Genomic DNA, 122736 nt, shown 5'->3' on the forward strand with positions numbered 1-122736 from the left:
AAAATTAGCCTCAGCTAATATCCATGAACTAATAAGATTTAGCTCAAAATACCCCACAGATCATTTTATAGGGTGAGCAAAATACGCAGTTTATGTGTGTCCCTTTAAATGCAAATGAGCTGCTGGTCCCGCCCCCTTTCAGAAAAAGGGTGGAGCTTCAAGAGCTTGTGTTAACAGCTCCGGTTTTGTTGTGTTTTCCTGGGGAACAATACTGTCAGGGGAACACAAATTACATAAATAGGTTTACACAAATTTTAGGGTTAGTGATGTCACCGACCTGTGAATAAGCTCGTAGTCCTTACCAGCCGTTTGTTGTAGGGCTTAAAAAGTGATGTCTTAAAAAGAAAATATCTCCCTTTGCTTTGAACTTTGAGCGTCATAAATTTGATGCTGTTTATGCTCATCTTGCGCAAGTATTGCAATACTAGTTACTTTCTAGATCCCATATCACCCTCAACCATTTGAACAAAACGGCTCGTTTAATCCTTTCAGATAACTAATATAAAATTGCATGATAGACTAAACAAACAAATGTAAAACATTAGGCATTACATTTTGACGTTAAATCCACTACTGTTTTATATAGAATTGTACCATAAACTGTAAAACTAAATGTCTGTCTCCAATTGAAAATGTTCCAGTGACTGATCACAGCTAAATGTTTCAGTTGGCCAAATTGAATTTCTGTGAATTGATGCAATTTAATTCACAGAAATTCAAATTGTCCAACTGAAACATTTAAAAGATCCAATCCACACTAGACTACACATTTCAGCTGGGACATAAAATGTGTAAAGTTTGGTAAATCAAGGCCTACGTGCAAAAGAAGGTACATGTATGCTGTTGCAATCCAATAGTCACATCCAAACAATGCTGTCCCGCATATATTCCAACAGCCTCTGCCAACAAAGGGTTGCCCAATTGCAGCAAAGAATAATAGACAGGTTGTTCTTTAGTCAACCTTACAACATGAACCGGCTTAATGGCATAAAGCCATCGAGGGAAATCTAAGGGACATTAACAGGAACCGGTCTGAAGGGTGTGGTGTGTCATAATGTACATCTGAACATAACAGATGTGTTGACATAGAGAGCTTGTACACACAGGAACACATTGATTGATTTACTCGGATGCGCCCTCATGGAATTTTAAATGTTTCTAATTACCAAATATGTCTAATATTCAGTGCTAAAAACAAAGTGTTCAATCATTGCCATCTCTCGTCATGATGCTATTTCAAGATAAGCGAACCATAACAGTGACAGTGACAAAAAGTGAAAACATCATCTCAAAATGAAACATCTGATAAATCATCACATGATAAATAACAGAGTGAAAGAAACACAAATCTACAAAGGCAGACAGTAAAACAGGTAGTGACACACAAAGGATGCAAGTCATAGCATGCGTTCATAATGAGGAAGAAACTCAAACACTGCCGACATGACAAATCACAGAGTAAAACATGCATAGTTAATCTACAAATATAGTCCTTACATTTACTTTAATTGCCAGGTTGCATCCTGAGACTTCTCGATTCATTCCTTTTTGCGCAACGTTCACAATTACAGTTTTTTTATTTTTTTATTTGCTTAAGTACGATTTTGAAAACAGGGCCCCGTTTTTCAAACACTACACACAGTTAACACAACCCTACAGCAGAGTAACACAACACTTCACATCATTTGCAAAAGTGAACACTTTTGTCAAAACTATACAATGTCTTATAAAAACCTTATTTTTACCATATGAAACATATGACTTTAATCTTTTTGAAGGAGTTACACTGCTGTTGCTAACTTAAAACACTTTTAGCAAGTCTAATTCTCAGTGATTAGAGTTCTGTAAATAAAGGACACAGAGAAAGTGCAACTATACAATAGTTCACCAAACACTACACAAGACCAATGATGCAGTCTCTCCATATACCCAAATCAGTCAACATGGAGAATCACAACAAAACATGCCCCAGTTGTCATGCTCCTACAGTAGTGTGTATAACACTCTTAGCTGATGAAAACACACACTAATTATACAGAAAATGCTACAGTAAACACACTATACATTATCTCTTTGCCTAGCTGGATCTGGCCAGAGAATTTCATCAACATCACAAGCAATATCCTCGTTAGCAAGATAACGCAGGAAGAACCGTCTTTAATGTTGAATCCATCCGTGCACAGCTGCGGGGTCGATCTGGTCACAAATGACTGAATGAGGGGAACCTGAGCCTGGGGCTGGAGGTCGTAAACCTTCCACCGCCATGCAGAGAAAAACGCTCTGATAGGGTTAAAAAATGGAGAGAATTGGTGGAAGGTGTAGTATTGTCAACTATGGATGGTGCTGAAACCAGTTCTAGACCAAAGCAGAGCAGTGGGATGACACATTGTCCCAGATGACAGTGCATTGTATCTGTTGCATTTCATTACCTGCTGTGATGATGTGGAGCAATCGGTCCAAACAGCTGAGAATGTGAGGTGTGTTGTAAGGGCCCTTGTTTTCTGCATACGACACAACTATCTGACATCAAGTCACATGTTTGCCATTTCAAAACACTGCCATTCAAAATTATACTACATGAGCTAATTGGCCAACACATGTGCCACCTAGCCAAACCCCTTAATGGTTAACATAATGCAAAGTTTAATTATTTTACTTGGCTCTTATACAGTATTGTTCAAAATAATAGCAGTACAATGTGACTAACCAGAATAGTCAAGGTTTTTAGTATATTTTTTATTGCTACGTGGCAAACAAGTTACCAGTTGGTTCAGTAGATTCTCAGAAAACAAATAAGACCCAGCATTCATGATATGCACGCTCTTAAGGCTGTGCAATTGGGCAATTAGTTGAATTAGTTGAAAGGGGTGTGTTCAAAAAAATAGCAGTGTGGCATTCAATCACTGAGGTCATCAATTTTGTGAAGAAACAGGTGTGAATCAGGTGGCCCCTATTTAAGGATGAAGCCAACACTTGTTGAACATGCATTTGAAAGCTGAGGAAAATGGGTCGTTCAAGACATTGTTCAGAAGAACAGCGTACTTTGATTAAAAAGTTGATTAGAGAGGGGAAAACCTATAAAGAGGTGCAAAAAATGATAGGCTGTTCAGCTAAAATGATCTCCAATGCCTTAAAATGGAGAGCAAAACCAGAGAGACGTGGAAGAAAACGGAAGACAACCATCAAAATGGATAGAAGAATAACCAGAATGGCAAAGGCTCAGCCAATGATCACCTCCAGGATGATCAAAGACAGTCTGGAGTTACCTGTAAGTACTGTGACAGTTAGAAGACGTCTGTGTGAAGCTAATCTATTTTCAAGAATCCCCCGCAAAGTCCCTCTGTTAAAAAAAAGGCATGTGCAGAAGAGGTTACAATTTGCCAAAGAACACATCAACTGGCCTAAAGAGAAATGGAGGAACATTTTGTGGACTGATGAGAGTAAAATTGTTCTTTTTGGGTCCAAGGGCCACAGGCAGTTTGTGAGACGACCCCCAAACTCTGAATTCAAGCCACAGTACACAGTGAAGACAGTGAAGCATGGAGGTGCAAGCATCATGATATGGGCATGTTTCTCCTACTATGGTGTTGGGCCTATTTATCGCATACCAGGGATCATGGATCAGTTTGCATATGTTAAAATACTTGAAGAGGTCATGTTGCCCTATGCTGAAGAGGACATGCCCTTGAAACGGTTGTTTCAACAAGACAATGACCCAAAACACACCAGTAAACGGGCAAAGTCTTGGTTCCAAACCAACAAAATTAATGTTATGGAGTGGCCAGCCCAATCTCCAGACCTTAATCCAATTGAGAACTTGTGGGGTGATATCAAAAATGCTGTTTCTGAAGCAAAACCAAGAAATGTGAATGAATTGTGGAATGTTGTTAAAGAATCATGGAGTGGAATAACAGCTGAGAGGTGCCACAAGTTGGTTGACTCCATGCCACACAGATGTCAAGCAGTTTTAAAAAACTGTGGTCATACAACTAAATATTAGTTTAGTGATTCACAGGATTGCTAAATCCCAGAAAAAACAAAATAGTTTTGAGTTTGTACAGTCAAAGGTAGACACTGCTATTTTTTGAACACACCCCTTTCAACTAATTCAACTAATTGCCCAATTGCACAGCCTTAAGAGCGTGCATATCATGAATGCTGGGTCTCATTTGTTTTCTGAGAATCTACTGAACCTACTGGTAACTTGTTTGCCACGTAGCAATAAAAAATATACTAAAAACCTTGATTATTCTGGTTAGTCACATTGTACTGCTATATTTTGAACAATACTGTATATATATATGTGTGTGTGTGTGTGTGTGTTTGTTTTTTTCAGTTTACTGTTTTTTTGTGAGCATATTTTTGTTCAGTCCAATGTAAATATATCTGCTGTGCATATGTCGCACCGACTTGTTTGGTGAAAATGTATTATTTAAAATAATAAATGTTTAAACAGCATGTGTGTGTATCTGCAAATATCTGAAGAATTATCTACAATTTGAACAACATATTTTAGTACTATGGCAAAGCATACTAAAGTTGATAGTGTTATTCATTATGCACAACAGTGTGTATTTGGTTAGACAAAAATCTGGTAATTGTTGCTATGGGTAGCTTTGGTTGCAGTGCTTCATTTTGCAAGACATATGATGTATTTTGCAGTTTGGGTGCGTGGTTTTGTTAATTGTGTTAAGTATTTTGATAAAACCAGCCTTTTGTGCAAAATTGTGTGCTAGCAATTGGAAAAAAAACTGTAAAATGGCAGCGCAAATGTGTATCAAAAAGTACAAGAATACACACATTGGCAATCTGTCCATGAAACATTACTCCTCATGGTCTAGTTCCATTGTGATTTTTGGTTCCTCATATTTTTGTCTTGTGGACTCTAAGGCAAAGTCAAAAATGTTTTGGCACACAATAAAGAAAAGGCTTATCATGGCAGATAAACATCTGGCAGTTAATGTTTCACTGGAGTTAAACTTGGAAACAGCCACTGATTTTCTCTCTGTTTGCATTTCCTTGAGACTTGCATTTTATTTCCTTGATTCAAAATGTTGCAGTACTGAATCTCATTCTGACATGGGACCACACTCCACTACTTTGTGGTACTGTTCTTTTTACCCAAATGTTTTTTTTGTTAAAATAACATACTTATTTTACCACTAAAACACTATTGTATTGCGTTTAATTAACTTAACCTGCATAATTTTTCACTATACTTAATTATCAATCATTACACTCATGTAAACCGTTTCATTTAGCAAAAAACAAAACAAAAAAAACGGAAGTGTGACGATTTCCAACGTACTGGATGAACTTAAAGACGTAGTAGGAGAAGTTGGCACGGTAAGAAAATATAAAGTTTATCTAAAGGCAAAGTCTTTCATTTCTGTTAATATTTCGTTAAGTCTTTTCTGGGATGTCTGTTGTTTAACTATCAAGTATTGTGTAAAATGTTGCGCTATTATTGGGTGATTTCATTCATACGATTGAAAGATGAGTTTAATGTGCATGTGAATTGCATGATTCTCTGTAAATTAGTGTATAACACTTAAATTCAAAACGGTTTTCAGTTAACTTACTTTGATGTTAATGAAACAAGCAATTTCATGCCTGACATTAAAGGGGCGGTGAAATGCTGTTTCATGCATACTGAGCTTTTTACACTGTTAAAGACTTGGATTCCCATCCTAAACATAGACAAAGTTTCAAAAACTAATGTTGGACGTTTGATGGAGTATTTCTGTGTTAAAAATACTCCTTCCGGTTTCTCACAAGTTTCGGCGAGTTTTTTTCGAGTATGGGTCAGCTTGACGTTGATAGAGCGGAAGGTCCTTGTATGGGCCGTACGGGCTCTTCTCCCGGTAGGGTGCGCGCGCGTGACTAGAGCGAGAGAGGAAATGCACGCCCATAAACACTCTCAGCTGCAGATCCAGTTGTCCGTGAACACTTCTGTCATTATAGTCGCGCTCCACTTTATTCCTATGAGTGACATCGAGCGACTTCAACGCTTCAGCACAGCATTCCGGGAAGGCAGCGCTGCATTTGAACCGATTTGAACGCAGAAATGACGGGAAGCTTCACAGCATCGCTTCAGTCGCGTCTCAAAATGGATTTACACGCCACTGCTGTCACAGGACTTCACCAAATCATACCAAAGAAGTGTGTTTGTGACGGAGCGGTCCCAGCGATAAAGGTTCGGTCCTGCTTTGGAAGCAGCCGGTGAGTTAAACTGCTTCAGATGTCTGCTATTGGCTCGTCACGTGAGTAAACATCAGTAAACGACACGATCGCGCGCTGCGTCATTCAAATGCGCTAACGGACTCCATTGCTGTTCTCTGTATAACGTTACACTAGTCTGACGTGCAAAACCGTTTTGCTTGCTACTGCTAAGGTTTAGTCGCATACAATAGTCCATAAACCGAATCATGTCCTCATAAACTGCGAGTAAACACACACAAATGTTGACAGGCCACTAAATACAGTCCATACCACAGAGACGGACGTCCTGATGTTGCTGCTTCTCTTGTTCAATTTATTTCTGCCTCAGATTTTATTCTGGATCATTATCTGTATTAGCTGAGATCCCATATGAAAAAAACCTATATGGTTCATATATAGCGACCATATATGTTCCTTACTTAAATCAGTCAGAATTATCTTATATGTTTAATGTAAGTCCCATATATGTCATACACAAAATCAGACCGTTTATGGCCCGTTTCATACTAAAAAGCACACAGAAAACTTTTGGGTCATGTATGAATACTGCAAAAATCTTATATGAGTTTTACATGTAAACTGTATGCAATGGTATATGGTATTAGTAGAAAATACACGATATTCATATACAAATCATATAAAGTTCTTATACTGAATCATATGCTAGTCATATTAAAGTCATATGGGATTTATTTATATTTTGTGTCATTTGTTTATATGCTTTTTATACAGATTTCATATGTTTTTAATAGGGAAATGGTGTGTTAGCTCTTCAAGTTTATATAATATACATATAAACTACATATAATAATCATACATGATTTCAGTCAATATTACAACATCTCTGCATATACTAACCATATATGATTTCAATCAATGACATACACACATTTGTGATGGAAACACTTTTATTTCAACACAAAATGAAATAATCAAATTATACTCCACATGAGTCATTTACAACTTGATAGCAAACTGAACTTTGAAAAAACAAACCCCAAAAAACAACAACAAAATACACTGAACACTGTGTAATGGCCATCAATCAAAGATAATGAACGGATTAGTTCACCCCAAAATGAAAAGTGACTGATAATTTACTCACCCCCATCTCATCCAAGATGTTCATGTCTTTATTTCTTCAGTGGAAAAGAAATTAAGTTTCTTGAAGAAAACATTCCAGGATTGTTCATCATATAATGCTTTTCAGTTGCAACCAAAAGTTGAAGGTCCAAATCAACGCCGTTTCAAAGGGCTTCATAGCCTCTGCGTGATCCCAGATGAGGAATAGGCTCTTATCTAGTCAAACGATCAGTCATTTAAAAAAATGAATATACTCTTCAACCTTAATTGTTCAACTTGCTCAGCTCTGCGAGGTGCCAAGGATGACGTAATCACGTGTAAATGGTCACATAGCTGTGTCTCATTTCTTAAATTTCGAAGGCTGCGTCCTCCGGAGGACACGTCCTGTGTATGATGCAGTATACGGAGTGTCCTCAATCAGAATTAAACGAGACGTCCTTCGTAGGACACACAGGCAGAAAGTATCACGTTGGTATGCCAACACATTCAGCCTCGTTGCGCTCTCACGCCAGTTAAATGAATGAAAATTATTTATAACTTGAATATTTGAAACTATGACTATGAAATGTTTTGTGTCTTGACAGCAATGTACTGTTCTAAACGTTTAAAATGCACTAAACAGTTGTAATCCTTTTTACCACAACTATCTGTTTGAGGTAATAGAGAAAAAAAAAAGAAAAAAAAAAAAGCCTGAACTACTTAATTTAAACACCATACCTATGCTCGCATGTATATCTGGCGGTGGTGCCGTCTTTTCATATAATATATTAAAAAAAAAATGACGGTTGTTAACAGAGACGCAAAGAATTATGGGTTATCTCCAGCCGCGAAGGCTACACCTCATGCACACTCCGAAATCCTTTGAAAGAAGGACGCATTCGAAGGTCGCATTTGAAGTGTCCTTCTCACTTTTTTGAAATGAGACGGCCTTATGACGTATGCAGCCTTCAAACGCGACCTCCGGAGGACACAGCCTTCTGAAATGAGACACAGCTAAAGACGTAGGCAGAAGTCCCGCCCTCGTGTTTACAAAGCGCTCATGTGAAGACTAATAAATGCCCTTTAGCAAAAACACTCAATTTTCAGCTTCAAAATCATCCAATATCATTGTTTTATCTTTTTTTTATTTGCTAGAGGGCATTTGTATTAGTCTTCACATGAGCGCTTTGTAAACACGGAGGCGGAACTGCATTGATTTGGACCTTCAGTATTTTGGTTGCAACTAAAAACCATTATATGATGAAAAATCCTGGAATATTGTCTTCAAAAAACTGAATTTCTTTTTGACTGAAGAAAGAAAGACATGAACATCTTGGATGACATGGGGGTGAGTAAATTATCAGGCAATTTTAAAAAAAATCATTTAAAAAAGACCTTCTGAAGAGAAGCTATGCACTTTTTATTAGAAAAATATCCATATTTTTGACTTTAGACTAAAATATCTATCTTCTGGCAGTCAACCGTGCGTGTTTACTTACGCCAAAAGAGTGACCTCTGACCTGAAGCATGATGTAGTGATGAATGCGGTTATGCAGAGAATAGAGGAAAACAAAACACTGGTCATGAATTTAAATTTAAAGAGGATTCGATAAAAGAGAAGCGCTTGATTTTGTTGCCCAGAGAGACGTTGAAGCTTACGCTACTCCTACATCGCATCACTTAGGTCACTCTCTGGACGCAAGTCGTCTGCCATGAGCTGGTTATTTTAGTCAATAAGGTTATAAATATGGATATCTATATCAGTATCTATATCAATTACTATATTAACTTATTTTACATAGTAATTATAGTACACATATTAAAGCTTTATTTGTTGTGCTCTGAAAATAAATGAACGTCTAATGGGTTTGGAACGACATGAGGGTCATTTTAAGATCTTACATTTTTGGGTGAACTAAACGTTAAAAATTGAGTAAGTTTAATAAATACTGTAATAATGTATTGCTCATTGTTAGTTCATGTTAGTTAATACATTACAATAAAGTCTCATTTGTTAACATTAGTTCAAGTCTTACAACTCACATTACATAAACGTCTTCAACACTTCCCCTTCAGAACTGAACCCGTCCTCATGGGATGAAACAGTCTGCGGCTGAACCTGTTCTTCTTGCGTGGTCTTCACTGGCGTAGGAACCGGGGGGGACGTGTCCCCCTCAATATTGGAAAATGCTGCATGTGTCCCACCCAAAAATGAGCCTATACGCAGGGACAAAAACTGTAACATTTGGAACTTTATTTTGAAAGCGCAACAAAGAAGATATTCGGTTTTGCCAGTCAAACCCAGAGTGATTTCATGCTATGTTTGAATAATCACCATTCGCAAATCAACAGCTTCATAACGCACGCGCGTTGCTACGGTTACACGCCTGGCCCTAAGTTAACTTCCAGTGTTTGTTTATCGGTCTGGCTGTAGATAGTATGGAGCACTACTCAGTAGAAAAACACATTTTTGACATACTATTCTTGGATAACATGATATATTAACAATCAAGCAGAGAGCACATGACACCAGCGCAAAAAAAAAAAGAGTGTGCGACTGACCAAAAAGCCTTGAATGCTTCATAAATATCATATCTGGCTGCATATGACATTGGCGTCTACTGTAATAGCTGTATGTCTAATGTGATTTACTTGTTATGTATTTGCTTGTAATCAGAAATAATCTACTGTAGAGGTAACTTATTGTGGCTGCGTTTACACTTGGCATTATGCGATCACCGTGATGCGATCAAGCAGATCACTTTACATTTGTTCACGTCAAGTGGAAGCCATCTGGAGTAACTGATCGGATTTGTGTTTACCGCAAAAATTAATGGCAGCGCATAGAGCACGGGATTTTTGTGATGCATTAGCATTCATATACAATCAATCTCAAATAGGGTACTTAATCTACAAGTTTAAGTTTCCCAACTTTAATCTTATATTATGAAACAAAGAAACGTGTTATTCCGATGCATTGTATAATTGAAAGGCGAGTACGCACGCATTTGGCCACTGTACAGAAAACGCCATTACAAAGTCAAAGGGTTAGTTCACACAAAAATTTGAACTCGGTCATTATTACTCACCCTCATGTCGTTCCAAACCCGAAAGACCCTCGGTCATCTTCGGACACAATTTTAAGATATTTACAGGTTTGGATCGACATGATCGAGGGTGAGATAATGGCAGGATTTTCAGTTTTGGGTGAACTAAGTTACCTTTTAAGGAAGACGTTTCCCCACTCTATATTGAAGACAGAAATGGGAGATTATTTATAATAACAACAAAAACATATACATTAAGATAATGTTGCATTATTAAAATAAAAGATGATAACGCAGCCTCTCTTAACCGGAAGTTAAGTTTGAGCCACAAACGCGCGCACGCGCAGTAACGTTTGTTTATGTTGCTGCCGTTCGGAGCATCTGATTGGTAGACATTACACTAGGAAGAGACAAATACGTTGGTGCGCACCAATTTGAACGACTCGACTTTGTATGAGGTAAATTAGTCTCAGTCAAGCGGTTTAAATTAGCAAGCTTTTTAAAATTGAATTATGTATACGAGGCATATGACATTAAATCAATAATGAAATTTTGTATGGCACTTATGCTATGCTTTGGAAAATGTTATAAATAAGGTTACGTTAGATAGCTAGCCATATAGATATATAGCTGGCAATCGATTCCTCTATGTTAACCTTAGCAAAAGTAAAACATTCTGTCATCTAATTTCAGCATAATGCCACCCCAGAAAAAAATAAAAACAAAGGAAATAACGTTGCTGAAGTTTTTTACGAAGAGTAAGGTTAGTGTTAAGTAACGTTAGTTATATACAACATATTTTACACAAAGACAGGACAACATCATAACCTATCATTTATCAAGCCTATTACATTTAAAAAAGTATATAATGTGTCATCAGGAGAAGGCTGGTACAATCAGGGAAGAGGCAGGTGATAAAGGAGTTACAGATGAAGTGACAGGTGGAGGGTGTGAGGTGAGGTCTTAAAAGGAATTAATGATGAATATGTGAAATTTTCCACATACAGAAGAGCCCAAGATAAACATAAATGATCATATATAAGTCCCATATTTGTCTGCAATATCATATAGGCTACAATTGTTAATTTATTAGGAGAACCACGATGCAGCCATGGAAGAGACAAAAGTAGAGGCAGGTGGCACAGCAGGGTGTGAGGTGAGGTTTTAAAATGTATTCATAATTGTAATGGATTAAATGCAAGGATGGCGGTTGAGTTGCTGCCTGTTCAATGTCAATTCCTCAAATCAATAAACAGAAATATTACAATATGCTTAGTTTCTCATAAGCCTTGAGTCCACTTAATAATTGTTTTCAAGCACCTATTCAAGCTCTTTGACTTCAGTAGCAGGGACTCTGACTTCCAACTGACTAAATGTTAACATACATAGTACATTTAACCCTTGTGCATCAATTTAAAAAATATTTATGTCAAAAAACTGTCATAAAACATGTAATATTGGGAGCACAAACTTAAGTGTGGCCTTATTTTAAAGAAGACCTGTGGCAGATTATTGTTGATCTAAGTTTTAAAAGTAAAAAAAAACGGGAAAAAAAACTTATAGATTTTTAAGTTTATGAAAATGATTTACGAATAATATTTTTTATAAAACATTTTTTTTCTATGAAACAGCATTTTAAACAGTAAACTCTAAAACTAAAAGGCCATAAAAGTTGTGTTCCAAATTTGAGGTTGATGTCTCAAAAATTATCTTTGTCATTTTTTGTTTGGGTGCAGTGCCAAAGTTTCCCCATTAGATGTCAGCAAAACTCCACTGATACACACAGTGTTTGGATTTGTGATTTGCAGTACAGCTGAGTTTCTCTCAAATATTACAAGCATACCCACACAATTTTTTTTACTTACACACATACAAACCAATCTCTGACATCCATACCAACGCACCCACAGTTATAGCTCCATAATTTATCCAATTGTCTTTATAATATCCAGAAGCAGAAAACAGGAATAAAGTGAGTATTTTATTTATAGGCCAAACCTGAAAAAGGCACCATCTGGTAAAAAATAGTAAAAATCTTAATTTATGCCAACAGAATAAAAGCCTATTAACAAAGATTGCATCATTTTATAGTTAAATGGCAATGGGGTTAAAAAATATGGGGTTAGAATTGTTGCATTATTCCAAACAAGTAGATTGTTATCCACAAATAAATGTAGAGAGATTCACACAAATGAAATAAATTCTCAAATAAATAGAATGAGATCCACAAATATATGCGGGAGTTTCACAAAAATGAATTAGATTCACAAATAAATACAATGACATTTGTGAATAAAAAAAATATCCACACGTTTTTATGTCACAAACAACTCTGCCTTGCATTCATTTGTGAATCGCTTTCTCATAAAATGGCGTATATATGACATGCCAATTCGTATGCCATTTTGGCGTGCTATCAAGACGCATAATCGCTTTTTAGCGTGTTTATCAACGCCGTTTCATTCTATCCCCCTACACTGCCCCTACCCCTAAACCTACCCATCACACACACACAGACACACATTGCCCCTAAACCTACCCATCACACAAACACAGACACACATTGCCCCTAAACCTACCCATCACACACACACACATTTCCCCTGCCCCTAAACCTACCCATCTCACACACACACACACACACACACTGCCCCTAAACTTACCCATCACAAAAAACATTCAGCATTTTTACATTTTCAAAAAAACATAATTTAGTTTGTTTATAAATCAATTTACATTGTGGACACACACACACACACACACACACACACACACACACACACATAATGGTTTGAATATGGCAAACCATTATATATAACACACACACACACACACACACACACACACCCACACACATAATGGTTTGAATATGGCAGAAGAGGAACACTTATTGGTTCCTTAGCCATTTATTCCTATTCTTTTGAATTCATTTTTATAGATTATCAAATCACTATTATTAACATTAAAATATCAATTTTTATTACTTTATTTGTACTTAGTATTATATATATATATATATATATAGGCTAATTGTAAAGAACATCACGAAGTCTAATGAAAAACAAAAACATCTGACTAAACTAAAAACTGTTGGAATGACAGATAGCATCTGGATATAGTAGAGATTTCAGTGTGTGAGTATTTGTGAATCTGCAAATCACTGCTTTGAAATCTTACATATTAATTGTTCGATCTGACAAAACCGTATTACATTTTTTTGCCTTTTTACTTTGCCAAGTCCTGTTCTGATACTGTACTATATTTTTTTGAATTACTTGTTATGGTGTTACCTAAATGCTAGCGTTGTACATCATGCAGGAGGATCATCAAATGGTTGAGACAGGCAGAAAAAGAGAGAGAGAGACAGAAGCAGAAGCAGACCGACAAGTAAGAGAGATGTAGGAGATTAGCCCTTTATAAGCTTGATGTAAGTGTAGTCTCATGGTTTTGAGTGAGATTGTGACTTTTTTGGTTAAGGGAGTTCAGAGCATGCATGACAGAAGCAGAGGCAGAAACAGGGACAGAGAGTTGAGTGACATTGAAGATTCAAGTCAGAGGGTAGAGCCATATCAGCCACACCCAAAATGTATACCGACTCAAGTGCTGTCTAATAGAGTTTTACATTTCCAAGAGAAGTGGTACAAGGAATTTCCCTGGCTGCATTATGATACATTGAAAAAAGGGGTTTTGTGTTTCTATTGCAAGAAAGTTTATCAAGAAAAACCCACACCCTTTGCAGCAAAAGCAGAGCCTGCCTTTATAAACATAGGATTTAAAAATTGGAAAAAAGCGATTGAAAAATTTAAAGCACATGCAAGTAGTCATACACACTGTCATGCTGTCTCTGTGACTGCACAAGAAAATCATCCTGTAGATGCCCAATTGTCCAGTGCTTTGGCAAAGCGACAAGCAGACAATAGGCACTGTCTTGGGAAAATAGTAAGTTCTATCAAATATTTAGCACGACAGGGACAGGCCTTGAGAGGGCATTAGGATGAAAATAGTAATTTGTATCAGCTCTTGAAAGACAAAGCAGAGGATGATGTCCTTTTAGACAAATGGTTGCAGAGGCCCCAGAAAGAATACATTAGCCCAGAGATCCAGAATGAAATTCTGTCCAAAATGAGCAACAGTATTGTTCGTGGAATCGCTGACACAATCAGGAATCTACCAATTCTTCAGTATGCAATTATCATTGATGGAACACAAGACATATCTGGGCAAGAACAAGAAAGCATTTGCCTGCGTTATGTTGACAATGACCTGATTCCCCATGAAGAATTCATTGGTTTGTACGGTGTCTCAGACACAACAGGAAAGGGTCTTGCTGAAGTTGCTAAGGATGTGCTGCTAAGATTAAATTTACCAATCCATGGTTTACGAGGTCAAACTTATGATGGGGCTGCTAATATGTCAGGTAAGCATTTTGGGGCACAGGCAATGATAAAACAAGAGCAGCCACTAGCACTCTACGTTCACTGTGGTGCTCACTGTACTAATTTAATAGCACAGAAAGCTTGCTTAGCCTCCAGTTTAATCAGAGACTCCTTGGATTGGGTCCACCAGTTGGGAGTCCTGTTATCTCAGTCAGGGAAGTTTAAAGCAATTCATGCTGCGATTGCACATGCAGAGAATACATGTTACACCAAAATAAAAGCACTCTGTCCAACAAGATGGACAGTACGGAACAAAGCCATCACAGCTGTTTTATCACAGTATGGATCAGTGCTTGCTAGTTTGGAGGAGATGGCTTCTGGTGCCTCAAACACAGCATCTACTGCTAATGGCTTGCTAGGTCAGTTTTGTAAAGGCAAAACAGTGTTGGGTCTAAAACTTGCCTCACCAGTGGTTCATGAGCTTGAATGCCTGAACATCTCTTTTCAGAAGAGAACTGCTACAGTTGCTGGCATGAAGGCTGCTGTTGAAGTTGTCAGGACCTCACTCATGGACAAAAGAAATGAGGCAAGCTTCCAAGCTTTGTTTGACGAGGCGATGGCCATGGTGCAGTCGTTAGGTATTAAGCCCATTGCAATTTCACAGAGCAGACCACCCCCAAAATTCTTCACTGGAGGAGCTGAAGCTCATCAGCATAAATCTGTGAAGGACCACTACAGAGTGGAATTCTTTGAAGTCCTAGATACTGTAGATGCACAGTTCACGGAGCGGTTTAGCCAGGATGGTTTGCTGACTTTGCAAAAATTGGAAGAGACACTTCTGAGTGGAGAGGTTGATGCTCCAGTGATTGATAAATATTCAGAGTTGAACAGAGAATCACTTTCAGTCCAGCTTTCTATGTTCCGATTGAACTACTCATTTAGTAACAGTGCAGAAGCTGCAGGGATCATTTGTGGATTGCCTGTAGAGGTACGTGGATTATTTGGGCAAGTGGAAACCCTGGTCAGGTTGCTCTTGGTAGTCCCTGTTTCTTCCTCTGAGGCAGAGAGAAGTTTTAGTGCCCTCCGTAGGCTCAAGACTTGGCTCCGCTCTACAATGACTCAAAACAGACTTAGCCATGTTGCTGTCTGTCATATCCATCAGGATAAACTGGACTTGTTGGACAAAAAGTCAATTTGCAAGCAATTTATTGCTTTGAATGACGAAAAAAAAACATTTTGGCTTTCTAGCCTAAGCAAATAGGGCATGCCTAAGGCACCATTTTACTGACCCCCTGAAGAGCAGAACAGGCGGATCTCAGAAGAGTAATAGAATGACAGACAAATTTAAAGACCTTCCTATGAGATTGTAGTCTTCAGGATATTTCTATGGCGCTTTGAGGACAAAATGCTGATACCGAACTAAAGTCTAGGGGGAAGGAGCATGGGGAACAGGTGGGGGACTGGCATTAGAGGGGGATAATATACTCATCTCTAAATATATAAATATTTGCTTAGTTCTCACCGAAGCTCTCTCGTAGATATATACTCATCTTAAGCGTCAATTTCATTAGCTATATAGTTATTAGCTTAGATAATAAGCTTTGTTTTACTGTAATACACTTTTTAATAGAAAAGGAAAATGTTATTGATATAGATAATAATGATAGATACAATTTAATAGTTCTAGTTCCAAGTGCTTGTTTCCAAAGCCGTATGTGACTGTGTATTTTTGTATTTTTGGGGGGTTACGAATCAAATATCTGCCTTTTAAAGTGCTACTTTCCTTTCTGCCTGCAATTACAGGAGGGGTTTGTACACTTTTATGTTTCCCAACTTCAATATTTGTGTAATAATAAACAGATGATTTAAACAGATGATAAACGGATGATTTTGTTTATTTATTTGCTGTTTGTGATTCTATACATTTTGTACCACGTCACTATACTGTTACTATTATGGTGGTGGGATGGACGTTGATTCATAGTGGCGAAAATGTCCTCCTCCATTAACTCCAGTCACGCAGCAGCTCTTCTGCCACTCAGCCCCGGCTGAGGGGGCGTGTTACAGCGGGAAAGTGACATCGATGCATTCCAGTGGCGATTTCTTTAAGACTGCAAGGGAAGCTCGGCTTCCCTTATAATGTCACAAAATTAATGGTCAAATATGTACTATTGTATTAACATTTTATTGACTAAAAATGCATTAGAAAACGTTCATCTCAAAGACGAGTTCGTTCAGAATCAGTTAAATATAGCAGGTCGGCTGACTCGATTTCCTTCTCATACATTCCCGCAGGGTCACAGTGCATTTCCCTATTGAAGCCCAGCGTCCATTGACTTCAATGGGGCTGCTTTGAACGGTTTTTTTCAGCGCTTAGAAACTAGACGGTCATTGGATAAATGCTGCGATTATGTCCCGCCCACGAATGCTCAGCGTCTCTCGGGGGTGAATGGGGAGTGGGCTGGCCCGGACTCCGAGCTTCTGCGTGATGATTGGAGGGTCTGCCGAAAGACTGCATCTCCTTTTGACTGACAGCGATTCTGTACTATAAGGAATCACTGAAGCTAGCCTATTCGCGCTCGCTCAGTCCCATCGCGGATTTCTCAAGTTCAGTCGAAATAAAAACTGCTGCAACCTATTTCTTTGATATTTGCTTGGCGAAATTGCTTGATTTTCATCATACATTTCACACAATTATACACCACATTCCTTGTTTCAGTTTTACAGAGTTTAATATTTTAAAGCTCTGCTGGCCATTGAGAGGACACTGGTCAAGTCACTTCAATAGACTCCTAGTTGGTACGACAGGGTCACAGACCATTTTCTTGAAAAGGAACGTAGGGCAGAATTTACTTTTAAATAAATAGACATTTTTTTTAAATGCAGGCGGAAAATGAGCTTCCCCTCTCTGACAGACCAGTAGCCGCCACTGATGCATTCCCTCTAGATCTTTAAAATGCACCAATATGGGGCTCTGCAGGGGTCAAAAATTATATAAACAGTGAATTTTGAAGCGATCTCTTCTTGAAAATGCAGAGATGTGGATTCAGGCGGCAATTAAATCACCACACGGCTTTGGTGTTTGTCTAAAGACAGAAAGTAATTCGGCCGGGGAGTTTTACGCAGGTGGTGGGAGAAAAACACTGACATTCTGGATTCAGATGAAAATAAAATCACTGACTTGCCCCTGTAAATGATGAAAATACCTTATGACCCAACGAGAAAATATTACCGTCCGAATAGGGTTTTTGTCCGTAATGATTACTGAGATGGCACATTCAGACGGGACTAAAATCACTGAGAAGCTCTGGTAATTATTACTTCACCACACCTCTCCATGTTTAACTAATCCCGTCTGAATAGACATTCAAAACGGATGCATGCAAAGACTTGCTTTTGGATTGAAAAGGTGGCTAATAAACAAACAAAAAAACTCCCTAGCTGATCAAAGCTCGTCTTGAAAAGAAAAAAGCTGCACTAATGCGCTATAAGATTCTGCACTCCTATTAGTTTGTGATTTGACGGTTGTCGTAGGAGAACTCACACTATAGGACTCTGCATCAAATCTTTAGTCATTGGCAGAATTTTATCGGAGAAGAAATTTGATCACAAGGGTCATTACTCTGCTGTTGTTGAACATGTCAAACTCATGTCATGATCAAAGACTACAGATTTGTGTCTGGGATCAGAGGAAACTTCAGGATTCTCAACACTTATCTCACACAGCCAAAATTACAGTGTGAACCCAGCTTTAATCTGTACACTTGCACACTAAAAAAATAAACACATTTGGTCACTGATAGTATTGTCAAATATACATGTCAACTGTACAAACTGATGAGTAAAAATGTTGTGAATGCTGTGGTATCAACAGTCCAGTCTGTCATCAATCGAGACTACACAAGTCTAAGTCATGGAGATGTCGTTGTCGTTGTCATTGCTGACGGTGTCAGGAAGGCTCGTGTCTGTCGCCAGTTTTCCCATCACTGTGTGTTTCGTGGCTGCTGTCGGTTTATGGAGTTTCATGGGAATGAAGGTGTTTGAAGCACAGTGTTCTCTCAGATATTCCCCTCCGTTCTCCTCATAATCCTGCCGGCTGATCCAGCCCTGACCTTCAGCTGGGTTCCTGAGTGCCCACTCACAAGCCCCGAACCAGGCGTCCAGAGCCGGCCGGCTCGCCAGAGACACCTGCCGGACACAACACACATCAGCCTTTAATGTTTCTATCAGTTCTTCTCCGTGATGAACACCGTCCCAGAGTATTCCACTTTTTATTTTTGGTAACACTTTACAATAAGGTTCATTAGTTAACTACATTAGATAACATGAACTAATAATTAACTGCACTTATAAAGTATTTATTTACAGTATCTTTGTTAATGTTAATTTCAACATTTACTAATGTATTATTAAAATCGTGTTAACATTAACATTAGTTAATGCAGTGTGAACTAACATGAACAAATCATGAACAGCTGTATTTTTATTAACTAATGTTAACAAAGATTTACAAATACAGTAACACATGACCTGTTCATGGTTAGTTCATGTTAGTTAATACATTAACTAATGTTAACTAATGAAACCTTACCGTAAAGTGTTAGCTTTTTTTATTATTAACTCTTATGTTAATAATTTTATTTCAAATAAAAAATGGTATGGTATTCCCCAATGATTTCACCTCATATTCCCATTGCCCTATGCAGAGCTGGACAGTAACTAAGTGCATTTACTTGAGTCCTGTACTTAATAAGTTCACTTTTTGAGTGTCTGTACTTTACTTGAGTATTATTTTTACTGGAAACTTAAGACTTTAACTTCACTCCATCTGAAAGACAAATATCGTACTTTTTACTCCACTATATTTCTATCAAGGTCCTCGAAGTCGAAAGTCGTTTCTGTCGCAGCTCTGAAAGTCAGTGGATAATTTTTTTCTTCTTTTAAAGGTGTTTGGGTTTTTGCAGAAAGCCTTTCAGGAATCACTCTTGTAGAGTCTCGTGAAGTTCAATGATTTCACAGCATTTATTAAACACTGATTTATAGTTTAGAGCAAAATGGAAGAAGACGGATGTCCAAATGTTCATTTAGTCGAGTATGTCTTCAGTGAAGGTGAACAGTGTGAGAATATCAGATGTGTATCAGTGTATTGGATCCGTGCATTAAAGTGACAGCAGCTTTATAAAGAGCTTTGTAACTTTTCTACAAGTATTTAAATGAGTTTAAGTCGTATGCTAGTGTGTCAGATGGAGCATCCCTGACTGACTTAAACCATGATGGCATAATGTGCATTTATACGACAATAATAAAATAATGCGTTGACATTAAGAAGGAAATTTACTTTTAATAGTTAAGTATTTTTGAAAACAAATACTTCTTTACTTTTACTTAAGTAAAAATCTGTTTTTACAACTTTCACTTGTAACAGAGTAATATATGACCAATAGTACTGTTACTTTTACTCAAGTAATGAAGTTGTGTACTTTGTCCAGCTCTGGTCCTGTCATGTAGAATGATTGAAGTGATTGATAATCAGACCTTAAAGTGTGACTGGAAGGGTCTGATGGCGAGCAGGTCTCTCTGCACTCGTTCTTTCAGGCCAGGATACTGCAGGTTTCCTCCAGTCAAGAACACATTCTTCACCAGCGCCTCCTGCTGTTCTGGCGGGTACCTACACACACACAAACACACACATCTTTTTAAGATTCCCCAAACAATGAAATTGCTCACGAGATGAGAGTTTTGAATTGAATCAGATAATTCAGAGCCATTGTGGTGCTCACAACTGACTACATCACTGACATTAACATTGTTCAGTTCTGTCTGATTCAAACTGAACTCACAGCCTATACTGTGATATATTAACTCTTTCCCCGCCAAACACAGAATTTTCCGGGTTTCTGTGTTTTCACTGTTAGACACTAGGGGGCGCATCTTCGGAATGAGTACTGAATTTCCTGATCAAAACACGTGAGGAAGACGCAGTAAAACAAGCGATCGTATGCAATCATATGCATATGTAAAATAACATGATCATCAACATTAAACATCATATATAATCAAAACGATCTGATGTTACTGAATGAGATTTGGACCCAGGATGAGCTACAGGACTGTGTAAGCATTAGAGGTGTTGATGAACTCGATCTCCTCCATCTGTGTTTGATCATCTCTGAATCTGATCTGGATAGTCTTTCACAAACATGTGATTTTTTGTTCAAAATGTTGCTTTTTTTAATTAAGCTTATTAAATTCAAGTGTTGATAAAGGAATGCATGAAGCTAGAATAAAACTTTTTTTTTGTTTGTTTGTTTAAAAGTAGAGGGTATTTATTTTGATATATTGCATGCTCAAATATTCATACCACAAAATATTCTATGGGCTATCCAATTTTTGTGAAAATGGTCAAAAACCCTAGCGGTGGCTGGCAACTCTTTTTTTTTAAACGCTGACGGGGAAAGAGTTAAGGGTTCAAGAGACATGCATCATTTACTGACACACTCTTCATGACTGTTCACAATCAAGTTTTATTATTATAATTCATGAATATGTAAACATGTGGTGCACGCTTTCCTCTCAATAATAAAATGAGTTGCAGGTCTTTCCAATTTCACAGGTAGTTTGTTCCTGTATTGATTCTATATGAAATTACAGATACAATGTAAAGTATTTGCTCTGGCATTTGTTTTAAGTCATTTTATTTCGTTATTGCTTGTTGTCATCTGATGACGACACGCAGAATGTGGAAGTTGGTCTGTGTTGTATTTGTCCCGCCCCTCCTCTACTGTGATTGGACGGCTGGGTGAAGGGTGACATTGATGAGCGCTCCAGGCGTTCTTAAAACCCGGCGCTCTCATTGAAAACAATTGAAAACGCCAGCCAGTATTCTCTGTCCGCGGCGTTTCTGGAGTTTTCAAAGCTACATTTACATTTACATTTAATCATTTAGCAGACGCTTTTATCCAAAGCGACTTACAAAAAAGGGGCTTACAAAGCTGCCATGTTCGTTGTGCTAATGTCCTTCCACCTCGTGCGCATGCGTGAATTCTATGACGCCGCAAATTAAAATTCAATGTAGGCCTATTATTAAATCGATCCTCTGAGTTACGGATCGATCATTAGAAATTAAAATGAAAATTGATTCAGCCCTAGTTGCATGTAGGGTTGGGTAAAGTTTACATTTTACAGGTACTTGAAATGTGGTGCCGTTACCCAAAGGTAACTTTTTTTCGGTACTTTAGGGATTGGGATATTTCCCTCAATAACTGCAGAAACTTTGAGTCATTTCTAGAAGTGTTATTGACATTGTGCCAGAGCTGCCTCTGTCGCTGTCTGTGATGTTTGTTCACTGTAATATTTACTATTAAATACTAGCTACTTAATTAACTGAATTCATTAAAATAACCACTTTTCCCACAAATTCAGTTGTGACTTAAAAGATTATTTTCTCTTTTAATTTACTTAAACCTTCCTGTCAAACAAACTGAGCTTTATAGTGATTAAATTAAAACAGGGAGGAAAAATTTATTGGAATATTAGTGTTAGTATTATTATTACATTGAGACGTATCTAAACTCTACTGTACAACAGTCATATATTTGTCTAATTAAACCAAGCTTTTATTTTGACGGGTTGCTGCGAAGACCTTTGGATTTCTGTGTGTAAATTACAGTAGTTTTTCTCAAATTAAACGGTAAACACTGATGAAGTGACTCTCAGAGCGGCTCTGGAGATGAAGTTCATGCGTTCATGTCCTCATATGAGATGGAAACGCGATAGTCACGCACAATTCTCTGTGTGTGAGGTAAATTAAACCACGTGTCTGTGCCATTAATTAACACACGCAGGATTCGTATTTAAATAGTCTTTCTGCAGTTTAATATTCACAGACACTAGTCTATATCACGAGATGCGTTCTCTGGTGCTGAAATGTGGCACAGATTCATTTAATGTGAATCGGTACTCAGTAGTACCAACATAATTTAGTAGTTCAGTACCCAACCCTAGTTGCTAGGTGTAAATATGTAAAATTTACGGTGATATCCTTTATTTTTTTTTACCAGGATAGTCCCATTGAGATATAAATCTCTTCTTCCAGGGAGCTTTATAGTGATTAAACTGAGCTTTATAGTGATTAAATTAAAACAGGGAGGAAAAATTTATTGGATAAATTTATTGGATATCTACAGGAAGTAAAACAAAGAGTCAGTTTATTTGGTCACTCACTGCTCCAGAACAAACTGCAGGGTCTCCATCAGGCCCATCTGCTCCTCTCCGATCAGGGACGGCTGGAATAAGATCTCCGGCACGCGCAGCCGCTCCGTGCCCACAAACAGCTGATGATACTCGGCCAGGTTAAACATCGGCTATCACAAAGAAAGAGTTAAATCAAGAGCAGAGGATATAAGAACACGAGTGCTACGAGTCTTGATGCGTTTATGAAGAGTAACAGACTGTGAAAGACGCCATTCAGTGATGTTCCTCATGATTACCTGGTTGGCACTGGGAGTTTTGCTGAGCTCATCGCTCTCGTTTAAATCTGGCTCCATCTCATTCCCTTCATCAGCGGGCGGCTCCACCTCTGCTGGCTGATTCAGTAACTAAAGCACAAAAGGCCATTTTCATCTTTAAAAGGGATCATGGCAAGCCTTTATAATTCCTTTCACGTTTTCTTTGATGCTGAGTAACAAGAAACAACGTTTTTTGTGCAAGATAAAAGAAAAAGTAAATTCACAAGTCACAAGCCTTTTTTTAATGTTTTTCTAAATGATCCCAATAGTTAGTCACACCAAAGTCAAAAGAAAGACATAGGAATATACAGATAATTATGAAGCATTCGTTCAAATACACAAATTAAACACAACATTTATACATGACATTAGTCTCATACTGCCTTTCATTTTTCCTGATGTCTCATTTAGTTTCTTTGCAGAAATGCCATATTGGCAGAGTGGAAATGTTTGCAGCCAGTGCGAATAGGATGATATTTGTTGAAAACTTATTCAACAAATGCTTCTATGCACTGAATATTCACATTCAATGTGAACAGGTCTTAAAGCTGAGGACATACAAGCATGTTTAACTGTACAAAAGACTTTTTTTGTTTAGATGATTACTGAAATCATGTTTTAATAATAATAATGTCTGCAGCTCTTAAACCCTATGGTTTATATTCATAAATCTGGTCTTATTTTAAACTAGACACTTGACATTTGAAGCTTCTCGGTTTCTGTTTTTACCTACACCTACTGTTGTGACACTGAGCTAGGGATGCGCGAGACTAGCCGACAATGTTAGCATTGCTACTAGACGATGGAAAATACTAGTCATTTAATTTTTTTGCACATTTAATGTTTTGCTTCTTTTTTTTTTTAAGGCTGTTTACTTACCATCATGTTAATATATTTATATCATGTTATATCTTGAAATTAATATATTATTTTGAAAAGTGTATATCTGCAGCAAAGGCAAATCAATTAATTTACTCCACTCGAGTGAGGGAGGATTTTGAAAAGCTTGCACAAAACGTTTCCGTTTTCTTCCACGTCATGTCAAACTAGTATAACGATTTGCTTAGGCGTGTTATAATATCAGTTATGAGGGAAAATACAGTGTAATATTTTATATCGTTTTAAAGGAGAAACATGAACTTGAACGGTTGCTATATCAACATCCTAAAGATATGAAAATACGGTCAAATAATGAATAGTTGTCTGTTCACTACAAGCTTTTTTTGCGATTTTGTCGCCCCTCATATGTGCAGTTACTTTTCATACATGAGAAGCGCATTCTGGACACACAAGTATTTGCTGTAGTAACGTGAAACATATGTGGACTAACTTTTATTTGAGGAAATCTGTTCATAATAGGCTATTAGATTTGACTTATTGATCGTGCTCTGTCTATATTTACTCAGTTGATTTGAATCAATATGTCTATATGGCCTGGCTAATGAACGTGCTTAAGTGAACGCTCAAGTTTAGTACAATCATCATAATACAAGGCAAGCATTCGCATGTAAGTAATGTGATCTATTTTTAGTGGCATTCAGAATGGGATTTGACTTCATATTTTAAGTGTTCTTTCAAACGGATCGGCCCATTACTTTCACCGGTAACACTGGTGTGGGCTAACAGATTAATCAAAGGTGAGATGAAATAAAAGCCCGCCTGCGCCCACCCACCTCAGCCTTCATGAGCCTGTGCTGCTCCACACTCATGCTGAGTTTATGGATGTAGGACTGAAGCTCCTCAGCCGAGTCCATGTTGAGCTCCACCAGACTCCTGTGAAACAGCTCCAGAGACCCGTCCTCCAGCAGCTCCTGACGGGAACAGGACAGTTAGTGAGAGTCGGCTGGACCGCAGCGGTTGCTCTCTCTGACTGTAAACTATAGACTGTAAAAAAATATGGACGTAGTGTCCGTGACGTAACCCATAGGATTCTGATGAGCAGCTCTGAAGCGTAAAGCTGGGCGTCGCCATCTTAGCAACGCATCATCGCGAGTCACTCCTTGTCACTCAAAGTAACCACTCCCTTAATTATGCAAACTTTAAGGCTTTATATAATGTAAACGAATGAGTTGTAAAAAAATTCACCCCCTCATAGGCCAAACCCATAATTTGTACCAGACTGTAAACACAAGTTGGGCATTTTAACATGGGGCTTAATTACCCCTTTTCCACCAAGGCAGTGCTGTTGCTGGTTCAGAGCCAGAGCCTAGTTTTAAATCGATTCTTTGTATTTCCATACCTAAAGCAAACCAAAACATTGCTGGTCTATAAGTAAGAACCGCTTGCATTAGCGGCTCGAGGCGGGGCTAACACAAACCGGTGACTGCCTTTTTTAAATAGCAGCTAATCAAGCTAACAGCTGCTCGATTGTAATATCTGTCTATACAAATCATGGAGAGCTGCACGAATGCGTTGGATTCGCGGCGTTTTGATTAGGGATGGGTACCGAAACCCAGTATTAAACGGGCCCCGGGGCTGAATTTTGAAAATACACGTGACACGAGAGAGAGAGAGAGAGAGAGAGAGAGAGAGAGAGAGAGAGAGAGAGGGGGGGGGGGAGAGAGAGAGAGAGAGAGAGAGAGAGAGAGAGAGAGAGAGAGAGAGAGAGAGAGAGAGAGAGAGAGAGAGAGAGAGAGACAAAACGACAGCCCTAATGAGTGATGACGGACGGAGGACAGAACTAAACAGTCAAACATAGCCTGGTTATACTTTACACTAGATTGTGATAATGTGATTTTATTTTAGATTTTGGCTTTAGATTTTGGCAAAGAATATAATTTTAATATTTATGTCTAGCGCAACTTAATTCCCTTTGCAGCAGTTGCCTACGATGTCATTTTTCCAAACTCAAACGTAATGTGGCCAGTCGACTAGTGGCCAGTCGAGGAATTGCAGTTTACATTACTTCCGTATTGGCTTTGAGAGACCGCGGGAGGAGCCGCTTGGTGTAGACATGTGTACCTGCACAGACAGAAGCATCTCCAGCCGCTTCTGGTCTTCCTGCAGCTTCTCTTCTCTGCGGCGGCTGTTGATTTCCTGCAGTCGGCGGAGCTGCTGTGCTTTCCTCTCGTTCCTCTCCTCGGCGCTCACGCAAACGCCCACCGCCCGCCCTGAGAACGGTAGCTGTACGCGGTGCACCTCCTTCTCGTAGAAGTTTGGACTGCGCCAGTTATCCAGCTCTGCCACAGTTTATGAAAGCAAACAAAAGTATGCTAATCACGTAATCAAATGAATTTAACAAATCAACACCAAAATACACAAGAGATGTCTACAAACATTTAAAGGTGTCATGAACTGGCTTTTTAAAAAATGTTATACTGTTCTCTTAGGTCAGCTTATGACATTTGCAAGTAATAGGCTATTACTATTACTATTATTTCTCCACTGGTTTTGAGGCTCTCTCCTGAACGCTGGGTTTTGATGGGCGTGTCACTGGAGACTTGGAAGTAAACGCCCACGGCTACGATTGGATAAGATTTGCATATTTAATGAGCTTCAGCTCCGGTCAGTCTCCATGAGGGATTGTTTTGAAAGCGGCAACCGGAATAATTCTCTGACAGGGCTCGCAAACGTCTTTATCAAACAAACACAATGATTTTTCTCTCATCCACCCACGATTATTTATTTATTTTATTACTTGGCCCGTCCAATCGTTGTATATTAGTGCAAACCACATGCACACAAATTATTTCACTATTTAAGATTCACCGGCCTGCCGATCTGCTAACGTTTTGGTAGCCGTCTGGAAAACACAGACCTGGGACATTGGGCTTTGCGAGGCCTGGGAGTCAGAACCCGAATCGCGATAAACCAACAAATAAAGGATTCTCCAGCCGGTGACAGCGATAAGGTATGTTTTGTTAGACACGTACACATAATCAATATGACAGCGTTGTGTTTTTTTTAAATCTTAATATGTCTGCAAATCCAGTGTCGACCTATGTATTGTTTACAAATGATTATCTTGCTATCTTCCAGTTTTTTATCAACTCTTCAATGATATAATTAGGTTTTTTCTATTCCAATTTGTTATTGAAATGTTAACATTTAAACGGTTGAAATGTTTTCTTCTAATGAACGGCAGAAATGTGCCTGGGTTGTGTCCTGTCACACACTAAAGGTCCATGTCTGTGATGCCGGTGTGTGTTTTACCCTGCTGGTAGTCCAGAGCGACGTAGCTGTGCTGGTGCAGAAGCTCCTCCATGCGGCTCAGAGTGATGGCGGTCTGGTTGGCGGGGTATTTCAGCTGCAGAAGTCTCTGAAGATATGACGCGGCCTGACCTCCACCCAGATTCACACGCTTACAATTCACAGCATCCAGCCTGCAAATCAAACCAATCATTTCAAAATCATCAAAGCATCTGTTCAGACTAAAGGGGGGTCAGACACTGGACGAGAAGCTCAGCTCCGCGCCATGCCTTTAAAATTTGAACACATTTTCTACAAGTGCATGCACACCGGTGTTTTATGAGTTTTATGTTAAATTTACAATTATGAAGTCTCAAATCTTCATTAATGTACGTTAACACTTATCAGCTAGATACTATTGCGGAAAATATCCTAGAGTATAGCGTAACAACGAAAAATTCAATGAAATTGGGAAATACTAGGGCTGGGTGTTGACACAAATTTCGATTATTTTGGATATATACAGCATACAATTTTTGGATATGTACAATAATACAACATGGCATATTTTCTCGAGGAAAACAAATCTCTGAATTAAATTACACTTAAATTAAACACGTAAATTACACTCAATGTTTTTCTTAAAATAATAAAGTTATATGAAATATAAACATTTAAATGGTGGCTGTCATAAAAAGATGACTCCCTCTCGACTGCGTGCAATCTTGACGCACTGTCGCTTTTTTAGTAGAGTCTGAAGTTTAACGCAGGATGTGCCTTTTTGCAATGGTTTGAATTTTGAACGCTCACAGATAAGGATATAACCTGTGAAATTAACATTTTGCTCTGAGGAAACACACATCACACATTAAACAGCACATCTGTCAAAGCTGCGTTAAACATAGCGCTAATAATGCATTAGCTTGAAGCTTAAACTGAAGAATCCTGATGTTTTGGGCTCTCTGATCATGTATCTTTCCCGCAGTAGCTTTAATAATTCAGTTTGGTTATTTTGTTTCTAAATTCAGTTCATCGAAACTGATCGAAAATCGAAATTCAAAGCCAAAATAACGAAAAAGAAAAAACCTTTGAGTTACCACCATGCAAATTCAAACATTTCATTCTTCGAATGGATAACACGCCTATCCTTCCATTAAAATGCTATTGCGGTGCTGGGATATACACAAACTTACCAATTTTGTACTTTAGTCAGTTTTTTTGTTGTTGTTTTGATTACCGACATTAATCAGTGATGCGCGGATTGATCCAAAATAAGCGAGTTCCAGCAGTCACCCGCGGAGTCATCCAAAAATGTTTTTATGATATTCAGGTCGCGATCGGTCGGGTCGTTTGAAATCAAGATGCCAATTAAACCTTTGTAATTTGTAGAGTAGCCTACTAGACACAATTTACTATGAAATCCATTGGCCAGGAGGATCCTCTGCGATCCAGCATAAGTGCAGCAGTGATGCACATTCAGCTCCGCAGGTCGTGTCAGAGGCGAGAAGAAACCGGCTCAACCCAGAGACGGCTGACTCAATATTGCGGCTCTCGCAAACAAAACGGGTTACACAATCTAAACCAATAAAAATAAAAAAAACATGCAGGTTGTCTTACACCTTACACCTCCGCAAAATGAATACAAATCTGATCTTCAATTCCCGTATTATATTATAACTGTAAAGCATGTTTGTTTGTGTCAAAATCGTGATTAAAATCGAAATCGGAAAGAAAAAAAAAAATCAAGAAATTGTGATTGTTTTTGTCCATATCGCACAGCCCTAGAAATTAGGGATGCACAATTAATCGAAGCGCAATCACGATTTGGTTTGTGTGCGATTATAAAAAGGCTTTGATTTTAATAAAATAAATATATGCCCAGTGTGTCAGTGAAGAGCGGCTCTGTGATCAGGAGTAAACGCTGCACCGCCTGAAAGACTGCGAGTTTAAGTCACTTGTGCGTTTGAAAAAACAACACACATCAAACCTCTCTACGTCAATCAGCACTGCATACTTTATTAATAAGGCTTGAAGAAACTCAAATAAATCATATCTTGTCGCGGTCATGTGTGTATTGTCTTCATGTTTAATCAAAGTTTTACATTAGGGGTTTCCTGAAAATGATTACTTCTCTGAGGCAAATGTGAGTTTCTGCTCGAGGGCGCTGTCTGGCTTCCAGAATGAATTAAACTTTGGGGTAACAAATAAGACAAATAATACTTCTCTCTAAATATATGTACGACAATCCATGTTTTTCTTCAATGTACAGGAGTTTTTTCCCCCACAGTGGATGCACAAGAGGCTCATATTTCATATTAAAGACATTGACTTTAAGAAATTGATATCACAGATAAAAAGCACAGATTTGTATCATATATTTTTTTTTACATTAAGTTCTTAGACCTTTCTAATGATATTGAGTCATAGGCTGTCTGCATATTAACAGGTAACCCAGTTAAAAAGTTCTGTAAAATATAATTATAATTATTTTGTTATATTTATTTTTCAATACTCTATTTTTAATAATAAAAATGTTATTGTAAAAGTAATTTTTCATGAAATTTCTTTTTAGAAATAATTATAATCATAATAATTATTATAAGTCATGTTAATATATAAACACAACACGTTATATACACACTTTTTTCATTTGTAAAAATCACAATTAGATAGTTTCCCCAAATCGTGCAGCCCGAATATAAATGTGTTATTTGAGTGCTGTAATTTGACATCCGTTGTCGATGATTTTAATTCTCGATTTGTTGTTGCAGCCCTACTCATTTCTTCTCCAACAAGTGGGAGTTAGAAACGTAAAACGGCACACTTTTCCATTAGCACCACCAGTTTGAAAGCTGAGACTGTTATCATAAGACACAAAAGTACTTTAACATGAGCCAGTGCTGTGATACCTGCCGTTGATGACGGGCAGCACGTGTGAGCAGTGATAGCCTGATGACACCACCAGACCTGTGGAGGCCGGATCGGCCCCATCACGGTTACAGTAGAAGCTGAACAAACTGTCCACGCCGTAGGCCACCCGAGGGACCCCATAGCACTCGAAGAGCAGCTCCGACATCATCTGTCTGCAGTGCAGCGGGTTACAGGGCGGCTCGGTGACGACCACGGGGTGATCCACCTGACCCTGAGGAGGACACAGACCAGATTTACCCAACCAGAACCGCTGCACATTAATCCTGCAGCGAACAGGCAGCACAATCCCATCCTCTTGGATTTTTCTTCTGTTCAAGTCAGTTTTAACTTCAGGTTTTATTTATAAAGCACATTTAAAAATGACCACAGGCTTCAATACAACTTCAATACTTCAATACAAGTAAAAAACTAAGAAGAAAAGAAATTAGTAATACGATTTTTCTTCTGTGTTCCCACTTTTGGCTTGGTGTTTGAGTTCACGGTCCAAACCTTCCACCAAGTATTTAAGGGGTCATGAAACAAACTACAATCAGCTTTCAACAGACATGTGTGCATTGCACATCTTAACAACTTAAGCAGGAGATTAACTCTACTTGATAAATCATTCGTTTGGGCTTTTCGCTCTCACTATTTAACTTATTTCTCTAAACTACACCAGGAACCTATGGCAAGCCGTTTGACTTATTCATTCACAGGATATGAATTCTTGATATCAGTAATTGTATTTTCACTAGTGAATTTTCACTAAGTTTATTTGATAATATCAAGAATTCATATCCTGGGAATGAGAAGTCAAAAGAGCTTGCCATATTCGATATTTCTAGTCGACTAGTAGTCGTTCATTTAAGCCATTAGTCGACTAATCATGCGTTTATATTAATAAGCCATAAATCATAATAATGAGCATTTAAATGCCTGTATATAAAGCATAGTCTAATCAGCACTCCAGCGCATGCATAAAGCCACAACGCACCGGCAAACGTGATTATGAATGTGTCAGGAAACACAAGGAGATTGTCTGCCCATTAAATGATGTATTGATAATGTTTCTGTGTTTTGGGCTGCAGAGATGAAGTCGACAATGTTAACTCATCTCTGCAGTTTCATACAGATTACATAATCTGAGAATATTTGCTTTTCATTTGAATTGGGTTATTTAAAAGTAGACATTTCAATCTACAGATATATATTTCTCCTGTATGTGAGGCAAGTATACACTGAGTTTAGGTTCATTTTTAGGTAGAAAATGACTTATTTTAAATGACTTAGTTTAATGCAAGTGAATGGGCCTGCGAATTTCTGAGACTAACCGTCGAACACAATTTTTTAGTCGTCCATTAGAGAGCAGCCGTAACTATTTCACTTATTCTTGTAAACTATACAAGGAACCCTGTCAGTTGGTATATTACCATAATATTACAGATAAAAATTACCTAATTATATTTGTCTGTGGTATTCAGCCTGCAACTAAATGTTCTGCAAAAAGAGAGTAAATGTTGGGCTGAATTAAGGCATACCACGAGGAACACAAAGTACTAACGCACAGACATTTCGGATTAATCTCACCTGCTTTTTATTGAGAAGATCTGGGAAAGGAAACAAGTCATTTTGTACTGGGGCTTACATAGGTCACATGTGTCTTGACTTACTTGTGTATTTAAAAAAAAAGAAAGAGCTGTGCCTTCCTGCTGAACTCAACTCTGCACATGATGCATACACACACACACACACACACACACACACACACACACACACACACACACACACGTTTGTATGTATGCACAGTACAGGCCAAAAGTTTGGACATTACTATTTGTAATGTTTTTGAAAGAAGTTTCTTCTGCTCATCAAGCCTGCATTTATTTGATCAAAAATACAGCATGTTTTTTTAAATATTGTGATATTACAATTTAACATATTTGGTTTTCAACTTATTATACTTTAAATGATCATTTATTTCTGTGATCAGAGCTGTATTTCCAGGATCATTCCTCCAGTCTTCAGTGATCATGATCCTTCAGAAATCATTCTCAGATGAGGATTCATTATGTGTGTTGGAGACCGTTCTGCTGATTAATATATCTGATGAATAAAAGGTTCAAAAGAACAACATTTATTCAAAATAAAACATTTTCAAATAATATAAATCTCCTTTACTATAATTTTTTATCAATTTAACACATCCTTCCTGAATAAAATTATTGAACTATTAAAAAAAAGACTGACCCCAAATGACTGACCAGTAGTGTGTATTGTCGTTACAACAGGTCTCTATTTTTAAAACACTTGCTTCTTTTTTTATTTATTTTTTTATTTTTTTATTCATCAAAGTATTATAAAAAAGTATCAGAGGTTATGGAAAAATATTAATCAGCAGAACTGTTCCCAACTTTGAAAATGAATCCTCATAGTAGAATGATTTTTGAAGGATGTGACACTGAAGACTGGAGGAATAATCCTGAAAATTCAGCTTTGATCACAGAAATAAATGATAATTTAAAGTATAATAAGTTGAAAACCAATTATTTTAAATTGTATTAAAATATCACACTGTTTTCTGTATTTTTGATCAAATAAATGCAGGCTTGATGAGCACGAGAAACTTCTTTCAAAAACATAGTAATGTGTCAAATTTTTTGCCCTGTACTGTGTGTGTGTGTGTGTGTGTGTGTGTGTGTGTGTGTGTGTGTGTGTGCGTGTGTGTGTGTGTGTGTGTGTGTGTATCATGTACAGAGTTAAGTTCAAGCAGGAAGGCACAGCTTAAACAATGCATGGAGCGCAAAGCTCTTCTTGTGTGGTTCACAGACGTTGTTTTGCTATTATGGAGGGAATAAAGTGTGTTGCACATGACCTGATATAGCATTGGTAACTGTTATCTACTCTCTGTCTGCTGATGCAGTCATTCACCATGAGCACAGTAGTGTAATCTCTTGAAACACACCATTGGACAGGCAGGTCAAGACACACCTGACCTGTCACCCCCAGTACAGGATGATTTGTAATCATCATTACCTGGCTGTTTATTCCGAGGTGCATGAAGATGTAGTCGAAGATGAGCTCCTGAATGTCAAAGTTGACCACGGAGTTGCGGTCAAACGCGCTCTTGAGGGTCCAGCGCAGCGGCTCCAGGCTCGGGATGTCGTTCCCCACATGCGCGTCACTTCGCGCGGCTCCTCTGCTGCGAGCAGCCGCTGATCTGAACACGAGCCGCGGCTGATCCAGCTGTGACGCCCCGCTCGCCCAGCCCGCGCGGCACTGGAACGAGCCGTTATCCACCACTATCGGCGCCGGACACGGCTCCAGACATTCCCTCTCCACCGCGAACACAGGGTCCGGCGTGCATTTATAATCCTCAAACGTGTAAACATTGCGATTATTACTCATGGTGTTGAACAACACATACGAGCGTCAACTCTGTGTCTTCTTCCTCACCATAGATGATCGTCTGTGTTGTTGTGTGTCTGCTCACTATCGACATCTGTCGCTCGGAATGACAAACAGAAGGAGCTTCTCGGATCATTCTATGGAAATGTCCATTTTTCTGTCCCTATAGTCTTTTCAGAAATATTACATGTGAAAAACACTTTAGGGTTATAGTTTCTTAATATTTTAAAATCAAACCATGTGTTATTTGAACAATTACACCTCATTTAGCCATCAATCCATCTGGCAATATATTTTTTTAATTAATTAAATTGGATGCCAAGCACCACAGAAGTGTACAGAGGGAAAAGTGCTTTATTTTGATCAAAAAACTCTTTCTACGATTTAAAATACAATAATGTATACATAACTAACTATGATGTAAATGAAATAAAAAAGAAAAGAAACGCCATATATATATATATATATATATATATATATATATATATATATATATATATATATATATATATATGTGTGTGTGTGTGTGTGTGTGTGTGTGTGTGTGTGTGTGTGTGTGTGTGTGTACAAACACACACACACACACACACATATATATATATATATACGGTCCGTTGACATTATATTTTCACTGTCACACAAGGACATAATTTGCATTGTCATCATTTAAAATGCAGTAAATGGTTATATATGTGCCGTACATGGAAATGTTGATATAAAAAAAACTGCTTTGTCTTTAGATTCTTTACATTTTTTAGACGCATCTAAAAAGTGTCCTATGATGGTTCAATAAATTACAACTTTAATAAATATAAAAGTATATACAAACATTACTTTAGGCATCATTTTATAAGTGTCTGTTTTAGTAAATACTTTTTTTTTCATCCATATATTTCTAAAAGCATTGGAACTTGATACATTTTGTCACTGAAAACCATGTCCTCCAGTGTGACACAATATCCTGATTTTAAATCGGGCAATTCTACTGACAAGTTTAATTAGTTGAAGGACCCAATTCATGGTCATGTTACTGTGAAGCCCATGACATCTGCACATGGTAATATTTTATATCAGAATTGGTCAAATATTTAACTTTTTTGGAACCACTATAAGTGTTAATTTCTGATTTTTTGCTTTGGAAATTTTAAAACATCACTATGTTTTTGTCTACTAGGCGACTTCAAACCGTTAGTATAAAAAAAAAGCTTTAATAAAGTTGTTGCATATACTACCGCTGTTGCTGGAGTCTTGATATTTGAACTGCTTTTCCCTTTTCCACACTATAAAAGGAGAGTAAAGTTGGACCAGAGCTGCCTTATAAAGTGATTAAAACTTATTCCATTGATGTAGCAAAGAGATTATATGTGCTGGGCCCATAACCCAGAGGTCGATGGATCGAAACCATCCTCTGCTAAGACCACTTTACTTATTTACGTGTCTTGTTCCTATTTGAAGAAGAGCTAATGCGCTTCTATTCTGAAGCCATAATCATTTTCACCAGATATCATCTGTGACTGAGGACCACTTTGTGTGTGCCTAAACGCAAGTCCTATTGAAAACACCTGTGAATTGGAGCTCTTCTATGGCGAGCAGAGTGGCCCGGTGGCCTGGTAAATGAATTGTTCATCTGGATTACTTTGTGTGCTGGCCTTGATTAAATACCAAGCCTATTGTTGTCACGGAATCAGCAGTAAATGGGGCACACAAGGGCTTATTTTTGACAGCCCCAGTGTCCTAATGGATAAGTCACTCGCCTCCTATGCCAATGTTTGTGGGTTCGAGTCCCGTCTAGGGTGGTTTTCAGCAGAGTGGCGCAGCGGAAGCGTGCTGGGCCCATAACCCAGAGGTCGATGGATCGAAACCATCCTCTGCTAAGGCTTCTTTACTTATGCACATTCTCTGTCCCCACTTGAAGAAAAGCTGCCACAGGTCTATGCTAAAACCCTTTGTTGTTTTCATCTGTTCTCGTTTATGACAGAGGAGCACTTGATGTGTGCCTAAACACAAGTCCTTTCCAAAGCATCTGGGAACGGCGCATCTGTCGCCAGGTCCTATAGACTTGTATGGAAGAGAGGCCAAATGGCTGAAAGCCACACCCACCATACACCAAGGCAAGATCTTTAAACTCTTAAAACATTTATGATGTTCTAGTTTACTTCTGTGGAGTAGAGATATTTGTACCAGTCGCACTGAGACATTTTAAATGATATTAAACACATATAATACTGTATCGTGAGGATTGACATCGTAACAAAGATTTCTGGTGCATTTCAGGTGGTCTCAATATGAGGGGGAGCAGGAGTTTGGGGGAAGTTTCATGTGAAAGGAAAGGCATGTAGATTAGTGTCATTTGTAGATGGTTCATTCAGTGTGAGGTCATCTCGGACAGAGACGCTAACTGTATGAATGAGTTCAGATGCTAATTTCCTTTGTTTTCTCAGAGCGATTAGACATTTCGGCATCAGCTAGGTTTTTCCAGCCTTACAGTATCGTTACACCCCAAGTTTTTTTTTTTTTTTTTTTTTTAAACGGTAAATTTGAAAAAGGATAAACGTTGTCAAAATTGTTTGGATCTGCTCCTGTTTTTTTAGGAATGTTTCTTATTATAGCAGTTTTAAGTGATGGAGGAACAAAACCAGATGACAGTGAAGCATGAATGATATCAGTATTTAAAGAAGACAGAGAAGATAAACAAACTTTAAGTATGTTGGAAGAGGATCCAGTTGACAAGTAGTAGATTTAGATATCTGAATAATGCAGGTTCTCATCCACAGTAGGAACTGCTTTCCATTTGTAGAATGTCCTAGTAGTGTTGCTCCGCAGGTATAGTGCTTGATAATCGGTTTCATGTTGGTTGTTATGATCTGCTCATTTATTGTGGAGCCCCGGCACATCCCCTTACAAAACAATAACTGCAGTGCATTGAAGTAAGACTGCACTAAAAAGTAGTATAACTGCAGTATAATGAAGTAAAAATGTAGATTTGCAGTATAATGAAGTTTAGATGCAATATTACTATCACTGCAGTACACTGAAGTTCAACATCAGTAAAACTGCAGTACAAAAAAGTAAAATCACATTTATTGTCGTGTTGCTGTTTTAGACATTGCACGTTTACATGCACATTCTTAAGCCGATTATGCCTAAAAAGTCGACAATGAGCATGGTCATGTAAACGTGCTAGCCCGTTTTCTTTTATCGGCGCAAGGTCATAACGGTGTAAGCATAAACCGGTCGGCACAGGTAGTTTTTTTGGTAGCCCTCTAGAGGGGAAACCCCCAAAGACTTTATGAACCGTAATAACAGAGCCTATCTTTCCAATCTTGCGGGTTGGTCTGAAGGGAAAACACAATTAGATCCATTTCCCCACGATGGTTCGTTTAAAGATGAACATTTTCGTTTGGCAAAATATATAATTTTTTCTGGCTGGGTCGACCCATTTTGGGATGAAAATTATATAAAGGATTCTTTTAAAATGTGGAAAAAATTATTGGGACAAAGGACCAGAGAAAGGCAGTTGAAACCTGAGATCCTGGAGCTGTATGGGGAGGGCTGCTTCTTCCGCACAGAAAAAAAGGCCAGAGCTGCTGGAGTCTGACTGTTCTTTTTCCCCTAAAAATCAAAAAATCTGAAATTTCTTTGCCATCCTACGATGCAATTGTTGCAGAAGCCCCAAAGCCTGCAATTAATCGCTTATACCCACAGTTACCAAATACAGAGACGTTCCCTTTCATACAGGTCCCTGATGGATTTAAAATTACCCCTCTGAGTGCAACTGAGGCAATGGCAATTTGCAAAGACCTTCCCGATCCGTCAAAATCTCCACACAAATTTGTAACTGATGAAACGGTTAACTTCGTACAGTCAATTGACAGAGCGAGATTATCGCCTTATTTTGACTAAAACATTGCCTGCTGAAATTACAGAAGAGGAAATGATTGAAGAACTTGAGTACTTAAACCCAATCTATGACACACCACCAGTTCGACGTGTCTCTAAAACTGCAGATTTTTCGAAGCCAATCGATCTGTCTAAACAATCACGAGAGCTCCTATTTGCTGAATCTGATGATGATGATACTGAATGGGTGTGAGCAAGTGCAGATAAACTCAAAGGGTTTTTTAAGCAATTGACAGCATTTTTACTCAAAGTGTCTTCTGCGAAACAAGATTAGTCTTTTGTTGCAAACACGATGCAAAACATGGGGAAAGCCCAGTTGCGTTTTTTTAAACCGTTTTAAGCATGCATGGGTTGTAGAGTCTGCGATTCCTGTTGATCAAAATTGCCTGTTGTTCTTGAATACGCTCCTGAATAACATGAACAGAGAAACTGTGTAGTTAATTCGGATAACAACTCCAAATATTACAACAATTTTTGTTGATGAATTGGGATGACGCTTGCGTGAGCTCTCAGCTAGAGCGTTTGATAATACTTCAAATACTTGTAATACTTCGCTGCAGTTAATCCGAAAGCTTACCAACCCAGAAAAGTGAGATGTTTTTATGTGTGGCAAACTTGGACATCTTCAGCGAGACTGTAGTAAAAAATCCTATGATTTGCAGAAATCAGGAAAGCAGAGGAGGGCCTATGGTGGCTCCAAGCAAGGACCAACGGCACCCTTTTCTGCTAAAACTGATAGACATAATCCAGCATATCCTACCTCTTGGAAATATAAGTGACTAAATAATATTGCATTTACATCAGATTGTGATAATTTTTCACTTATTTCTTTGAATTATCCAAATGTATCAACCGTTTTGCCTTTTTTTGAGTTAAATGTTGACCATAAATCTTATGCCTTTCTTCTTTACACAGGTGCAACAATTTTGTCGCTGTCATCACGTGTTTATGAGGGCCCAATTACAGGAAAGCATGTAAATTCCCTGGGAATAACTGGCACGGCTGTGAAGTGTGAAATTACACCAAGTCTTCCGGTTACTTCTAAGGATGTCCCATAATTGTTTGAAATGCATGCTTTTGCAATAATCCCCGATTCTCCGTTCTGTTTTATGGGAAGAGATTTGATGCATTAATTAGGTATTCTGCTCCACTTTCATAATGATTCTCTGCAACTTCTGTTTCCTGCAGCCTACCTTCTCACTGTTGATACAGGAAGTGTTCTCCTCGAACACCAGCCTGCAACTGAGCTCAAACAGGAAATTGAGGGAGTCAACCCTAAGCTGTGGGCGGAGCATAAGGAAGCAGGATTCATTGATGTCCAGCCCTATGTTGCTAAGCTAAAAACACACAAGCCTGTGTACCAAAAACAGTATCCCCTTTCCAAAGAAAAGGTGGATGGTATTCTTCCTATTATTGATAAATTATTGGCTCAAGGCATTTTGGTCCGAACTCATTCACCTTATAATACTCCAATTAATCCAATTAAGAAAGCAAATGGTTCTTGGCGTTTAACCCAAGATTTGAGAAAAAATTATGAGTTAGTAACACAATTGGCTCCAATTGTACCTGAAGTGCAAACTATAATTAATTCTATTCCTTTTGAGCACTAATTTTTTACCGTTTTGGATCTTTGCAGTAGCCTGACAAGCCAGACCCACTTCAAGATGTTTGGTCTGGAAACTCACCATAGACAGGGCTCAATCCGAGGGGCGGGATAAACGGTTGTCTTTCAAACTCCCTCTGCACGCGATAGGATAGCGGTACACCAACCGGAGCAACGACAGTGAAGGGGAGCTCGCTGACTGATTAAACATTCACTGTATCCGGTCGGCTAAACTCCGAACACATCTTCCCTTTTTAAGAATGACTTCAGTGCCGCTCTTTGTTCTTTTCTCAGAGGAAAGCTTAACTCCAAGTCTTCCGAAGGCGCGGGCAGAGCTGATTCGAAAGAACGCCGCCGTTCGCCAGTTTCTGTGTTACTAGAAGACTGTGTTACTAGAAGCACACAAACGCAACTCGGCCGTCGTCATTATGGCCCCGCCCGCCGACTCTATAGCCTACCTACACGATGTGATTGGGCCGTCCAGATTCTGAGGAATACAGCTCAGATAGGAATTGAGAGTTGCTAGACCACACTTGCGGGCAAATTAAATTTGCTGCCGCTAGGGTGCGTCTAGATTTCTAGGCTATCTTTGCAGTGCATCCTTCTGCATTCCTGTCGATCACCAAACACAGCCACTGTTCGCCTTCACACTGGAGAATTCGCAGCTGACGTGGACATGGCTCCCTCAAGGGTACAGTGATTCTCCGGCTGTTTTCTCTGCTGTGGTGCACTCAACGATGAAAGATGCCAAACTTCCTCCAGACACCTGCTTGATGCAATATGCGGATGATCACATGTGATATCCTCATCACAGGAGTGTCAAAAGACGTGTGCTGCTGCTTCCAAAATTGTCTGCAACATTTTAGCAGAAGCTGTTTCAGTGGATTCAGAGGAGGGTCAATTACCTTGGCCATGAACTGTCACAAAGCAAGGTTCAACTGTCTGCAGAAAGAGTGAAAGCTATTGCTACCTTCAAGCACCCAACGACAAGGAGGCAAATGCAAAGCTTCCTAGGACTGGTCAATTACTGCCGCACTTGGGTGCCTAACTGTTCCTTTTATGACAAAATCCTACGAACTGCTATTCTGGGAGACACAGAGAACATTACATGGACATCTGAGATGGACAAAGCATTCAGACACTTGAAATGGCAGAGTTACCATTTCAACATTTGCAAATTGACTTTACACATATGCCCCCTTGTGGAAGTAATAAATATTTGCATTTGATTGTTGACAGGTTCTCTAAATGGCCAGAAGCCTTTCCGTGTGGAAAAGAAAATGTGCAGACGGTAGTGAAAGCTTTGGCGAAGGACATCATACCGCGTTTTGGTATACCGTTGGTCATAGACAGTGATAATGGGACACTGTTTGTCTCCAAAGTCACACAATTGTTAGCCAAAGAACTTAATATTACCTGGAAATTTCACATACCGTACTCACCAACCTCCAGTGCAAAAGTCGAAAACCTTAATAGAATTATCAAAGATCGGCTGAATAAAGCGTTTATTCAGCATCAATGGTGATGTCTCTCTCTCTCCCTCTTCCTGCAGAAAACCCCACTCATCCTTTCATTCCAGGACAACAGGTGTTGATAAGGAGTCTGAAGCCCACCAAACTGGGAGAGCCAAAGTATCTTGTGCCTGCCGTGGTAATAGCTGTGACAGGTGTTCTGACTGACTTCCAGCCACAGTGGCTCCACCTAAGTCGACTGAAAGCAGCTCCATCCCAAGGAAGCGTTCTGGTCGATGCAGAGGAGGAAGCCAGTGAGTCAAGAAAAGATCAGACGGAAGGAGAACCAATAAGTCATAAGAGGAGACGAAAAAAGAAATCTCTAAAGAGCTAGAATCAGCAACGATTCTCAGTGAAAGCTCTTAAGCCCTGATGCTGAAAGATATATTTTATCTAGTGGGGCTAACAAATGTGTTTGCTCATGTACAAGCTACAGTCAACACAGGTACTGAGACATGGGTATATCATGAGGACGGAGAACATGATTTTCTGTCAATATGTGGTGGCGGTTTGCTAACTACACTGCCAAACATACAGGAAAAACTGATGACTTATGTCTGTACAAAAATGCCACAAAGTGCTTCTGGACCACATGTAGAGGTTAAATCACCAATGACTGAAAAGGAGTTGGAGTGTCCACTTTTTGTTAGCGTTACTGGAATGATGGCACCAAATAAAACTATAATGTGGGGTTGCGCAACCGCTAAATTGATGCTTGCACCACAAGTACAAGCAAAAGTGGCAACAGTTGCCACTATACCAGACTCACTGTTGCGTATTGAAGGACAATTTGGAACAATGAGACTGGGGGAAATTCCTGAAAGAAAATGTAATCGAACGTACCGTTACTGTGCAACACAAAGTATGCCATGTTGCATGGAGTGTCTTTTGAATGGACTGACTAATATTGCTGATTGTTCTACGACAATACCACAGCCTTTATCTACTTTTATAGCTCATGGATGGGCAAGTCCCTTTGTTACAAACAGATGTCAACGTTATTGTGAACTTACGCCAGGCCAAGAATGTCACATATATGCTCTGCGAGAGGAACTAGAGCGCTCCAAGATTGGTTTTGTGGACATAAAGTCTACACTAGTCTTCCAAAAGATTGGAGTGGAAGATGTGCTCTAGTAACTTTGGAAGAGTAGTCCATGATTATTAGACCACACAAACCTGATGTTATGATAAAGCAAAAACAGAAGAACAAACACTTCCTTTCTGGCTGTGGTTCAACCAGTAGAATGAATAGAGTTCCTAATTATGTTGAATAGGCCCAGTTCCTAAGCCACATAGACTTTGGACGGGTACTGAACAATTCTTTGAAGCACTGTTCCCTTGGGTGGGTACTAGTAGTCTTCAGATTGAAGTAGAAGTTACAAGATATGAATTATTTATTAATACCACCAGAGACACATTGGCTGGTGTCCAACAGGAACTGCGAGGGCTTTCCTTAACTGCCCTGCAAAACAGGCTGGTTTTAGATCAACTAACTGCGGCAAGAGGAGGAGTGTGTGTTATAATAGGAAGTTCATGTTGTACGTACATCCCTGAAAATGATGCCGATGGTCATTTAATCGCAGAAGGTTTAAAAAATATGACTAGAATTGCTCAAGAATTAGAAAGATGAGAGGTTGATGAAACGCAAGATGTTTTTTTAGCATGCCTTACAGGTTGGCAACCAATGCTTATATCTGCCCTAATTCCTATAGGAGTAATCCTATTAATCCTTGCATTAATTATCTGCAGTATTATTCCATGTATCAGAGCTTTGATAAATGGTGCTATGAATAACTTTGTATCCTCTCAATATGATTTAATGAATAGAACGGTTAAGCATTAATAATTTCAAAAGAAGGAAATTATTGTATTTGTGTATGACATAAATTATGCTGAGATTTGGGTGTGGCAATTTTATTGGCAAAAGGGTCACTGACAGGTTTTTATGTACATCTCACCATTGCCCCTTTAAGTAATCACCTTTGTTATCCTTATCATTTCATTCCACATCACACAAATATAAGTGTGGCCTGCCTTTCCCCCTTTGTCTTCTCCGTTTCTCTCTCTTTCTTTAAGTGAAGCATATCCCCTCCCCACATATGTTTCTCCTGTCAGAGACTTACTAGGTTTGTCTGGTGAGAGGGTCTCATGGTCCCTATGCTTTACATTGAAGGGGGACAGCAGGATCTGAAGATTCTCCTGGTTGATATAATGATTACCAGATGTGTTCTATATAATGCAAGTACCACCTGTAGCATGTCCCCATACCATGAGGTGTATATGTGATGTAATCTTTCTCTCATTACTTTCTCTCATTAGTTGAATCCAATCCGCCTCTTCTCGCCTTAATACGCCTCTTCTCTTTTTCCTATATATTATTACATCCTAAAAATAAAAGTGGGAGAAGACCTTTTTACCTTCTCCTCAGATCTGAGTCATATGTTTGTTTGCACCCAACAAGGAGGGTGGGGAGATCACGACACGTGGACGGGACAGTTTGACTAACTCTGTCAGTGGCAAAAACGCAAACTTAGAGCAGTTTAAATGCATACAGACAGAGGGAGCTAGTGTTTTGCATGAAATAAGGACATATATCACAAACAGACTCAAGACCCAGAAAATTGTAAAGATGTGTTCTCATCTCATGCAGTAGAAGTAGAACAAGTTCAGTCAAAACATTGCATCTGGAACTGCATGAGGGATAATATGAGCTATAATTCTAGTCCATCATCTATTTTCAACATATATCGCCCTTGGTCATACCTAAAAAGCTTCAAATTGTATATGATGTATAGAAATGACATACATTTTGGATTTCCTATTATTCTATATTTTTAATTAGCTTCCACAAAAGCAAATAATCTCCCTTCAAAGTCTAGCTAATAGCAGAAAGTTGCCACACCAGCCTTGCAAATGGACTCCAATAAACTTTTTTCTTGCACATAGACTGCAAATGGACTATTTTGTATGGGTGAGTGACAAAAATTGTACATAATAATATATGGAAAAAATAACATGGTCGAATTCACAACAAATTAACATTTCATGTAATGATAATAAAACTCTGATGATATTATTCTTAAACTGAAAACAGTTCTGTTGTTATACAGTTGTTTTGTGCAGTTTGGACACTAGAGGCCCGTCAGAGTGTCCTCAACATCAGTAAAAATGACCACAAAGCCCTGAAAGAAAGTGACAAACAATTTCAGACTGAAAAACTGTTGTTTTCCAACAATTTTGCAATAATCAAACAAAATCCAAAACCCATACATTACAGAACACTAATACTCATTAATAATACTCACATCATTTATAAGCAATTTAGAATTGATCAAACTGAACCCACGCAGTATGGGTAAACGAATGCCAGCCTTCAGGCCCGCTAAAATAAAGTAGAATAAGGTTAATCAACAGTTAACAGAATTTCTAAAAAACAGTTTTAGCAAAAACTATAGTTTTCAAACAAATTTCCAGACACGTGAATACTTTAATAAATAGAAAAATTTTATGATAAATACAATATCTTTAGAAATTCTTACCATTTAGTTTTGTTTGTACAAGCATGTTCACTATAGTCACTAGCTCTTTCTCGAGTAAGGAAGCCTGTACATAAAAAGATTAGACAAAGAAAACAAAAGTAAATATTTGAGATGAGTCTTCACCGTCTTGTAATAGATTAGTATATTTACTCCAATCTCACCTTGAAATCACCTATCTCTGATGATCCGAGAATCAGCTTAAAACTTGATGAAAGAAAGAAAAGAGATTCATAAAACTAACACAACTGTTTTAGATATTGTGGATTTACTTGAAGGATTCATGCATTGAGAAATAAAATGTGTCAATCTTTTGACAAAATCCATACAGTAAGTTCCCTTTTGTAAGACATGTAAGGGAAACAGGTCAGTTTAGCTCAAAAGGAATAATTAATTCATTTATAGGGGAATTTTGAAAGATTCACTGATTTTACGACAAAGCAAATGATTCATCCATCAGATTTCAACACAAATATCTTAATCTGTGTTCTGAAGATGAACGAGGGTCTTGCGGGTGTTGGACGACAAGAGGGTGAGGAATACATTACATTATTTTCATTTCTGGATGAACTAACCCTTTAAGGTTGGTACTTCTGTTTTAAGGAGTAATCTCATCAATGGAATGTTAACTTACTATTTAGAGGTTTGTCCACAAACAAAATTTTATTATTAATTATTATTATTTTAAAATTTGTATTAGTGTCTCTAACATGTCCCACATTTGGTTTGTTTGATGGTGGTCACTCTAATCTCCTTCTTTTAACTTTCTGTAGTATATCTTGTGTACTTTTTTTTGTTGGTGTTTGTTTGTTTAAAACCTTTTGTATAACTTAATAAAGTGTATTCAAAGTCATCTTTGGACTCCCTTGCCTATGTCTCTCTGCTCACCCACTTATTGGTAACAAACCTTGGCCGGGGTTTCAAAAACCTTAATAAATTACAGTTGGTTAAAAATCCGCCACTCAAATCCTGTCTAGAAACACTGGCTCCATGTCAGATTCTGTGTTGATTTTAAAATGATCATGCTTGCTTATAATGTTTTGCATGGATTGGAACCTCATTATCTCTCTGTGCTTTTTACCCCCAACACACCTGCGTGTAATCTCCACTCCAGACTTTTAAGCCTAGTTCACACTGCCCGATTTTTTTTTGATACCCCAGATAGTCATGCAGTGTGAAAAGAGCAGTGACCCGACCCAACTCGGCTTTAGTTGATTTGCTTACTTGATTAATTACTTGATGAGTCTATTCAATTTTCTGAGTCTAAATTTATTTCTTCAGTTGCCCAAACTCTAGAATTCTCTCCATGCTGAGATTGTGCAAGTAGACTCCCTAAATGTTTTTAAATCTTCTATTAAAGCTTTTTTTAGGGACGCTTTTACCTGATTGTTCAACGCTATCTCACGACCAATTCGTACTAATTCATACGAGTGAATAAAAGGTGTTTAGGGGCGGGGTCAGGGGTAGGTCATTCATATGAATTCATATGAATTTGGTAACTCGTAAAATGTGTACGAATTGCCGTGAGATCGGGTTGGATTGTTTTGAAATTGTCTTATTTTTCTATTTATTTTTTGAACTTTTTATACAATATTTTTAATTGATATTTCACTTTGACATTGTGCATTAATGCGTTGTTTGAATACATTTTTTTGCCTAATCTTATTTATGTAAAGCACTTTGAAATGTTCCTTTAAAGCATTTCACCATAATATGCATTTACTTTTCTTATTATTATTATTGAAAACGTATTCATTTAGACGTTATTAAAAACACATTATTTTAGCTTAAGTATTTGTATCGATACGTTGTGTCTTGTGCCCCATGCTGGTTTTACCCCATGTGTCTGTGGGGTAAACGGTCCTCCTCACCACCTCATACATTTAAACAAAAAACACTTTTATGATTTTCACAAAAAATCCATTGCTCCATCAATGTTCAATAAAAACAACTATATTTATTTCTGGAATCATACACTATGGGAGTAATGAAAAGCATATTTTCTTAAGGTGTTAGTCTGTTATTGTACCTTATATTGCAACCGGAAAAGTGAGCCAATTTGGCTGTAATGAAACTCACTCTTTCATATTGAAAGCTCCAGTCAGGTGTTTGTCAATTTGAACACTTCCATTGAAGATGACATCCTGCAGGTGAAATGAGAGAGGAACACTGAAGTTACTCAATTCTAAGCTGAATGGCTGATACTTTTTCATAAATCACGTATTGATCATTCAGTGAACACGGTTTTATCACTGTTTTTAGATTCTACATCACAGCTTCCTCTTACATTTTTTTAATACAATGTTTTTATGCATAGTTTGTGTTTACAATCACAAAACTCACCAGATTCAGTGTGAAGAGAGGCTGCAGCGTACCATCGGGTTTAACAGCGGAGAACTTAGCTGCAGCCAGTACATGAACGTCTATCACTCCTGAACTGAAGGAGAATAGCGGCGTCTCACTGGCGTATAACAGCACCTGCATCTCCATGTCTGGATATAATGTGCGTAGCTGTAAAGAAACACATTATTCATCTGGAAAACCACTTGATTTTACTTGGAAACTACAAAAACATGGAACAGACAAAGTAAACACATAACCTGTGCATACACTGACCTGTGGAATATGGACACCAAACTGGGTGGTGTTCAGATGGATTGGAGAACTCTTTGGGATCTATTAAATGAGATGGCTGAATGAGTGACTTGACTGCTAAATTTCTGTTTTAAATTAATTTAATGTATTTCTACTTTGTTCAAAGTCATATAAGAAGGCATGATCCTTTATAGCGCCATGAAGAGTATAAGATACACAACTCTTCCAAAAAAGGTGCTGTATCATAGTTTAAGTAATGAGATAGATGTCTTTTTTTTGTTTTTAATGTGAAGAGCTTATTTATATTCCTCACCATGTCATCTCGGATGTTGATTTGGAGAGCCCCGGAGCGGAGGTATGCATAAGCTGCTGAATTTATAAAAAACTCAGACGCAGCCACTGAAAGCATGTAGTTATCTGCGTACTGCACTTTAAATTTGCTCGAGGAAAAAGGCGGCTGAGACGGAGAACTGCGGCTGTAAAACTCACCCTGTCACAGGAACAACATCCAAACATCATTGGCAGGTTACAGTAAAAGCATGTAAATAAAATCTGTAAGACCAACAAATTATTGTTGGAGATTCGACTCCAAAAAATTGTTTCCTCAATTCTGAATAGGTTTAATTCTAAGTCTAATAAAGAGACGTTATTTTTATACTGTGATAATTTCACATTGAATATTTCAATTAATGTAGAAACAACATAAAACATTTTTTTGCAAGACGCAAAGATCCAAAATAAGTGAACTTGTGAAGAGTGTACAACAATCTTCACACCAACCCATTATAATAAATGTCACATTTACTTGCTCTTCAATATATCAGGGCTCAGTTTTTTTTACTTGCCCATTTTTCCTTTGTGTCTTAAGGCTGCAACATACTCTGCGAGAACAGAGAAAAAAGTTCTCCCTCCCAGGGCTGCGAGAACAAAATGACGTCATTTTGTTCTCGCAGCCCTAGTTTGGGAGTTCACGCAGCTTGTTCTTGACTCATCGCCTGAGCAGAAATTTTTCTTGCGGGTGTCTGAGAACTATTGTGTGATTGGTCAGACATTTAATGTGGGCGTGGTTAATGTGGAGAAACGCAGATGATCGGCACCTGCTTTTCTCGTGAAGTATGGAATGTACTGGCCAGAACGAACTTTGTTCTTGTTCTTGCCACCTCGAAAAAACGAACAAATTTCTTTGTTCTTGCAGAGTATGTTCCAAGCTTTATTGTGCTTGAATGGTTGAAAAGCATTTGTTTGAATAAGAGCGTGGTCATATAATGTAATGCTAGCCAAAGGATGATGGGAAAAAACGGATGCTGAATTAATTGCATTAAATAATATTAACTTGTTGTACTGAACAAATTAATTTAATGCATTAATGCGCAAATTTTGACAGCCCTAATATGCATGTATCTTTGCAATTCCAGGTCATTCATGTGCTCAATTACATGGAAAACGGGGTTATCCTTTTATCCTTGCCAGGTCCGAAGGGGTAGCAGTTCGGCATCAAGATACCATTCTTGCTCACATGAGGTGCTTGGGTTTGAGATTAAACTCCCAGAAATAGTTTTCTCCACTATTCAAGAGGTAGTATGGGATTTGACACACAGTCTGCTCGGGTTCTTTCTCACACTTCCAGCACCTTTGGGGCTGGATGCCATGCTACAGACGTGGCCTTTTCCCCTGATTTTCCCTTGCTCCTACGCCAGGACGGGGTTCGAGTGGAGGCTCTTTTCCTTGTGGTGCAGTGTCACTTGGGTCCAGTTAATTGCCCTCTCGGTTCAGTACTGGAGTTCTTGCAAGGCCACTTTTATGCTGGGTTGACCCCATCTACAAATATTTTGTGTGTGGATGCTATTCATGCTTACTACATACCAACTGATGGAGCATCCCTGGGGACGCATCCTTTGTTATCTCCCTGTCGGTTGTCTCCAGCTGCTCAAGATCAAAGCTATTCATCCTAAGTCGGATTGTGTTCCAAAGGTGCCTTTCTCAGTTCCACGTTTTGTGGTTTTCCTGTCCTTTTCAATATGAACAACAGGAAAGGCTTTATCTCTTATGCCCTGTTTGGCCACTTAGGCCAGTGACGTTAATCCGAGCAACTGCTTTTTTGTTTCAGCGCATGCAGCAGGGGCTCTTTGGCTTCCAAGCAATGTTTTGTGGGTTTTGCATGCTATTTGCCTGCCTTTTGCATGCTATCAAGCCTATGAGGTGTTTAGATTACCTTCACCTCTAAGCATAAGAGCCTACTCTAGCCTATTCGAGGTGTGGCCTCTTCTAAGGCATTACTGTTGGCTGTGACTTTACAAGATATTTGAGAAGTAACAGGTTGGGCTTCTCCGCACTCACACACACACTCTGAAATTCAATATCTAATATAAGTAACTAAAAGTAACTTTTTTTTATTAGTAGTTTTATTAAGGTGTCATGTCAACAGCTCTGCTTCAATGCGTAGAGTGCAGTTAGCGTATATGCTCATGCAGAAGAAAACAGGCAATGTAGTTGTGCAAGGACTGAGACAAGCTTGCAAACTATTATAGGCTTTTACTGAGCATTTCCATAACTAATGGGTCAAACGGATACAGCAATTCATAGTACTTTGTACAGCAGCAGAGTATAGCATGTTTAACAAATGTATATTGCTTTATTAGGAATATCAAAAACAATAGAACACTAGCAAATGTTGCAGTTAATTATATACTGTGTTAGCTCATTTGAGTGAGATGAGTCACAATGTTGGCTAATTAACCGATCATGCTCTTCGAACATTATCATGATTTTAAATATAAACTATGTATTTTCCTTAATTACATACACGTATGCAAGCAGCTGCATGCAATAAAAATTATTTGGGCATTCTATTTCACAACTAAAGGATGAACAGCAATCATGCAAATGTGCTGTATTCTGTCACAGCTTTAAAACAATTTGGCGTCCATCTCCATGGCGACATTTTTGTATGAATTGTATTTATTATTTTTAGTACCTTGACCTTTGTGCCTAAGAACAGGGATGATCATTGACCAGCACCATCACCTGACCATTATAATTAGATTAATTCAGTAAGGATATAAGGATATATTATTTCCTGTTAATTTAATTGTAAACTATATTATTTTGATGTATTTATGATAAAATGATAATTCATATTATAAATGTTGAATTTGAAATCCTTACCTTAATTTCTAATTCACATCTTTGGTCTGTGATAGCCGGGGAGGAAGTGAGAGGGACGCTCAGATATATATACTGATCCAAAGGTATGTCCACTAGAAAGAATTAATTCAGCATGATTACTGTTGCCATCTAATGAAGTGGAATGTAATGCGTGCTGTAGTTTTCTTATTGACAATCACGTAAATTACATTAATGTCATTTAATATGAACAGCTCAATAAAACTACTATAATAATCTTATAATTATTAATTACTATAATAAATTATGTAACTGTTTACATCAAAATCAATAGGGATGCACCGAAATCAAAATTATTGGCCGAAACCGAAAAAAGAGGAAATCATGGCCAAAAACCGAAACACCAAAATAAATTATGCCAATTATTAGTACCATTGCATTTATGGCTATGACTTGTTAACTTTACTAAAAATCAAGGTATTGCAATTGCATGAATTAATATTAAAGTTTCAAATAATAAATAAATGAAAAATTATGCAAATATTTATTTAGCACATTGCAACAATGCACAGTATAAAATACAATTCAAACTAAAATGTCTATATTGACCTCACTGATGTGGACAATAAATAATAATGTACAGTTGTAATGGCCTGCAGAAAGGTACAGAAATTTAATAAGATAATGAAATGTAAAAACTGCATATTTAACTGTTTAAATTAAAAGATTAATCCTTTTTAAACTTACAAAAGCTATTCAATAAAGAGCAGTGTGTGACGTCCTTATCTTTTGTTTGACATTTAACAGAGCAGTAAAGGCTACTGTGTGGAGTGCAGTAAGTGATGAGACAGGAGACGGAGATGCGTCGAGTCAGCTTTACTAACACTTCAATATAATTCTCCAAACTGTACAGTGAGCAATGTAAACAACTGTCACACAACGTTAAACCGGAACTCCTCTGCCGGAAAACCCCCTCCCTTAAAGGGACCGCGTCTGGGTGAATGTCTCATACCGTTTAACTTGTAGGTCACCACACAGGTGACCTACCACCCCCCCACCCCCCACCCCCCCAGAATTCAACCATAATAACAGGCCCAGCCCAAACAGTCCAGCTCATAACAGTCCCTAAGAGTCAACGTATAGGGGAGCGGACAAGGCGGCCATACCGGCTGCGCTTAACAGGAGGGGGGCAAAGGGCAAGGGCCGGGGCAGGGACAGTGCTAGGGGCATGAGCAGGGGCCGAGGCTGCCGCCGGAGGGCGCCCTCTCCTTGGGGGTTGGCCCAGCTGAAGCGGTTCACCAATATCCACATGAGCAGGTTTGTAGAAGTTCACCATGCCCAGAAACTCCTGCAGGGACTTCACAGTGCGCGGGCATGGGAAACTGGCTACGGCGTCCACCTTAGCAGGGAGGGGAATGGCCCCCTGTGGAGTGACATGGTGGCCGAGGAAAGTGATGGATGACCGGCCAAACTCACACTTGGCCGGGTTGATGATGAGACCATGCTCGCTGAGACGGCCGAACAATTACCTGAGATGCACCAGGTGGTCGTCTGCGGATGCGCTGGCCACGAGAATGCCATCCAAATAAACAAACAGGAAAAGCATGTCCCGCAGCACAGAGTCCATAAGGCGCTGAAATGTCTGCGCTGCCCCCTTTAGGCCGAAAGGCATCCGTAGAAACTCAAAAAGGCCAAAGGGCGTGATGACTGCTGTCTTGGGGACATCCTGCGGGTGGATTGGCACCTGGTGGTAACCGCGAACCAGGTCCACCTTTGAAAAGATGGTGGCGCCGGCCAGGTGGGCGGAGAAGTCCTGTATGTGTGGCACAGGGTACCGATCGGGGTGGTGCCGTTGTTCAGGCGACGGAAATCACCACAGGGATGCCAACTGCCATCAGCTTTGGTCACCATGTGCAGGGGGGAAGCCCACGGGCTGTTGGAGCGTCGCACAATGCCGAGGTGCTCCATAGTGGCGAACTCCTCCCTGGCGATCGCGAGCATGGCAGAGTCGAGGCGTCGGGCCGTGCGTAGACTGGGGGGCCCACCGTGGTGATGTAGTGCTCCACGCCGTGCTTAGCCACAGCCGATGAGAACGTGGTGATGTCTGGGAACTCAGCCAGTAGGCGTTGATACAGGTCTCCGGTGGCAAGCGTATTCGACAGACAAAGTGCCCCCGGCCCTCCCAGCGTGCAGGGGTACGAAGCAAAAGAAAGTGCGTCGATAAGGCGGCAGTTTGTAACATCCACCAACAGTCTGTAAGCGCAGAGGAAATCTGCGCCCAGGAGAGATGTAGACACAGTAGCCATGACAAAATCCCAGCCGAAACGCAGCCCGCTGAAACATACTTCCACATACCTCGTGCCATAAGTACGAATGGGTGTGCTGTTAGCGGCATCCATCGGGGGGCCATGCCCGCCAGCCATGGTATCCACAATCTTTGCTGGCAGGATGCTGCGCTAAGCCCCAGAATCAACCAGCAGCCGTTGGCCAGACAAGGCGTCAGTGATGAATAACAGTTTGCAGTCACGGCCAGCACCCATAGCTGCTAATGAGCGCAGGCCCTGGCTTTTCCCTGGGCTCCAAAACTGCAAGGCTGACGACACTGTTTGGCCTTGGCCCCAAACCTGGAATGGTAATAACACCAGCCGTCCTCAAGCTGTCGGCGGGCTGTCACAGCAGCTGCAGTGCCGTGGTCGTCCACTGGGGGCGGACATGGGGCAGACGTGTGCTGAGGGGGCAACAGCGCATGCAAAAACTGCTGCTGGTTGGCAAGGAAAATCCTGTCTGCTTCCACAGCCAGAGCCCGGTAGTCCCTGGAGGAAAGTAGGGGAGAACTGGCCAGTGCGGTGCGCACGGGTGCTGGAAGCTGCCGTAGGAAAATGTGGGCAAAGAGGAATGATGGATCCGCCGCCCCCAACACAGTCAGCATCCTCTCCATTAACTCTGACGGCTTGCTATCGCCAAGGCCATTCAGGGACAGCAGGCGGTCTGCCTTCTCTCTAGCTCTGACAGTTCAAAGAGGCGCAACAGGAATGCTTAAAGTGCATCGTACTTGCCGTCAGCCGGAGGAGCCTCTAATAGTGCCATAGCCCTAGCTGTCGTCGAGGCATCCAAAGCTGCTACCACATGGAAATACTTCGTAACATCCTGCGTTATCCCTCTTAGCTGGAACTGGGCATCGATGTGTTGAAACCATGGCCGTGGATTGTTCTGCCAAAAGTCCGGCAATTTGATGTTGGCAGCATAGATCGCGCCGACATTAGTAGCGCCGATAGCAGCGACGGGCGCCGCAACGGCATCATTTTCACCACCGCCGTCGTGTAACATATTCCAACCTTATTCAACTCGCGTCGGGTCACCAATGTGGAGTGCAGTAAGAGTCGAGCGTCGAGTCAGCTTTACTAACACTTCAATATAATTATCCAAACTGTACAGCGAGCAATGTAAACAACTGTCACACAACGTTAAACCGGAACTCCTCTGCCAGAAAACCCCCTCCCTTAATAGGGCCGCGTCTAGGTGAATGTCTCATACCGTTTAACTTGTTGGTCACCACAACTGCCCCTTTAAGACCTAATACAGGGATATGCGTCGTCTTTCTCGACTGTATAAAGTTCACTTAAGGCATATTCAGACTATGTCTGCTTGGATACTCATCAATATAGACATGTTGACATCTTTTTTGTGTGAGTTTGTCCGTTCAAGCGCAAGACTTAAAAGAGAACTGAATATTTGCTTATTGTAAGACGAGTGCACGCTTTCGGATAAGTGCACAGAGACAGATCTTCACACAGTGCGCGCGCGCTCAAATTCGCGTCTTCTGGCTCTACACCTGAGTAATGACGGCGAAAACGACTGGTCATATTCGAACATACGGCAGCACGCACCTGCATTGAACAAAGTTTACAAAGAGAGTCCGTTTTGCCCGTTTGTCTTGTATTATCGCTGTTGTTGTAGTGTATCACTAAGGAACCAGTAGGTGTATCCATCAACAAAAACATAAAGCATTATTTTCAAGTTACAACCCATATTATAAATGCGTCATGCGAGATTAACCACATATGTCCACACCGCAGATATGTTGCTTGTTTAGACAAGCACGTGCAGGTCGTGGTTTCTGTTCAGCCGTATTGTTTCTGTCTTACTTTTAAATTTTCGGTGGCTGAATATTCGGTGCATCCCTAAAAATCAATGAAAATGATCCCTTATATATAATAACTAACCAAATTTCCCTTAAAGTACGAGAAAATAATACAAAAAATATTAATGGTTCTAAAAATAGTCCCCTTTCAGTTGGTCTCGTTCGATGTCACCAGTGTATTGGGATCACTTCTGGGAGCTTTGAGTGTATACAGAACGAGACAATGCACATTTGCATCCGAGATTTGCATCTCAGGCTCCACTCCTCAGTCGGGGTATAAATATGGAAGCGGATGCAGCGCGCATTTGTCATTCACTTCGGAGTTGAATGGTTATGCTGCTGAAGAGTGTTGTGAGAGCGAGAACAAAAGAAGAAACGCGTGCATTCACAGTGCTGCACTATTTCCCCTTGTTTTGCCGTGGCCATCTCCTTTTTTCACCTAAAAGAGTACAGTGGGGTGTTATTCCATCTTTTCAAGATGGCATTCTGGCCGTGATTTTCAAATGCTCTACCACGTGCTGGCTGTGCCCAGGCTGTGTGTGGATGTGCCCAGGATGCATTTAAGAGGCCTCCTCACACCTTTTATTGTATCTAAGAAAGGGGGTGGGTTGCGGCCAATCTTGGACCTGCGGTTCTTGAATCTGTCCCTGAGCAGGTTGCCGTTTCAAAATGCTAATGCAGAAATGCATCTTTGCGTGCATTCGTTCCTGAGTTTGATTTGCAGTCATCGACCTGAAGGACACACACTTTTATGTTTAACCTATTAACCTATTTTTACCTATGCTTTGCATTAGAGGGGAAGGCATATCAGTAAAGAGTCCTGATTCTAGCCCAGTCGAGAGAGCAGTTGTGTGCACACTGGGACATGTTGCTCAGTCACCTCAGCCAGTTGGGACTTCGGGTCAACTGAGAAGTAGCAAACTCTCCCCCACGCAGAGGATCTCTTTTCTCGGTATGGCGTTGGATTCGGTCAATCCGACGACACAGAGGAGCATGTGCAGTTAAACTGCTTGAATTTGTTCAGGCCCATGCATGGCAGAGCGGTTAATTCTGTGTAGCAATCACACCAAATTGCCGGCAAACCTTCAGTCCGTGGTCTGACCCTTTAATTCTATGGGCAGATATTCTCTTAGAACAAGTGTCCAGGCATGCTATGGTCTCTACGTATGCCTCTACCACCGGCTGGGGGGCCATGTAGAACGGACATGCAGCGACGGATCTGTGGACAGGCAATGGCACATCAACTGCCTCGAGTTGTTAGCAGTAAGTCTTGCGCTGGGCCTCCTCAATACGCTGCTACGAGACAAGCACATACTGGTCCATATGGACTGCACCGTGACCATTGTGTACATTATCAAACAGGGTGGTCTTTGCTCCTGTCACCTGTCACAACTCGCCCGTCATCTCCTCCTCTGGAGTCAGAAGCATCTGAGGTCGTTTCGTGCCACTCATATTCTGGGCCTGCTAAATACTGTAATGCAGCAAGTTCTCACGACAGCAAGTGCTTCTTGGAGAGTTGGAGAGAACTCCATCCCCAGGTGGTCCAGCTGTAGAGGTGCTGGTCATATAATTAGGATATCATCAAAAAGTTGATTTATTTAACTAATTCTATTCAAAAAGTGAAACTTGTTTATTATATTCATTCATTACACACAGACTAATATATTTCAAATGTTTATTTATTTTAATGTTGATTATTATAACTGACATCTAAGGAAAATCTGAAATTCAGTATCTCAGAAAATTTGAATATTACTTAGAACCAATACAAACAAAGGATTTTTTAGAAATCTTGGCCAAATGAAAAGCATGACCATGAAAAGTATGAGCATTTAAAGCACTCAATACTTAGTTGGGGCTCCTTTTGCCTGAATTATTGCAGCGATGCGGTGTGGCATGGAGTCGATCAGTCTGGGGCACTGCTCAGGTGTTATGGGAGCCCAGGTTACTCTGATAGTGGCCTTCAGTTCTTCTGCATTGTTGGGTCTGGCATAGCGCATCTTCCTCTTCACAATGCCCCATAGATTTTCTATGGGGTTAAGGTCAGGCGAGTTTGCTGGCCAGTTAAGAACAGGGATACCATGGTCCTTAAACCAGGTACTGGTTGCTTTGGCACTGTGTGCAGGTGCCAAGTCCTGTTGGGAAATTAAATCTGCATCTCCATAAAGTTGGTCAGCAGCAAGAAGCATGAAGTGCTCTAAAACTTCCTGGTATACAGCTACGTTGACCTTGGACCTCAGAAAACACAGTGGGCCAACACCAGCAGATGACATGGCACCCCAAACATCACTGAGTGTGTAAACTTTACACTGGACCTCAAGCAACGTGGATTGTGTGCCTCTCCTCTCTTCCGCCAAATTCTGGGACCCTGATTTCCAAAGGAAATGCAAAATTTACTTTCATCAGAGAACATATCTTTGGACCACTCAGCAGCAGTCCAGTCCTTTTTGTCTTTAGCCCAGGTGAGACGCTTCTGACAATCTCTGTTGTTCAAGAGTGGCTTGACACAAGGAATGTGACAGCTGAAACCCATGTCTTGCATTCATCTGTGTAGTGGTTCTTGAAGCACTGACTCCAGCTACAGTCGACTGAGTAGTCGACTGAGTCATGCAGAACAGCAGCAGTGACTCTCCTTGCATAAGTTTCTGCCCCAACAGATGAGCGCTGGAAGTGGCAACAGCCATGGCGTTTTCCATCGGGATCCCAATACGTTGGTGACGTCGGTGTTACACCGACTGAAAGGGGCGTTATGTCCCGTCATCACGGTTGCTGTTCCAACACTGTGAATTAGTCACGACTCAGCTCCTCAGTGAAAAACAAATGTGGGCTGCATCCCCTTCTGTATTTACACCCGTGTTGTGGGGCGGAGCACGAGATTCAAATCTTGCACGCCAATGTGCATTAGCTCCTTCTGTATACACTTAAAGCACAGAACTGATCCCGCTACGTTGGTGAAGTAACCCTAACGTCTCCGTTCGGTCTTCCAGGGAACAAGGTTTCTTTATGCAAAGTATATAATTTTGTGATCTGGCCACATTTTCATGCCAGTACCGGATATTTTGTGTTGATTTCTCTTCAATTCACTGAATGCTCTTTCAATTGTTGGGCAAATCTAAAGAGAGAGAGAGAGAGAGAGAGAGAGAGAGAGAGAGAGAGAGAGAGAGAGAGAGAGAGAGAGAGAGAGAGATAAATATCACAAGCAACAGGTAATGTTGTTTACTTTATTCATCTATTTAAAACATTTTTACGAACCTGGCCACGTATCATGTCTGCGATTTTGCCTCTATAGCCATTTACAAATGGTTGAGCAAAAAAGCTGCAGAAAAAGAGAAATTTAATGGATGGTACTTGCATTTAAAGGTGTCATAGACTGCATTGATACATTTTTTAAATTTTTTAAAATGCAATATTTAAAATTGTTCTCTGATATCTACATAAGCCCCATTTCCACCACAGGAACTTTACCCAGGAACTAGGAACTTTGGGTGGTACTTCGTGTGTTTAGACCGCAGGAACCAGGGTATAAATGAAGTTCCGGGTAAATATTTCCCCCTCCAAACGGCCCTGCTCGCGAGGTAGTACTTTTTCAAAGTTCAGGAACTTTCGAGGGCGGGACTTGGGCGCTGAACATGCGGATTGGTTGAGCTCACGCAGTTCAACCGGCATTTTTAAAAGTCTTTTGCGAGGTTCGTTCTGCGTTCAGTAAATATCAGTCTTGCTCTCTATCTGGTGGCGCGCGGTCGTCTCAGCCATCTCACATTCAATGTCCGTAATAGCTGATAATAATATACATTGTCATTTTAAATCTAGCTTTACAAGCTTTCTGAATATGCTGCTGAATCTGCATATTAGTGCTCTTTTCTGTCGTTGTTAATTACCTCTTTAGTAAACCTATACATAACCAGCAAAAGCAGCACAGCTTGAATCTCTTCCATACTCGTTATTCATTTTTTTTCACCATGTAAATGACCTGACGGATTACTTTTAAGCGTGTGTCCTTACATGACGTGACGGCGCGCGCCACGCTCATGTTGACAAGAGAGGAAAGCTAATTTTTCTGAGGGGTAAACTTTTTATTTCGTAAGTTATGAAGATAATGTTGGAGTAATGACACAGCGTATATTGCCCCAGGCAGTTTTTACTTTAACTGCGCCTGACAGAAGATTTTTTTTTCTGAGATGATTATTACACTTTACAACAAATAGCTATAAATAATACTGTATTAGTCCTGGTGGCCGTTAAGAGTTGCTATGGCTACAGTTAACACACTCCAGCTGCTGGAGAAAACAGCGTTGACATTTTTGGTGCGGCAGACAAACTGCATGTGACAAAATGATTGCGATTGAAAGTCATCACATGTAAACACCAGATCGGTTTAGATAACGTCTCATGTAAACAGTTCACTAAATCTTTCAATCGGTACACTTAAAAATGATTACTGTCCTTCACTGATTTGGAGGAGCAGTCGCGCGCAGTTCTATATCACCGGACTAATTTGCCTAATCTTCTCGGAACTTTATCGCGGTCGAAACGCAGACAGCTGCAGGTCTGGGGGGGAGAAAAGTTCCTGTAAAAAAGTTCCTGGTACAAATTGTTCCGGGTAATTTTGGTGGAAACGGGGCTATAGAAGGTATGTGGCTTTGGTAAAGGCAAGAATACTTCAGATACAGTTTTACAGGTTCCTTTACAACTCCAGAAATTGTCCAGAGAATGAGAGTCCACACTTTTTTGGAAAGGTCATGAATAAGATTGCATGTTTAAGTAAAACATTGGACAGAATAAGTGTTCTTTTACCAGAAAAGCTCTGATTGGGGGATTTACATTGCTGAAATTTGGCAATTGCATACATGAACACTCGAACGCTCCTTTTCCTTGACAAGACTAAAGAGTGCTTTTTGTTTAAGTTTTAATTTTTAAACTACATTTTAGTCTCATCTTTTTTCGGTAACGATATTACATGTTTATATAATAACAGTAATCATTTAAGGATGGTTTTGTCATCTCGTCTTGTCTTAAGCTGGGCATACACTGTGCTATTTTCGTCTGATTTCGAGCTGAATTCTGACTCGTGCAACCCCTTTTTGGTTGGGCCAATTTTCAACTTTGTCGTGCGTTGTTGTCATGAGGTGTTCGTGCAGCGTACACTGGACGACAGACAAAAGAGTGGCGACAGACCTCTTCCGATCGGCACTCAGATGGTCAGATGAATTTCTAGCATGTCAGAAATTCTGGTCGCCCCACATGCGGTTATGCAAAGCTGATGCAGAGCTACGAAATGATTGCTCTATTTTCCCCTCACTGCACCTGCGCGAATGCAGAAGCTAAACCATTTAATCTTTGATGCAGCAAGATAAGAGGGAGATCTTTAAGGTCTGCATAGCATAGATGCATAGCATCTCTGAATGTAAATGGAGCCAGAGATTGTATAAAACGTGCTGCTCTATATGAAATCATGAATCAGAAGAAAATTGATGTTTTATTTGTGCAGGAGACACACAGTGATACAACAAATTCTATTGAATGGACTAAAAAATTTAAAGGGCTCTCTTTATTAAGTCATAAAACCTCACTTAGTGGAGGTGTTGCCATTTTATTTGCAAGTAGTTTTACTCCTTTTTCTTGTGATATGGAAGAGGTTGTAAAAGGTAGACTGCTAAAGATTTGAGCCCAGTTTGAGAACCATATCTTTGTTTTTATTTGTGTGTATATGCCAACTCTAGCAGCAGAACGAATGGCTTTTCTGGATACTCTGTGTGAAACTTTGTTAAAATGTAAGTCTGAAGAACATTTATTTTTAGGTGGAGATTTTAATTGTGTTGAAAGTGATATGGACAGAAATCATGTAGAACCACATTTACTTTCTCGTAAATGACTTATTCAAATGATTGGAACAAATGATTTATGTGATGTATGGAGGAGTTTAAATGGGAATCTAAAGCAGTACACATGGGCACATGTCCGTGATAACACATTCTATTTGGCAAGACTGGATCGATTCTATAGTTTTAAACATCAGCTAAGTATTTTTAAGAATTGTTTCATAACCCCAATTGGGTTTTCTGATCACAGTCTTGTTATATGTACTGCAACTTTAAACTCTGTAAAGCCAAAAAGTGCTTATTGGCATTTTAATACAAATTTACTAAGTGACGCACATTTAAAATATACTTTATTTATTTATTTTAACTTTAAGAATGAAAAAGATCAGTTTCAGTCTTTACAAAAATGGTGGGAGTTTGGTAAAGTACAAACAAAGCAATTATGTCAACAGTACAATTACAATGTCACAAAAGATATGATTGAATCTATAAAAAATTTAGAAGATGAAATTCTGAATTTTCAAGAAGTGGCATAGTCAAGTGGAAATCAAACACATATTGCATCCCTTTTTTAAAAAAAAAAACTGTTTTGTCTGAAATACAAAGAGTGAAAGCACAGGGTGCACTAGTTCGATCTCTTTTTAAAGATATAGACCAGATGGATATTCTTCTTTAGTCTAGATAAAAAGAACGGTCAAAAACGCTTTATACATTCCTTATTTTCTGAGACCGGTTCTCTTGTATCAGATCCTACTGGAATTCGGAAAAGAGCAATCAGTTTTTATGAAGAGCTGTATAGTTGTGAGCACAAGGAAGATCAGGTTGTTGAACAGTTTTTTTATGAAGGCCTACCAAAAGTCTCTGAAGATGCTAATGCAACACTCAAGAGAGCTATAGGCCTGAGTGAACTGCATGAAGCTCTCCAAAGTATGGAGAATGGCAAGGCTCCTGGGATAGATGGAATCCCAGTAGAGTTCTATAAAGCCTTTTGGCCTGTGTTAGGGGAGGATCTGCTAGCAGTTCTCAGTGACAGTCTAGTCGGAGGACTTCTGCCACTGAGCTGTAGAAGAGCGGTCCTCACCCTTTTGCCAAAAAAAGGTGACGTGAGAGACATAAAAAACTGGCGACCTGTGTCCTTATTGTGCTGTGACTATAAAGTGCTATCAAAAGTGTTAGCTACTAGACTAGGAAGAGTTTTGGAGGAAGTAATTCACCCCGGTCAGTCGTGCTGTGTACCCAGCAGATCAATCTTTGACAACATTCATTTAATAAGAGATTTGTTTAATGTTTCTAAATTAATGGGTGTAGATATGGGTTTGATTTCCTTAGATCAGGAGAAAGTGTTTGACCGCGTAGAACATGGCTATTTGTGGAAGACCTTAGATGCTTTTGGTTTTAATTCTGATTTTATAGGTTATGTTAAAACGCTATATAATGATATTGAAAGTGTACTGAAAATTAACGGTGGCTTATGTGCTCCTTTCAAAGTATGTCGTGGTGTGAGACAGGGGTGTTCTTTATCAGGAATACTTTATACATTGTCAATAGAACCACTTTTAATTAATTTAAGAAGAGTTTTTGAAGGGGTATCCTTACAAGCCAGTCATTTTTGTTTATCAGCCTACGCGGATGACGTTATTATAATACTTAAAAAACAAAATGATGTGCATTTATTATCAAAGACATTGAGTGACTTCGAAATTATTTCTTCAGCAAGAACTAACTGGGGTAAAAGTGAAGCAGTGCTGGTTGGAAAATGGGAAAGAGAAATACCATTACTCCCAAATGGCTTAAGTTGGAAAAGAGATGGTTTAAAATATTTGGGAGAGTTTTAAGGGGAAGATACAATTGTTAAAAAAAATGGGAAGGAATAATTGAAAAAGTTAAAAGTCGTCTCGAAGTGGAAATGGATTGTAAAAAATCTATCATATAGAGGACGTACTTTGATTACTAATAACTTAAGTAGCCTCTTTATTGTGGCATCGATTGGCTTGTATGGATCCGCCTGTTTGGTTAATCTCAAAAATTCAGTCTCTTTTAGTTGATTTTTTTTTGGGGGGAAAAATGCATTGGATTCCTCATAATGTCTTGTATTTGCCTAAAGAAGAAGGAGGGCAAGTGCTTATACATTTGCAAAGTCGGACTGCAGCTTTTAGATTGCATTTTATCCAACGTTTTATTGCTGGACCAGACAATTTATGTTGGAGGCCCTTGGCTTGTATGATTTTGAGGATTGCTGAAGGACTATGTTTGGACAAATAATTGTTCTTCTATGGCCCACGTTTGGACATTCTGGGCGAATGCGGTGCAATGACTGCAACATTTATTAAAGCCAAAATTGTAACACTTGAATGTTTAATAAAATTGGCTGGACCAAGTTTTGTAAATGTCAATGATGTTGCTAATGGTTTAAATGTTAAATCGTTTCGAGTTATTGCACAGGTACTTACAGTCAGTTTTTACAATAGAGGAAAAAATATGTGTTTGTTGTTTTGATTTGATGTAAATAAAGATTTTTGAAGTCTCTCTCTCTCTCTCTCTCTCTCTCTCTCTCTCTCTCTCTCTCTCTCTCTCTGAGGATGCCTGAGACTGAGCAGAGGGGTATATAAGGGTCATTCAGAACATGCAATGGAGAGGAACACTTCTCCCCAACCTCAGACTGCACATGGTCTTTCTGTGTGTGTATCAGCGATCAAGTCTTTATCTTTGAGTTAGAAGTGGAACCCATACTCAATAACTGTGTTATCGACCATTTTAACACAGTTATTCAGCTATAGTAGAGTAACCTACAGGTGCCGCATTTCCCAGGTCAAGCCACTTTTGGGCTACAGAGAAGCAGCACTGGACTGTTGCTCAGTGGTCCAAAGTACTTTTTTCGGATGAAAGCAAATTTTGCATGTCATTCGGAAATCAAGGTGCCAGAGTCTGGAGGAAGACTGGGGAGAAGGAAATGCCAAAATGCCTGAAGTCCAGTGTCAAGTACCCACAGTCAGTGATGGTCTGGGGTGCCATGTCAGCTGCTGGTGTTGGTCCACTGTGTTTTATCAAGGGTAGGGTCAATGCAGCTCGCTATCAGGAGATTTTGGAGCACTTCATGCTTCCATCTGCTGAAAAGCTTTATGGAGATGAAGATTTGGTTTTTCAGCACGACCTGGCACCTGCTCACAGTGCCAAAACCACTGGTAAATGGTTTACTGACCATGGTATTACTGTGCTCAATTGGCCTGCCAACTCTCCTGACCTGAACCCCATAGAGGATCTGTGGGATATTGTGAAGAGAAAGTTGAGAGACGCAAGACCCAACACTCTGGATGAGCTTAAGGCCGCTATCGAAGCATCCTGGGCCTCCAGAACACCTCAGCAGTGCCACAGGCTGATCGCCTCCATGCCACGCCGCACTGAAGCAGTCATTTCTGCAAAAGGATTCCCAACCAAGTATTGAGTGCATAACTGAACATAATTATTTGAAAGTTGACTTTTTTTGTATTAAAAACACTTTTCTTTTATTGGTCGGATGAAATATGCAAATTTTTTAGATAGGAATTTGGGGTTTTCATGAGCTGTGTGCCAAAATCATCAGTATTAAAACAATAAAAGACCTGAAATATTTCAGTTGGTGTGCAATGAATCTAAAATATATGAAAGTTTAATTTGTATCATTACATTATGGAAAATAATGAGCTTTATCACAATATGCTAATTTTTTTTAGAAGGACCTGTATGTAGAAAATAAATACAATTACTTTTACTTAAAGTGGTGTTTTGTTTTCACTGAGACTGAGGATGGAGTGTGTTCTCCAAGTTTTCTTGCTTATTTCCATCCCTATGTTAATTTTCAGGTAATATTTTTTGCTTTTCACTTGTTATCTTCCCTACTGGCCCCTATACTCAGAGGGGAACGTAAAATTTGAAAGAGATAAACTACTTCAACATGAAAACATTTAACTGTCTTACTTTTTCTTAATATTTCGTTTGTCTCCCATAAAGCCTATGAAAATGAGAAGGAAAATTAGGCCCATTTCATGTTAAACAAGTTGTTTTTAAATAATGCTGCTACTTTTCATCGACAATGCAGTATTCTGACATATTAAAGACTGTTAATAATTTTAGTTATAGACCTATAATTCATTGTACAATCATCCTAAATAAAATAAAATAATTCTTTCAGTGAGGACGAGTAAGCTAATCTATCTAATCTTTTATTATGCAGCGTGTCGGTTATGCATTGATTCGTTATGAAATTGTTGTGGGGCAAATTAAATGTAATATCAATTTAATAATAAAAGTAGGCCTATAATATTAATAATATAATACATAAATGGGAAACGCTAAATCCTCTTGATATCAATACTTGATGCATTTGACCATATCACGGCCTATTTGTGCAACCTGGCCCAGGGGTTTTATTGCGCATGTTTCACATGTACAGTGTGAGCAGTCAAATTGTGCTTGATGATCAGACCGTAGAGTTTGAGCTCTTAAATCCTGAGCTTTGGCTTTACATCCCACACGATCTATTCGTACAGGGTGAGTATGTAACCTTGCTGAAATTGTGCAGTGTATGCCCAGCTTTAGTCATGGAAAAAAAGGTTGTCAATGAACGTTTTTCGCTAATGAAATTGACAGTAGTCAGAGCAAACTAACAACTTTGAAATCAATTGGTTCGGTATCCATTACAGATAAACATCAACCATGCCTGTGGCCTGTTGCACAAAGCTGGTTTCAGTTGTTACCCAGGTAAGTTCGAGATTAGTTTGAGCAAACTCTGGTTTTCGGGCTCAAGAAGGTGGATTGGTTTTTAGCTGTGTTTATTACCAAGGTAACTTACAATACACAGCTAATTTGCTCTGGAGCCGGTTTTATTCTGGGTTTGAGAAAGCAAACCCAAACTGGACCAATCAGCTGCAAGTAAAGATGCAATAAAGCCACACCCCCTGTATGTCTCGTTTCAAATTAAAGAAGTTTATAATGAGAAAACTTTTGAAATTAAGCTGTGCATATTTTGGTGCTAATTATTTATTATATTTATATTATATGAATTATAATCACTTTGAATTCATATAATATGTTCATATAGATATTATTTAAATTGACAAGTAGCCAAATAGTAATATAAATATAATACATGCATTTATAATTCTTTTAAACAACATGTATTCATTTAAGCTCTTTGTGAACGTATAATTATTAGGCATATTTCTTTGATTCACATCATGCATTGATATGGTCAGATATTCTTTCAGATGCGTCCTCAAACTCTCTCCGCAGCATCTGTGTTTATTCCTGCTTTGAAGGGATGTCAACGAATATTCTAAATTCGAATATATATTCGAATAGTTTAATATTTTTCCAATGTGAAAATTGATATTCGAATTAAAAAATAAAAAATAAAAAATGGAAAAAAACGCCCGCGTGGCTGTCTGCTTTACGAGTGAGTGCGCATGGGTTCAGAGACAGGTCACAGGAGTCGCACTGGTTAGCACAGCGTCTTGCATGGAAAATGGCAGAAAGTGCAGAGCCCAACTCGACCGTAGCAGAATAAGCTATTTTAACCCCCCAAAATCTAAAAAGCCATGTATGGAAGTACTTTGGATTTTGGTCGGTTGGAGGTAAAATTGTTGAGCCGCGAGATAGTTATATGCAAGCTATGTAAAATTTAGTTAGCATACCATTCAACCACTAGCAACAGGAGGTCACATCTCGAAAATGTGCACCCAAATGAGTTCTGTCAAGCAATAGAACCGAGGTACCATATCCCTAGCCGTGGAACAGTCACAAATAGAATCGCAGAAGTGTATAACAACACCTCAGACAAAATAAAGGAATTAATCAAAGACAAAGATGTGGCTCTTACCACGGACGGGTGGACATCACTAGCGACAGTATCCTATGTTACAGCAACGGCCCATTGGATTAATGATGACTGGGAAATGCTTAACAATGTGCTAAAAACAAAAGAACTTAAGGTAAGCCACACTGCAGAGAATGTAAGCGAATGCATTCAAGAGATCTTGGACGTGTTTGGCATAGAAAGGGGATCTGTGATTGCCATCACAAAGGACAATGCCACTAATTACGTGAATGCAGTGGAGAGACATCTTCAAATGGTGAATATACCATGTGTGGCGCACACAATAAACTTGGCTGTGCGTAAAGGGCTCGGGGTCACAGCCATTGAAATCCCAGTTAGTAGGCTAAAAGTGGCGGCCTCACATTTCAGCAAATCTTCCACCGACAGTTACCTCCTTCAGCAGAAACAACAACTTTTGGGATTAAAAACAGAGAAGCTTATTAATGACTGTCCGCCGCTATTTTTAAACAGAAGCAATTCAAAACAAAATAACACAGACTGATGCTTTTCTCGCAGACGTGTTCACTACTGCGAAGATCGCGAGTCAGCATAGCCAACTTAATCTTTGCAGCCAATGACAGAGAAAAACACTTGTTTATTATTAAACAATTAACATGTCTCCTTGCTATATTGTATATATTCATAATCATTATTTTTTGCCAGTTATTTGTGACAGCTTTTAGGTGCTTTATTGGCAGCTGCACTGAAAATTGGCGTCGTACATTCCACCACTGACCAAAACAGGCAAAACTGTCCTTATATATATATTTTAAATAGGTAGAATGATGGCCCGAATTTACTTTGTGTGAATGTTAATAAGCATTATATTTACTTATTTATTCCAGGTGCAAGAGGTCCTAAAGCCTTTCAAAGTGGCAACAGAAGCACTTTCAACTGACAAATATCCAACAGCGTCGGCTGTACTGCCTTTTATACATGTTCTGCTCGCTCAACTGAACAAGTGAACGCCAGACGAACCAGAACCACCTGCATTGTCAGAGATGAAGACAAAGGTCGTCACAGATCTTGAGAAGCGTTGTAGTGTGGAAAAGGGAGCATTTATGCTGCTTAACAAAGCGAGTTACCTGGATCCACGCTTTCATCGCCTCGTTCATTTGAAATAGGAGCAGAGACGGCAGGTGTAGGTGGCTATACTGGAGGAGATGAAACAAGAGAACGTGGCAGGAGGCACAGGTAGCAAGGCCGCTGCCGGACAACCCCGTGATCAGCAACCCGCTGAGAAAACTGCGTTATCTGGTATGGGCTGTCTCTTCGGAGCCCAGACCATGACATTAGTCTGCTGCTTCAAAAAGAGAGGATGATGTATGAACAAGAGTCTACAATACCTGCTCAACAAAATCTTCTCATGTGGTGGAAAACTTTGGGCTCTGGGAGATACCCTCACGTAACCCAGATGGCAAAGAAATATCTTTCCATCCCCAGATCCTCAGTGCGCTCTGAACGCATCTTTTCCTGCAAATTTTTGCCCATTCCTCCTTGCAGAACAGCTGGAGCTCAGTGAGGTTGGATGGACGCTTGTGAACAGCAGTTTTCAGTTCTTTCCACAGATTTTCGATTGGATTCAGGTCTGGACTTTGACTTGGCCAGTCTAACACCTGGATATGTTTATTTTTGAACCATCCCATTGTAGATTTGGCTTAATGTTTTGGATCATTGTCTTGTTGGAAGACAAATTTCCGTCCCAGTCTCAGGTCTTTTGCAGACTCCATCAGGTTTTCTTCCAGAATGGTCCTGTATTTGGCTCCATCTATCTTCCCATCAATTTTAACCATCTTCCCTGTCCCTGCTGAAGAAAAGCAGGCTTTTCTCCCAGCTGGGCTTTTCTCCCAGCTGGCTTGTGGCAAACTTTAAAAAGCAACTTTTTATGGATATCTTTAAGAAATGGCTTTCTTCTTGCCACTCTTCCAGCAAGGCCAGATTTGTGCAGTATATGACTGATTGTTGTCCTATGGACAGAGTCTCCCACCTCAGCTGTAGATCTCTTCAGTTCCTCCAGAGGGATCATGGGCCTCTTGGCTGCATCTCTGATCAGTCTTCTTCTTGTATGAGTTGAAAGTTTAGAGGGACGGCCAGGTCTTGGTAGATTTGCAGTGGTCTGATACTCCTTCCATTTCAATATTATCACTTGCACAGTGCACCTTTGGATGTTTAAAGCTTGGGAAATCTTTTTGTATCCCAATCCGGCTTTAAACTTCTCCACAACAGTATCTCGGACCTGCCTGGTGTGTTCCTTGTTCTTCATGATGCTCTCTGGGCTTTAAACGGACCTCTGAGACTATCACAGTGCAGGTGCATTTATACGGAGACTTGATTACACACAGGTGGATTATATTTATCATCATTAAAGGTCAACATTGGATCATTCAGAGATCCTCACTGAACTTCTGGAGAGAGTTTGCTGGACTGAAAGTAAAGGGGCCGAATAATTTTGCATGCCCAATTTTTCATTTTTGATTTGTTAAAAAAGTTTGAAATATCCAATAAATGTAATTCCACTTCATGATTGTGGCCCACTTGTTGTTGATTCTTCACAAAAAATTACAGTTTTATATCTTTACGTTTGAAGCCTGAAAGGTGGCAAAAGGTCGCAAAGTTCAAGGGGGCCGAATACTTTCGCAAGGCACTGTAAGTAGCATTTTTCATGTTTGATAGCACTTTATTTTTTTATGAACCTCAGGGTAAAAAATGTTTGTTGTCACATTTCTCAGAATTGTGTGCCTCATTTTATTTAACGTTTAGGCTATGGTACTGACTTAATATTGCATGAATAAAGGATAAATGCACTGCTTCCACTGGTTTGATTATTTACTATTTCCTGTCAAGGAAAAAAAGTTTCATGTTTAGCACAACACAGTTCGCTCGGAGTGTTCAATATGATGTAAAACTTAAATTAATATTAATAATATTTGTTTCAATCACTGAATGAAGCCTGCTATTGGGACAAGAGTCACGACCTTAAATTCCTTGCACAAAACTCTTGATCGGCATTTGTTTGTTCATTTAAACCGTTATGTGCAGAAAGCGTGAGCGGAGGGCGAGAGAGAGTGAGGTCTGCGGTCTTGGCCATTAGTTGATTTACTTGTTTTTGTGTAGGTAATACATTGTACCATAAGCGTAATTACTTTATGATGCCTGCGGCAGTAGAGAGATAATTTTCTTGTGGTGCGGGGGGCGTGGCACTAGTCAAATATGTTTAAACTTTAATAGACTACCTATACAAGTAGCCTAGTTATGTCTCGTTTGTATGAATTTGTCCTGTTATTGACTTAATGCGCGTCATTGGCAAAATGCGCAACCAGATGTTCGAATATTCGTGTTTTTTTTTTTAGAGGGAATATTCGAACGTCATTTTTGAGCATTTTTGACAGCCCTACTGCTTTGTAAACACATTTAATTTCATTAATTTTCAAAACGATTTCTCAATCTTCAGAAGAGAAGTGAATCAAACGGACGCTGTGATTGGCTGTTTGCCGCACGTGTCACACTTTCAGGTGCATGCGCATCAGAGTTGATCACTAACTCTGAATTAAACCTGAGTTGACAGAGAAACCGAGCTTTGAGAAATGGTTGAACTTGCACCTTTAACAGGGGGAAATGTACTTGTTGATGTTCTTTTTATATGTTTATTACATTTTAAGAGTCAAAAACATTAAAAAATACATCACTATGACTAGTATTAACAGCTCTATTAACAGCAGTCATGATTAAGTCACAGTTGTTGTGTGTATGATCAGGAAATATATACTTTATCACTGGTCTTACCTAGTACCATAGAAATGAATATTCACAATTCCTACGTCATCACTACAGGAAAGGGTGGTGATGGAGAGACGGCCAGCATCCTCTCCTAACTTCAGATTGGTGCTGATTTTGATATCATACACACTCACCTCAAATGAGCCACCAACACCGCTGTAATCATAGAACAAAAAAGCAATTTTACATATTCAAAGAACTATGGGTGGGTTACACTAATAAGAATTCAATTAAGCTAGGATTTGAGCTATTCAATTAATTGCTTATCAGGGGTTTTGTTAAATCGAGTTGTGTTGCTCTACTTAATTTTAAACACAGAAACTCTTTGACATAAGTACCTCTTGCCAATAAAAGAAATTAGCTTGTAAAATGTCAGTGGTTTTTAAAACTTCTATGTAAAGAGACTGCTGGTAAAGCAGGCAAAACATTACGGCAGCACATATAGATTTCATAAGCCTGGATGTGGGACAACAACTTATGACAGAAGTCATCATGAAAGAAGTCACTATCTCTGCTTGAGACTATTGGGTGCCCTGTTCGTTTGATCGCCACGCAGCAGCCTTAATCATTCTTAAGCGTGCATGAGAAATGAGAGACATGGCAGGCGTATAATTACGGCTGCCACAACCCTCACACTTATCTGGCTTAGTGTGTAAGGTAAGACAAACTGTTTTTTATTTTTTATTTTACTTTTTTTATTTAGATTGTGTAGCCCGTCATTTGCAAGCTCCGTTGCAAAAATCAACCTGCCTCAACATGTCAAAAATGCCTTTTTTACTTTTTACTGTGGTGGTGATATAAATATTTAAACTAACTTTGTGACATGCTTGAAGTGTTTTATGATTTCATTATAGGCTGCAAGACAAGTCAAGTGTTGATAGGCTTGAGAGGCTAAAGTGTTGGGTGTTAACTCACTGTCGGCCGCTGGCCGCTTGCGGTCGTCGCTTTAAAAAACAAAAACTTTTATAAAATAAAAAAAAATGTTTTAAATACATTTTACAAACAAAGAAAATGCTCCAAACATTTTTCTAAATTAACCGAATAAAGAAACGAAACAAAATATAACTACTTTGACAAAAAAATAAAATAAAAATGAACTGAACTGAACTGAACTGCAACAATAGGAACAATAGTGTAGGCCTAAATATATGTAAAAAAAAAAGAAAAAAAGAACAGGCCGATAATTCTGATAAGATGTTGGACACGGGCCGGGCTAGGGCCTAGTTTTGAGGCACGTGCAGGGCTCTATTCCGCGCATTCTACCATGCCAAACCTATTGCTTTTCTGTTAAAAGTGGTGAAAATTGGTGCTTTAATAACAAGTAATTCATCGGGAGCGTTTATGCAGTTTATGCAAAATGTGTAGGCTAGAAACTTGAAACCATTTCATTGAATTTTTATGGACATACAGAAAAGAATCTGAAAAGAATTTTTGCTGGACGTTTTATTAATATAATTTATGCATTAAACAACAATCAGAATGGTAAAAAGAGAGAGAAAAAAATGCAACCATACTGATAAAGCAAAAAGTAATCATCGACAGTTTGTTTAAGATTATTTGAGAGTAAAATAATCTGTTATAAAGCACTTCTCACTTCAGCGCGACCATGCTCATGTTAAGTTGCACGAGCGCCAGGACGCATTCTCTTGAAGATGTTCTAACCATAAATATCTATGGTTCTAAGAACGCACTGGTCTAACAGAAGAGTCACTGACAGACGCGTGATCATTTCTTTGTTCTTGCTCCTCTTCTTCTGGCAGAACGCCTCACTCGAATAGCTCTAATGCCGCCATGTTTTTCCCAACACCTGGCCCCGCGGTGTTGCAAATGCGGTGATTGATAGGGCGGGGGCGGAGACTTGATTGGCTCTGATTGCATTTTCAATTCCACATTGAATTTTACTACATTCATTGCGGGACATATAAATAAAATGCAATCGCAAGTATCTTAAAGGGTTAGTTCACCCAAAAATGAAATTTCTTTCATTAATGACTCACCCCAATGTCGTTCCACACCCCAAACAATTGAAAACAATCGCGGGAGAGAAGACAATGCTGAATAACGTCGTATTTTTTGTTAGTTTTGGACCAAAATGTATTGTCGACGCTTCAAAAGAGTCTAACTAACCAACTGATGTCTCATATGGACTACTGTGAGGATGTTTTCATTACCTTCTGGACGTGGACAGTATAGTGTGCATACACTTACATTCAAAGGACAGAAAGGCCACGGACTAAATCTAAAATATCTTAAACTGTGTTCTGAGGATGAACGGAGGTCTTACGGTGTGGAACGACATTGGGGTGAGTCATTAATGAAAGAAATTTCATTTTCGGGTAAACTAACCCTTTAACTGGGGGTGTAAATGCAATTAAGGAAAAAACATTTAAATGATTATTTAACTGCAATTTTTTGCTTGAACATGTTAAACACATTTAATAATTTCTGTAATACATTTTAATTTAGCAATTTATAAAGCATTAAAATGTATGTTAAAACTAGTGTAGGATAGCCTGACAAGCCAGACCCACATCAAGATGTTTGGTCTGGAAACTCACCATTGACAGCTCAATCTGAGGGGCGGATAAACGGTTGTCTTACAAACTCCCTCTGCACGTGATAGGATAGCGCTACACCAACCAGAGCAACGAAGGTAAAACAGAGATCACTGACAGATTAAACTTTCGCTGTATACGGTCGGCAAATTCATCTTCCCTTTTTAAGAATGACTTCAGTGCCGTTCTTTGTTCTTTTCTCAGAGAAAAGCTTAACTCAAGACTTCCAGAGTCGCGGTCAAAGCTGATTCGAAAGGCCGCCGTTCGCCAGTTTCTGTGTTTACTAGAAGCACGCAAACGCAACTCGGCCGTCGTCATTATGGCCGACTCTATACACGATGTGATTGCCGTTTCCAGCTCAGAAGGGTATTGAGAGTTGCTAGACGACACTCGCGGCAGATTAGATTTGCTGCCGCTAGGGTGCGTCTAGATTTCTAGGCTAAGTGTAGTAAAAAATGTAAATTATATTATTCAATTCCAATTATCATTTTGCTCCAAATGTTGCACACATAGTATGGAATATGTAAATTTAAATACTGAAATGCATTGCCATTTTGCATATTACATTGCAAATTGAATATTGCTACACATAGGCTTCCATACTCGTGCCTCCTTCAAGAGAATAAAGAATATGTATCCTATGATACATGTTGCCTATTAAAGGGTTAAAGTCTAAAAATGAGGCATTAGTGAGTGGCACTGCCAAATGTGAATAGTGCTATCCAATAATACTAGTTTCCTTACATAAGACTTTACTTTTTATGAACTAAGATCATATTTTTTCATGAGATTGTGCAGTAAGGTTTTATAGAACATGTTATCTGTTTCCTAGATTACCTGAGGTGCAATTTATATAATGCAATCTCCTTCCCATTATTCACTGGTGCACTTACAAGATGGAATATTCTGCTGCCCAATTGCCTCCGATGACTATTGTGAATTGACTCACTTCCACATATAAACCTGTACCCTTTAAAAACTCTATTCGTGGGCGTGACATGCTGCAATGCTTCACACGAATGCTGGAAAGAAAAAACACATCTAATCACTGTTTATGTAATATTTTCATGTAAAAAGTCATTTTTTGTAAGAATATAATAATTTTAATAAATAATTTACATGTAGCAACTACTGACTAACTACTGACTCGCTACTGAAATTGTGTTTGCCTAAAGGCATTTCATTTTTGTGATTGTGTACTGACTTTGAGATAACAGACTTGACGGTCCCCATCCCAGTGTCCTCCACACCTCGGAACTCTGGGATTTCAGCACTCATCAGTTCACTTGGTATTCGGACAGACATCATCTCAGACACTGAACAGATCAAATTAATGAACTAGATTATTCACACATTTTTTTTTCTGTGATGACTGAAGTTTTTATATATATTATAATGTAATAATTTCAATTAATTTCCAAATTAATGTAGAAACAACAAAGACAGTATATTGACATTTTTATGAATGGAAGGCATTACCACAAATACTTATTAAGCTACTGATGTCTTTTTGTTATTTTAAACTTTAATTATTGCCATTCAAAATTATACTGTAATGTAAAACTACAGCTGAATCTGAAATCTCCCCCTATACCAATAAATAAATCACTATTTGAGGGGACAGTCATTTGTATTGGTGTCAGAAACTTTATTGAGTGCATTCATTCAATCCCACAATGCACCGTAATAAGTGTACAGCTGATGTACACACAACGGCTGTTCAAATTTGCTCACTTGTTTTCATACAGTTTCAAGTAAACTGTATTAGTCGACTATAGACACTTGTATGTTTGCTTTTTGTCCTGTTCTGTTCATTTGCCCTCATCGTGTTCTTATTACTTAACTATTCACAACTGTTTCTGTTCTCCCTGATTATGTTCTCCCTCATTAGTTCCCTTATATAATTTCCCTGATCTGTTGGGTTGTTGTCGGATCTCGTCTATGTATAGAGTGTTGCCACCTGTTGATCTGTTTACCTGCCTGTCCAGTAGAGAAAGTTGATGTTATTAAACCTTTTGGAACTTAATTTGTCTGTTTACTTCAACTACCCATGACAGAAGAGCCGAACCAAAAAATTGACAATTTGGCAGTGAAATTTCCTGTTTTTGTTTTGTTTTTCGTCATGGGATTCACCACTGTTCGCCTGTTATGTTTGGAGCAGAGGGTACAAATATTGGAGGACTACATGTGGACCGTTCTCGAAACTAGCCCATCTAACACACTACCCAGCCAACTGCCTCTGGACATTCTTTCAGGTGAGCTTGAACGCCACATGCAGAACGCATTTGTCCAGAGAAGGTCTGCTGGGTATTTCCGCTGCCTTTGCGGAGTGGGTGCTGTCAAGCTGTAACTCGCCATTCACCATCTGCCTAGGAGATGAGGATCTCGACAGCACCACTCCGGACCCAGAGCCTGACAAGAAGCCATCTTGCTGAACGGAATGCCAGCACAAACAAGCAATCGCCGAGCGGAGTGACAGACCGGCGGATCATTACGTAGTCAGACCTTCCTGAAAAAACTGAGCAAGTGCGTGAGCTGGCTCCAGCTCTTGTGAAGGAGCTCACAATGGTGAGTGAGGGCATTGAGGGAAGCCCCGCCCACTGTCTTGCAGCTAAAGGTTGAGCAAGGGCCATGCTCTGATGAAATTGACCTGGTCGACTTATACTCTGAGGTAACTTGTCTTCCATCATATGAACTGCCTGCCTGTTCTGTTCCTTCCATCTGTCCCATCACAATCACAGAAACTGTACCCCTGTCTGTGGCTCTCCCGTTGCTGGGAGTTGCCTTTGCTGGAAGTCCACATAACCTCTGGACTCCCAGCCCGTCCCAAACTCCCACCCAGCCTGCCTCTCCCACCTCCTCCCACTTCCTCCCATCATCATGGCTTTGTCCTCATCTCCACTGTTTCCTGTCAGCCCCTCTGCTCACCCTCAACCCACTATCAGTGATACTGGCTTGCCGTGTGTCAGCCATTCTCCAGCGTCATTTAAGTCTGTGGATTCTCGGTCTCTGCCTCCAACCTCCATGACCAGGACTCTGCCTTGGCCCATCGAGCCATTAGCACCACCTTGGCTCCCACCTCCCTTATCTCCACTGTGGCCCATCAGTCCACCTTGGTCATTTGTCGAACAGCCCCGCCTCGGGACTACACTCCTCTGGCCTCACCTCTTCCCTCTGCCTCCGTTGGGCTCCACACTCCCTCCAGCTGCACCTTGGTCTTCTGTCGCTCCAGCTCCTCTGCAGCTTTCTGGATCCCCACCTGCATCTCGGTTGCCAGACCCGAGTCACTTGTTCCACCTCCATCAGTTGGCATCCTGGAGTCGTCAGCCTTTTAACCTCCGGGGCTCCTCCCTCCATCGGCTCTACCATGGGCCATCTGCCTCGCTATGTGCCATCTGCCTGGCTGCTACCTGGGTCCCACCTGGCTCCTCCAGCTTTAAGTTCCTCCAGACTCCTCCTTGGCTTTCCCACCATCTCTGCACCACCCTGATCCCACCTTCCAGGGAGGGGTGAACTGTAACACCATGGACTTTTGTATGCTTGCTTTTTGTCCTGCCATGTCTTGTGTTGTGTTCTTTTCATTTTCCCTCATTGTGTGTTCTTATTAGTTAACTATTGACACCTGTCTCTGTTCTCCCTTATTACGTTCTTCCTCCTTCTGTTCAGTTCTTGTCAGATCTATGTATAGTGTGTTGCCACCTGTTCATCTGTTTACCTACCTGTCCTCTGAGAAAATTGATATTATTAAACCCTTTGGAACTTAATTTGTCTGTTTATTTCAACCAGCCATGACAGTAGTGAATTGTGATTGATGGTTTGAGGGCAATTATAGATTTAGGCCATTACTTTTTTCTTTTTTTCTTTTACATTCATTAGCCATCAAAAAATCTAATTTTTAATTTAAGGGAAATAAAAACAATCTTCATGTTAACCCATAATTAATGTGATGTGATCTACAATATCACAATAGTTTTTGATACCAAATGAATGGGGTCAAGTACTTTTCAAATATATATATTTTTTATTTCATGGCTTGTCTGAAACAAAAGTTTTGGTTATCTAAAGTCGGCTGATTGCTAGGATTTTTAGGAACGGAATTTTGAGAAAAACAGGTTTAAATAACTAACCCTTTTTTCGCATAGACATGAAAATGCACAATACAAATAAACTTAAATGGCTGTTAGAGAATGCTTTGGAAAATAGACCTCATGTTGGTCTCGTTTTAAATTAGACACTTGGCAGATTATTGTAGAAGTCAAAAAATTATGAATTTAAAATAGAAAAAAAGTTTTTGAAATAGAAAAAATATATATTTTATATAATATTTTATAATATGTATTTTACAAAACATGCTTTACTCTAAAAATAATTTTTGTTCAAAGTTTTAGGTTGAAATAAATAGCTTTCAGTGAGATTTTTTTTGGGCGCAGTACCAAACTTTTTCACTAGATTTCACCCAAGCTCCATTACTGATCATATAAGAGTGCCCTATTTCCATATGGTTTGAGTGATCTAAACCATTTATTTCCATAATTTTTATACATTTTATGAAGTACACATCCTATTCAGAAGTATAAGCATTTTTGCAGTATTTGAATTCAACCTCTAATAAATATAAAAACAATATGTGCATTATAGCTCACTGCTGCATCACAAATGGCAAATACATTTTTTTCCTAGCCTAGAAATCTAGACGCACCCTAGCGGCAGCAAATCTAATCTACTCGCGAATGTCGTCAATACTCGTCCTGAGCTGTAAACGCCAAACTCTTGCCTGGCCAATCACATCGTGTATAGAGTCGGTGGGCGGGGCCATAATGACGACGGCCGAGGTGCGCTTGCGTGCTTCTAGTAAACACAGAAACTGGCGAACGACGGTCTTTCGAATCAGCATTGACCGCGACTCTGGAAGACTTGAGTTAAGCTTTTCTCTGAGAAAAGAACAAAGAGCGGCACTGAAGTCATTCTTAAAAAGGGAAGATGTGTTCGGAGTTTAGCCGACCGTATACAGCGAATGTTTAATCTGTCAGTGATCTCTGTTTCACCTTCGTTGCTCTGGTTGGTGAAGCGCTATCCTATCGCGTGCAGAGGGAGTTTGAAAGACAACCGTTTATCCGCCCCTCAGATTAAGCTGTCTATGGTGAGTTTCCAGACCAAACATCTTGATGGCTTGTCAGGCTCTTTTTTCCCCCCTTTATGTTAAAAATATTTTTCAAATTTTCTTTTATCTGGAAATATTGACTGGATGTTATATTTTGAACTCTTGGCATGAAAACAAATTGGTTGTCTACCAATCTTCATTTATTTTTCTGTGTTCATCGATATTTCAAAATAAAGGTCTGTTCTGAATATAAAAATATGAAAACTAGAATTCAGGGTTGCCAACTTTATGTTCAGGTTGGAGTGAGATTTTTTTGGGAGGAGGGATTGGGGGGTCTATTTCAAACTTAATTTAGTATCAATTCAGTATTGCTTACTGTACATAATAAGGAAAAATTAGTTTGTCGTAGCACTATTTTAAATGTATATATAATATTAGGATACTAAGTCCTAAAATAATGCATAAGTTCTTAAAGTTTTAAAATTTCACGTTTAAAGAAATCTAGTGTTTGATCATATCTAAATATTTATTCAAATGGAAGACAACTGCAACTAGATGATATACATGTATGAAAGAGCCATAAAGCACCTACTGGGTAATGGCATTAGAAATGAGTATGAGTGTGACCAATTAGTAAGGAATACCTGTGCGCGCCGCAGGGAGATGAGAGCATGTTGCCGCTCCGCTTTTCAACGCCTCTGGCTTTAACATTAGCGCCAAAATGCTATTTATTGTTTGAATTTCACATTAAAACTTAATAATAATAATAATAATAATAATAAAAAGCTATAGGCCTAGCTTTGTTTAATATCAAAAGCAGGTTTGGCAATTTGGTGTGAGATTAAGTTGGGCAGCGTGACACAGAGCCTGAAAGCGTGTGTGTCATGCCAAATGTGTGAGAGTTGGCAACCCTGAGAATTTATAAGCTACATTGCACAAGGGGACTAGCTAATGTCACCATGAAGAGGACAGCAACTTAGTAAGTAGTGATACTTACCTGTGCCTTCCTATACCTGTCTAATAAGTAGGAAATATACAGAAACTGAATAAAGTTATCAAACAGTCTGCACTGCATAAATAATAAATTAAATGTAGATTAATCCTTATTAAATACAAAAGTTATTTAGTCAAGAGCAGTGTGTAATTTTCTGTTACCTTTATTCTGTGATAAAAATGAACGAAAAACAGCATTAGTGGCTGCTGTCACTTTAAGATCTGCCTCTACCGAACATGACACGGATCCCGTTAAGAGTTTATTTAACTCATTTAAGACTGCACTTACGGGGATACTTGACTAACAGACAAATAATGTCAATTTTTGCCAAAATGTCAGTTTTGTGTTTGTTCAAGCACATAACAGAACTCTATTCTGGTGTGCTGTCTGTGCGCACAGTATTTGCACAGATCTTTTATGTTGCACTTGAATGGAATGCCAGCAGGATGACAGAAAAAAAAACAGATGTTGCATTAATTGTGTTTTTTAAACGGGAAAAATGTTATCTGGAAAAATAACTGTTATCAGGACACTGTTGAATTGGGATTATGTGGCAACAGTGCCTCTTGCGCTGGGAAAAAATGTAATGCATGGAGTGGACCACAGTGTACTGGAGCTTACAGAGACCACCATCAGCTCTGTTTCTATTCACCATCAGCTCTGTTTCTGTTCACCATCAGCTCTGTTTCTGTTCACCATCAGCTCTGTTTCTGTTCACCGTCAGCTCTGTTTCTGTTCACCGTCAGCTCTGTTTCTGTTTACCATCAGCTCTGTTTCTGTTCACCATCAGCTCTGTTTCTGTTCACCGTCAGCTCTGTTTCTGTTCACCGTCAGCTCTGTTTCTGTTTACCATCAGCTCTGTTTCTGTTCACCATCAGCTCTGTTTCTGTTCACCGTCAGCTCTGTTTCTGTTTACCATCAGCTCTGTTTCTGTTCACCATCAGCTCTGTTTTCTGTTCACCGTCAGCTCTGTATTCTGTTCACCGTCAGCTCTGTTTCTGTTCACCATCAGCTCTGTTTTCTGTTCACCATCAGCTCTGTTTCTGTTCACCATCAGCTCTGTTTCTGCTCACCATCAGCTCTGTTTCTGTTCACCGTCAGCTCTGTTTCTGTTCACCATCAGCTCTGTTTTCTGTTCACCATCAGCTCTGTTTCTGTTCACCATCAGCTCTGTTTCTGTTCACCATCAGCTCTGTTTCTGTTCACCATCAGCTCTGTTTCTGTTCACCATCAGCTCTGTTTCTGTTCACCATCAGCTCTGTTTCTGTTCACCATCAGCTCTGTTTCTGTTCACCATCAGCTGTTTTCTGTTCACCATCAGCTCTGTTTTCTGTTCACCATCAGCTCTGTTTCTGTTCACCGTCAGCTCTGTTTCTGTTCACCGTCAGCTATGTTTTCTGTTCACCATCAGCTCCGTTTCTGCTCACCATCAGCTCCGCTTCTGTTCACCAACAGCTGTTTCTGTTCACCATCAGCTCTGTTTCTGTTCATCATCAACTCTGTTTTCTGTTCACCGTCAGCTCTGTTTCTGTTCACCGTCAGCTCTGTTTCTGTTCACCGTCAGCTATGTTTTCTGTTCTCCATCAGCTGTTTTCTGTTCACCATCAGCTCCGCTTCTGTTCACCATCAGCTGTTTTCTGTTCACCATCAGCTCTGTTTCTGTTCACCATCAGCTCTGTTTTCTGTTCACCATCAGCTCTGTTTCTGCTCACCATCAGCTCTGTTTCTGTTCACCATCAGCTCTGTTTCTGTTCACCATCAGCTGTTTTCTGTTCACCATCAGCTCCGTTTCTGCTCACCATCAGCTCCGCTTCTGTTCACCAACAGCTGTTTCTGTTCACCATCAGCTCTGTTTCTGTTCATCATCAACTCTCTTTCTGTTCTCCATCAGCTCTGTTTTCTGTTCACCATCAGCTCTGCTTCTGTTCACCATCAGCTCTGCTTCTGTTCACCATCAGCTCTGTTTCTGTTCACCATCAGCTCTGTTTTCTGTTCACCATCAGCTCTGTTTTCTGTTCACCATCAGCTCTGTTTTCTGTTCACCATCAGCTCTGTTTCTGTTCACCATCAGCTCTGTTTTCTGTTCACCATCAGCTCTGTTTCTGCTCACCATCAGCTCTGTTTCTGCTCACCATCAGCTCTGTTTCTGCTCACCATCAGCTCTGTTTCTGTTCACCATCAGCTCTGTTTCTGTTCACCATCAGCTCTGTTTTCTGTTCACCATCAGCTGTTTTCTGTTCACCATCAGCTCTGTTTCTGTTCACCATCAGCTCTGCTTCTGTTCACCGTCAGCTCTGTTTCTGTTCACCATCAGCTGTTTTCTGTTCACCGTCAGCTCTGTTTCTGTTCACCATCAGCTCTGTTTCTGTTCACCGTCAGCTCTGTTTCTGTTCAAAGTCAGCTCTGTTTTCTGTTAACCGTCAGCTCTGTTTCTGTTCACCATCAGCTCTGTTTTCTGTTCACCATCAGCTCTGTTTCTGTTCACCATCAGCTCTGTTTCTGTTCACCATCAGCTGTTTTCTGTTCACCATCAACTCTGTTTCTGCTCACCATCAGCTCTGTTTCTGTTCACCATCAGCTCTGTTTTCTGTTCTCCATCAGCTCTGTTTTCTGTTCTCCATCAGCTCTGTTTCTATTCACCATCAGCTCTGTTTCTGTTCACCATCAGCTCTGTTTCTTTTCACCATCAGCTGTTTTCTGTTCAGCATCAGGTCTGTTTCTGCTCACCATCAGCTCTGTTTCTGTTCACATCAGCTGTTTTCTGTTCACCATCAGCTCCGTTTCTGCTCACCATCAGCTCCGCTTCTGTTCACCAACAGCTCTGTTTCTGTTCACCATCAGCTCTGTTTCTGTTCATCATCAACTCTCTTTCTGTTCTCCATCAGCTCCGTTTCTGTTCACCATCAGCTGTTTTCTGTTCACCGTCAGCTCTGCTTCTGTTCACCGTCAGCTCTGCTTCTGTTCACCGTCAGCTCTGTTTCTGTTCACCATCAGCTCTGTTTCTGTTCACCATCAGCTCTGCTTCTGTTCACCATCAGCTCTGCTTCTGTTCACCATCAGCTCTGTTTCTGTTCACCATCAGCTCTGCTTCTGTTCACCATCAGCTCTGCTTCTGTTCACCATCAGCTGTTTTCTGTTCACCATCAGCTCTGCTTCTGTTCACCATCAGCTGTTTTCTGTTCACCATCAGCTCCGTTTCTGTTCACCATCAGCTGTTTTCCGTTCACCATCAGCTCTGCTTCTGTTCACCATCAGCTCTGCTTCTGTTCACCATCAGCTCTGTTTTCTGTTCACCATCAGCTCTGTTTCTGTTCACCATCAGCTCTGTCTCTGTTCAGTTTTCTGTGTTGGTTGATTGTTTGTATTATTCTTTATTTTTACTTGTTATTCTTTTTTTCCCCTTTGTTGCACATTGAGATTATTTGGAATGAAAAGTGCGTTATAAATAGAATCTATTATTATTATTAATACAAGACAGTAGCTACTAATAAAATATTGCTGTCAATCTACTGACACTGCCCTCAAGTGGATTGGAGGAAATTACCAAGATAAATTAACCCTAAATGGAGTTAAATAACTGTCCACAAATGTGGACACCACAAATGAAAGGAGGAATCCCATGTCTTTTGATATTTTGTGTTTGCCATGTGCTCCTCTTGTCCCGCCTCCTTGTTTCCAATTACAACAGCCCCATGTTTAGGTCTTGTCGGACTTAAGCCAGACAGGTATCCCAGAATGCATCTTGCACCAACCAACAAGAGCGGATTAAAAAACCTGCGTAATTTAAAAATACTACTGTTATTGTATCTCTGAATGTAGTTTTACGAGTTTTTCAGACGAGAATGTACTTGTTTAAAGCTGTACTTGTTTAAAATGTTTTACTGAACTGGTTGCTTTATTTCTTTTACTTTAACTTTTATAATGGCTTATCAAAACCTGATATTTAACGAAAAGAGACTGGGATGTGTTTTATGTCACATTAATTTTCATTTAATTTCAGTGAAGATAATTATATACAGCTCTGGAAACATAAGTGACCACTTAAGAAGGGAATAACCCCATTCTCAGATCAGGCCACCAACTCGCCCTACGATTACTCACAGACATAAAAGTTAATGGAACAGGTCACCTCAGCAAGCAATCGACAACACGTACCATCTGCTATCTAATGCTGCTAACTTGGTAGCTTTCCTGAAAATTCACACTCAGACCCAGGTCAGTCAGTGTGCTTTCTAGGCAAGCAACTTGATTCCAGCACAGTGAGAGCCCTCACATAAGGGAGAAGGCAGGTGCTGCAGACAAACTTAGCAAAGTTCCAAGTCCATTGCAAGCTGCCCTTTATCAGCTTCCTAAGACTGGCATGCCTTCTCACAGCGGCATCATCAGTCACTCTGCTAGGCCTGTTGCATCTTCGTCCATTCCAATGCTGGTTGATAGCAAAACAATTGTCACCAGTTCACAATCAACACACATTGGTTCAGGTCATGACCAGTTGTCCTGCCTCTCTGAGACTTTGGAGAAAGAAAATAATTATTCAAAGGGGAGTGTCGATTGGGCCACCTCTAGCATGCACAGAGGTGGTAACCACAGATGCCTCCATCAGCGGTTGGGGAGTGCATTGGCAGCACTGAGGTATACAGGGCCATTGGTACCCACAGTAAAGGACTTTTTTATATCAATCTTTTGATGTAAAATACCAGATATTTCTACCCTGTGACATTTCGAGTAGGAACTATCAGGGAGACACATTCTGGTAAGGACATACAATACCACAGTGGTATTTTTAATACGTAGATCGTTAGATCGTGTATACCGGAAGACATCACTTCCGGTATACACGATCTGGCTTAGTTTACAGCAACGCCAGAAGTGAATCTCAGACAAGACCCTAAAGTGTGTATATTGACCTTCCTTACCGGAAGTGAAGCGCTTTCCAGTCTTTTGGATATAGCGTTGTATTGGAGGTAAAAAAATTATATAAATAGGGGTCGATTTCTCACACAAACTGATCGTGTTGTGTCTAAAGATATCAATGTGTTGTCTTGCTTACTGGGTGGCGGACACAATTGTTGAGGCATATCGTTCAACAGGCCATGTATTGCCTGCATCTGTTAACTCTCTGAGCCCTGGGCTGTTTTCTGGGCCCTGGAGGTGTTTTGACATGCTCTGACATTTGAGCTCATTTCTGTTACTTAACATTTTTATGACTAAAGCCTGATTACTCTGTATTCAGCACAAACTTTGCTATAATAATATGTGAGCAGCATCTATGTGAAAGTTTGTAGTTTTGAGAAAATTACATTTATGCGTGGTTTGTGGAAAGAACGAAAAATAAGTCACTGTTATAAGGCTATAATGTTTAATGTTTCCTGTTTCCTTGACTCGCTTCATGTCTCCTGACCCTTGTATTGTGTCTTTGTTTAGTTTGGTTTTCCCCCTCATGGGTTTTTGGTTTGTGTTTGTTTTATTATATTATTAATAATAAATCTGCCTTCCTCCTTTTCTCCCAATCGTCCCTGACAACGTGTGCTCCACTGACTTCACTTCCATTGGTAGGCACTCCCAAAAGCCGCTGCTCATTTGCATTTTAAACATTTCTCAACACTGGATGTGGCCACATTGTGTTGCCAATGGTCATTGGCCCGTTCTCCATTGAAAACAGCGCTTTGTCTGGTAGTGTAAATGGGGCATCATTCTCTAGTTTTTATCTGCCTCAAACAGACAAATCTTGTTCTGGATCTCAAAATGTGGACAGATAGCTATCGTCAAACTGAGGCCCTACTGAAGCTCACAATAAACAATGTAATTATCTGTAATATCAGATCAATGTAGTGACTCTCATGTGTATGTGAAGAACTTACCACCTCTGAGCCCCTTCTCTGTCAGAACAGCTTTTAGCGCAGGATAATCTGCATATGTGCATGATAATATCATCAGGAAATAAATTACCAGCTGCATCCTTCAACTCCTGCTGAGTAAGACAAAATATTTTACACATGAGTTTTGTGTCTTTTAACTTATGTAACATAATTTACACTGCAAGCAAGTTTAAAAGCAGTGTTGGGGGTAGCTCATTACTATGAAGCACCATGTAGGATTTAAATCAAACTTCGCTTATCAGTACATACATAACACACGTGCATATACACCTATAAATTACTCGCATAAACATGTATACTATTGGATGTTCAAAATACATATATGAAATACATCTGCACACTAATATGAAATCCATACCAATACATATAATGTTAGTAATGAATGCATACACACTTGTGAATAATTTGCATATACATATAAACTTCCGTGCATATACACAAATACTCACAAATACATATAAACTTCCATGCATATACACTTATAAATACTCACATATACATATAAACTTCAATGCATATACACTTATAAATACTCGCATATACATATAAACTTCAATGCATATACACCTATAAATACTCGCATATACATATAAACTTCAATGTATATACACCTATAAATACTCGCATATACATATAAACTTCCATGCATATACACTTATAAATACTCACACATACATATAAACTTCCATGCATATACACCTATAAATACTCGCATATACATATAAACTTCAATGCATACAACTATAAACACTCGCATATACGTATAAACTTCAATGTATATACACCTATAAATACTCACACATACATATAAACTTCAGTGCATATACACCTATAAACACTCGCATATACATATAAACTTCCATGCATATACACCTATAAACACTCGCATATACGTATAAACTTCAATGTATATACACTTATAAATACTCACACATACATATAAACTTCAGTGCATATACACCTATAAATACTCACATATACATATAAACTCGAAGCGCGCATACACATCCATAAAACACTCGCGCATACATACAAAATAAAATGGGGATGCCTGGTTTAGTTCGATCTCAACATGGGCGGGAACAAAACGCTCCTTTCCGCTGATTGGTCAACCAAAGATCAAGCCGTGCCATTCTTATCTTCAGAACTCAGCGCCGCGCAACAGAATATAGCTAAAGCCTATATCTATCCGATGCACGGATTATTACAGAGTTTATTGCAACTACATTTAATCTCGTTCTCATCAAACAGCCAGACTAATAAATCGCTCGACACAACCTGGGCAGAGCCTGGGCTACAGAGCTTTCTTCTACATTCGCATGCAGTGAAATACTAATTTATCGCATTATATATAATTTACATGGCATCTGCTCTCACAACTATTTGGCACACTTATTAGCCTTATTCAGCTGACCAACTCTCAAGCTGTGTCCCAAAGTGAAGGGTGCGCACTTCGAAGGCCATGCACTTCGAAGGCCAGACCAGGCCACGCCTTCAAAGTGCACGAAGTGCACGAAGGGCGAACCGAGGGACAGGGTTGCCAGGTCTGAATAATAAAACCCCTCCAATTGTTATTCAAAAGTATCGGAATGCGGGGCGCGGGCAGTAGAAATATTGCTTAAGTAAAGACAACTCAACCTGTGGACTATAGGCTACAAACACCCCAAAGCAACAGTAGCCTAAATGCAACCCCATTCCAGACTTGGCAACAATGAACCAAGCGTCGTTAATGGACTAGCAGGTTCTGACAACTGACAGTGGACGTTCGTGAGGAGATTTTAAAAAGAGAAATGGAGCATATATATATATATATATATATATATATATATATATATATATATATATATATATATATATATATATATATATACTTTTTTGAGCTTTTATTGGGTTTTGACATGTTTCAAAGCCTGCGACGATGGGCTGGACCATAAGCATGTAAATATGTAGCCGGTTAAATATGGTCAAATTGCAAATATTAGTTAACAGTTTATTTCTTATGTTAAATGTAACTGTTACAATATATTTTAAACATTTAGCCTATATACGTCCAAGTTTTTTTTTTTTTTAAGTAGGCCTACTTATTTTTATTCAACTCATCATCTCAGATGCATTTTTTATGGCATGCCATGCAGCCGTCGACCGATTCGGCCCCGCAAAGCTGCGGACAGTGGAAATATGCCCTGCTCATCCCAGAAGATGATGTCCCGCTCAGGCCTTACCAGAGTCTGTATTCTGCATTATTCCCCATCCCGGTCCAGCTCCAGCTTCTCCCGCTCAGCGCAATGAAAGTGTAGAAAAGGGTTTTCTTCTGGTTTGGCTGATAATAAAAATTTGTTGTTTCTAATGTTAAACTTAAGTTATTTTATTGGTCTATAAATAGGCTATAGTTGTAAAAAGCCTACGTAGGCTAATAGACCAATTTATTTTCATTTACACATTTTAAATTACATGACAAGAAAATATATGTATAAACATAAATGTGTTTAATGTAGCTACAAATTATAACGTGCATTACAAAAATAAACAATAGCAAGGCTATAGAAAAACCACTTCTCTTTAATTTAGCCTACGTAGACAGCAGTTCGTGTAATTTACAAATAACTTGCATAAAAAATAATAAGCTAGCCATTTAAATTGTTCTGTGTCGACCACGTATTCAGCCTTTGGAGGATCGATGTTTCGTTGACCGTCGTCAGTGAACATTCATTCATTCATTCATTCATTCATTCATTCATTTATATATAGCCTATATATATATATATATATATATATATATATATATATATATATATATATATATATATATATATATATACTTTATTTTAGTAGCTAAGTCAGCAGTTTTCGTTTGTTTGTATTTTTTCTTATAATTCTGAGTGACAGATGTCACATTTGATTTAGCCTATTTTTCTGTGATATTTGTTTTAGTTACAGTGTTGACATAGGCTACAGCCTAGGCTGTAAGAAAAATAAATGATTGCACGGACAATTCCTATCCAGTGTCTCTCTTGTAAGGGAAATTTAAAAGATAGATTCTGGAAACAAAATCTAAATTTAGCTGGGTCGGGAATAAAATAATTTATAGCGGGTGAGCACGGAGTGAATTTTGCGCGAGTGGAATGGTGCGGTGCATAGCGGGAGCAGGACGAAAATACAGCCCCGCGCAGATTATATTTTGAAGGCTATTTAAAGAAATTTTGTATGGGAAAAAAAGAAACAGCGAAAAGGGTGATAATAATGGACTGATTCCTCTTCTTGAGATAATGGTTGAGAAATAAATAGCATTTAAAAATTGGGAAATTAAAGTTTATCTTGCTCAGGGCAGGGAACTGGGAACTGTGTGAATGCACTAACGTTGGACGTTTTATTTACTTCTAGCGCTTGCGCTGTTGTGTTCAATAGTAGGCTACCCAGGCTACACTTGAGTTACCGACCGCTACCGTCTTTAACTGGAATCTGATCGAGTGCCGCGGGAATGCGGACCAGTCAAATCCTGTAGTCACCAGTGTGCTATGAATTCTGGGATAGGGAAGGCTGCGAAGTTATGGGAAGGTCCCATCTGCTGTACCCTTCCTTTGCCTGAGAACCGAAGGGCGCATTTTGAAGTCGCTCATGAATTGCGGCAGCCTTCGTCGCACCGCTGTGACGCAATCGCACTTCAAATGCGGCCTTCAGAGGTGCAACTCTCCCTTTGGGACAGCCTACGTAGTGCCGCTGTGACGTAATCGCACTTCAAATGCGGCCTTCAGAGGGTGCAGCCTTCACATTGGGACAGTCTTCGTAGTGCAGGTATGACGTAATCGCACTTCAAATGCGGCCTTCGAAGTGCTCGCACTTCACTTTGGGACACAGCTTCAATCTGTGAGCCGGAGGCTAAGCGGAGAGACTAGGCTAAGCGCAGAGCAGAATCGATTCAAGGGTCAAGTCAAGTCATCTTCATTTATATATAGCCTAGCCTAGGCCTAGGGGTTCTTACAATACAGATTATTTCAAAGCAGATTTACAGTGATAATATGAAAATGAATAGACATAGTTTGTTTTGGCTTTACCAACAGCTCTAATATAAAGTCTATCGAGCTATTAATGTTCTTGATTAAATCACTTTCGTTGTAAAAATCGTGAACTCAAGATGCTTAAATGACATCTTTTTAACTGAAAACATAACAGAAACACAAATGTTTAATGCACTCTTGCCATTCATTTACATGTTTAAGAAACTATGAATTAAAATAAAGGTGAATATATAGATGAATACCAGAGATGAATATTTATTGCCATCTATTAGTGTCATATATTAATTAGTCAAACAAGGCTACCTTTTTAAAATAGCAATATCTTATTAAATATAGGCATGCCATCTTTTAAATGTATTCAATCCAATTAGAGTTTGGCACTTGTTTCAGCCCAAGGGATCTCGTGCTGCAGAGGTGGCAATGCAGCATGTGAAGTTGCTTTTAGATGCATTTACACAATTTAATGCTGAGAGAGGTCCGTAAATACATTCACACAGCAGAGCGACTATATAGCCTAATGCAATGACATTAGTTTTATGTTTTGTACAAAATGCTTTGAATAAAAAAATATAAAATAGAATTACAAGATGAAACAAATATTAAATATTGCCAGTTGTTGGCAGCAAGTCACTGTTAATGAATGAGTCATTTTGTTCATTCGATTCTCTCGAAACGCTGATTCTTTCAATAATACAAAGGCTGTATGGCTTGTGAGTCACTCAACTGTTTTGTTCAAAGACTCGGATTCTTGCGCCTTACGCCGCATTCACATGGAGTGTAGGCGTTTACGCTTGACGAAGGGCATGGCTGAAGCTTGGTGCTGACGCGATCGTCATAGTGACAACAGCCAATCATATTAACTTAATTGCCGGTTGGACCACAACATAACAACACAAAAAAGCGCCTTTTTATGACAGCTAGTCTGTGAGACAAAATGGATGCCGATTTGTTTGTTTGTGTGAATGCGATTGCTCATGTAGTTGTTGTCAGTGCACTGCACAGGTGCTCGACGCTGTAGAGTTCATTAAATCCTGAAAAAGCACCGACAGCGGGGAGAATATCACGTTCTGGTCCGGGAGCTGCGTCGGGATGGTTCACTGTCTGAGCAGTTATGAACGCAATTTGCTAGCCGTATGCAAATATCTGCTGTAGGATATTTGCATACGGCGATCTGATTGGATGAAGCCTGTGCTGGCGCTTGAAAAGTTGAGAAATCTTCAACTTCTGCCGCTTGCAACGCGAGTGAAGCGCCGCGACGGAACCCACAATTCAGTTCGGCAACGGATGATGTCACCCTTTCAAAGTCCCGTGTGATTCAAACGCCCCGTGTGAATGCGCCGTTATTTTGTGAGTTGCACAATGATCTGTGGGTTTGCTTTAGAAATTTAGCTGGCAGATAAAATGAAACATCGTTTTGAGGGACATACTCAGGGTGCTTTCACATCTCTAGTTCGGGTCATTTGGTCCGAACCAAGGGCAACCAATTATACATTGCTGCATTTTTCAGCTTATTTCTTTTAACACCACACTGATTGCTTTGGTCCGAACCAGTTGAAATGAACCAAAATGCTGGCATGTGACAACATCCACATCACTCATTGGCCATGGCATATTTCCTATACTGCTTTTTGATTGGTCAGAATTTACGTGTGGGAAAATTCCAACAGAAGAGGCAAAGCCAGCAAACTACACACTTATGGAGAGACGACTGCAGGCTGGTTTTGTCCCTGGCCATAATCTACTACACTGTGTGTATTTACCACAGCATGCAAACAATACATTTCTATAATGAAGCGCGGATGCGACATGAAAACAACGTTCTAAACGCTTCTCAAGCGGAGGCATGCATTAATTATTCTTAACTGACATGCTCATCTTCCCGAAAATATTGGCAATGATCTATCAGGTAATAATATCATGTACACAATGTCAGCGCAGCCCACTACGGCAGCTGGTTTAGTCCAAAAATGATCAGTACTTTTGCAGTTGGTTGTGTTCGAGGTCGGATCAGGTTCTCACCACAAACGAACCGCTCCAGAGTTTATTGGAAGCATACTGAGACCAGCTCTTCAAGGAGGTCTCGGTACACTTGTTTGGTCCGCTTTTGGTGCGCACCCGAGTGCGATTGCTGCTTTCACACCTGACCAAACGAACCGCACCAAAGAGGGAAACCAACTCTAGTACGATTCAACCAAACTAAATGAGGCAGGTGTGAAAGCACCCTTAGTGTTTATGAAAAAATATATGATTGAAAAAATAATATAATTGATCAGCTAAATCAAACAGGCGGTGTGCCAAATGTGACAGCAGATGCAATGTAAATTAATTAAAATGCATTATGTGAAACAAATTCCACCGCAAGAAAAACCATAGGCAGAATAAATAATAAATGTGTCGTGCCATTTATTAATCTGGTTGTTTGATGAGAGAGCCTATAGATGGAATGTCCGATACATTCTCTCCGCACTGTTCAGTGCGTCACGACGCTGCAGCAGAGATTTTTAGAGTTGGTCAGCTAAATAAAACAGCGGTGTACCAAATGTTTTCCCGTTTAAAAGAGAAAAAGAAAATCTGAAAATACGCGGACCGCGAAGCAAGCACATTTCGGAAAATGCTAATCGCTTCAGGTTTAGCCTTTTAGCACGATCCCTCTCCATGATTGCAAAGTTGCAAAGGCAGGTTACTTCCCTGTACACACAAATGACTTCCTTTTACACTGCAATGCCTTCCGTTTGCACTGAAAAGTTCACGCACATACTCCAGATTAACATTAACTGTGTTTGTGTGATCGCATACATTCGCATAATGCTATGGTGTACGTTGTTAGCCCGCAAACACTTGACATGCCCACAAAGACATTTGTCATTTTACTGATGCCTGGTTCTCAAATCTCAGAGTTAAACACAAAATTATTGCTCTTGAAAGACAACCTGTAAGTATGATTCATTATTGATAAGATATATTTTCTGCTGTGTAGTTTTGTCTCTTAAGTCTCTGGCTAACCGGCTAACTCACGTCTTGGTGAATTACTTCTAATCAGCTGTGGGCCACTATTACCTAAAAACAAATATTAATGTAGATTGTCTATTAAGGTAGATTGTCTGTCTGGCATAGTGTAGATTGTTCATTTTAGTGTTGGGCTAATGCATGCACTGTTATTTATACAGTTCACATGTACACTGCAATAAATCAGAAATACACACACACACGCACACACACACACACACACACACACACACACACACACACACACACACACACACACACACACACACACACACACACACACACACACACACACACACACACACACACACACACACATTTGTGGATGGACATACACTTGTTAAAACCTTTAAAATACCATATTAAGGGCACTTTAAAACTATAAAAAATGATGTCTTTAAAACTGCTAATCAGTTGAACCTAAGTCAAGCCAAGTCACCTTCATTTATACAGCACTGATAATAGAAAATTAATAAAAGAGATTTTATTATGGCTGTATATTAGCTCTAGAAAAAAGTTATTGTTTAGCTAAATTAAGTTTATGATTGGTTAATTTATGTTGTAAGAAATCATTAGTTATCGGTATTTACTTTGGGGCCAATTACACTACACTATCCTCAACAGAAAAACTCTCAATGCATCCTGGCAGCACCCGGCGACTAGAGAACGCCATTTAAAAAAAAAAAATGAAACGAAATTTGGCCATTTAAGTCTATTAAACATGGCAGGAGTTTGATTTTTTTTTCTTCCTCTCTTTCTGAGAAAGTATACAGTAAGCTGAATGCTGAGCTTTTTTGGTTCTCAGGTTGGATTTGTGTAATTATGTATATTATTATTATTATTATTAATAATATATTTTTAAACATTCCCCAGGCTAGAATGTTTGAGGTACCACAATCTTTTGCCTTTTGAGTAGCACAGAAGAAATCAGCAATTGGAACAAGATTTTATCATACAGTGATTTTAAGGTCCATGTTTGAGCATGTATATTTCTTAGCAATCAAACCCTAGACTTTGCCATTCCATTCTACCAGTTGAGCTTTAACAGATTTATATTTGGTATTTTTTTTTACTTATAAACAACATGAACCACTTGCAGCATAAATACTAGATATGTATAAAGAATAGTTTGTATAAAGTTTGTTTAAAGTGTTTGAAATGTAGTAAAATACATTATCATCAATATCTTTATATATACACATCTACAGCAATGGTAAATAATGCTTGTATATGAATATTGAAATTGTAAGAACATACCTCAGTACGCACAGCACAGCCAGTTGTCTGAAGGGAAAGTGAGTGTTTCTGTGTGAGTGCTTCCTCAAAAGCTTCAAAATAACATCATTCACAAGGGAGGGGCGAATGTTCAATTCCTGCTTTGGGTGTATGTAAATATTAAATGCCAATTACTAGGACTGTCAATCAATTAAAACAAAAAGTACTTAACCGCACATATTTCAGCACATAACTATGGCTGGTTGTCAGTTATTCCTGTAAACGCAATCAGCTCTGACTGATGTGCTAGGTATGCACAGATGGATACATACGTTGGTGGGTAGTCGATCTTCTAAATCAAATGATTTAGATTGTGAAATCATAGATCTAAATGGCTTAAAGACTTTAGGTTTCATTTCTTTCAAGAATGTGTTACAAAGGGATAACAGCCAGTGTAAAAGGGGTAAGCTAGTGTGCATGTAAAGAGATGATGCCAAGAAGAGATGTGCATGTAAACCTTACTTACATTAGAGGCTACAGTTTTTGCCTGTCCCATGTCTGGGATTCAGTTCAAATTCCACTCCCACCGGGTTGAGTAGGACTGGTTCTATTTGGTGCCGTGACCTGGATGGGAGCTATTAAGAGCTGTGCATGTAAAACTCACAACCCCAGCTTTAAGAGGTACACTAGAGACTGTAGTGTTTAGCATCCTTGTTAGTGTGCCCACCTACCATGCTGTTTTGAATCCCGCTCAGATAATGTCAATAATACCGTACAGGGTTGCCAACTCTCACGCATTTGGCGTGACACACACGCTTTAAGGCTCAGTGTCACGTTCCCACGCCGCCCAACTTTATCTCACGCCAAATTGCCAAATCTGCTTTTGATATTAAAGAAAGCTAGGTCTATAGATTTTTTATTATTACTATTAAATTCCACCATTGGGTGCATGTCATCAAGTTTTGACGCAAATCGATCAGAGGTTCGAATCCGCCTTTTCCCACACTCGCTAACCGAGAAACACCCATTATTAAACACGTTAGGTGCTTTATTTCCACTTTTCTAATATGTTCTCAATTCTTATTGAAAATAAATGCCTTTCCGATCTGATATGTGATTGGAAAAGGGAGTAGAGAGAGTGTGGCAAAAGGTGGATTTGAACCTCTGATCGATTTGCATCAAAACTTGATGACATGCACCCAATGGTGGAATGTAACGAAGAACAAATACTTTTTTACTTTACTTAAGTACATTTTTCACGTATCTGTACTTTACTTAAGTAGAATCAATAGTGCATACTTTTAACTTGTACTTCCTTACATTTTGCAGCAATTATTATACTTTCTACTCTACTTCATTTCTACAACGTTTCTTTACATTTTTGTTAAATTTTTTTTTATCAGTTTCGGGGCTCAAGATTAAGGCTTGTCCAGATAATTAGTGGAATATAATATAAAATGGATAACAAACTGACGGTTACGCTGTTGAGGCTTGCAAAGCCTCTAGAGGAGAAATGGAAACAAATCAGCCCCGTTTTCCCATTCACACAGAGAAACTCAGTAACATAATGCAGTAAAAGTTCAAAATGTGAAGTTTTTATATTTTATAAAATATAATACACTTAAAAAAACATCACATGACACAACCAAGAGTGCCGTTTTCCTGAATACCATCACGACTGAAAATGTGACACTAATTTCATGGCAGTTCCATAAATAATTACATTTTAGATGCTATATTAACTGTTTTTGTTCCATTTCAGCAGCGAAAATATTTCCAAGATCGTATCATATTTCCACATCAGAACCGTAACGTATCTCACAACAACAGTGTGTTACTGAATGATTCAGTGTTTTGAATGAATCGGTTGCATACCTGTCAAGTATCCCGTTTTGGCCGGGAAAGTCCCGTATTTTACCCTTCTTTCCCGCCGTCCTCCCGTATTCGTACTTTCCCGTAAATCTCCCGTATTTTAACCTGCGTTATTAAAAAAATAATAATACCGGAGTAAAAAAACAAAAAAACATTTCCAATCTGAGCTCTGTAACTAGCCTCGCGATAACTGCCATCTGCAGTAGCCTACAGGTGGCCGTTGTCGCGAGGTTATAGTGTGTGTGGTCAGATAATGACGAGTGACAACGCGGGGAAAAACAAAACAGACCCAGAGACGGATGATGGACGTAACTAACGATAGAGATGGAAGGCACTCCTGCCAACAAACCCAAACCCTGTGTAAATACCGTGATCAATGGGACAGCGAATTTAATTTTCTGAAGAGGAGCAGATGGGGGACAGTCACGCGTTTTGTAAGTTTTGTAACTGCGACTTCATGCGACAGGGGAAGATCTTTTAAAGTGACAGTATTCACTAATAATGACAATATAAAGAACAGAAGTAATTGCTCACTAAATATGCTCTGTTCTTGAGAAAATAACTTCAGTACCTTTAAGAAGGATTAATCTATATATAATTCTTAACTTATGCAGTGCAAACTAATAACAATTTATGTATATTTCCCACTTGATAAGTTGTTATACATGAAGGAAGAGCACAGGTACAAATAAAATGTATTATTATTATTATTATGGGTTTATGTGAGGATTTAACCCCCCCCCCCCCCAATCTATCCCGGATTTCGATAACCAAAAGTTGACAGGTATGATCGGTTGAATCAAAGAGTCAGTGACCTGTTCGTAAACGACTGCCTCATTCATGAACCAATCAGCCGTCTGAACGAATCTACTCAAAAGACTCCATCCTTAAGACCTAGTTAGTTAAATGTTTAAACATTCTTTTCAACATTTCTTATTTGTATAAATAAATGTATTTAAAATAATCTCAACATTATTTAATGCAATTTTCAGTGTAAATAATTTAATTTAAAATCTGTCTTATTCTAATTTAATTTATTGATAAAATGTAAGAATATAAACGGAAAGCTTAGCCTATATTTAATAAGCTTAGGGGTGGGGGAATATCCTTTATAAAAGGTGAAATATCATAAATATGAAGATTTAAATACATCAAAGCTGATGAGAATGTTCATTACCATCATTATCATCAGAATAATGATATTTAACTCTGCAGATCACCCTGATAGATTTGTAGAATTATAAGACAGAATGTAAACTGGGCCACAGATGGTAAGCACAATTACATTAACCCCAAACGAACTTAATTTAAATGCCACAGCCCATGCTGTTTTCTTCTTTTTAATTATTAGAACATAGACATTGAGAGAATAAATTATGCAAGTACTTTTACTTTTAATTCTTAAAGTACATTTACAATCGGGTACTTTTTACTTAAGTAGGATTTTCGTTGTAGTACTTCTACTGTTACTAAAGTAAATATGGCTCTGGTTACTTGTACTTTTACTTAAGTACTGAGATTCAGTACTTCCTCCACCACTGCATGCACCCTACCCCTACACTATAGCCACAGTTACACATTTTTACCCATTTCTCTGTCTTTATCCCCATCAAATGTTACTATCGATATAGCCTCTGATTTCTTACGGTCCAACTCGTCTGACGCCTGTCTGATACATTCTTCCTCTTCTTCATCTTCGCTCAGTTGTAGATTAGGGTATTATCCAGTCTTATTATGCCACTTTCATCATCGCTCAGATCATCTCTACAGCCGGCCAGAGCGCTGCATTAATAATTAGCCACGCATCCCTTAGAGGGCGGGGCAATAACAAAAGGCAGTATGGAAATACACACAGATAAAAGGTGATTTCAACCTCAAAATGTACGCTTTTAAATATATCAATATTGTTATCTTAAACATGGAGAGACTTCTTTGTGATCTCAACTAACAGATTCTGCAAAAAAGCAAAAATCACATATAAAAAAAAAACAAATAAACAAACAAACAAAAAAAAAACACTTCTTTCTCATTTTGCTTGAAAGTAAGCTGCCGACATGTGTCCCTAGTTTCCGTAACGGGTCACATATTTTGATAGTTTAACAGATTTTTTTCCATTGTTGGCATAAGTAGCAGAGTCTGCGGATATACGAGAAATGTATGTTTTTTATACCATCATACTGATGTGTTTTTAATCATTTAGCTGTACTGTAAGTAGTGTTTTCAACACAGTGAATCAGGATTCACATGCATATGGTATGATATGCGTACGAAAAACCGCGTACCATACGCACGCCAAAACTCATTTTGCCGTGCGTATGGTACGCGGTTTTTCGCGTGCATATGATACGCACTTTATGGCGTGCATATTGTAACGCTTTCTCACTTCTTTGTTTTGGGTTTTTTTTTATTTGCTGGGGTGCCAGACAGGGTTTCTGTCATTACTTTAAACTTTAAGGAAAAAAACGTACAAAGGTCCTGTATAGTCTGTTTTGTCAATGGTCTTACACAAAACCTTTATAAGTGAGATAAGGAATTGATATCAGCGATGCAGGTAATAAAACCCATAATAAACCCTCTTTAAGCAAAACTCATTCAACACAACACATGTAGAATTTCTTTTTGATATATATTCAACCATGTGCATTTATCAAAAGTCCCAACATTTACATAAGTAGAGAACCAAAGAATTTCGAGAAAAAAACAAAAATATCAGTTCCAATTGTCCAGCCAAAAAATAGGCTAAATAAAAATAAATAAACAAAACTAGTTCAGTCCAAAAGGCATCAAAAAACAATCCAAAATACAAACGATAAATAATCAGCAACAAAAATAGTTCAAATAGTCAAAAAGTATAATAAGAGGAAATAAATAAATTATTCCCCTTAAAAACAGTCAAGTCAAAGTCAAACAGTCATCCACGGCAGGCTGGATTTTACTCACGACTCCTCATGGCCTTGTACACCTTTCCTTAGGCATTAATACGAGGCTGCAAACTCCCACTCCGTTCATTCATTTCGGGTTTTCAGACCAACCCTCTCATAGCGTTCTCCCTGCAGCGTCTCAACGACGAGCCGCTAGTAACTCAATGACGAGGATCCTTTCTCTTCATGCTCCGGAAAGCGCTCTCCATAGAACACGCCGACGAGTACTTCAACCCGCGGATAAAAAACAAATCGCCGCGGGAGTCTTTAAGGGGAGTTTCGCGAGCGTTTCAATGACACTCGACAGCCGCCGCCATCTTGCCACCATCTACCTTTTTGTCAGTGACGCACGTCCTCCAGATAAAGGTAAAGAGGCTGGACATAAGACGCCGCCATCTTAATTCGGCAATAGGGAACAATGCCTGTTTATACAAATGAATGATGACTGATAAATGAACAAGTCCTTGCACTTTATTTATTTTATGACATCGTCACACTCCCCCCTCCTTAAGAAAAGCCAGCCATTAGGGGAAAGGCGTAAAATCAGATGTTTTTTTTTTTTTTTTTTTTTTTTAAAGTTTTACTCAGTAAATCCATGAAACTCTTCCTCATCACTGTCCTCATGAAAGATTTCTAATAACCGACGCTGTTGTTGTTCCTCAAGTTCCTGTGCAGAGGGGAAACAGGGTTTGAGCCTGCAGACATGTACCACTCTTAAGTCTCTTCCAGTGTCTTCCAGGACAATCTCATAGTTCAGAGGTCCCAACTTCTGAACTATCCTGTAGGGCCCTTGCCATTTTGGAGCAATTTTTGCTGAAAAAAACTTCTCTGCCTTAGAATAAGGGTGAGTACGCATCCAAACTCTGTCCTTCTCCTCGAACACAACTTCTCTCCGATTTTTATCATAGTTGCGTTTTTGACGTTGACGAGCAGTATGCAGTCTCTTCTCAACATATGCCTTCATTTGATTTAATTCTGTCAGTTTGTTATAACAAGACTCATCAGGAGAAACATTTCGTGGTTGCAACAGCACATCCATAGGCCCTCTGAGGGAGCGATGGAGATTTAGCTCTGCTGGCGTTACTCCTGTGGACTCATGGATGGCAGAATTAAGAGCAAACCTGAACTCGGGTAAGAACTTATCCCAATGTTTATGATTGTCACTGACATATGACGCCACCATTGTTTTAAGTGTGCGGTTTATCCGTTCAGTTAAATTTGTCTGTGGATGATACGCAGTTGTCATTTTATGTCCGATGTTCCAATTTTTACAGAGTTCCCGGAAGACGGAGGAGACGAACTGTGACCCTCGATCAGACAAGATGTAATCTGGGACACCCCATCGGGTAAGCATTTCTCTGATGAGGATCTGGGAGACAGACTCAGCTGTGGCTTTGCGTAGGCTAAAAAGCTCTACCCAACGAGAATAGTAGTCCACAAAAACAATCAGAAAAACATTCCCAGATGAGCTCCTGGGAAATGGACCCATCAAATCCACTCCCAGCATTTCCCATGGACGTTGTACAATGGTTTGTTGCAGTGCGCCAGGAAGTCGACGGCATTCAGGCTTGTAACGCTGACAAATCGGGCAGTTTTGTACAAACTCTTTAACATCTTGGTTCAAGTTAGGCCAGTACACCAGAGCTTGCAGTCTCTTGAAGGTTTTAAATCTTCCAAGATGACCAGCCAAAGGGTCTTCATGAAGGGATTGAAGTAGTTGAGATCGGAGAACTTTTGGTATGTATACTTGGTACACGATTTTGTGTGGAAACTGGACAACTCTGTAGACTTTGTCCTCCAATATGGAGAATTTTGTAGAAGAATTAACAGTGATTTCTCCGGATTCTACTATTTGTTCGTACAGATGGTGAATATCTGTATCTGTCTGCTGAGCTTCCCAGATGTCATGATCAGTAATTGGCAGATCTTCTGTTTTCTCAGATTCCACCTTTGAGGTCTGAGATAGAGCAGTGGAACAAGTCAGAAGGCCCAGCTCATTAATGTCCACAGGTGCCCGGGACAAAGCATCAGGAACCGTATTATACTTCCCCTTCCTGTACTCCACTGTAAAATTGAATTCCTGGAGTCGAAGTGCCCACCGAATTAGACGAGTGTTAGGTTTCTGTGTTTTGAAGACCCACATCAAGGAAGAGTGATCAGTGACGACAGTGAAGAATTTTCCTTCCAAGTAGTACCTCCATCTCTCGAGGGCCCACACGACTGCCAAACATTCTTGCTCGGTAGTCGTATAATTTCTTTCGGCCGGATTTAAGGTACGACTGGCAAAGGCCAAGACTTCTTCAGTGCCAAGTCCCGTTTGTTGCACAAGAACAACTCCTAAACCGACCTCACTTGCATCAGTGTAGACGACAAATGGCAGATTTAGATCAGGATGGCCCAACACAGGTGGAGACACAAGGAGCTGTTTTAGAGCTTGGAAGGAAGTTTGACATTGCGAAGACCAAAGGAATTTAGCACCTTTCCTTTTTAAGGCATTCAGAGGTTCGGCCACTTGAGAAAAGTGTGGTACAAACCTATGATACCAACCAGCCATGCCTAAAAATCTCTGGACTTCCTTTATGTTCTTTGGTACAGGGAATTCTTGAACTGCTCTGGTTTTTTCTGGATCTGCCTTGATTCCTGTAGCAGTAACGATGTGGCCAAGAAACTTCAGAGAAGTACGGAAGAAATGTGTTTTCTTCATATTAACAGTCAGGTGGGCCTCTTTCAATTTATCCAAAACAGCCTGGATGTCCTGGAAGTGCTGTTCCACTGATGGAGAGTAAATTATTATATCATCCAAATAGACGAGACAAATCTTACCCTGTAGCTCTCCCAGGACTCTTTCCATTAACCTTTGGAAAGTCGCTGGTGCATTTTTTAGGCCAAAGGCCATGACCTTAAAATGGAATAGCCCCTGACTGCAGATGAAAGCAGTTTTATCTTGACTGTCCTCTTCCATTCTAACCTGCCAATATCCACTGTTAAGGTCCAAGGTGGAAAAAACAACAGCACCACTCAAGGACTCGAGAATTTCTTGGATGGTAGGCAGTGGATAGGCATCTGACTGAGAAACTGAATTTACCTTCCGATAGTCAACACAGAAACGGTAGCCGCCAGTTTTCTTGGGAATCAGTACAACGGGGGAAGCCCATGCTGATGAGGAAGGCTCGATGACATCAGCAGCTAACATCTCATCAATAAGCTGTTTGATAACTTTCTGTTTAGTAGGAGAAACACGATAAGGCTTTTGTTTTATAGGAACATCTTGTGTAACATAAACTTGGTGTGTCAAAACACTTGTTTTACCCAAAACATCTGTGCAGACATCAGAGTTCTGTTGGAGTTGTGTTAGAAAATGATCCTTTCCTCTTTCACCTAGGCAGGTGTTTTGGCATGCCACATACAGATGGTTTGGTTCTTCCTTTGTTGTACCAGGGGGAAGAGGAGAAAAGAGAGCAAGGGGTGAAGAATTATGCCAGTCATGAAAGTGAGCATCATTTTTCAAAAAATAATATTTTTGCTCAGGCTGAAACCAGTAGACATTGTTCCGGATGTCCATTTGTAGCCCACTGAAGAAGAGATAGTCTAAACCCAGCACAACAGAAAAAGCAAGCATCTGTGGGGCAAGGACCACCACAGGTAAGGTGACTGTTAATGTTTGCACTGCGAGTTGTACTTCACCCCATCCTAAAGGTTGCCGGGCTCCTCCATCAGCCAGATAAATGGGACCTTCAGTCCAGGGTTTGAGCTGTTGAGTTTGATAACCCAATGTTAACCACAATTTCTCATTAAGCAGTGTATATGAAGATCCTGTGTCCACCAAAGCCTGGCCTTGCCAAGAGTCAATGCCTACAGGCACAATCAATTGCTGTGGTAGAGATGAAGAAAAAGGATGCGTAGGTGAGTATACAGACTCCATATGAGTAACAGTGCTAGCAGTAGGATGATTACCATGGTTACTTTTAACAGGATTTGAACTTTGCTGGCCTTTATAATTTTTGTTCTTACCAGAACCACCCTGAGGACAAGAAGATGGAGAGTGAGGGCCTTTACACCGCCAACAGAAGAGTGCTTTAGAGGAGTCCTGTGGTACTGGAGCAGTTACTGGATTATTCAACTGATTCGAAGCAGGGCTAGTTACTCTGAGTTTCCAAGGCTTTTTCAGATGTTCATATTGTAGCTGGTTTTCCTTGTCTTTTTCCAGCTGTTGCCCAAGACGGACTAAACTGTCAACAGAAGTAACTCCATTACTTCGAAGTTGACTTGCCATCTGAGGATTGATGTTCTTCAAGATCAGCTTAATGACTTCATCCTCTGCAATGTGTGGCTTCCAGCGTTTACACAGGGCACGGTACATATAAGCGAAATCTCTTATGCTTTCACCTTCCTGCTGTACACGTGTTCTTACTCTCTCTGCTAACTCATCCTCGTAGTCTTCCGACAAGAAAGCACCAAGAAACTTAGACTCAAACTCCTGCCAAGTGGTGGTTTCAAGTCGAGCAACATCCCACCAGTCTCTAGCTGTTCCATGAAGCACATTCCTGAGTGTGGCTATTAATTCTTCATCTGAAAGAGGATGAAGAGCCATGAAATCATAACATTTCTCCAGGAAGATCAATGGATCATCACAGTCTTCTAGTCTACCAAAGCAAGGAAATTGGATTTTAATAGGCTGTTTCCCCCCAAAACGTCCTCTACCTTCAACGGTGGTTACGGATTCATTTGTGGGATTAAGCTCAGAATCACCAAGTCCATTCTGAAATGTAGAATGGAGTCGCTGTAATCTGGTATTCACCACTGGAGTTTCCACCACAGGAGAAGGGGATGGTGACTTTATTGTTTGCACAGAAGCATTTGCTTTCCTGTAAATCTGCTGTGATGACTTGAGAACCTCAATGTCCATAGCTAATTGATGCAAATGCTGGGTGCACTGATGGAGTTCATCCTGTAAATTACTATTGGAGCTTGTATGAGCAATGAAGGTTTTCATTTGTTGAGTACATTGATCAGTGGCCTTTTGAATGAGATCCAGAGATGTAGCCATTGGTTCCAAGACACCATTGAAATCCTTTAATACCTCTGCATGATGATTCTTTAGTCGCCAATGCAGCATGTTATTAAACTCTTTTCTGAAGTGCTCAAACTGATTACTCATAAGCTGTTTTATTTCTGTTGTTTGTTTCCCAGATGCAGAATCCCCATTCAAAGTCAAAGTGTTTACAGCATCTTTCAACTCTCCAATTTCAGTGAAAAATGTGTCTTTTAGATTCTGGCATTGGGTTCTGGTCGTTTCACTCAATTGCTGAAGTGTCAGAGTGTCCATGAATCCAGTTGCTCCTAAGGAGGGCTGAGATGACGATGATAAAGGGGGCCGGAGATCAAAACTTCCTGTTAAGTCCATATCCAGCAGAGTATGTTGAGATGGAAGAGCTGGAAATCCTTCCAATGCACTAGGAAAAAGGGATGGAAAACCATCCTGATTCAAAGACATTATGTCCATAAGATCCTCTGTAAAGTCCTGGTTTGGAATTTGGTTTTGATCTCCCTCTATTCCATGACAAGACTTGCTTGAAGATGCAGCCATATTAAGTGTTGGGTTTTAGTCGGTTTGAATGATGAAGAGTGATTTTATTTGAGTACAATTTCCTTCTCACAAGCTTTAATATTTGGGTCCCATCTGGGGTGCCATTTTTTATGTAACGCTTTCTCACTTCTTTGTTTTGGGTTTTTTTTATTTGCTGGGGTGCCAGACAGGGTTTCTGTCATTACTTTAAACTTTAAGGAAAAAAACGTACAAAGGTCCTGTATAGTCTGTTTTGTCAATGGTCTTACACAAAACCTTTATAAGTGAGATAAGGAATTGATATCAGCGATGCAGGTAATAAAACCCATAATAAACCCTCTTTAAGCAAAACTCATTCAACACAACACATGTAGAATTTCTTTTTGATATATATTCAACCATGTGCATTTATCAAAAGTCCCAACATTTACATAAGTAGAGAACCAAAGAATTTCGAGAAAAAAACAAAAATATCAGTTCCAATTGTCCAGCCAAAAAATAGGCTAAATAAAAATAAATAAACAAAACTAGTTCAGTCCAAAAGGCATCAAAAAACAATCCAAAATACAAACGATAAATAATCAGCAACAAAAATAGTTCAAATAGTCAAAAAGTATAATAAGAGGAAATAAATAAATTATTCCCCTTAAAAACAGTCAAGTCAAAGTCAAACAGTCATCCACGGCAGGCTGGATTTTACTCACGACTCCTCATGGCCTTGTACACCTTTCCTTAGGCATTAATACGAGGCTGCAAACTCCCACTCCGTTCATTCATTTCGGGTTTTCAGACCAACCCTCTCATAGCGTTCTCCCTGCAGCGTCTCAACGACGAGCCGCTAGTAACTCAATGACGAGGATCCTTTCTCTTCATGCTCCGGAAAGCGCTCTCCATAGAACACGCCGACGAGTACTTCAACCCGCGGATAAAAAACAAATCGCCGCGGGAGTCTTTAAGGGGAGTTTCGCGAGCGTTTCAATGACACTCGACAGCCGCCGCCATCTTGCCACCATCTACCTTTTTGTCAGTGACGCACGTCCTCCAGATAAAGGTAAAGAGGCTGGACATAAGACGCCGCCATCTTAATTCGGCAATAGGGAACGATGCCTGTTTATACAAATGAATGATGACTGATAAATGAACAAGTCCTTGCACTTTATTTATTTTATGACATCGTCACAATATGACACGCTCTTGGGTAGGTTTAGGGTGGTGGGGTGGGGAGTTCGTATGTATAATACGCCATAAAGTGCGTATCATATGCACGCGAAAAACCGCGTACCATACGCACGCCAAAACTCATTTTGGCGTATACATTTCACGAGATTGCAAACTCGTACTATTTATACGCATTTTCGTGAGATCTGTCTCGTCTGTACTGTGCGTACATTTATGATCAGTGGTGGGCAGAGTTAGAGAGTTAGTGAAAATAGCCTTTGTCAACAAAGTTATTTATAGCCAAGAATAATAGACAAGCAATGTCCAAAATGTGAAATACTTAGCAAACGCTTGCATAATCTCTTAACATAAGATGAAGTGCACATCTATTAAAAAGACTATTATTTGTGTGTGAACTGATTGCTGGTTCTCATTTTGTGTAGCAGGTTTTACTTAAAGGGATTGTTCACTCAAAAACAATTTTCTAAATGTTTATCTGCTAAAGATTAGAGTAAGGTTTTTAACTCCAACCGTTGCAGTGTGATCGTCATATAATGCATATCCATGGGGATATTTTAGACTATGAGATCAATGAGAGTACGAACCCATATTAAACCATGCAGCTTGGGGCGACACATTGATGTCTTAAGACATGAAAGGATCGGTTACTGCGAGAAACCAAATAGTATATATGTAATTTTTGTTACCTTTTATCAGACAAACGTCATTTAATATTCCCAGTGCCATAGCTTCCGGTGAATAAGGTCAAAATAATAATTCAAAACACAACATTATCAACGTAAAGCAAAATGGATTGACAGGGCATTGCAAGTGTAACAGCATTTGTTGCCTAGTTAATTTGGCTACTAACCGTGAGGTTTGCAGCATGATGATCACCAAACTGGATTCAGGTGCGCTATAGGTGAGTGCGCGTGTGTGTGTGTGTGTGTGTGTGTGTGTGTGTGTGTGTGTGTGTGTGTGTGTGTGTGTGTGTGTGTGTGTGTGTGTGTGTGTGTGTATAAGGGATGTCTCATTTTTTGTTGTGGAGTGTTGACTAATATCCAGATACAGACACCATTTGTGTCTGCTATCTGCTTAATCGGATCACACCACCACACCTGACCCTAACTCTACCCTTAAACTGACCCACACCACCACACCTGTCCCTAACTCTACCCTTAAACTGACCCACACCACCACACCTGTCCCTAACTTTACCCTTAAACTGACCCACAACACCACACCTGTCCCTAACTCTACCCTTAAACTGACCCACACCACCACACCTGACCCTAACTTTACCCTTAAACTGACCCACACCACCACACCTGACCCTAACTCTACCCTTAAACTGACCCACACCACCACACCTGACCCTAACTCTACCCTTAGACTGACCCACACCACCACACCTGTCCCTAACTCTACCCTAAAACTGACCCACACCACCACACCTGACCCTAACTTTACCCTTAAACTGACCCACACTACCACACCTTTCCCTAACTTTACCCTTAAACTGACCCACACCACCACACCTGACCCTAACTCTATCCTTAAACTGACCCACACCACCACACCTGTCCCTAACTCTACCCTTAAACTGACCCACACCACCACACCTGACCCTAACTCTACCCTTAAACTGACCCACACCACCACACCTGACCCTAACTCTACCCTTAAACTGACCCACACCACCACACCTGTCTCTAACTCTACCCTTAAACTGACCCACACAACTACACCTGTCCCTAACTTTACCCTTAAACTGACCCACACCACCACACCTGACCCTAACTCTACCCTTAAACTGACCCACACCACCACACCTGTCTCTAACTCTACCCTTAAACTGACCCACAACACCACAACTGTCCCTAACTCTACCCTTAAACTGACCCACACCACCACACCTGTCCCTAACTCTACCCTTAAACTGACCCACACCACCACACCTGTCCCTAACTCTACCCTTAAACTGACCCACACCACCACACCTGTCTCTAACTCTACCCTTAAACTGACCACACCACCACACCTGACCCTAACTCTACCCTTAAACTGACCCACACCACCACACCTGACCCTAACTCTACCCTTAAACTGACCCACAACACCACACCTGTCCCTAACTCTACCCTTAAACTGACCCACACCACCACACCTGACCCTAACTTTACCCTTAAACTGACCCACACCACCACACCTGACCCTAACTCTACCCTTAAACTGACCCACACCACCACACCTGACCCTAACTCTACCCTTAGACTGACCCACACCACCACACCTGTCCCTAACTCTACCCTTAAACTGACCACACCACCACACCTGTCCCTAACTTTACCCGTAAACTGACCCACACCACCACACCTGTCCCTAACTTTACCCTTAAACTGACCCACACCACCACACCTGTCCCTAACTCTACCCTTAAACTGACCCACACCACCACACCTGACCCTAACTCTACCCTTAAACTGACCCATACCACCACACCTGTCCCTAACTCTACCCTTAAACTGACCCACACCACCACACCTGTCCCTAACTCTACCCTTAAACTGACCCACACCACCACACCTGTCCCTAACTCTACCCTTAAACTGACCCACACCACCACACCTGTCTCTAACTCTACCCTTAAACTGACCACACCACCACACCTGACCCTAACTCTACCCTTAAACTGACCCACACCACCACACCTGACCCTAACTCTACCCTTAAACTGACCCACACCACCACACCTGACCCTAACTCTACCCTTAAACTGACCCACACCACCACACCTGTCCCTAACTCTACCCTTAAACTGACCCACACCACCACACCTGTCCCTAACTTTACCCTTAAACTGACCCACAACACCACACCTGTCCCTAACTCTACCCTTAAACTGACCCACACCACCACACCTGACCCTAACTTTACCCTTAAACTGACCCACACCACCACACCTGACCCTAACTCTACCCTTAAACTGACCCACACCACCACGCCTGACCCTAACTCTACCCTTAGACTGACCCACACCACCACACCTGTCCCTAACTCTACCCTTAAACTGACCACACCACCACACCTGTCCCTAACTTTACCCTTAAACTGACCCACACCACCACACCTGTCCCTAACTTTACCCTTAAACTGACCCACACCACCACACCTGTCCCTAACTCTACCCTTAAACTGACCCACACCACCACACCTGACCCTAACTCTACCCTTAAACTGACCCATACCACCACACCTCACCCTAACTCTACCCTTAAACTGACCACACCACCACAACTGACCCTAACTCTACCCTTAAACTGACCCACACCACCACACCTGTCTCTAACTCTACCCTTAAACTGACCCACACCACCACACCTGTCTCTAACTCTACCCTTAAACTGACCACACCACCACACCTGACCCTAACTCTACCCTTAAACTGACCCACACCACCACACCTGACCCTAACTCTACCCTTAAACTGACCCACACCACCACACCTGTCCCTAACTCTACCCTTAAACTGACCACACCACCACACCTGTCCCTAACTTTACCCTTAAACTGACCATACCACCACACCTGTCCCTAACTTTACCCTTAAACTGACCCACACCACTACACCTGTCCCTAACTCTACCCTTAAACTGACCCACACCACCACACCTGTCCCTAACTTTACCCTTAAACTGACCCACACCACCACACCTGTCCCTAACTTTACCCTTAAACTGACCCACACCACTACACCTGTCTCTAACTCTACCCTTAAACTGACCCACACCACCACACCTGACCCTAACTTTACCCTTAAACTGACCCACACCACCACACCTGTCTCTAACTCTACCCTTAAACTGACCCACACCACCACACCTGTCTCTAACTCTACCCTTAAACTGACCACACCACCACACCTGTCCCTAACTTTACCCTTAAACTGACCCACACCACCACACCTGACCCTAACTTTACCCTTAAACTGACCCACACCACCACACCTGTCCCTAACTTTACCCTTAAACTGACCCACACCACTACACCTGTCTCTAACTCTACCCTTAAACTGACCCACACCACCACACCTGACCCTAACTTTACCCTTAAACTGACCCACACCACCACACCTGTCTCTAACTCTACCCTTAAACTGACCCACACCACCACACCTGTCTCTAACTCTACCCTTAAACTGACCACACCACCACACCTGACCCTAACTCTACCCTTAAACTGACCCACACCACCACACCTGACCCTAACTCTACCCTTAAACTGACCCACACCACCACACCTGTCCCTAACTCTACCCTTAAACTGACCACACCACCACACCTGTCCCTAACTTTACCCTTAAACTGACCACACCACCACACCTGTCCCTAACTTTACCCTTAAACTGACCCACACCACTACACCTGTCCCTAACTCTACCCTTAAACTGACCCACACCACCACACCTGTCCCTAACTTTACCCTTAAACTGACCCACACCACCACACCTGTCCCTAACTTTACCCTTAAACTGACCCACACCACTACACCTGACCCTAACTTTACCCTTAAACTGACCCACACCACCACACCTGACCCTAACTTTACCCTTAAACTGACCCACACCACCACACCTGTCCCTAACTTTACCCTTAAACTGACCCACACCACCACACCTGACCCTAACTTTACCCTTAAACTGACCCACACCACCACACCTGACCCTAACTTTACCCTTAAACTGACCCACACCACCACACCTGTCTCTAACTCTACCCTTAAACTGACCCACACCACCACACCTGTCTCTAACTCTACCCTTAAACTGACCACACCACCACACCTGTCCCTAACTTTACCCTTAAACTGACCCACACCACCACACCTGACCCTAACTTTACCCTTAAACTGACCCACACCACCACACCTGTCCCTAACTTTACCCTTAAACTGACCCACACCACTACACCTGTCTCTAACTCTACCCTTAAACTGACCCACACCACCACACCTGACCCTAACTCTACCCTTAAACTGACCCACACCACCACACCTGTCTCTAACTCTACCCTTAAACTGACCCACACCACTACACCTGTCCCTAACTTTACCCTTAAACTGACCCACACCACCACACCTGACCCTAACTCTACCCTTAAACTGACCCACACCACCACACCTGTCTCTAACTCTACCCTTAAACTGACCCACAACACCACAACTGTCCCTAACTCTACCCTTAAACTGACCCACACCACCACACCTGTCCCTAACTCTACCCTTAAACTGACCCACACCACCACACCTGTCCCTAACTCTACCCTTAAACTGACCCACACCACCACACCTGTCTCTAACTCTACCCTTAAACTGACCACACCACCACACCTGACCCTAACTCTACCCTTAAACTGACCCACACCACCACACCTGACCCTAACTCTACCCTTAAACTGACCCACAACACCACACCTGTCCCTAACTCTACCCTTAAACTGACCCACACCACCACACCTGACCCTAACTTTACCCTTAAACTGACCCACACCACCACACCTGACCCTAACTCTACCCTTAAACTGACCCACACCACCACACCTGACCCTAACTCTACCCTTAGACTGACCCACACCACCACACCTGTCCCTAACTCTACCCTTAAACTGACCACACCACCACACCTGTCCCTAACTTTACCCGTAAACTGACCCACACCACCACACCTGTCCCTAACTTTACCCTTAAACTGACCCACACCACCACACCTGTCCCTAACTCTACCCTTAAACTGACCCACACCACCACACCTGACCCTAACTCTACCCTTAAACTGACCCATACCACCACACCTGTCCCTAACTCTACCCTTAAACTGACCCACACCACCACACCTGTCCCTAACTCTACCCTTAAACTGACCCACACCACCACACCTGTCCCTAACTCTACCCTTAAACTGACCCACACCACCACACCTGTCTCTAACTCTACCCTTAAACTGACCACACCACCACACCTGACCCTAACTCTACCCTTAAACTGACCCACACCACCACACCTGACCCTAACTCTACCCTTAAACTGACCCACACCACCACACCTGACCCTAACTCTACCCTTAAACTGACCCACACCACCACACCTGTCCCTAACTCTACCCTTAAACTGACCCACACCACCACACCTGTCCCTAACTTTACCCTTAAACTGACCCACAACACCACACCTGTCCCTAACTCTACCCTTAAACTGACCCACACCACCACACCTGACCCTAACTTTACCCTTAAACTGACCCACACCACCACACCTGACCCTAACTCTACCCTTAAACTGACCCACACCACCACGCCTGACCCTAACTCTACCCTTAGACTGACCCACACCACCACACCTGTCCCTAACTCTACCCTTAAACTGACCACACCACCACACCTGTCCCTAACTTTACCCTTAAACTGACCCACACCACCACACCTGTCCCTAACTTTACCCTTAAACTGACCCACACCACCACACCTGTCCCTAACTCTACCCTTAAACTGACCCACACCACCACACCTGACCCTAACTCTACCCTTAAACTGACCCATACCACCACACCTCACCCTAACTCTACCCTTAAACTGACCACACCACCACAACTGACCCTAACTCTACCCTTAAACTGACCCACACCACCACACCTGTCTCTAACTCTACCCTTAAACTGACCCACACCACCACACCTGTCTCTAACTCTACCCTTAAACTGACCACACCACCACACCTGACCCTAACTCTACCCTTAAACTGACCCACACCACCACACCTGACCCTAACTCTACCCTTAAACTGACCCACACCACCACACCTGTCCCTAACTCTACCCTTAAACTGACCACACCACCACACCTGTCCCTAACTTTACCCTTAAACTGACCATACCACCACACCTGTCCCTAACTTTACCCTTAAACTGACCCACACCACTACACCTGTCCCTAACTCTACCCTTAAACTGACCCACACCACCACACCTGTCCCTAACTTTACCCTTAAACTGACCCACACCACCACACCTGTCCCTAACTTTACCCTTAAACTGACCCACACCACTACACCTGTCTCTAACTCTACCCTTAAACTGACCCACACCACCACACCTGACCCTAACTTTACCCTTAAACTGACCCACACCACCACACCTGTCTCTAACTCTACCCTTAAACTGACCCACACCACCACACCTGTCTCTAACTCTACCCTTAAACTGACCACACCACCACACCTGTCCCTAACTTTACCCTTAAACTGACCCACACCACCACACCTGACCCTAACTTTACCCTTAAACTGACCCACACCACCACACCTGTCCCTAACTTTACCCTTAAACTGACCCACACCACTACACCTGTCTCTAACTCTACCCTTAAACTGACCCACACCACCACACCTGACCCTAACTTTACCCTTAAACTGACCCACACCACCACACCTGTCTCTAACTCTACCCTTAAACTGACCCACACCACCACACCTGTCTCTAACTCTACCCTTAAACTGACCACACCACCACACCTGACCCTAACTCTACCCTTAAACTGACCCACACCACCACACCTGACCCTAACTCTACCCTTAAACTGACCCACACCACCACACCTGTCCCTAACTCTACCCTTAAACTGACCACACCACCACACCTGTCCCTAACTTTACCCTTAAACTGACCACACCACCACACCTGTCCCTAACTTTACCCTTAAACTGACCCACACCACTACACCTGTCCCTAACTCTACCCTTAAACTGACCCACACCACCACACCTGTCCCTAACTTTACCCTTAAACTGACCCACACCACCACACCTGTCCCTAACTTTACCCTTAAACTGACCCACACCACTACACCTGACCCTAACTTTACCCTTAAACTGACCCACACCACCACACCTGACCCTAACTTTACCCTTAAACTGACCCACACCACCACACCTGTCCCTAACTTTACCCTTAAACTGACCCACACCACCACACCTGACCCTAACTTTACCCTTAAACTGACCCACACCACCACACCTGACCCTAACTTTACCCTTAAACTGACCCACACCACCACACCTGTCTCTAACTCTACCCTTAAACTGACCCACACCACCACACCTGTCTCTAACTCTACCCTTAAACTGACCACACCACCACACCTGTCCCTAACTTTACCCTTAAACTGACCCACACCACCACACCTGACCCTAACTTTACCCTTAAACTGACCCACACCACCACACCTGTCCCTAACTTTACCCTTAAACTGACCCACACCACTACACCTGTCTCTAACTCTACCCTTAAACTGACCCACACCACCACACCTGACCCTAACTTTACCCTTAAACTGACCCACACCACCACACCTGTCTCTAACTCTACCCTTAAACTGACCCACACCACCACACCTGTCTCAAACTCTACCCTTAAACTGACCACACCACCACACCTGTCCCTAACTTTACCCTTAAACTGACCCACACCACCACACCTGACCCTAACTTTACCCTTAAACTGACCCACACCACCACACCTGACCCTAACTCTACCCTTAAACTGACCCACACCACTACACCTGTCCCTAACTCTACCCTTAAACTGACCCACACCACCACACCTGACCCTAACTCTACCCTTAAACTGACCCACACCACCACACCTGACCCTAACTCTACCCTTAAACTGACCCACACCACTACACCTGTCCCTAACTCTACCCTTAAACTGACCCACACCACCACACCTGTCCCTAACTTTACCCTTAAACTGACCCACACCACCACACCTGACCCTAACTTTACCCTTAAACTGACCCACACCACCACACCCTAACTTTACCCGTATCCCACCTCAATATCATCAAAATTGTTTTGCAACAGAATATTAACTCAATAAATACATTATATACTTATTTTTGATGTAAGTACATTGTAGATAAGGCCACCTAATATAAAGTGGGACCATAAACTCTTTCTGTAATGAATGTGATAGACAGTAAATTATCAGTTAAGCTTTTTTAACAACTTATTCCAACAACAAAACTCAACATGTTCTTTAATATTTTTTCAGCAGGGTGCTCTGGGTTTGGAATGTGGTGGAGATGAACTCATTAGACAGGGATATTTTTAAAATGTGGATTTACAGTCAATTTTAGCATGAGGATTTAATGAAAAATGTCAGACTAATCGTGGTGGTTGTGGCTAAGAACAGGCAGGAGGGGTAGTGAACGGATAATTAACTGTAAATAAATAACTGTAAACCTGGATAAGTTCTACTAGCTAAAGAAATTTGAGGCAACTGCCTCTATTTTTTTTTTAAATGTTTGCAAACTTAAATATCATAAGGATAGCTAGTTTTTTTTTTTTATAACTTTACATCACAAATAAACATTAATTAAATTTATTTTAAAATCTTTAAATGTTAGTAGCAAAGTTACTTAAATATTTTGTGGCAACTGATTGGCTTTTTTTTTGTTTTTTTTGTCCCGTACTCAAATATCTGCATTTTACAACAAAAGCCCTATTCGGACGGTAATTTCTTCTTATGTGGACGGCCGTAAAAATACATTTGAATGCGACCTCAGTGATAAAGATCGTGCATTCGAATGGGACCTGTGACGCTTAATAGCATGGCCATCTACACAATACTCATTCCCTTACTCTCAGGGAACAGAGGTTATGTGAGTAACCACGGCATTCCCTTTCAAAAACGGTTCCTCGTATATTGTCGCTAGACACTTATGGGAACTCAGTTCAATCATGCCATGCTATTAAAGCTGACGACCTAACTCTGAACTCTTACCTGAGGAACAAATCCTGAGGCTATAGAGTAGAACTTTGGCCAGAAATCCAACTGGGCCTTGACGAGGGTCAGAGCCCACCGACGGAGTATCTAGCCTCACTATACAGAAAGAACTCGTCTGCAGTGCAGGGACTTCCAAGTTGTAAAATCTCAGAAATGTCATCAATTGATACATCACTGGACCAAGCCCATTAAGCAATCATGCCTCTCGTGGAGTGAGCTCTGACACCTATGGGGCATTGAAAGCCCTTAGAGGCATAGGCAAAAGAGATAGCGTCTACTATCCACTATACTATACTAGCCAGATAGCATAACATATAAAGTGGCCATAGAAACGCAATGACGGTGCAACAAATTAGTTTAATGAAAGATAAAGTTTAACAAACAGAGCATGGTGAAAAAAAACAAAAACAACTCTGACTACACATGTCTGCAAAGAAAGGTGAAACTTTCCTACCTCCAGTCCAAACAGAAGACAAGTTCGTTGTGAGTCTTCCGGTTCCTCTAGCTGCTACACTAAACACTAAACTACCGACAAGATAAACAACGTGAAACCCCTCACCAAGCTCCCACCAGCTCTCAACATAGTTCCTCAACGAGTTGCCACCAAAAGTTAAGCTAGTTAAGCTTTTTTTTTTAATGAATGAAACAGGTTGAACACCAACAACAGACAATGACGTTTCTTCACCTGAATGTCTTTCAAGGTGGCCTCAAGGCAATCTTCCAGTGCCAGCCAGTCAAACCAGTGCCGCTGGTCTCTCAGCCCCGCCCAGCGGGTGACACCTGGCAGTGCCCACAGACAGGGACCCGCCTAGGATTACACTGGACCCTGAGCCTCGGAAGTGTTTCTGATTCAGATTGTGAATTCAGATGTCTTTGCCTAAACCGCAGAGTCCCTGATTAGGATGGCATTCAATTTTCCTGATTATTTAATGGTGACGTAACATCCACCAGAGATACAAGTTGCAAAAAACTTTTTTTTGTGGATCTAAATTCAGTTCTTCTTTTAAAAATCATTTCAGGTCATCGATGGATTCAGGGTAGAAGGCAAGTGTGATCTTCCGAGCAGTCCTAGCATCAACAATGACACAAAGCATCAAACAGGAAGAAGCTGCCTTGTTTCTATGGACTGAAGAGTAGTAAAGAAAATTACATGCACAGCATTTGAAAATGTGTTTTGTAACAGTTTTTTCAGAAACATATTAAACAACCCATGTTGAAATTCAAAATTACTTTAGCAAAATGCATTAACAGCATTAACTGACCATTAATGAAGTAAGCAACAAGTGTGATTGTTTCTTTTTCAGGTTTCTGATCTGAATTACACAGTCTACCTGGCATTGGTGAAAGCTCATAAGAGCGTTCATGTCCAAGATACCATGACTAAAATGAACTGAAGAGCAATGACACAATGTTATGGACAAGAAAGATTTAATCTATCCTCGAGAACTGAGGCAATCCTCCACAGGCTCCTGCAGACACCAAACATTCCTGGGGCATAGTTGGTGCTATCTACTGTGACTCTAGATTTGGTGTAGACTGAGCTACTAGATTTCTGTCTCTGAATGAAAACCATAGCACAATCAGGCAGTGTTGAGACTAGCACTGAAGAGACACTTGAAGTCTGTGTATGTGACTTAAAATACGATGGTGAGCTAAGATGATATGCCTTCATGAGCTGGTGTCTAATTGCAAGAGTAGAAGTAACATTCTTAAAGTTTTGGGTGTCATGTACAACTCTTTTAAACCACCGCGATCTAAAGTTCCGTGAAGATTAGGCAAATTAGTCCGGTGATGTAGGACTGCACGCGAGTGCTCCTCCAAATCAGTGACGGACAGTAATCATTTTTGTGTGTACCGATTGAAAGATTGAGTGGACTGTTTACATGAGACGTTATCTAAACCGATCTGGTGTTTATGTAATGACTTTCAATCGCAATCATTTTGTCACATGCAGTTTGTCTGCCGCATCAAAAATGTCAACGCTGTTTTCTCCAGCAGCTGCAATGTGTTAACTGTAGCCATAGCAACTCTTAACGGCCACCAGGAATAATAAAGTATTATTATTTGTTGTAAATTGTAATCATCTCAGAAAAAAAAAATCTTCTGTCAGGCGCAGTTAAAGTAAAAACTGCCTTGGGCAATATAAAAACTGCCTGGGGCAATATATGCTGTGTCATTAGTCCAACATTATCTTCATAACTTACGAAATAAAAAGTTTACCCCTCAGAAAAATTAACTTTCCTCTCTTGTCAACATCCAAGACTGATATTTACTGAACGTAGACCGAACCTCGCAAAATACTTTTAGAAATGCCGGTTGAAATAAAATGCTAAATCAATCAGCATGTTCAGCGCCAAAGTCCCGCCCTCGAAAGTTCCTGAACTTTGAAAAAGTACTAGTTCGCGAGCAGGGCCGTTTGGAGGGGGAAATATTTACCCGGAACTTTAGCCTGGTTCCTGCGGTCTAAACACACCGAGTACCACCCAAAGTTCTTGGTTCCTGGGTAAAGTTCCTGTGGTGGAAACGGGGTTTATGCTTCCCCTCAAACCTCATTTTCCAGAGATACCCTAGCAGCCCGAAACACGATTCAGGAAAAACCTTGCCTGGAGTCACTATAATATTAGACTGCAAATACTGGATAGTTTATAATGAGTATATAGTGATAATGACAGCTCAACAATGTTTTTTAAATCTATTAAGTCAGCCCATGTCTTATCTCTTACTGGAACATGCCACCTACCATTAAAGCAAACAGTCTAAGCAAGGTGGCATTTTCATGACCTTTTTCACCAATACTAGCTTTTAAAGAAACAGGTTTTTGGTAGGCCTAGATGGTGTGGTTTGTCCGTTTTGTCAGGGTGGTCATATGGAAACAACTAAATAGTACTGTCTAAGTAGTCCAAAGTGAAGTATTTCAGGTTTGCCAGCTTTTGAAAGCATAAACACAACTCAACTGGTACAATACCTTTCAAAAGGTTGTGACAGCTGTCTGTCACAACCGGCAAATCCAGTGACAGGGTTGAAATGTTGCAACGCATCACAGCACACAGTGGCCCTCATTTATCAATCTTGCGTAGAAACGGGCGTATATGTTGGCGTAAGATTATGCTTAAACTCCTCTTACCGCCTGATTTATGAAGCTGTGCGCACCTCTGCAATCCAGATGTACGCAATACCTGCCCTTGATAAATGCCGTGGCTGAAAACGATCGTCATTAGAATAACACTCCCCTATATATTCAAGGCTCCGCCTCCCCTACGCCCTCATTTTACGCCATGGACACACTGAAGACGGCAAAGAAGCGAAACTTCTCCGACGTGGAGATCGGGCAATCAACATCACTACGTACTGTCATTATTTGGACCAGTGTAAGATCAAAACTGTAAGGGAATCTCGTTTAGCTCAAAGGAAATGATTAATATATTTATAGGGAATTTTGAAAGAGTCACTTATTTTTACGGCGGAGCAAATCATTTTCATTCATCCAGCATTCATTTGAACAGGCCGTAACTAACTTTAAGAGAGTGAAATGATTAAAAAAAGTTTATAGCAATATGCATTTATGACACATGACCTGAATGAACACTCAATCATTGATTTAACCCTCCTATCGTTTCTTAGGCAGGGTTATACAATTTTATATCAATGCACTAGTTCAGTTAGAATATGGAGGTATTCCTTGTGTTTGTAGTTTGTGTCTTATTTGAATGGGGATTCACATGGTCCTTGCTGGAGAGGGGTTTCCCAGGTTCTTTGACTCATTAGCGGTTTTGTCGTTGTGTCGACATCTTGGGAAGTCATTCACGTGTTATATTGGTGGATGGATGGAAAGTCTTGTGGATGAAGTTTGAAGTTTTGAGGCGGTTGAAGATGTAGAAGATTTTATTATTGAATTTAATGTAAAATAAGCTGTATATAAGACACTATTAGTTATCAGATGTATGCTGAAGTTGCGATTGCCTTGTATTAAATAGTGTGTAATTAATGTGTGTGGACAGTGACGGCGTGCTCCAAAATGACATGTAGAAGATGCATGATCGACAAAAAAAGATCTTGGAATGTGGTGACGTGAGCCAGGAAACCAACTGGAAAACTAGCTGAAGGTTGTTACCATTTTGGGAAAGCAGCTATGTATATATGCTAGGTAAACCAAAGAACTGAAGTTGTCTCCTGCAGGAGAGACTTGCCTTTGTTAATGTGAATAAAGCCTTTCTGAAATCAAATGATCTTTGGGAAATGATTTTTGCAAGAAGAACATTTCCAACAAAGACTGTAAATTCGTTGCTAAACTTTGCCGTATTGTGTGAATTCTCTGGAGAGTGTGAATTAAATTCTTTAAAACATGGGTCTTCAACCGGGGGTCCGCAGCGGTACTGCAGGGGGTCCGCCAATTAATGTTTGATCACAAATAATTTTTTGAAAAAAAATCACAAAAAAAAAAATCACAAAAACAAATATAAGCACCCTGAAACAAAAGCCGAGCACCCTCCGTTGATATTATAATAGTATAATATTATTGGCAAAACAGATTTGGCAAACATTATGTTTGAGTTTGCGCTTTGGAGAACTTGAAACAATCCTGTTTACAGCATGTTTTGCAGCAGTGAGAAATGTAGCCAATCATAGACATGCTTATTGGTTTCTGGAACGCAATGGCCATTTAGAGATGTTTAAGTTAGAATCCACTAATCGCTCAAAATCGCTTTTTATTCAGTGCTATTTATTCAATTCAGGTTGCTCTCGTGAATATATAATTAACAAAGACACGATTTAAGTAAGAGATTCATTATTCAGTGTAGGCAACTTTACTGAGTTTGATGGAATGCTATGGGATTGTGAACTGAGATGTGAGTGACAGCTTAATTGTGATTTTAAAGTGAGCACTCTTTCGTGCTTTCGAGGCTATAGCTATAATCCGTTGAATAAAAGTATTGTTTATCATGCTGCTAAGAGGAACAACGGCAAATTACACACTGCAAAGTTTTGGAAGTGAAGAGGACCAGCCGGCCACTGCACAAATGTCGCCACTCCACTGCCCAGGATGCCTCTAAAAGAGTGTGCTTTAACTCCGATGGGAAGCTATAGGCCCATCGAATCATTGGCCAATGCAATTGTGTCCATTATCCAGTGTTGGTTGTGCATGAAAATCCCAGTAGATCAGCTGTTTCTGAAACACTTAACCATGCCACATTCAAAGTCACTTAAATAACCATTCGACCTTGGTGCTTGTCAAAAAACAGTAGGTAATTTGGCCGGGGATTGTTACACGGGTGGTGGGAGAAAAACACTGACATTCTGGATTCGGACCAATAAAATCTCAGATTAGCCCCCTGTAAATGATAAAAATACCTTACGACCCCACGAGAAACAACTAACATCCGAATAGGGCTTTAGTCAGTATAAATGACTCATCTGAAATCAGTAAACAAAGTACAAAAATGTATAAGAAAACATGACAGACATTAACAACAGTTCTGTGCAACAAAAAGGCATACCAGGGTCCTCATTTATAAATGTTGTGTATGCACAAAAGAAGGTGTACGCCGCTCCCTACGAAATAATTGGTATTTATAAAAAGCAAACTTGACAGGAAAATGTGCGGTCCTTCACGCAAGCTCTAACCCAGGCGTACGCACAAAAACGGGTGAAATGAGAAATGCGACACCGTTGGCAGATGGAAGAAACACAAGAAAGTGTGTGAAACTGTAGACCGTTGTGTAAAAGAAATGGCAATACACCACTTCATAAATAACATTGAGACTTCACAAAGCAAGTCTTACAATTAACAGCCTACACAAACACCCTTTGACCGATCTGCAGAGTAAAACAAACAAAATCAAACCAAAAAACTGCGGAGCAGATATAGATGCAATTAGACAGACAGACAGACAGAAAAACTCAGTTTCAGTCAATCTCATGTCAATCTTGAGTACCTATAGAGCAGCACTGCATGTTTCATATCTCAGAAAAGTCTTTAGTTTTATTATATTTATAAAAGAAAGATACGCTGTTCTGAATATTTCCGAATAAAACCAAGCGGCTGGAGGCGTATCGTGAGGGCGGAGCTAAAGAATCACTAGCTTGCGCAGCTATTGCGTTGAAAGCGTCTGAAAGCTGTGACTTAAACATGGAAAAGAAAACATTACCCTAAATAAACCATGGTTATCAATCAGATTCAATCATACATAAATGATCCAGAATCTGATTCGGAGGCTGAAATTGAACAGGAGCAGCAGCAACAGCAGGACGACTCTATGTGGTACTGTAACTGTATTTGGTTAGCAGCTTGTCAACATTTGTGTGTGTTTACTCATGGTTTATGATGACATGATTTATGGACTATTGTATATGTGACTAAACGTTAGCAGCAAGTGGAACGGTTTTGCATGTCATATAGTGTTTACATTAAAAAACAATGGAATAGTAGCGCATTTGAATGAAGAAGCACGCTTTGTGTGAACAGCGCCTTGGTTTAATATGAAATAATACATTTAGTTCAACACCTATAGTGGTCAGCTAAACAAATGTAGTTAAATACACACCATACATCGCATGCTCCATTGATAAATTAACTATACATGGTTATGTTGTTTTTACTGATGTGTACTTAGGCGAAACAACACACGACTGTGAACCTTTATCGCTGGGACCGCTCCATCAAAAACACTTCTTTGATGACACTGTGGATTTTGTGAAGTCTTGCGACTGCAGCAGTCGGCCTTCTAAAGCCAAGCAAAGCGCGTTTATGGGTGTCGTGCATTTGCTCTCTCGCTCTGGTCGCGCACGCCCTTCCGAGAGAAGAACCCGTACAGCCCGTACAAGGAAATTCCGCCCCATTTGACGTCACACAGACCCATACTCGAAAAAACTTTCCGAAACTTGTGAGAAACCGGAAGGAGTATTTTTTTATGACGAAGAAATACTCCATCAAACGTCTAACTTATTTTTTGAAACTTTGTTCATGTTTAGCATGGGAATCCAGTGTAAAAAAACTCAGTATGCGTGAAACAGCATTTCACCCCCCCTTTAAGTCTGCCATCATCAAGACCCAAAATTACCTTCTGAATAAACTGAAATTTGTTTGCCATTTCTCTTGGATATGACAGATTCAATGCATAATTTGAGCTAAACATAAATAGGGAAGCCTCAGAGAGTAAAGACTCTGCAGGTTTGATATGAAAAATTCATTATCAAGGATGATCGAGGGCGATAAGATCCCTGACTCTTAAAAAGGACCCTAAGATGGCCTGAAACACCTTACAAGATTCGGGTAGTGCTCCACAAATGCGATTCAGGGAAAACCTCAAAAAATATCTGCCTGTAGTCAATAATCTTACACTGCAAATACTGGATAGTTTCATTCGTAAATGCCGGTGATAATGGCAGCCCAACAATGTCTTTTAAATCCATAAAGCCAGCCCATGTCTCATCTCCCACTGGAACTATCGTAAAAGGAAACAGTCTAAGCAAGGTTGCATTTTCATGACCTTTTTTCACCAACACTACCTTTTGTAAAACAGGTTTTTGGTATAGGGTGTGGGTTGTTTGTTTTGTCAGGGTAGTCATATGGAAACAACACAATCTTACTGTTTGAGTTGTCCAAAGTGAAGTATTTCAGGTTTTCCAGCTTTTGAAGGCATAAACACAACTCAACTGGTACAATACCTTTCAAAAGGTTGTGACAGCTGTCTGGAGAAAATCCAGTGACAGGGTTGAAATGTTGCAACGCATCACACAGCACACATTGTCCTTTTGCACCAAACTGACTGCTTTGAGTCTATGAATTATTATTAAAAAGGTTTTGCGATTTCTAAATCATCAATGTATAGTTGGAATGGCAGATTGAACTCTCCTGATGAAAGCAATGTATTAGTTTGAAAATATGAACCATCACAACAGGATGCACAATAACCAGGTAAACTAACAGACTCCTGGAATATCTGTGTTTTTGAACAGCTTCTGAATCATTGTAAGAATAGGCTCATTAACTATTTTTCCCCCTCCCATACGGAAAGGTAATACATGTACATATATATCCCTATATCCGAGTAATGATGTCGTATGTTTCATATATAGCAATACACTATTAGCACATATATACATCCTCAGGATATATGAAGATATAGGTTTAAACCATGTATGAAATACCCATAAGAATGATTTATATGATGACTTTTTATATGGTACTGTATGTTAATGCCAAATATGTAAACAATATATGTGTAATTTATAAATGTAAGTTCATTTAAACAACATATATGCAAACTCAGTAGGCTTGTTTTGGATTTTATATGGATTTATATAGTGGTGTTTGAATCCTGGCATTTCATTCTAGTTTGGTTTTGATTCAGGCTTCGGACATTAATGCTCCATGTGTTTTCCCCCCTTGTGAGCGTTTTGCATTTGCATTTGCATGAGCATTTGCTTGGTCTTGTGTGAGCAAGTAGTTTTGCTTGGGCAGTATAATCTTTTGTCCGTGTGCTGTGTGTTTGTTTGGCACGCGGCCCGTGCTCATCATCAGCCATGTACTTTCATGTTTTGTTCTGTGTAGCATGTAACGCTGCCTTCACACCACACGAGCTAGTAGTGCATTGGCAGGGCAGAAGCAGTGCGTATGGAGAGTTGGAGCTGCGCGCACCAGTTGTGCGCGCGATATTCGAACGAACGATATTCGTTTATATTTGCAATCCACAAGCTAAACCGCGGCTTGTGGATTGCAAATATAAACGAATATCGTCCATTCTGTCACCTTTTCCGGTGTTCTCCTCCGGTCTGTCTCGTGCTTTGATTTTTATTGATTTATGATGGGCAGCATAGTATATCTGCAGCAAATGTGACCGTGTTCCCTCTTTCCCAAACACATATGCATAATAAATGCTGTATATAGGTAGTTTACGTGATAAAAATAACCTTAAAGTTAAGATAAGCCTCTAGTTTTGATAATTTAAACAGGCTTTTGAAGTTTTAGCAAAAACTTATGTCAGTGTTGGGTTTTCGAGTATTATTATTACTATTTTTCACAGCGCCGGATGTCATATGGTGTTTGTGAAACACACAGAACACTTCACTACATGATTTCATGATGAAATTAGTTATTTTTCA

General features: G+C 40.1%; 2 protein-coding genes and 1 long non-coding RNA gene across 3 annotated transcripts; all 3 read right to left on the reverse strand.

Moving 5' to 3' along the window:
- Nucleotides 1–16552: 16552 nt before the first annotated feature.
- On the reverse strand, nucleotides 16553–33758 carry actr5 (actin related protein 5). Its single transcript, XM_067443067.1, has 9 exons — nucleotides 33286–33758; nucleotides 30252–30484; nucleotides 27367–27536; nucleotides 26176–26393; nucleotides 24888–25025; nucleotides 23197–23304; nucleotides 22931–23070; nucleotides 20243–20375; nucleotides 16553–18895 (listed from the first exon to the last, which is right to left on the reverse strand). The coding sequence occupies exons 1-9, from the start codon at nucleotides 33655–33657 to the stop codon at nucleotides 18614–18616; spliced, it is 1794 nt and encodes a 597-aa protein (XP_067299168.1). The 5' UTR covers nucleotides 33658–33758; the 3' UTR covers nucleotides 16553–18613.
- A 9811-nt stretch (nucleotides 33759–43569) lies between these two features.
- Nucleotides 43570–44265, reverse strand: LOC137075908 (uncharacterized). The gene is made up of 3 exons (XR_010905111.1): nucleotides 44211–44265; nucleotides 43977–44053; nucleotides 43570–43853 (listed from the first exon to the last, which is right to left on the reverse strand). It is a non-coding gene; the product is annotated as an uncharacterized lncRNA (long non-coding RNA).
- Nucleotides 44266–44356: 91 nt separating this feature from the next.
- LOC137075803 (bactericidal permeability-increasing protein-like) lies at nucleotides 44357–114202 on the reverse strand. Its single transcript, XM_067444757.1, has 13 exons — nucleotides 114089–114202; nucleotides 84025–84131; nucleotides 73273–73384; nucleotides 72962–73090; nucleotides 69520–69669; nucleotides 57319–57382; nucleotides 57118–57178; nucleotides 49968–50059; nucleotides 47116–47292; nucleotides 46824–46883; nucleotides 46551–46718; nucleotides 46287–46351; nucleotides 44357–44414 (listed from the first exon to the last, which is right to left on the reverse strand). The coding sequence occupies exons 2-13, from the start codon at nucleotides 84119–84121 to the stop codon at nucleotides 44357–44359; spliced, it is 1233 nt and encodes a 410-aa protein (XP_067300858.1). The 5' UTR covers nucleotides 84122–84131; nucleotides 114089–114202.
- Nucleotides 114203–122736: the final 8534 nt, after the last annotated feature.

Source organism: Pseudorasbora parva, chromosome 5, assembly GCF_024679245.1.
Source record: "Pseudorasbora parva isolate DD20220531a chromosome 5, ASM2467924v1, whole genome shotgun sequence".
In the NCBI taxonomy this organism is placed as follows: Eukaryota; Metazoa; Chordata; class Actinopteri; order Cypriniformes; family Gobionidae; genus Pseudorasbora; species Pseudorasbora parva.

What these genes read in the sequence shown, in the direction of transcription:
- actr5 (XM_067443067.1), bottom strand. Translation starts at nt 33,657, where the DNA reads ATGAGTAATAATCGCAATGTTTACACGTTTGAGGATTATAAATGCACG. An exon ending in CGCTCTGGACTACCAGCAGG is followed by an intron (nt 26,394 to 27,366) that starts GTAAAACACACA and finishes AAACTGTGGCAG; the next exon opens with AGCTGGATAACTGGCGCAGT. An exon ending in AGATGCTTCTGTCTGTGCAG is followed by an intron (nt 25,026 to 26,175) that starts GTACACATGTCT and finishes TGTTCCCGTCAG; the next exon opens with GAGCTGCTGGAGGACGGGTC.
- LOC137075803 (XM_067444757.1), bottom strand. Translation starts at nt 84,121, where the DNA reads ATGCAGCTGGTAATTTATTTCCTGATGATATTATCATGCACATATGCA. An exon ending in GATGTGAATTAGAAATTAAG is followed by an intron (nt 47,293 to 49,967) that starts GTAAGGATTTCA and finishes TTCCTGTGACAG; the next exon opens with GGTGAGTTTTACAGCCGCAG. An exon ending in CTCTCTTCACACTGAATCTG is followed by an intron (nt 46,352 to 46,550) that starts GTGAGTTTTGTG and finishes TTTCACCTGCAG; the next exon opens with GATGTCATCTTCAATGGAAG.